This window comes from Myodes glareolus, chromosome 11 (assembly GCF_982192425.1).
Source record: "Myodes glareolus chromosome 11, mMyoGla1.1, whole genome shotgun sequence".
In the NCBI taxonomy this organism is placed as follows: Eukaryota; Metazoa; Chordata; class Mammalia; order Rodentia; family Cricetidae; genus Myodes; species Myodes glareolus.
Window position 1 is genome coordinate 87,677,144 of NC_142036.1, and position 144,179 is coordinate 87,821,322.

A 144,179-nucleotide genomic window follows, 5' to 3' on the forward strand; every position below is an offset into this window, starting at 1 on the left:
GAGCTGTGGCTAAACATTTCAACAGGATCAGCCTTTGTTTCTTTGATCTCAAAAATCTTACTTTTGAATGTCTACAGCTGGCATCTGCAGTAAAATGCAGAGCATCTGGATTACAGAGTACAAACAACACACACACACAAAGAGAGAGAGAGAGAGAGAGAGAGAGAGAGAGAGAGAGAGAGAAAGAGAAAGAGGTCTCTAAGGATAATTGCTTGGGAATAAATTGTCGTGGAGTACAGAAGACCTTTGATTTAATAAGCCAACTATAACTTATTTTGCGTAGACTCTTTGTGTCTCTCCTTTTAGTCCTTTAAGATATATTGATTATACTTAATGTCACTATAATTCTAAACAGTGTTGGCCTAGTATATTTAGTAAAAATGACCAGCTTTTGTCTCTGAAGTTTCTGAGGAGCTTTTTGCTGCATCAAATGCTGCATAAAACGTAGAGAAGCTTGACTCGTTAGCAAGGAATTGTATTTTCCTTATTTTATTTACTGGTTGCAAGTTTTAGATATCTGAGAAAGCTGTAAAAGTGAAACAAGGTAAATTAGTTTTCCAATTGTCTGTCGTCAAGACACATGCACACACATTTAAATCAATAGACTATGTTGAAAGGCGAAATATTTTGGGGTAAGGCTGTGGTAGACGGACAGCCGTATACCTTGATGCTGGAAGGAAACAGGTAGCTCTTATTCTGTTTACACAAAACTGTTAAAGGTTACTAAAGCAGTTCATACCTTTATTATTTTTAGTTGTTAATTATAACTGTTTTATACCCTTTTATTATTGATACACATGACTTTTTAAATTTTGAGATGGCTTTTATTTAAAAGAAACAAGCAAAGAAAATGGATTGAACATGAATGTATTCATATACAATTAAAAGTGATTCATTCAGACAATGCTTTAGTTTCCTGACATTTTTTTAGAAAACTTCATTCCTGTTCATCTAAATACCCAGATGTTTGATGTTACATGTGATTGTATTTGGGCTCTGATCTGAAATCCTATGGCTTACTGGATTACCCTTTAGCCACATGGTTTAAATTAATAATAAAAAAATGAACCAGGGCAATTTTGCAACAAAAGAACAGGACTTTATTGTATAAGAGAATTGCAGATGTGGCAAGGTGCTCATAATGCAGATGGAGTATTTTGGTTTCCGAGAGCGTCTGGCAGGCCACAAGACCTCTGCGTTATCAGGAACTAATGTTAGACTGCCTTGGTTCATGATTAATTTAATATTCAGGGGAACTTTAAGAAAGCCGTGTGCCATTCATCATCATAATGTCATTTTTGCAATCCTAAAATGATTTACAAAGTCAACTTTCCCCTTCAATTTCTAAAATAATATTAAGACATCAAAAAGATTCAGATACAAACTTCAAAGAGCAGCCAAATCAGGGATTTCTGGCTAAGGAAGTTTATACCATTTAATATCCTCCAGTTGTGGTATTTTGCTTTTTTTTTAAGATTAAACTATAGCCTATAGACTCCTTGGAATCTGGCTAAGGAAGTATTGTATAATGTAATATGGCAATTTTGAGTGGACTGCCAGAACCTACGCAGTGAAGGGGGTACCTGGCACCTTCAGATTGGTCAACCTCTCAGACAGTGCTTGTGTCATGTCAGAGGCTGGTGAGATTACCCTAGGGTGAATACTGAGCTCAGAAAACCAGAGAGACGTCAGCGTGCGAACCTGGGAGGAACCCTTGGGAACCCAGTTTGCTTCTCTGCGGTCATCACATTGCAGCAAGGCCAGGCTCAGGGGTTGGGTGGAGGATCATGAATGAGTGTCTGAAGGGGAATAGATACCAGAACTCCTTCTGCAGCAGCCACAGGGGGCATGCTTCCAGGACCTGTGGTCTTTCTAGGGACAGTGGGGACCTCTGGCTGCTTTTGCAGCAGCATGACCTGACAAGAGGAATCACGAAACAGCTTGTGTCTGTAATCACCCGGCTGCTCACGAGAAATTGAGCCTGTTCTGAAAGAAACACCGAAAACTGAAAGTCGAAACAGTAAAAGGAAATTCTTTGAAGTAAATTTGACTTTTAATGGAGGTATTTTCTCTATTCACACACACACACACACACACACACACACTTCCAGAAAGCTTTAGGGTTTGCAGTAATCACAAAACACATATCTGGGCATATATTTCAATCACCTTCATGTATGTGTAAATGTATGTATGAATGTATGTATATATATATATATTTGTGTGTAAATATAGAGAGATAGAGATAGACAGATAGATAGATAGATAGATAGATAGATAGATAGATAGATAGATAGATAGATAGATAGATAGATAGATGCTATAACTGGTTTGATGATCGGATGTTGTTTAGGCCTGAGGTTTTTTTTTTTCCAAAGTTTATTAAATTATGAAAGTTTCCATTTCCGCCCCCCTCCCAACACCCTCCCACTCCCCCCTCCCCTTCCTCCTTCCTCTCCATCCCTAAGAGCAGTCAGGGCTTCCAGCCCTGTGGGAAGTTCAAGTTCCTCCCCCCTCCTTCCAGGTTCAGGAAGGTGAGTATCCAAACAGACTGGATCCCAAAAATCCAGTATATGCAGAGGAAACAAGTCCCAGTGTCATTGTCAGTGGCTTTTCAGAAAGGCTCCGGGCCAGTCACATTCAGAGAATCCGGCCACATTCAGAAAATCTGGTTGGATCACATGCTCGTTCAGTCCCAGTCCAACTGGCCTTGGTGAACTCTCATTAGATCAGTCCCCTTGTATCAGTGGGTGATCGCACCCCTCGCGGTCCTAAGTTTTTTTCATGTTCTTCCTCCTTCTGCCCCTCATTTGGACCGTGGGGGGGGGCTCAGTCTGGTGCTCCAATGTGGGTCTCCATCTGTATCGCCATCCATCGTCAGATGAAGGATCTTTAGTGATAAGCAAAATCTTCATCAGTATGGTTATAGGCCAAGGCCGGTTCAGGCACCCTCTCCTCTGTCTAGAGAACAGTCTGGGGATCTCTCCTTGGACCTGGGATCCCATTTATAATCAAGTCTCCTGTAAACCCTAAAATGACTCCCTTAGTTGAAATATATTATTCCCTGATCTCATATTTATCCTTCCTCCCTCCCCCCATCCCAGGCCACCTAGCTGTCCCCATTCCTCCCCTACTCCCTTCTCTCTAACCCTCTCCCCTTCCAACAACCCTCCAAATCCCCCATGCACCCGAGGTTACCTGGGACTCTTGTCTATTTCCAATCTCCAGGCAGATAGCTACATGATTTTCAACAGGTTCACCTTCTTATTTAGCTTCTCTAGGATCACGAATAATAGGCTCAAAGACCTTTAATTATGGTTAGAATCCACATATGAGTGAATACATACCATATTCCTCTTTTTGGGTCTGGGTTACCTCACTCAGTAAAGCGTTTTCTATTTCCATCCATTTGCATGCAAAATTCAAGATGTCATTGTTTTTTACCGCTGAGTAGAACTCTAATATGTATATGTTCCACACCTTTATTAACCATTCTTCTATTGAGGGGCACCTAGGTTGTTTCCAGGTTCTGGCTATTACAAATAGTGCTGCTATGAACATAGTTGAACAAATGCTTTTGTAATATGATAGGGCATCTGGTGCGGGAGAATTATCTGTATTCTGTCAGTCATATTTTAATAAAACGCTGATTGGCCAGGCAGTCAGTATAGGCGGGAAAGCCAGACAGGAAGTAGGGGTGGAGCAAAGAGACTGGGAGAATTCTGGGAAGCAGAGAGGTTCCTCTGCCACTCCTGCACAGATCACTGAAGAAGCAACATGTAAGCTGCCCCTGCTGGAAAAGGTACTGAGCCATTATGGCTAACATAGATGAGAATAATGGGTTAATATAAGTTATAAGAGTTAACAAGAAGCCTGACCTAATGAGCCAATCAGTTTATAACCTTATGGAGTCCTGTGTGTAATTTCTCTTTGGGATTTGCCGGCTGTTGGGGTACTTGGAGGGATGGAAACCCCAACAAGCTGGCCCCCTCATGTTACATATGGCACCCACTTGGATAACTGAATCCACAGAAAGCCTGAGAAAGTTTGGGAAAGAATAAAGTATGTTTTCTTGGTAGCAGCAATTTTTCGGTTCTGCTCTGCTTGCTAGAGGCAAGCAAATGCTCTCATCTAAGAGAGGCTTCCTGACTCAGCTTTAGCTGCAAAACTTTGTAGCTCATTAAGAGGTCCTACCACGAAACACTTACAGTGTTGATCAAAAGCTGAATGCATGCTTTTCGGTTTTCAGCCGTAGCAGGAAAAAAGCTGCGCTGTTTTAAAATGCCGGCTTTCTGGACCGTCCTGCCAGGGCAAACTCTGACTCTTTCAGGCAGGCAGTCCGACTGAGTGTGGTCTGTGAGCAGAATGCTGCAGCTTGCTGGCAAGGACCTTGAAACGCCATAGAGTTGTGGCAGTGAACACAGCTCTGGCTGGTACCTCAGCCTTGAGGCTGAAAAGCTAAGGAATGAGCTGGATCTAGCCGTCAAAGCCACAGCTCTCCATATTGCTTAGTAAATTAAAGACTCATATGGTCAGAAAAAGAAAAATATACAGTAAAGAGAGATTCAAAGAGGAAGAAAACCTCTAAATGGTTTACAGTGTGTATATGCAGGCTAAAAGTTAAAGTTCTTAAAGTTAAAAGGAAAGAAAGAGAGTAGTTGGGTGTGGTGGTACACACCTTTAATCCCAATGCCTGGGAGGCAGAGGCATATTGACCTCTGTGACTTCAAGGGGTAGAGGTAGATTGACCTCTGTGACCTCAAGGTGTGGTAGTACACGCCTTTAATCCCAATGCCTGGGAGGCAGAGACAGATCTCTGTGAGTTCAAGGTGTGGTAGCATACACCTTTAATCCCAGCACTGGGGAGGCAGAGACAGGAGGATCTCTGTGAGTTCAAAGACAGCCTGGTCTACAGTGTTATTCCAGAACAAAGATATACAAAGTTCCTGTCTCAAAAAGTAAAAGTAAAAATAAAAGAAATAGAGGTTAAAATAAAGCCACATAAAGATGGAAAATGCACAGAGAATCTTCATACTGTATGCTATTATGCTCTCTTTAAATTGTTTGTTTTCTGAGGAAGGAGCAACAACTGCTAAAAGACTTTTGTTTATAAATGCTACTGAACTAACCCAAGATAGGAATTTTGAAAATACCTTGGCTTCAAAACTGAAGTCAAAAGGTATGTTACTTTGGAGAAGAGATTTTGCTTTTGTTTCCACAGAAAACGAGAGACTCTGGATTTATTCAGAGTTAAGAATAATCACCTTTGACCAAGGGAGGCCACCTGAAAAATCTCTGATAGGAACAGATGGCCCAGATGACAGAGTTCTTCATCCAGAACAGGTTCAAGACTGCTGCCTGAGATGATCAAGACTCACAGGATACTTCAGTCAGGACTTGATTATAACTCTAAATTTTCTTTAGGTCCCCATAAGATCATCAGCGCCCCCAACCAGCAGGAAGTAGCCTGAAATACTACGCCCACATTCCTAACAAATGGACTATGGGTATTTTCCTTTGTTTAAAAAAAAAAAAAGAGGGAAATGGTGCGGGAGAATTATCTGTATTCTGTCAATCATATTTTAATAAAACGCTGATTGGCCAGGCAGTCAGTATAGGCGGGAAAGCCAGACAGGAAGTAGGGGTGGAGCAAAGAGACTGGGAGAATTCTGGGAAGCAGAGAGGTTCCTCTGCCACTCCTGCACAGATCACTGAAGAAGCAACATGTAAGCTGCCCCTGCTGGAAAAGGTACTGAGCCATTATGGCTAACATAGATGAGAATAATGGGTTAATATAAGTTATAAGAGTTAACAAGAAGCCTGACCTAATGAGCCAATCAGTTTATAACCTTATGGAGTCCTGTGTGTAATTTCTCTTTGGGATTTGCCGGCTGTTGGGGTACTTGGAGGGATGGAAACCCCAACAAGCCGGCCCCCTCATGTTACAGGCATCTCTTGGGTATATTCCCAAGAGTGGAATTGCTGGGTCCTGAGGGAGGTTGACTCCCAGTTTCCTGAGAAACCGCCACACTGATTTCCACAGTGGCTGCACAAGTTTGCATTCCCACCAACAATGGATGAGTGTTCCCCTCCCTCCACATCCTCTCCAGCATAGGCTATCATTAGTGTTTTTGAGTTTAGCTATTCTGACAGGTGTAAGATGGTATCTCAAAGTGGTTTTGATTTGCATTTCCCTGATCGCTAAGGAGGTTGAGCATGACCTTAAGTGTCTTCTGGCCATTCGAAGTTCATCTGTTGTGAATTCTCTGTTCAGTTCAGTACCCCATTTTTTAATTGGGTTAATTAGAGTTTTAGTGTCTAGTTTCTTGAGTTCTTTGTATATTTTGGAAATCAGACCTTTGTCTGTTGAGGGGTTTGTGAAGATCTTCTCCCAGTCGGAAGGTAGCCTTTTGGTCTTACTGACAGTGTCCTTTGCTTTACAGAAGCTTCTCTGTTTCAGTAGGTCCCATTTATTCATTGCTTCTCTTATTGTCTGCGCTCCTGGGGTTCTGCTTAGGAACTGGTCTCCTGTGCCTATGTCTTGTAGACTACTTCCCACTTTCTCTTCTATTAAGTTCAAAGTGGACAGATTAATGTTGATGTCTTTAATCCATTTGGACTTGATTTTTGTGCATGGCGATAGATATGGATCTACTTTCATTCTTTTACAGGTTGAGATCCAGTTATGCCAGCACCATTTGTTAAAGATGCTTTCCTTCTTTCATTGTATACCTTTAGCTCCCTTGTCAAATATCAGGTGTTCATACGTTTGTGGGTTAATATCCGGGTCTTCTATTCGATTCCATAGGTCGACTTCTCTGTTCTTATGCCAATACCAAGCTGTTTTCAATACTGTAGCTCTGTAATAGAGTTTGAAGTCAGGGATGGTAAGGCCTCCAGAAGTTCCTTTATTGTATAAGATTGTTTTGGCTATCCTGGGTTTTTTGTTTTGCCATATAAACTTGATTATTGTTCTCTCAAGGTCTGTGAAGAAGTTTGATGGGATTTTGATGGGGATTGCATTGAATCTATAGATTGCTTTTGGTAGAATTGCCATTTTTACTATGTTGATTCTCCCAATCCAAGAGCAGGGGAGGTCTTTCCATTTTCTGGTATCCTCCTCAATTTCTTTCTTCAAAGACTTAAAGTTCTTGTCAAATAGGTCTTTCATTTTCTTGGTTAGAGTAACCCCAAGACATTTTATGCTATTTGTGGCTATCATGAAAGATGATGTTTCTCTGATTTCCCTCTCTGCTTCTTTATCCTTTGTGTATAGGAGGGCCACTGATTTTTTGGAGTTGATCTTGTATCCTGCCACGTTACTAAAGGTGTTTATCAGCTGTAGGAGTTCTTTGGTAGAGTTTTTGGGGTCACTTATGTATACTATCATATCGTCAGCAAATAACGAAAGTTTAACTTCATCCTTTCCAATACGAATTCCCTTGATCTCCTTATGTTGTCTTATTGCTATTGCTAGAACTTCAAGCACTATATTGAAGAGGTATGGAGAGAATGGACAGCCTTGTCGCGTTCCTGATTTTAGTGGAAAGGCTTTGAGTTTCTCTCCATTAAGTTTGATGTTAGTTGTCGGCTTGCTGTATATTGCTTTCATTATATTTAGGTATGATCCTTGTATCCCCAGTCTCTCCAACACCTTTATCATAAATGGGTGTTGAATTTTGTCAAATGCTTTTTCAGCATCTAGTGAGATGATCATATGTTTTTTTTCTTTCAGTTTATTTATATGATGGATTACATTGATAGATTTGCGTATGTTGAACCAGCCCTGCATCTCTGGGATGAAGCCTACTTGATTATAATGGATAATTTTTCTAATGTGTTCTTGGATTCGGTTTGCCAGTATTTTATTGAGAATTTTCGTGTCGATGTTCATGAGTGAGATTGGCCTGTAATTCTTTTTCTTGGTTGTGTCTTTGTGTGGTTTTGGTATTAATGTAACTGTAGCTTCATAAAAGGAGTTAGGCAATGACTCTTCTGTTTCTATATTGTGGAATACGTTAAGGAGTATAAGTATTAGCTCTTCCTGGAAGTTCTGGTAGAATTCTGCATTGAAACCATCTGGTCCTGGGCTTTTGTTGGTAGGGAGATTTTTGATAACAGCTTCTAATTCTTCGCGAATAACAGGTCTATTTAGATTGTTCACCTGTTCTTGGTTCAACTTTGGTATATGGTACTTATCTAAAAAAATGTCCATTTCTTTTACATTTTCCAACTTTGTGGCATATAAACTTTCGTAGTAAGATCTAATGATTCTCTGAATTTCCTCTGTGTCTGTGGTTATGTCCCCCTTTTCATTTCTGATCCTATTAATTTGCAAGTTCTCTCTCTGCCGTTTGATTAGTTTGTGTAGGGGTTTGTCAATCTTGTTGATTTTCTCCAAGAACCAGCTTTTTGTTTCATTGATTCTTTGGATTGTTTTCTGTGTTTCTATTTTGTTGATTTCAGCCCTCAGTTTGATTATTTCCAGTCTTCTACTCCTCCTGGGAGAGTCTGCTTCTTTTTTTTCTAGAGCTTTCAAGTGTGCTGTTAAGGCTCCAATGTGTGCTTTCTCCGTTTTCTTTAATTGGGCGCTTAGTGCTATGAACTTTCCTCTTAGCACTGCTTTCATAGTGTCCCATAGGTTTGAGTATGTTGTGTCTTTGTTTTCATTAAATTCAAGGAAGAGTTTAATTTCTTTCTTTATTTCTTCCTTGACCCAGGGGTGATTTAGTAGTTGACTGTTCAACTTCCATGAGTTTGTTGGCTTCCTGGGGGAAGCATTGTTGTTGAATTCTAATTTTAGTCCATGGTGATCTGACAAGACACAGGTGGTTACTAATATTTTTTTGTATCTGTGGAAGTTTGCTTTGTTACCGAGTATGTGGTCAATTTTCGAGAAGGTTCCATGAGCTGTAGAGAAAAAGGTATATTCTTTCCTATTTGGGTGGAGTGTTCTATAGATGTCTATTAAGTCCATTTGATTCAATACCTCCAATAAATCTCTTAATTCTCTGTTTGGTTTCTGTCTGATTGATCTGTCCATTGGTGAGAGAGGTGTGTTGAAGTCTCCTACTATTAATGTGTGTGGTTTGATGACTGCCTTGAGTTCTAAAAGTTTTTCTTTTACATAAGTGGGTGCTTTTATATTAGGGGCATAGATATTCAGGATTGAGACTTCCTCCTGATGAATTGTTCCTGTTATGAGTATGAAATGTACATCTTCATGTCTTCTGATTGATTTTAGTTTGAAGTCAATTTTGTTAGATATTAGAATGGCCACACCAGCTTGTTTCTTAGGTCCGTTTGCTTGGGAAACCTTTTCCCACCCCTTTACTCTGAGTAGATGTCTATCTTTGTGGTTGAGGTGTGTTTCTTGTAAACAGCAGAATGATGGATCCTGTTTTCTTATCCATTCTCTAAGTCTGTGCCTTTTTATAGGTGAGTTGAGTCCATTAATATTAAGTGATATTAATCACCAGTGGTTGTTGATTCCATTTATTATTTGTGTGTGTGTGTGTCTGTAGTAGAGTTTGTGTGTTTCTCTTCTTTGAGTTGTGGTTGTGAAGGGTCGCTAGTTTTCTGGGTTATTTTAGGCAGTGATGGCAATGTTGGATTTCTTGCGTTGCGATTTTCCTTCTATTACGTTCTGTAAGGCTTGATTTGTGACTACAAATTGTTTAAATTTATTTTTATCCTGGAATATTTTATTTTCTCCGTTGATAGTGAATGATAGCTTGGCTGGGTATAGTAGTCTGGGTTTGCATCCATGGTCTCTTAGTTTCTGCAGTACCTCTATCCAGGATCTTCTGGCTTTCATGGTTTCCATAGAGAAGTCTGGTGTAAGCCTGATAGGTTTACCTTTATAAGTCACTTGACCTTTTTCCTTTGCAGCTCTTAATATTCTTTCTTTAATCTGAATGTTTTGTGTTTTGATTATTATATGGCGAGGGGACATTCTTTTTTGATCCAGTCTATTCGGCGTTCTGTATGCTTCTTGAACCTTCATAGGAATATCGTTCTTTAGATTGGGAAAGTTTTCTTCTATAATTTTGTTAAATATATTTTCTGGGCCTTTGATCTGCAGTTCTTCTCCTTCTTCAATCCCTATTATTCTTAGATTTGGTTTTTTTATTGTGTCCCAGATTTCCTGAATGTTTTGTGAAGAGAATTTGTTGGATTTGCCATTTTCTTTGACCAGAGCATTTATTTTCTCTATGGTATGTTCAGAATCTGAGATTCGTTCTTCTATCTTTTGTATTCTATTGGTTATGCTTGATTCTGTAGTCTCCGTTCGTTTACCTAGATTTTCCATATCCAGCCGGTTCTTGTTTTGTGTTTTCTTCATTGCCTCCATTTCAGCTTTCAATTCTTGGACTGTTTCCTTTACTTGTTTGATCGTTTTTTCTTGGTTTCTCAGGGTATCATTTACGGATTTACTTATTTCTTCAAACTTTTTGTTATATTTCTCATCCATTTCTATACTCATTTCTTCAAACTTTTTGTTATACTTCTCATCCAATTCTTTAACGGTGTTATTCATATCCTGTTTAAGGGACTCTATTGCTTTCATAATGGCACTTTTTTCCACTTCTTCTGGGTTAGAGTGTTCAAGTCCCTCTGTTGTAGGGTCTTTGGGATCTGGTGTTTTCATGTTGTTTTTCAGATTGTTGGAGGAGGTCTTGCCTTGGCGTCTGCCCATCTCTTTGTTCAAATGCTCTCTATTGGAACCTCTGGTAGTGGGTCAGGTTCCCTTGTTGGGCAGGGAATTCACTGATAGAATGCCTACCTTTCCTCAGGCAGGCTATTGAAGCACAGGCACTCCCTCTTTCCGGGATGCGCCTACAGAGCAGGCCCAGCGTGCAAGGCAGCTGAGCTGGGGAAATTTTATGGCCCCAGTGGGAAGGGAGAAATATAGGAATTTGTACCTGGATGGTAGCTGGGATGGCAGGCGGGAGAGCTTAGCAGGGTGGAACCAGCACTGCAGGGTGACCTGGGAATCTATGGGGTCTGGGAAAGTCCGAGTTCCTCCTTGCTGGGCCCCTGCCGCGGGCCCAAAGCAAACTCACCCCTCTGATTGCCCTCTGGATGGAAGCTGGGATGGCTGGCGGGGGAGCTAGCAGGGTGGAGCCAGCAGTACAGAGTGACCTGGGAGTCTATGGGGTTGGGGGAAGTCTGAGCTCCTCCTCGCCAGGCCCCTGCCATGGGCCCGAAGCAAACTCACCCCTCCGATGGCCCTCTGGATGGAAGCTGGGATGGCTGGCGGGGGGAGCTAGCAGGGTGGAGCCACAGGCCTGGGGTTTAAAGATAATCATATAAACAGTTCCATCACTCTCACACTTTAAAGAACTGAATGACAAAAGGGTAGAAAATGTATCCAATTATTTGCCACAGTTCTAAGTTTAATGCAAATTTTTTTTGAAAGTAATTTTATTAAATTATAAAAGTTTCCATTTCCGCCCCTCCTCCCAACACCCTCCCACTCCCCCCACTCCCTTTCCTCCTCCCTCTTCATCCCTTAGGGCAGTCAGGGTTTCCTGCCCTGTGAGAAGTTCATGTTCCTCCCCCCTCCCTCCAGGTCCAGGAAGGTGAGTATCCAAACAGACTGGATCCCCAAAATCCAGTATATGCAGAGGAAACAAGTTCCAGTGTCATAGTCAATGGCTTTTCAGAAAGACTTCGGGCCAGCCACATTCAGAGAATCCGGCCAAATTCCGAGAATCTGGTTAGATCACGTCCTCGTTCAGTCCCAGTCCAACTGGCCTTGGTAAACTCTCATTAGATCAGTCCCCTTGTATCAGTGGGTGAGAGCATTCCTCCCAGTCCTGATTTTCTTTTTCATGTTCTTCCTCCTTCTGCTCCTCATTTGGACCCTGGGGGGCTCAGTCCGGTGCTCCAATGTGGGTCTCCGTCTGTATCGCCATCCATCGTTGGATGAAGTTTCCCTCTGATCTTGCCTTCCATGCTCACATTCTCTTTCCTTCTGCTCCTCATTTGGACCTTGGGGGGCTCAGTCCGGTGCTCCAATGTGGGTCTCCGTCTGTATCGCCATCTATCGCCAGATGAAGGATCTATGGTGATAAGCAAAATATTCATCAGTATGGTTATGGGCCAAGGCCGGTTCAGGCACCCTCTCCTCTGTCCAGAGAACAATCTGGGGATCTCTCCTTGGACCTGGGATCCCATATATAATCAAGTCTCCTGTAAACCCTAAAATGACTCCCTTAGTTGAAATATATTCTTCCCTGATCCCATATTCATCCTTCCTCCCTACCCCCATCCCAGGCCACCTAGCTTTACCCATTCCTCCCCTACTCCCTTCTCTCTAACCCTCTCCCCTTCCAACAACCCTCCCCCCCCATGCACCCGAGGTTACCTGGGACTCTTGTCTATTTCCTACCTCCTGGCGGATAGCTAAATAATCTTCCTCAGGTTCATCTTCTTATTTAGCTTCTCTAGGATCACGAGTAATAGGCTCAAAGACCTTTAATTATGGTTAGAATCCACTTATGAGTGAATACATATGGTGTTCCTCTTTTTGGGTCTGGCTTACCTCACTCAGTAAAGCGTTTTCTATTTCCATCCATTTGCATGCAAAATTCACGATGTCATTGTTTTTTACCGCTGAGTAAAACTCTAATGTGTATATGTTCCACACCTTTTTTAACCATTCTTCTATTGAGGGGCACCTAGGCTGTTTCCAGGTTCTGGCTATTACAAATAGTGCTGCTATGAACATAGTAGAACAAATGCTTTTGTAGTATGTTAGGGAATCTCTTGGGTATATTCCCAAGAGTGGAATTGCTGGGTCCTGAGGGAGGTTGACTCCCAGTTTCCTGAGAAACCGCCACACTGATTTCCACAGTGGCTGCACAAGTTTGCATTCCCACCAACAATGGATGAGTGTTCCCCTCACCCCACATCCTCTCCAGCATAGGCTATCGTTGGTGTTTTTGAGTTTAGCTATTCTGACAGGTGTAAGATGGTATCTCAAAGTGGTTTTGATTTGCATTTCCCTGATAGCTAAGGAGGTTGAGCATTAGGTCAAGATGCGTTTTGTGTTTTTCTAATTGTGTTTTTCTAATATGTGTCAATGTTGTCAGTATTTTCTCATTTCATGTTTTAAGTACATTTTTCCATTAAAAATGAAGTTACTCTTTGTTAGACTTGAGGGGTTGGGAATATTAATCTATTTTCTGCAGGAACTTCATCATTGCCCGAGCTGCTCCATGCCATGTTATCTCCTGTCCTCCCTAAGGACTTGGAATTTCTCAGTGTGTGAAAGGTCTAAACTGAAGGAAATCATTCTTGCACGATCAAGTTGCCAGGGGCACGGTGATCTGATCTTTGCATCAGCATGGGTTTTAATATTATTTCCACAACACTATTTTATCCTCATTGTAAATACAGGTGAAAACTAGGAAAGAGGTTGTAGGTAAAGGGTGAGACAAGGTCGGGATTCTCACTGAGCGATGTAGGAAAGACCTCAGAGGAATGAAAGAGACAAGTAAGAAAGGTGGGGGGTTTTCCTAAAAGCATTGAAACTGTTATTCTGGAATAACGTATCAAGGACTATCATAAAGTTGAGTGTGGCATCACGGATCTTACCCATGATGTACTATTAGCTATCTTTAACTGTCTTTGCATCTATACATTATGTGCCTGCTAACATTGAGGTGATATTCTTGTATTTTAAAAATTATTCTAGCTGAGCGGTGGTGGTATATGCCTTTAATCCCAGCACTCGGGGGGTAGAGGCAGGCGAATCTCTTTGAGTTTGAGGCCGACCTGGTCTACAAGAGCTAGTTCCAGGACAGGATCTAAAGCTACAGAGAAATCCTGTTTTGAAAAACCAAAAAGAAAAAAAATCTTGTTCTGTCTTTGGTTTAGGTTGTACAGTGACGCTTTTAGGGACAAAGCAGGTAGTATGTACATTAAAGGTATCCATTTAGGGATTACGGACAAGCATACAGTATCATTCTTTATGAGGGCAAATTTTGCATCTAATTGCTTATTTTTGTGAAGGAAGGTCAAACCTTTATAGTCTATGGATAATGCTAGCCCGCTAACAAGAAAATGAAAATTGTATTTTCTCACTAGAAAGAGTCAAAAGCAAATAGAAAACACAGTATTATGTAATTTAAGTATAATTAAACCACAAAATCATTATTTTGTACATGAAAATAGCATAGTACAATAAGATACATATTTCTTTAAATATTTAAGTTTTTTCATATAACATATTTTTTGCCCATATTATTTCCCGTTCCACAACTTCTGCCAAATACTTCTCACTTCCTTACCCACCCTAACTTCATATTTCCTCTCTCTATCTCTCTCTCACATAGTAAAACAAAACATAAAAATATTCAAAAAATACCAAAACAAAACAAAAGTACATAAAAACATGGAGTCCATTTATTTTTGGCCAAACTATTCCTTGAAATTGGGACTTCTCTGGAGTGTGATTGCTATACCCAGCGACACCCTCTTGGATAAAATTAGTTTTATACTCCTTTCCCAGAGGTTATCAATTGTAAATACCTTCTTGGTAAGGGGTAAGACTTTGTTTCCACTTGCATTTCTGTCTTAGTTACTTTTCTATCACTGTGAAGAGTTGTCGTAAACAAGACAACCTATAGAAAAATAATTTAACTTGGGGCTCCTAGTCCCAGAGGGTGGTAGAGTGTTGTCTGAGGTTTCTGTGCTATCTGGTCCTGCAGTCGTTCAGTCCCATAGGATCACACAGAGATCTTCATTAATTATAAACTGATTGGTCTATTAGATTAGGCTTCTTATTAACTCTTATAACTTATATTAGTCCATAATTCTTGTCTGTGTTAGCCACGTGGCTTGGTACCTTTTTTGGCAACACAGTCACATTTTGCTTCCTCTCTGTCTGGGTTCACGACTGCAAACTGAAACTTCCCTCTTCCCAGAATTCTTGTTGCCCCACCTCTATTTCCTGCCTGGTCACCCTGCCTATACTTCCTGCCTGGCTACTGGCCAATCAGTGTTTATTTAAAATACAAGTGACAGGGTACAGACCATTTTCCACAACAGTAGAGTCTATTACCATCAGGACAGAAGGAATGAGAGCAGACAGGCAGGCATGGCGCAGGCACTGTAGCTGAGAGCTTAATTCTGATCCATAAAGGTGAGATAGATAGTAGATACAGAGATGGATAGACAGAAAGGGAAGAAGAGAGATAGAGATAAAGAGACATAGACAGAGATGGAGAGAGAGAGAAGGAGGGAGAGAGACATAGACAGAGATGGAGACAGAGGAGGGGAGGGGGAGAGAGAGGGAGAGAGAGACATAGACAGAGACGGAGAGAGAAAGAGAGAGAGAGAGAGAGAGAGAGAGAGAGAGAGAGAGAGAGAGGGAGAGCGCTAAATGGGGAGGACAGGGGATTTTGAAACCTCAAAACCCATCCTATAACACAGTTTTTCCATAAAGGCCACATATCTTTCAACAAGACCACACCATGTAATTCTTCCCAAAGAGTTCTACCAACTGAAAACCAAGTGTTCAATCATATAAGCCTACAGAGGACATTCTCACTAAAATAACCATAACTTCTCAGTGCTGGGATTTTGATTCGAACTTGTTCAGGTCTTGGGCATGCTCTCACAGTCTCTATGAATCCATGTGTGTATCAACCCACATTATTGCATCTTGAAGACGCCATTTCCTTGGCATTATTCACAACCTATGGCTCTTAGCAGTCTTTCAGCTTCCTCCTCCATGTAGATCCCTGAGCCATAAGAGAATGGGTTTGATAAAGGCATCCCAATTAGGGATGTGTACTCCAAAGTCTCTCATTTTTTTGCATATCGACTACTTGTGAATCTCTGCATTGATTCCCATCTACTGCAAGAAAAAGCTTCTCTGACAAGGTCTGAGTGATGTACTGGTATACGGGTATGACAATATGTCAGTAGGAGTTGTTTTATTGCTATGCTCCATTAGCAGAATGATAGAACCAGATTTTCCCCTATGGCCCATGACCTATCTTGTATCAGGTTGCTGGCCACTTGAGCGTTGTCATATATGTGTTCTGTCTCATGGAGTAGACCTTGAATCCAATTTAAAAACAAAAGTGTTTAGTCTCATGGCATTCGTGCCACTATCACATCAGTGTATCTTGAAAAGAGGTTGCTGTAGTAGGTCTGTTGAAGGGTTTTTAGCTAGGTGATACTGGTGATCACTTTTCTCCTCCAATAGGGTGCAAAGTGCTTTCTAGCACCATGAATGCTGACCAGTAGGGATAAAGCATCTAGTTTGACATCAACTCAATTTCCCCATGTTCAATGATATAAGTAAGTTGTATCTTCAGCAATGGGGCATTATTATCAGATTATGGAGAGTTACCAGTATCCTTGGAACTATTTTGTAATGTATTGGAAGATGGTTGGCTATGAACTCGCTCTGAATTGTCTTTATTATGTTGAGGTATGACCCCCATATCCCTATCTCTCCAGGACTTTTATCATGAAGGGATATTAGAATTTTATCAAGGGCAAAGTGTTTCTGCATCTAATGAGATGATCATATGTTTTTTCTTTGTTTTTAATCTATTCATGTGTTGGATTACATTTATTGACTTGCATATATTGAACCACCACTGCATCTCTGAGATGAAGTCCATTTGACATGGTGGAGAATCTTTTCTTATGTGTTTTTAAATTCAGTTTCCAAGTGTTTTGTTGATATTCTTGGCACTCTTTCTTCTATGTTCATAAAGGATATTTGTCCATAATCTTCCTTTTTTTGTTGAAACTTTATGTGAGTTGACATCAGGATAATGCTTGTTTTATGAAAAGAATCAGAAAACATTTCTTTAGTTTCAGAATAATTTGGGAAATATTGACATTAGTTCTTTATATGTGGTAGAATTTCTCATTGAACCTGTCTGGCTCTGAGCTTATTTTGGTAGGCAAATTTTTAATTATTGTCTTTATTTCACTAGGAGTTGTGTAACTGCTTGAATTGTTAATTTAATCTTGATTTGATTTTGATAGACCATATATGTCAAGAAATTAACCCATATTTTTAAGTTTTCTATCTTGATGAAATATAGATTTTTAAAATATGAATTTATGACTCTCCAAATTTTCTTGTATCTATTGTAATGTCTTCCATTTCATCTATATTTTTATTTAAATCTTCTCTCTCCATCTTTTGGTTAAACTGGCTAAAATGATTTTATAAAAGAACCAAGTCTTCATTTTATTGATTCATTGCATTTTTGTGTTTCTACTTCTTTGATTTCATTCCTGAGTTTTATTATTTCTTCTGGTTTATACTCTTTGGACATTACTTCTTGTTTTTCTAGAGCTTTCAAGTGTGTTGTAAAGTTAGTAATATGAGACCTCTCCAGTTTTTTCATGTAGCCACTTAATGCAATGACATTTCCTCTTATAGTTTTGGTTGTGAGTGGAGTCATTTCTCCAGATCTGAACTTTACTCTTAGAATGACCTTCATTGTGTTTCATAGGTTTGTGTTTTTGTTTCATTATATTCTAAAATGTTCTCAATTACTTCTCGAATTTAGTCTTGACTTTATTTTCATCCAGAAGAGAGTTGTTCAGCGTTTGTGAGTTTGTATACATTCTGGTGTTTCTATTACTTTTGATATTCAACTTTAACTCATGGTGGTCAGATAGAGTACAGGATGTTACTTTAATTTTCCTATACCTCTTGAGACTTGCATTGTGTTCTAATATGTGGTTGATTTTGGAAAAAGTTTCATGGGCTGATGAGAAGAAAGTCTACTCTTTATAGTTTAGGTGGAGAATTATGTAGATGTCTGATAGGAATATTTGATTTATTATTTAATTCTCCCCACCCTTTTTAGTTTTTGTCTGAATGATCTACCTATTTGCAAGAGTAGGGTATTGAGGTTGCCTACAATTAGTGTGTTAGAGTCAGTGTGTAATTTTAGCTGGAGCATTTCTTTCATGAATTTGAGTTCCCTTGTGTTTTGGGCATAAATGCTTAGATTTGTACTATCTTTGTAATATTTTTTTTCTTTGATTACTATACAGTGTCCTTTCCTATCTCTTCTGATGAGTTTGGTTTGTCATAGGTTAAAATAACTATGCTGACTTTCTTCTTAGTCCTATTTGCTTGAGGTACCTTGTTTCATATTTTTGCCCTAAGGTGATGTCTGTACTTTATGGTGAGGTGTGTTTCTTCAATACAGTAGAAAAACAGGTCATGTTTTATAATCTAATCTATTAGTCTGTGCTTTTTCCATTGGTGAATTAATATAATTAACATTGAGAGTTATTATTGAGCAGTGTTTATTAATTTATGTTATTGTGTTATAGTGGTATCTTTCTTCTCCATTTGATTAATTGTTCTGGCATTATTCACTCTTTATGTCTTCTTGAATATAGTTAAGCTTCTCTTCAGACTCAAGTTTTTCTTCTAGAGAGTTTTGTAGAGCTAGATTAGTTGGTCAAAATTTCTTAACTTTATTTTTATTGTGAAATAGTTTTTGTTTTCTGTTGAGTGTGAAATATAGTTTCTCTGCATGTAGTAGTCTGGGCTGGAATCATGTTCTCAGGTTATTGTGGAATATTCATCTAGGCCTGATGGCTTTCAGAGTCTCCATTGAAAAGTCAGATGTTATTCTAATATACCTACATTTATTTTTAATTTGGTATTTTCCCCTTGAAACTTTTAATATCTTTTCATCATTTTGTATATTTAGTGTTTTAATTATTATGTGCCATGGGGGAGTTGTTTTCTGGTATTGAATATTTTGTGTTCTGCCTTTTATATCTGGATAGGTTTCTGTCTCTTTAGATGAGGAATTTTTTAATGATTTTATTAAAAACATTCTCTGTTCCTTTGACCTGGTTTTTGCTTTCCCCTGTAGCTATTGTGTTTAGTCTTTTCATAGTGTCCCAGATTTTCTGGATGTTTTATGCCTGGATATTTATTTTTCAGATTTCACATTTTCTTTGACTTGGCTATTTCTTCTACACACACACACACACACACACACACACACACACACACGAGAAAGAGAAAGAGAGGGAGAGAGAGAGAGAGAGAGAGAGAGAGAGAGAGAGAGAGCCATTCTTGCACCTCCAAGATGAAGTCTGCTCGATAATAATCATGTAGAATGAACTTTTTGATGTGTTCTTAAATTCCATTTTCAAGCATTTTACTGAATATCTTTGTATCTATGTTCATAAGGAAAATTGGTCTGCAATTCTCTTATTTTGTTGAGTCTTCATATGATTTGGGTATCAAACTAACTGTCACCTCGTAACATGAACTGGATTGGACAATGTTTCTTATGTTTCTATTTTTTGGAACAATTTGAGGACTATTGGCACTAACTCTTCTTAGCAAAATGTGGTAGAATTCTGCGCTAAAACCATTTGGCTTTGGACATTTTTGGTTGGGAGTCTTTTATTGACTGTTTCTATTTAATTATGGGTTATAGTTCTGTTTAAATCATTTATTTGATCATGATTTAACCTTGATAAGTGATACCTATCAAGAACATTATCCACTTACTTTATATTTTTCCAATTTGGTGTATTATATGTTTCTAAAGTATGTTCTTATGATTCTCTGGATTTCCTTGGTGTCTCCTGTTATGCTTCCCCCTTTCCATTTCTAATTTTGTTAATTTTGACATCCTCTTCTACCTCTTAATTAGTTTAGGTACGGATTAGTTTATCTTATTACTCTTGTCAAAGAACCAACTTTGTTTCATTTTTTGGTGTTGGTCTCTGTTTCTATTTCACTGATTTCAGTTCCAAGTTTGATAATTTCTTGCTGTCTACTCCTTTTGGGTCTGATCACTTTTTTTCTGCTCTAGAGCCTATAGGTGTGCTACTAACTCCCCAGTGTGAGATCTTTCCAATTTCTTTATGAAGGGAATTAGTGCTATGAACTTGCCTCTTAAAAAAACTTTAATGTATCCATTAAGTTTGGATATGTTATGCATTCATTTTCATGGAATTCTTGAAAATCTTTAATTTCTTTCTTATTTCTCTTTTGATCCATTTTTTTCCTTCAGTAGAGAGTTGTTCAGTGTACGTGAATTTGTCTATTGTTTCTGTTGGTATTGACATCTAGTTTTATTCCATGGTGGTCATATAGGATACAAGAAATTTTATAATTTTCTTGTATCTTTTGAGACTTGCTTTGTGTCCAAGTATATGGTCAATATTGGAGAAATTTCCATGAGATGCAGAGAAGATATATTCTATGTATAATTAAGAAATATAAGTTAATAGATAATCAACTATATTAGTCAAGTTTGTAATAATGCTAGTTAGGTTTTTCTAGAAGTACAGAGATATATTTCCAGTAGATAGGTATTCTTCAACCACTTCAAAGAACTACAGAATATGGCATTTAAGATGTTTTAAGAACTTAAGACTTTTCATGACAATGAGACACATCTGCTCCTGGCAGCACCAATAGCTTCTAAAGGAAGATGGGCCCTGAAGAACAATGGACTAGAGTTCTGATGGTGTTTATAGGATGGAGGAGACCATAGTGTTTATCCAGGATCTGCTTATTTTGTCTCCTTGGAATGTGGTGAAACAGTAATTAGAGGTCACCCCAGAGGGTCTTCTGTAGAACTGAAGATGAGACTGGGGCATTGGATCTAGAGGAACAGAAAGAGAGGGGACGATCTACAGAGAGCCTATCTTCTTCACTGGCAAGAGTTTGTGGGTTAGCAGGGAGTGCCTACTGGAGTTGGGGACCAGGATGAAACATTAAGTGAGCCTAGTGATGTTAGGAGGGCACAACCCATAGGATCTATAGGAGATGTGGGCTAGGGGAAGGCGAGAAAGGGTACAGCTAGCATTCCATTGCAGTGTTGGGGCTGAGATGTAGGGGACTGGGTTTAGAGCGGGAGAAAGAGTAGTGAATGTATTCAGTTGGCTTATCTGTTCTGCTTCCCTGCTCATCTGGTTTATTTCCAGTTAACACCTGCTGGTATGGGATACAGTGATGATAGGATGGACTGAGGGAAGGAAGGCTGAGGGGAAAAATCTTGGTAATCATTTTAGGGAAGGGATCAGATAGGAACTGGAAACTGCAGCGGGCTTTTACTACAGAGTTGGGAATGAGAATGGGTGTGGTTGGAACTGGGTGTGGCCTAATTGTTGACTAGGGAGGAGTGACCCTTGGGTTAGCAGGTGGTACCTGCTGAAGCTGGAGGCTGGGACAAAGCAAGGACTAAGTGGAGGTATTAGAAAAGAAAGATTTGTGGGATCCACAGGAGATTGGGGGGGGGCAGGAGAGGCTGCTGCTGTTCTGCTGCAGAGCTGGGGATGAAACTGGGGAAACAGAGGATCCCCTTTTATCTTAAATATTTATTTTTATTCATATGCTTTTTGAGTATTGTGTCATGTTTTTGCAGAAGTTTGTAGAGGCTAGAAGGGGGTGCTGTGTCTCCTGTAGCTGAAGTTAGGCGCTTGTAAGACACTTGATGTGTGTGCTGGGAACTGAATTCCCTTTCCTCTCAGGATCTGCCAGCTTGCTGCCCCGGCTCTCAGCCCATTGTGCTGTCTTGATTCTATCAATCAATTCTTTTCACCTTTTCAAAGGTCTGTCTTTCTACCTGGCTCTTACGTGTGACTGAGGGGCATTAAACTAGAGATTGCATAAGGGTTGAGATTCCTCTTCTACCAGATGTTAAAAAGTCTTATGTGATTACTACAAAGTCTTGGAAAGTCTAGTGTAACGGATTGGATCTGAAGTGCTTTACTCCTCAAACTCACATGTTGAAGGCCTGGTCCCTGGTGGTGACACTTTTGGAAAGTATTGGACAATTCATTAGATGAGTCCCAGTTGAAGGAAGTACATATTTGGGGGAATGTATGATAGTAAACCCTTCCCAACTCATTCTATTCTTGTTCGTAGCTTCTTGATCACCATCTTGTGTGCAACTTTAGTCCATTATGCACTTTGGCCATAAGGTTCTGCTTCATCACAGGTCCAGAAACAGCAAACAAATGTACCAGATGCCCCCCCCCCCACTGTGCTCCCAATGACTCTTCCCTCCATTAAGTCGTTTTTCTCAGAGAGTTGTATCGTGATGGGAAACGGAACATCACTCCCAATGCTTACATTATAGCGGTTGCTTAGGCACTGTTACAAGTCTTTTGAGTTTACATATTCCTTCATAGAAATATGGTTTAAATTATTGGTCCTTCATCTGGATACTGCATCTCAGAACTGTTCAGTCACTAGAGCTTGTATGTCGAATATGTGTTTGGTAATTTTAGGTAGGGTTCAGATGCTTTTCTGTGTCTGTTTATAGAAAAGTTATCATCTGACTGCTTGTGAGCCTACACAAAACCCAGTCCGGAGCCCCTTGATGCAGGGACTCTGTAATGATACCTGCCACAGATGCAAACAGTGAATTCTTATGTGGGAAATCGTTGGATATATAAACTTCAGATTCTAATTGGATTATCTCTTTGTATTTTAGGTTGGATTATTTTCAAGTGAAAATTATGCTCTTTACTTTTTAAATACGTGAAGACATTTTGCGCAAGGAATGCCAATCCTTCCCCACTTACCAGTTTTCATGCCATTCTATATAAAGAACATGTGTGCCTTTTACTAAGTTATTTTAGTTCTTGGCAAATGACAGTAGTAAGATTTCTTTGAACGTATACGTCTTTCTTATCAAGAATAAGTATACATTTCTAAATGTTTAGGTTAATACACTGAGTAGTGGGGTTTATCATGATGCTTTAGCAAATATGCTATTATTCTTTTTTATTAGCTTTCTTTTCCCACAAATACAACTATAAAAAGATACCTAAGAATTAATACAAATGACATAGGAGCAATAGCTGTCTCTTTAATTAAAATAAATAAACCTGAACTGGCTAGAAAGGGTGTACAGACTCTCCTTACTCACCAGAGAAACACAGGCAGTCGTGCATATCATGTCTAAGGGTACGCATCGCCCAGGAGGCCCTGGTGCCAGAGCTGTGTTTGCGTTATCCTGTTCTACAGCTGCAGAGGCTTCTCTTCTGGGTTTCCCTGGAGCGACTTGTCAAGAGACAACATGCTATGCTTGACTTTTCTGAGCAGTGTTGAAATTCATTTTTAGAATTATGCTTTAATAATTCAAGAAACAAAACATGACAGCATTGCTTCTTTGAGTCATGTTGCGCTGGTATTGGGACATGAATCTAGGCACATCCTGAAAGCTCTCTGTTGGCTTCTCTTCGAAGTCAGGTTTTTACCACTTTCGAGTGGTGCTCTTTCTGCTGTGCCAAAAAGTGGTCACCCGTGGCTTGAAAACACTGGGAAATCTAAAGTGGTCACCCGTGGCTTGAAAACACTGGGAAATCTAAAGTGGTCACCCGTGGCTTGAAAACACTGGGAAATCTAAAGTGGTCACCCGTGGCTGGAAAACACGGGAAATCTAAAGTGGTCACCCGTGGCTGGAAAACACGGGAAATCTAAAGTGGTCACCCATGGCTTGAAAACACTGGGAAATCTAAAGTGGTCACCCGTGGCTGGAAAACACTGGGAAATCTAAAGTGGTCACCCGTGGCTTGAAAACACGGGAAATCTAAAGTGGTCACCCGTGGCTTGAAAACACTGGGAAATCTATCTTTAATTGCAGTGTCTAGAAAATGCTTCAAGGATTCCGTGAGTCACACTAAGGAGGACTTAGCCTAACATCTTAGAGAGTTAGAAGGACTTCTATGTATACTTGATATTAGACATTAAATTCCATCTGTACAATGATAATTAGTTTTAAAGATAAATTTTACTTTAATAATCTTTCTATTTATCTCTTTGGGATTTTTTTGATATAGTTTGAAGATTTTTGTAAGAGGCAGCTGTTACTACATCTGCAAAACCTGTTCAAGATCAAGCCAGTCAAAATTTTGCCATGGGTGTGGAGGGCTCAGGAAGACCCATCCCTAGCTGGGAAGCTGTTGGCATTGATGGTTACCGGTACAGCAGCAGCCAGTTCTCTTCAGGAGTGTGATTCAAAAGAGGCTCCATGTCCTCCGGGAGATGGTTCTATATGCGTGCTTCACTAAATAGGTTCATGGGGTTAAAAACTAAGTGAATGAAGTGAAGCGTTGTGGGTGGGTATAGGAGAGGAACTTGAGAAGGGACAATTGATCAAAGCACAGTATAAATATGACATTACCAAACAATACACCAAATTTTAGAAAGTTAATCATGAGTGTAATTTAATAAATACTGTAACACTAAAGCCGCATTCACGAAAACAGGGTAGCATGATGGACAGGTGATGATCAATGGGGGTGGGAAGTATTGTTGAAGAAATACAAATCAGGATGGGGAGAGCAAAGGAGGTGGTCAGGAATCTCCATATCTGCCTTGTTGCTAGCTGCGCCCTCCTTTCTCCTTCATTTACTTAGGGACATTTATTTTGTGCTTTCTGTAGTTTAGGCACGATTCCCCTCTGCCATCAATAATTCTCCCCACTTTTCTCCTTCATACATGCGACTTGAGCTGTGGTTCTGCCACCCTGTCATCCTTATGTAATGTTTTCCTGGTCTCCCTCACTATCGGGGTCCAGCTGTTGCTGACTCGCTCATGCACTCCATGGTAGCTACCAAGAACACAGGCAAAAAGCCTTAACCAACCATCTTCTTTTCAGGTATTCGTGTGTGTGTGTGTGTGTGTGTGTGTGTGTGTGTGTGTGTGTATGTGTGTGTGTGTGTGCGAGAGAGAGAGAGAGAGAGAGAGAGAGAGAGAGAGAGAGAGAGAGAGATTCCTAGAAGAGAGATGCAGAAGCAGTAGCATGTCCTGGTAGATTGCTTCTTTAACTAGATTGCCAAGCATATGAACTTGGATCAGGATTTCTGAGCTACAGAGTTGGGTGTCACTACCATACAGTTCTGAACAAGCTACAGAGTCGGGTGTCACTACCATACAGTTCTGAAGAAGCTACAGAGTCAGGTGTCACGGCTGTGCAGTGATGAACAAGCCTATAATATTTTCCAGCTTTGCCTCATTTCTGAATAAAAGGACCTGGTTGTAAGCCACAGGGTCCCCTACCCTGCAAAATTCAACCTATTATTTTAAACGTGACTCCTCAGACAGGGAGTTGAACATCTGTTACCTATTTGTTCATTTATTGGATCAAGAATTACTTACGCTCATTTATAAGACATGAATTAATAGGATGAGACAGCACTCACTAACATTATCTCTTAAATTCATCCTTAATAATCCTACATCATTAGAAAATATAACTACTGAAAATTTCAGCATTCAATAATGGACTGTATAGACGTTTTAAAAATCCCACAAAGCAAACCGTACAATCATGCATTATATCCTCATGATACTTTTATATTTCAGAAAATCCATTAGGAATAAACATTCTAGAGTCATGACAGTTGACCTTCTCACTTGGTATTTCCTACAGCCTGGAGAAATGCTCTTCTCTGTCACAGTGACTTATTCTTGCTGGTGTTCTCTTTGTTCTCTGTGATGCTTTCCTTTTCCTCACTCTTCCTTTAGCAATCTGTTCCCTCATTTTATCTGCCAGTTTAAAGTATTTTTAATAAAACCGAATGCCCTACTCAAAAATCAGTGTTCCCATGTTCACTTTATCACAAGGAATAAAGCAGAAGTATGATCTCCTTAATCTTGATCCCACTTTCTACATGTCATATAACCTCCACCATCAATACAGCCAGAGCAGCTGAAAGTTAGGGGGCCAAGCTGCTTGTCTTCAAATCCCTTTCACTTAAGTAGTGGGTGTGAAAACAGAAATGTAAGAAACAGAGCACGTGTGACGCATGAGTCCAAGTGTAGGGGAGGTTGGTGTGAAACAATGCAATCCTTGTAGCTCCTGCTAATGCTTCACTCGGCGAGCGTCTGAAGAGGACAGAGGCCTCAATGGCTAAAACAGTCCCGGGAAATGGATTCTTCACTCAGCTCCTGCTCTGAGAATTTACTGGGTGAAAATAAAAGAGCAGCATTCGCTTAGGAGCTTGAAATGTGTCTGAAATTATACACACATGCGCACACACACACATGCACACACATGCACACACGCATGCACATGCACACCCACACACGCACGTGTGTACGCACACACACACATGTACACACACATTTATAAAATACTCGGGATAAGTTTGTTCACATCGTCATTGCTTGCAACTCTGGCTTCTCTTCTTCTACAGTTAAAATTCTTTTTTTGTTGTTTTTTTATTTATTTATTTTTCCATTAAAAAATTTACACTTCCTCCCCTTGTCCCATTCCCCTCCCGATCCCCCACAAACCCTCCTCCCTTCCCCTCCCTCCTTAAGAGAGGGCAGGGTACCCTGCCCTGTGGGAAGTGCAAGGCCCTCCCCCCTCCATCCAGGCCTAGGAAGGTGTGCATCCAAATAGACTAGGATTCCAAAAAGCCAGAGCATGCCATAAAAACAAGTCCCAGTGCCATTATCGATGACTTTTCAGTCCGCCCCCATTGGCAGCCACATTCAGAGTCTGGTTTGATCACATGTTCATTCAGACCCGGTCCAGCTGGTGAGCTCCCATTAGATCAGTCACAACGTCTCAGTGGGTGGACCAACCCCTCGCAGTCCAGACTTCCTTACTCATCTTCTCCCTCCTTCTGCTCCTCAACTGGACCTTGGGAGCTCAGTCCATTACTCTAATGAGGGTCTCTGTCTCTATTGCCATCCATCGCTGGACAAAGATTCTGTTGTAATATATTCGAGATAATCATCATGTGATAATGGGGCAATGCCAGTTTTGAACTGGACTTACAGTTAAAATTCTTAACCAGTCAAGGTATTTTATATATAGCACATGGTGGCAGAAATAATGTGGCCAAGACATTTTTCCTAAGGATTATAACTTAACTGCTTTTTTTTTGGCTCTGGGCCCCCAAATATGATTATGGAGACGAGGTAGAATTCATGCAGCCCACACATCTGAATACTAATACCTGAGTGTAATTCAGGGAAGTATGGCAGTGATATATGTAAGTGATGATGCTAGTGTAAACACTAATGGTTTCATATTCCGTTCATCTATATATTTTAGATAATAATTTATAGATGAAATACTAATGATCTCATGCCATTTAATCAAGGACTGGATAGGGGTAAGTTAGGCTATGGGTAACAGAAAGTTGTAGCTTTGCTTCTACATAGGTAATTGTATTTCCTGTGTGTTCCCAGATTTTTCTTCTGTTCTCACTTACTCTCCACATAGGTCATGATTATATTTTCTAAAAACCATCTCTAGGCTGGTCACCGTTGCCACCTCCCGCCCTCCTCTTGCCGCTCAGACCGGCAGGTTCCACGAGAGCACGGCAGACTGAGGGGGAAAAGAGAGAGAGAGAGAGAGAGAGAGAGAGAAAGGAAGGAGGGGAGGAGGATTCAGGGAATAGGAGCTGGGGAGCCCTGCTGCACTCAGAAAGGTTCCAATGGCTGGGTGAAGAGAGGAAAACCAGCAGAAAGGTTGAAGTGCTGTGATACTGAAACAGAAAGTGATCTGAGAAACCAGGCAGTATCTTGAGCTCTTGAGCATATATGAGACCTCAAAGCCTGCCTCCATAGTGATACACTTTCACTAACAAGAAGAAATTTATTCCGTTTTCAGCCAGGAACCCCTTCCCTTCCCCTCTCCCTTTTTCGGGGCATAAAATCCTCCAACTCAGCCTGTGTGGGTGCCGCTGGGATGGGCGGTGAATGCAAACGGGAGGGAGTTCCTTTGTTTTAATAGCCTGCCTGCAGCAAGGTAGGACTGCAGGCAAAGTGATTCCTGGCCAGCAAGGGGCACTGATCCTGTAGCAGAAGACCCAACAGAGGGAAGAGCCATTGGAGAGCATCTGAAGGAAGAGATGGACAGGCGCCAAGGCAAGAATTCCTCCAACAATCTGAAAACAACATGAAAACACCAGATCCCAGCGATCTTACGATAGAAGGACTTGAACACCCTATTCCGGAAGAAGTGGAAAACAGTGTCATTATGAAAGCTATAGAGTCTCTTAAACAGGGCATGAATAACTCACTTAAAGAAATGGAACAGAAATATAACAAAAAGATTGAAGAAATGAGTAAAGGAATGGAAGAGAAATATAACAAAAAGTTTGAAGAAATGAGTAAATTCATAAACGATACCCTGGGAAACCAAGAAGAAACAATCAAACAGGTAATGGAATCAGTTCAAGAATTGAAAACTGAAATGGAGGCAATGAAGAAAACACAAACCGAGGGCCGACTGGATATGGAAAATCTAGGTAAACAAACAGAGACTTCAGGAACAAGCATAACCAATAGAATACAAGAGATAGAAGAACGAATCTCAGATTATGAAGACACCATAGAGAAAATAAATGCTCTGACCAAAGAAAACAGCAAATCCAACAAATTCTCATCACAAAACATTCAGGAAATCTGGGATGTAATAAAAAAACCAAATCTAAGAATAATAGGGGTAGAAGAAGGAGAAGAATTTCAGATCAAAGGTCCAGAAAATATATTCAACAAAATTATAGAAGAAAACTTTCACAACTGAAAGAACGATATCCCTATGAAGGTTCAAGAAGCATACAGAACACCGAATAGACTGGATCAGAAAAAAACATCCCCTCGCCATATAATTATCAAAACACAAAGCATCCAGATTAAAGAAAGGATATTAAGAGCTGCAAAAGAAAAAGGTCAAGTAACTTATAAAGGTAAACCTATCAGACTTACACCAGACTTCTCTATGGAAATCATGAAAGCCAGAAGGTCCTGGATAGAGGTACTGCAGAAACTAAGAGACCATGAATGCAAACCCAGACTACTATACCCAGCCAAGCTATTGTTCACTATCAATGGAGAAAACAAAATATTCCAAGATAAAAACAAATTTAAACAATATGCAGCTACAAATCCAGCCTTACAGAGAACATTAGAAGGAAAATCACAACCCGAGGAATCCAACATTCTCAACACTGCCTACAATAACTCAGACGTCTAGCGACCCTTCACAAGCACAATTCAAAGAAGGAAAACACATACACTCTACTACCGCCCCCCCCCCCCAAAATGACTGGAGTCAACAATCACTGGTCATTAATATCACTTAATATCAATGGACTCAATTCACCTAGAAAAAGGCACAGACTTAGAGGTTGGATACGAAAACAGGATCCAACATTCTGCTGTTTACAAGAAACATACCTCAACCACAGAGACAGACACCTACTCAGAGTAAAGGGTTGGGAAAAGGTTTTCCAAGCAAATGGATCTAAGAAACAAGTGGGTGTGGCCATTCTAATATCTAACAAAATCGACTTCAAACTAAAATCAATCAGAAGAGATGGAGATGGACATTTCATACTCATAACAGGAACAATTCATTCGGAAGAAGTCTCAATCCTGAATATCTATGCCCCTAATATAAAGGCACCCACATATGTAAAAGAAACTCTTCTAGAACTCAAGGCAGTCATCAAACCACACACACTAATAGTAGGAAACTTCAACACACCTCTCTCACCAATGGACAGGTCAATCAGACAGAAACCTAACAGAGAAATAAGAGAATTATTGGAGGTATTGAATCAAATGGACTCTACAGACATCTATAGAACACTCCACCCAAATAGGAAAGAATATACCTTCTTCTCTGCAGCTCATGGAACCTTCTCGAAAACTGACCACATACTCGGTAACAAAGCAAACTTCCACAGATACAAAAAAATATCAGTAACCACCTGTGTCTTGTCAGATCACCATGGATTAAAGTTAGAATTCAACAACAATGTTACCCCCAAGAAGCCAACAAACTCATGGAAGTTGAACAGTCAACTACTAAATCACCCCTGGGTCAAGAAAGAAATAAAGAAAGAAATTAATGTCTTCCTTGAATTTAATGAAAATAAAGACACATCATACTCAAACCTGTGGGACACTATGAAAGCAGTGCTAAGAGGAAAGTTCATAGTACTAAGTGCCCAATTAAAGAAAACGGAGAAAGCACACATTGGAGACTTAACAGCACACTTGAAAGCTCTAGAAAAAAAAGAAGCTGATTCACCCAGGAGGAGTAGAAAACTGGAAATAATCAAACTGAGGGCTGAAATCAACAAAATAGAAACACAGAAAACAATCCAAAGAATCAATGAAACAAAAAGTTGGTTCTTGGAGAAAATCAATAAGATCGACAAACCCCTATCCAAACTAATCAAACGGCAGAGAGAGAACATGCAAATTAATAAGATCAGAAATGAAAAGGGGGACATAACCACAGACACAGAGGAAATTCAGAGAATCATTAGATCTTACTATGAAAGTTTATATGCCACAAAGTTGGAAAATGTAAAAGAAATGGACATTTTTTAAGATAAGTACCATATACCAAAGTTGAACCAAGAACAAGTGAACAATCTAAATAGACCTGTTAGTCGCGAAGAATTAGAAGCTGTTATCAAAAATCTCCCTACCAACAAAAGCCCAGGACCAGATGGTTTCAATGCAGAATTCTACCAGAACTTCGAGGAAGAGCTAATACCTATACTCCTTAATGCATTCCACAATATTATGTAACATGAGGGCTGGCTTGTTGGGGTTTCTGTTCCGCCCAGTACCCCACAGCTGGCAAGCCCAAAGAAAATCACACACAGGACTCCATAAGGTTATAAAGTGATTGGCCCTTAGCTCTGGCTACTTATTAGTTCTTATGACTTATCTTAACCCATTATTCTTATCTACGTTATCCATAATGGCTTGTTACCTTTTTCAGCTGGGCCAGTTACATGCTGCCTCTTCGGTGGTCTGTGCAGGAGTGGCTGAGGGAACTTCCTCCTCTGTAGCCTTATTCTATTCTCATTGCCCCGCCTCTACTTTCTGTCTGGTTGACCCGCCTATACTTCCTGCCTGGCCAATCAGTGTTTTATTAAAATATGATGGACAGAATACAGACAATTCTCCTGCATCAATATAGAAACAGAAGAGTCATTGCCAATCTCCTTTTATGAAGCTACAGTTACCCTGATACCAAAACCACACAAAGACACAACCAAGAAAGAGAATTAACTCTGAAACCAAAACCAAACAAAGACACAACCAAGAAAGAGAATTACAGGCCAATCTCACTCATGAACATCGACACGAAAATTCTCAATAAAATACTGGCAAACCGAATCCAAGAACACATTAGAAAAATTATCCATTATGATCAAGTAGGCTTCATCCCAGAGATGCAGGGCTGGTTCAACATACTCAAATCTATCAATGTAATCCATCATATAAATAAACTGAAAGAAAAAAAACATATGATCATTTCATTGGATGCTGAAAAAGCATTTGACAAAATTCAACACCCATTTATGATAAAGGTGTTGGAGAGACTGGGGATACAAGGATCATACCTAAATATAATAAAAGCAATATACAGCAAGTCGACAGCTAACATCAAATTGAATGGAGAGAAACTCAAAGCTTTTCCACTAAAATCAGGAACACGACAAGGCTGTCCACTCTCTCCATACCTCTTCAATATAGTGCTTGAAGTTCTAGCAATAGCAAAAAGACAACATAAGGAGATCAAGGGGATTCGAATTGGAAAGGATGAAGTTAAACTTTCGTTATTTGCTGACGATATGATAGTGTACATAAGCGACCCTAAAAACTCTACCAAAGAACTCCTACAGCTGATAAACACCTTTAGTAATGTGGCAGGATACAAGATCAACTCCAAAAAATCGGTTTCCCTCCTATACACAAAGGATAAAGAAGCAGAGAGGGAAATCAGAGAAACATCACATTTCACGATAGCCACAAATAGCATAAAATATATTGGGGTATTTCTAACCAAGGAAGTGAAAGACCTATTTGACAAGAACTTTAAGTCCTTGAAGAAAGAAATTGAGGAGGATACCAGAAAATGGAAAGACCTCTCCTGCTCTTGGATTGGGAGAATCAACATAGTAAAAATGGCAATTCTACCAAAAGCAATCTATAGATTTAATGCAATCCCCATCAAAATCCCATCAAACTTCTTCACAGACCTTGAGAGAACAATAATCAAGTTTATATGGAAAAACAAAAAACCCAGGATAGCCCAAACAATCTTATACAATAAAGGAACTTCTGGAGGCATTACCATCCCTGACTTCAAACTCTATTACAGAGCTACAGTATTGAAAACAGCTTGGTATTGGCATAAGAACAGAGAAGTCGACCTATGGAATCGAATAGAAGACCCAGATATTAACCCACAAACCTATGAACACCTAATTTTCGACAAGGGATCTAAAGGTATACAATGAAAGAAGGAAAGCATCTTTAACAAATGGTGCTGGCATAACTGGATGTCAACCTATAGAAGAATGAAAGTAGATCCATATCTATCACCATGCACAAAAATCAAGTCCAAATGGATTAAAGACATCAACATTAATTCGTCCACTTTGAACCTGATAGAAGAGAAAGTGGGAAGTAGTCTACAAGATATAGGCACAGGAGGCCTCTTCCTAAGTAGGACCCCAGCAGCACAGACAATAAGAGAAACAATGAAAAAATGGGACCTACTGAAACTGAGAAGCTTCTGTAAAGCAAAGGACACTGTCAGTAAGACAAAAAGGCTATCTTCGGACTGGGAGAAGATCTTCACCAACCCCTCATCAGACAAAGGTCTGATCTCCAAAATATACAAAGAACTCAAGAAACTAGACACTAAAACTCTAATTAACCCAATTAAAAAATGGGGTACTGAACTGAACAGAGAATTCACAACAGATGAACTTTGAATGGCCAAAAGACACTTAAGGTCATGAAAAAGGAAGTCAGGACCGCGAAGGGTGTGTTCACTCACTGATACAAGGGGACTGATCGAATGAGAGCTCACCAAGGCCAGCTGGGCTGGGACTCAAAGAGCATTTGATCAAACCGGATTCTCTGAATGTGGCTGACATGGGGGCTGACTGAGCCCCCGAGGTCCAAATGAAGATTAATTACAAGAATGTTAGAATATAATTATTCGAAGGTTTTTTACTTGATGATCTTAAGAACTAATTTATGCTCCAAAACCAAGTTCCACCAAGAGCAGAGGCAAATCGCATGGCTCATGCGGAGTTTTTTAAATTCCCAAGAAGAGTCTCTTGCTGGAGAACTATTCAGAACTAACCACAGAGGCGGTGGACTGACAAGCTGCTTCCTCCTAGAGTTACGGGCATCAAGTAGTGGTCCATGGGGAGCTGTTGGTGATCACTGTGTCAGGGTTCTCATTTCTGCTCTTCATTGACAGGGAGCTGGCGCCATCACAACTGTGTCAGGAAGTGTGCTCTACACTGAGAGGTGAGAAGGAGTCAGGAAGGAAACTTGAGGGCGTTTTAAATGATTATACAACCTCAGCCAGACACTGAGTCTACAGACATAGCCATGCTGAGTTGTCAGTATGAAAACCTGGCTCCACTCCTTCCTGTTCTCTAAGGAACTTAACATTTCATCTCGTTTTCCGGGACAGCAACAGCGTGCTTCACCTGAATTTAGTTTTATGAAGTAGATATTTAATGAAATCAAATAACTGGACTTATGTAGTCATTTACTCAGGTACCATAGTGACTGTAGAGAACATCATAATTACCCTTTGGAATTGTTTTTGCTCTGCCACCCTCTTTGGCTTATTCACTAGACAGACTTCACTGTTTCCCTTTTTTCTAATGTTAGCATAGCTGTATAGAATTCAAAAGAATTGAAGTTATAATGCTATTAAATGTGCTATTAAATGGTTGCAAACTTCATCTCCCAGTTCTTTAAACATTAAATCTGATAGATCTCTGCTTTTTATGTTGGAACAGGTGAGCATTTCTTAGTAAATGGCTCTGCGGTTGGTACATCACACTCCTTTTTCATGCTGTACTTAGGATCTAAGAAGTGCGTGCGGGTACAGTGACAACCTTTTGTAATAGGGCTGCTGCTGGCTCTGCCCTTTTGGGGCCTCAGATGTAGAAGACATAATCTTGGTTAATTACAACTGATTGGAAAACTCTTCTTCCTAGCAACTCTTGAAGACAATATATGATAGAACGCATTGTAAACCGGATGAAAGGCTTGAGAATGCTACATAGTATGAGTGCAATTTATCTTGAACAGTCAAACCTGGGTTTTAAGTTAAGAACAGACTAAAATGGCAAACATTCATGCTTGTTCCTGTTCACTTAGAATATTGATGGAGCACCTGGGCATGTAAAGTCCCCTCTGACCCTATTAGTAATTGGGGTCTTCACTCTTCCCCACATCTCAGATCAATATCCTGTAACACAATTAATAAAAACCCAGAGGCAGAAACTGCGATTCAGCAGAAATTGGTGTTCAACCTGACGGTCAGAAAAGTAAAAGAGCCAGCCACTGGCTCTTACTTCTACCTCAGTCCAAAATGGCGATCCTGCCTCCAGGAATCTCAGAGTGAGACTGTGTCTGTGAGAGTTGTCGTCTCTCATCTTATATTCATTTCTTGTGCTGGGATTAAAGGCGTGCACCACTACTGCCCTGTTTCTATGGCAACCTAGTGTAGCTACTGGGACTAAGGGTGTGTGTCACCACTGCCTGGTCTGTAAGACTGATCAGTGTGGCTGTTTTATTCTCTGAACTTCGGGTAAGCTTATTTATTAAAATACAAATGAAGCATCACTACAATATCCTGCTCTGTTCTTGGAGCTAGTGTTTCATTCTCATTGTGACGGGGGATGCTTACATCTGCAGCACCTCAGTTGTGTGTGTGCAACATTGAACCATTGTGCCTGTGTTTCTCCAGACTCCAGTTATTTTTCTTCCTGTTTTCTACATCACAGATAACTGTAAACTTTGGAAATCAGATTTTTTTCCAGTGTGACTGATTCCACTAATGTTGTTGGGGTCATTGATGTTCATTTTTATTCAATACTACAATAGCTAGAATCATTGTTGTTCATTTTTATTCAATACTACAATAGCTAGAATCATTGTTGTTCATTTTTATTCAATACTACAATAGCTAGACCAAAACAATCATTAAAGACCATAGTTTTTATCTTAATGTGGCATCACAACACCATGAAGTTTTAATCATCCATGAAATAAGAAAACTATGCCATTTGTTCCTTTCTTTGATGGAGAGCATCATGCTAAGCAAAACAAGGTAGATTTTTGAAGATGCATCACATTCTTTCAGGCATGTACATATGTGTATGTGCACACATGTTGCATCAAAGTAGAACAGGAAGCATTCTCTCTCTACCTCTCTCTCTCTCCCTCGTGTGTGTGTGTGTGTGTGTGTGTGTGTGTGTGTGTGCATGTGTGTGCCAAAGGATGGTGCGGGACAATTCTGTGTTCTGTCAATTATGTTTTAAATAAACGCTGATTGGTCAGTAGACAGGCAGGAAGTATAGATGAGACAACCAGACAGTAAGTAGAGGTGGGGCAATGAGAACAGGCGAAATTCTAGGAGAGGAAGGAGGAAGCCCATTCCTCCCCAGTCCTGTACAGACACCAAATAAGCAGGATGTGTCCTGCTCCGCTGAAAAATGTACCGAGCCATGTGGCTAACATATACTAGAATAAAGGGCTAATATAAGTCATAAGAGTTAATAAGAAGCCTGAGCTAATGGGCCAATCAGTTTATAACTTATGTAGACCTGTGTGATTTTCTTTGGAGCCAAACGGCTGTGGGACCTGGTGGGAGCATAAAAACCCCAACAAGCAGGCCCTCATGTTATAAAAGGGAAACTCTTTAGGGAGTAAGGGGAAGCAGCCACAGGCACGAGTGTAAGTAGAAGGGTGTGTCAGAGCAAGATATAATGATATATGCATAAATGCACCATACAGAAACCTGCTGTTTCTTATGCTGGCTGAGAATATAATAACATGGTAATGTATTTCTTCCTTAAGTAATCTTGTCCCAGAAGAACTCAAGGAAATAAACTGGTGTCATCTCTAACACCTCCTCTTCCCACAGGTGTTCTCTTCAACAAGAAGCAGCATCTAAGAACTCTCAGCATCATGTTTCATCATGTTTCCAAGGACTGTTAGCCACTTCTCATCATATGAACTTCCTTACTGAAGCTTTGAGATGTGGCTTGTGTCTTTCAAGGCTTGGATGTGGTCACGGGAGAACCATGGGTCTTCTTTAAGTCATAAGCTCCATCTGTTAGAGCACTGTGCAAGTGCAGACAGCAGATAAAGGATCAGTGATACAAGTAGGCTGATGCCAAGGTTTGCTTTGATTCCATGGCAACTTGAAAGGTCTATGCATGACGGCAAATGCAGGCTGGATTTGAATCCTGAATCTCTGAATGTTGTTGCCAGTGTGAGCTTGCATCAGCTGTTGAGCTGCTCATTTCTCCCTTTAAGAAGAAGATCGAATGACTCACTCAAATCAAGAAGAGATAAAAGTGACATGAAGATTGTAAGCATAAAGACTTTTTAGAAATGTGTCTTTAATGATTACATTTTCCTGTACTATTTGAGACCATGTAAATTTTGCTGGTTTCAAGGTACTGGATTGAATTCTGTTGGAGTCTATCAACTATGATTCTACATTTTAAAAGTGTGTTGAAATCGATATTATGAAGTGACAAGGTAGTGAAAGCAGAGAAGTCTGATTCTGGTCAAGATCATCATCATCATCATCATTACCATCAACATCATCTCCTTTTTCTCTTTCTTCGGCTGCTGCCTCTGATTCTTCTTCTTTTTCTTCTTCTTTCTTTATTCTTCTTGTTCTTCTTGTTGTTCTTCTTCTTCTTTCTCCTTTTTCTTCTTCCTCTTCCTTTCCTTCTTCCTCTTCCTCCTCCCTCTTCCTTCTTCCTCTTCCTCCTTCTTTTTCCTCTTCCTTTCCTTCTTCATCTTCCTCTTTCTCATCCCTCTTCCTTCATACTTCTCCTTCTTTTTCTCCTTCCCCCTTTCTCCCTTGTCCTCTTCTTTCTTTTTTACTTAACTGTGGTTTGGTTTTGAGTAGAGTTTTATAATGTACTCTAAAATTTGTTCCCACCGTGATAAATATATGATATTTATATGGATTTTTGCTAGGATCTCTTATCTTACTTAAACACTCCAAAAACTTTATGTAAAGTTTTTTGAGGTTTTAGGATTTCTGAGACATCACACAGCATGGCCAAGCAGACAGTTGAAGAAGGGTAGAACAGAGATGTGGATTTTCTAGTTTCAAATATCTCTTTCCAGTACCAACACAGTTTCATCAAAGACATTACCCCTCAGATTCAGATATAAACAATGTGTTATTCTGCCAATGACAAAACTTATGCAGTTAAATTAATAACAAATCAAATTGTCTGATTTCCCAGGCAGTTCTTAGAACCATTTCTTAACTCAATTCTCTAACCCATGAACCTTCATACTCATCTTTAATAATCAAAAACTCTTTTTAATTGACTTGACCCCTTTAGGGATCATATATCATCTTGTGTTATGAAAAATAAGTTTATGTGTTTTCTAATACTCAGTTTAGATTTGGTGCTTTTTGCATGTGTTCTCATATATCACAAAAGAAATATTCAAATACATTTTGTCAGAGAAGTGGAGATGTGATTTGAATTATAATGGAGCTGGCCAAACTGCGGGCATCATTGACAATTATGTCCAATTTGACATGCTTGTAATTTAGAGAAAATAATATTATTAGCTCCAGTTCACCTACTTCTTGGCTATTTTATTACTAGTTTACTGATTGGCATTGATTATTAAATACTGATCTCTAATCTTGAGAAAATTCTACATCTATTACTTTGCTTTTTATACATTTACCTTGAGTTTTGTCAGCAGGAAGCAAGGAGGTGACTGCCCCGAGTCACGCTCACCATGATTGCTGCTTATTTCCCTTCCTTCACCTACCTTTAGGCTCTGGTACTATACAGGGGCTAAGACAATAGCATCCAGTGACTTATGACCAATTCCCATGCTATGCTGCTCTTAACTCAAATGCTTTCCATACGGCTTTGACATTAGGACTCTACAGCGCCTCACACAACTCTGAAAGGGGCAGCAGACTTGGCTCTGTCCCATCGTACCGTCTCATATACATCATTGTCTACTCACATTTGCCTTCTTTATGCAACCTGTCCAAAGAGAATGGCTCAGTTTTTTAGGACTTTAACCTGCAGAACACAGAAGGTGTCTGCAACATAGAACTTATTTATTGGGTTGGAGGTTGTGTACATGAACAAATCAAGTGACTTGCGGGAGCATACCCATTCTGCTAGTTTCTGTGGTTTTCTTTACCCATTGTGTCCAGGCTCCATAAAAATGGAGACTATTATATTCCAAGAGCAATTGTGAGAGTTCATGAGACTCTGTATTTGAAAGTTTTAGCATTGTGAGGTGTTTCTCATGTGATCATTCTCTCACAATTTTGTACATATTATACTTCCTGTAAACAGATCTTTCTTCTTTACTAGAGAACTAGATAAGTTCCATAGCAGCACAATTAGTCTTTGTGCTTAAATTCCTGTTTTTTTATTACATACCTCAAGATGGACACTTAAAAGAAATCCCACACTAGTTCAGCATTGAGTATAATAAAGGATTATTTTATTTGGGGGTAGACTCACAGATTACAGTCCTCTACTTGAATGAGGAACAGCAATCGAATCCTGCAGCTGGAAGAGAGGCTGGACACATGCTTTACATTGGCATAAATAGTATAAGAAGCCATGCCCAAGTGGGCGAGTAACTTAAAGGCTACTGGCTATAGGGATTTCTACAGCACATACATTTAGCAAACCATTGGAAACATAAAACTGGAATCCATTCCTGACTTTATACTCTACAACAAAGTGTGTCCGTGTGATTTACATGATTATTACCAGTTTCTATCTCAGGATGTGGTATCTGGCCACCTAAACCTTTTATACATTTATATTCGGCAAGCAGAGTCTCTATTCCCCACCCTACTCATCAATCTCACTCCATCAGGATGTATTTATTATTTATGACGTCCCCATAACATAGAGTGGGTTTTCCTTGAACAAGCGATGCTCCTTTGTATGGGAGTACCTTTGCACACATGTCCCCCCTTCCCCAACGGGGGCACATGGTAAATGTTCATCCCCACAGTTTGCTATTGGAATCCTCTCAAAATACTCTTCCCCTTTCATTTCACCCCAACAGTGTAGATGTATACACTCAGAAGACAAGTATTCTGTACTTATTGTCCGTGTATGCTTTGCGAGCTAAACAATGAACTCTTTGTGTGAAGCATGGTATGATTGCGTTCCCCACAGCTAGTTGACATTATCTGTTTCATAAATATTTGATTAATATTTCTGGGATGAACTATTGTGCAAACCTTGAAAATTACAATTTTTGGATAGCATTATGTTCTAGTACAGGCTTCTGCCAGAATTTACTTCACTATTCTCTTACTGGAGGAGTTTGGGGGCACCCACAGCCACTCTAAATTTTTACCTTGATAATTTCTCAGGAAATGTAAATATCCCAACATGAGATTGCTAATAAATAATATCATAATGGTTGGCTTAAGTTAGGACAAACAAAAGTAATAATTTTATAAGGTTATGTGCACACAGGCATGTCATTTACATATTTAAATATTGAACCATTCAACTATTAGCATAAAATGTGTTTTGCAATTTGTATACATAGATAAACTTAATTTATATTACAAGACTATAACAGGAAGCTAACTAGCATTTCAGTGTTTGAAATGAAGATCAAAGACACCGGTATTTCAAGAGATGCCCAAGATATCAATATGACTTTAGTTTATCCGATTAAGAATATTAAGGCAGATAGCAATACTGAGGTTTGACAAAGATATGAAATACAAGAAGCTGAGGGTTTTTTTTTTTTTTGGCAATGCTAGCAGAAGTGTAGACAATGAAACTGCTCTCAAAAGTTACGTTATATATATTAGCAAAATGGAATCTAGTTCTCACATTGTTACTATTGGTAGGAGTTGAAGCATCTCTGATGGAAGGAAATATATACAAGAAGCGTAGTGGATGCGGCCTTCATAATATGAGAGTTGGAAGCAAAGGAATCATATCACATACATATTGGATAAACCATGAAAACACAATATTGGGTTAAAAAGTAAAAAATAAAATATAAAATACGCTTACACCTTCTACTATATCACTTTCCGGCCTACCCCCTAGCGACAAAGAGATAGTAAGATTATGGATCATCTCTTCCAGGAAGCACAGCAGAAACATTTAGGGCAAAATTAATTATATAGTGTTCTGAAACTACAGCTATTTCCTTAGGAACACAGACATATAAATGATTTATTAGAAGAAAAATGAGGAATATTTACCCTCTGAAGTATGGCTGGGAGGTGTGAAGATTGCTGTTTTTTTGCTGCTTGCTCAAGGCTGGCTTTGTTGACTGTTCCATATAAGACTTTGTTGTTTTTTTTTCTTGCTGAGGAAGGTTTTAAGGATGGAGCTATATATATATTTAAAAAAAGCAGTTACTAAATATTTGAAATTTTTTTTTTTGAGACAGCGTTTCTCTGTAGCTTTGGAGCCTGTCCTGGAACTCATTCTGTAAACCAGGTTGACCTCAAACTTACAGAGATCCACCTGCCTCTGCCTCCCAGGTGCTGGAATTAAAGGTGTATGCTACCACCACACAACCTAAAGTCTCTCTCTCTTCTTTCCTTTCTTCTTTCCTTCCTTCCTTCCTTCCTTCCTTCCTTCCTTCCTTCCTTCCTTCCTTCCTTCCTTCCTTCTTTCCTTCGTGTTCCTTTCTCTCTCTTTCTTTCTTTTTCCTTCCTTCCTTCCTTCCTTCCTTCCTCTCTCTCTCTCTCTCTCTCTCTCTCTTTCTTTCTTTCTTTCTTTCTTCCGTTCTCTCTCTTTCTTTTTGACAGACTCAAAAGATTTAAAAAACATTTAATAGTAATTGATAATGAATAACAAGTTTCTGTTAATATCTGGAGAAAAAAAAATCAGCAGTTACCCTGTCTTTTAAACTCACAAATGTAATGCAGATGCAAACATAGAGCACGGTGCACAGAGGCTGTTTCAAAGCATAGAAGCTGGTGTGCCCGTGATTTTGTGGACAGCTCTAGAATCTCTATGGCCCCCAGTTAGAAACGGCGTCTTCCAGCAGTTGTTATGCTCGCTCATCTCCCTCCTGGGTGTCACCCTCATCCCTCCTTCTTATCTCACCGTGACGGTTTCGTTTCTTCCCTGGTTCAGACCAGAAGCTTCACAGTCCCCTCACTACTCTCCTTTGCTTAGTGAGGCTTCTAAACCTGTCACCCACGGAAGATAAACTGTCCTGTAATTCACTTTCCTCGGAACTCCTGGGAGTGATGTCCTAGGCCCTTCCCCAGACAGGCTGATGCCCAATACCTCTCTCTGTGCTGGTAGGAAACCCTTCCCCTTCTCTGAAGCTGCTCCAGGAGAAGGCGAACTTGTGCCATCCATGTTCATTTTGCCGTCCGTCCACCCGCTCTGTGAGCACACCCACCAGCACATTCTGCAGATTGGTTATGGCCCCGTCCTTCAAGGAAGACTCCTAGAGCTTAAACGAACTGGTGAACTCAGTATGAATTTCTTCAGAAAATGCAGCACCATCTCACTTTGAAGTTTAAAACAATAATAAATACTAACAGAAACCCTGATTTATTAGAAAGGAAATCAATCTATGCATTTATGTATCCTTCACCCTTCTTTCTATTATTTAAACCTATACTAATTCCTTGTAGGAAAAGGGCTTGTGAAGATTACAGAGATAGATACTCAAAAGTCCCCCTTACCCAAATATAAATAATATATCAGACAACACTACTGAAGTACTTCTGCCCCCAACCCAACCCTGTTGCATTTGTAACGAAGAACACCACAGATAAATTTCACCTGAGAAGTCACCCTATGGAGCTCAGTCAGGGCCACCACCTGAGTTCTTTATGAAATCCCACACCAGTGTTACTTTAAAATGAACTTAGACTAAAGATATAGACATAATCATGATGGAATGTCTTTGTTATTGCTATAGTTTTGAAGGATAAATAACAAAACTTGGAATCAAGCCATTAACTTGTTATATTTTGACTATTTTTTAGTTCCCTTTGGGGGTAAATAAGGTATTGTTTCATGTAGTATGTTTCTTTGTAACCTAAATGAGGAGATCTATTTCCAACCATTTGTTTAGACAAGGAGACAAAGCTAGTCCATTTTGGATTTCTTTATAGACAGTCCCTGCAAGTGAAACTAATGAATCTTAATTCAATAAACTTGAATGAATGTGCATTTAGTCATACTTGAGTGATCGAAGCACTCTGAAGTTAGATGTGCTTTCAAAATACTTGCATAAATATAAATTCTTAATTATGGTCATTTTTAGAGTATTTATCTGTCTCCTGGTGGTTGTTGCTACTTTGCCCATTTTTATGTGTTTTGGGCAGAGAAGGAAATACAATGCTTGCATTCCTGTGGTTGCTATAGTAATGAGAAAAAACTGCAGCTCTGAGTGCAGACTTGAGGCTGAGGTCATTTCAGCCCCGGAGACTTAGTAAATATTAATTGTGAAGGAGAAAGCTCTTGTTCTCACTCTTTAATGGCTGTTTTTTTTTTCCATAAGAGCCAGAAGTCACTATATTGAGATAAATTGTGACTCATTATTACTGCTTCTTAATTGCATTCTGCTGTGGGGTATGTTGAAATGTTAGCTAAAATTTTAATCAGTGGGATTTTGCCTTTGATTTTAATGAATTCTCTCACAACAATTAATATGCTATGCTGGAGAAGTAAAAAATATCCATGTTTTGATTACATACAACCTGTATTGTCTTAAGGAGTGAAAACCCATTCTCTTTTGGTGTTCCTGGATTGATTGTTTTGCTGAATGAGACATTTCATTGATAGACTGTTTGTCTGGACAGTTGTACAGGATATAGGACTCACCTCAGCAAAATCATCTGTATTTTACAAAGCCCAGACTATGAAAGCTCCAACTAACCAGAATTGATATCTTAATTGATGCTCAAGTATCATCTACTTTCCTTGTTTCTACAACTATTTCTGTCATTATTAGGTCATATATCATTACTACTCTGTGATATGGTACAGGGTCCTGATTGGTGAGCAGGATTCAGAAGTTGAAGGTAAAAGACAACTGTCCTAAAGATTACTAATGAAGCTGAATGTCAAGACAACTTAACAGTCATGGAAGACAGGCAAGACAGGCAATCAGTAAGTTCCCGCCAATACATACCATCATGTATTATGCCTAAGTGTTAGAGATTACGGGAACAAAGAGCTATAGAATAATATTCCTTCCTACTCAGGAAAACCTAGCAGAGATATTGAGGTTATGTTGCTGCATACACACACACACACACACACACACACACACACACACACACACACACACTGTGTGTGTTGTTCTGGCTAGTTTTATTGTTTTGTGTCAACTTGACACAAGATAGAATCATCCAAAATGAGGAATCCTCAAATGAGAAAATGCCTTCATAAAATCCAGCTGTATGGTATTTTCTTAAGTGATTAATGAGGAAGGGCCAACCCTGTATGGGTGCTGTTGTCCCTAGGCTGGTGGTCCTGGGTTTATTTGAAAGCAGCCTGAGCAATTCGTGGGGAACAAGCCATAAGCAGTACCCCTTCATGGCCTCTGCATCAGCTTCTGCTTCCAGGTTCCTGACTGATTTAATTTCTTTTTTAAATTTCTTAATCTTAAATGATGCTGTGGAAGTAGAAGCCAAATAAACCCTTTCCTCTCTAACTTGCATTTTGGCCATGGTATTTCATTGCAACAGTAGAAACCCTAAGATGTGTGTCCCCACGATATACACAGATATAGTACATGTGTGTGTTTATATATGTGTATACATCTTTTTAAAAAGTTTATTTTTAATTGATTCTTTGTGGATGTCACATCATGCACTCCAGTCCCATTTATCCCTCATCTCTTTGCATGTGCCCTCTCACCTTGCAACTTTCCTTCCAAATAAAAAACAAATTTAAAAGAAAAACCAAAAACCGAACCAAACAAAGAAACAGAACAAAAACAATGATGACAAAGATAAAGAAGGAGAAGAAGGAGGAGAGGAAGAAGGAAAGAAAAGGAGAATGAGGCTAAGGAGGAGGAAGAGAAGGAGAAGGAGAAGAATCTTGTCATGGAAGCTGTAGTGTGGTCCATTGAGTCACACAATTTTCCCTTTAGTCCATTCATCTTTACTTGCCAGTGTTCATTGCACATGTCCTTGGTCTGAATTCAGGCCTCAGGCCTCTGCTACACCAACGACAATGAGCTCTCAATGGGCTCCTCTTGGATATTCTATTGTTGTCCTGTGTCTTGGGGATCCTGACATTTTGGTTCTGTAGGTTCATCCCCTTCATATTCTCCAAGAGTTCATCGATTCAATGAATGTTGATGTAAATGGATGTTGGTGTAATGTCGTCCACCGTCTGGGGTATGGATTCACATAAAACATAAAAAAAAGCTTAAGAAGAAATAAAAAGGGCTTCTAGACCCACAAAAATGGGAGCCAAGTGCAGCATCCTGGTAGTCACATTTTTTTCAGATAGTCTCTATTTGCTGGAAGCAAGCAGAGGCGCAAGTCTATTAAGAGAAGACTTCCCGACTCAGCGTTAGCAGCAGAAATCTGCATGACTTCTTTAAGAGATGGCTTCCTGGTTTGTGCAACCGGTCACGGAGTTAAATGGGGTTTGTGAGTAGCATGCTACTAGATGTTTAATGGCAACAAAGACCTTCTGCATCAATGGAATTGGGGCAGTGAGCGTGGGCCATAGAGGCAATGAACACACCTCCACCATGTTGGATGGGGTAGAGCCAACAGGCAGGAGTAGGGAGTTGGTCCTAACCTTGTCAGCTTAGCATTGAGAAAAAAAGTGGTCCTGGCCAGAAAATGATTACAGATATGTAATAAATATAGATTCAGGCAAAATAGACCTCTGAATGGGTCACAGCGTTGGATAAATGTATGTAGGTTTCAGAGAGAGAAGAAAAAACTTATAGACAGTCATAAAAAGAAAGTTTTTGAAAATAAAACAAAGTCTATAAAGAGACAGTAAAAGTAATATAAAAGAATACAGACAGTCGTAGATTAAAGGAGTAAAGAAAAACAAGCCAAATAAAGATAGGAAATATATAAAGAGTCTGGATTATGCATATTATTTGGTTTTCTTTGAATTTTTTAATTGCAGAGAGACATTTGATTCTGGAAGCTGCTAAGCTAAATGAACATAAATACTTTAAAGGTATTTTGGTTTCAAAATTTCATTCTAAGTATATCTTACCTTGGAAAAGAGGTTCTGCTTTTGTTTTCACAGAGGACTGGAACCTCTGGATTCTTTCTAGGCCAATGTTTTTTGATGAAACAAGACTCCCAAAAAGGTCTCCATGAACTCTAAAAATAGTTTGCCCAACAAACAACAGGAAGTAGTTTGGAGAAAACTATGCCTAAATTCCCAAAATGATTGTTTATAAATGTTTATTTTCATTTAAAGGGGGATATAGAATAGACATGAATTTTTTACATTGGTATAAATCTTAGTCTATTGATACAAATTTAAGGTCAATTTTGTTACACTGTGTATATGTATTTCTGCTCTTGTTTAAGGTATTATGTTTGTGCAACTCATTTTAAAACATAATGTACATTTAAAAAGTATATACTAATAGATAATCACTTATAATAATCAAGATTTTAGTCTTGCTGGTTAGGTTTTTTAGATATACAGAGATATATTTCAGTTAGATATATAACCTTCAAAATTTCAAAGACCTACAGAATATGGCATTTAAAATGTTTTAAGAACTTAGTAGACTTTTCTCAACAATGTGACATTTCTCCTTCTGGAAGCACCAATTACTTCAAGAGGATGATGGACATTAAAGAGGCTTCTTATGGATTTGCTAGCTATTTGGGCAAGAAATTGCTCTTGCCTGGACTGCTTGATGGTATATTGTATGAATTGAACATGCAGGATCCACAGAAAAGTGATTGCTAAACTTTCAAAAAGATGGGATGGTCCTGCTTTATGAAAGAATCTGCCAGACATTCTGCAGAACACATATGGAAGTCACTGACCAACTGCCAATATAGGTTAAACAGTCTTTCAAATTTCCTGCTTCATGGAAATGCCTGCCAGATACTATGAACCTGTAGGTTAAATACGGATGCTCTAATGTTACAGAGGAACTTTGGGTGACTGTCCAGGCAGCAAGATGTCTCTGTCAATTCTAGAGTTTTGAAAGTTGCCTACAATGCACTTCCTGTTAACTTAGGTAATATTATATCCTTCTGGGGTCTTAGATGGAGAATAAATAGTTATAATTATAGTTTTCCTTAGTTATGATAAAAGATAATATAGATATAAATATTGCAACTGTGATTCTTGAGTGATACTTGTTTTGTTATATGTATTTTTGCTATATTAAAATTAAAACCTTCCTTTTTATTTAGACAGAAAAGAGGAGATGATGTGGGATGTCCTTCTGTATATGTGTTGCTCTTATTGGTTGATGAATAAAGCTGTTTTGGCAGAGTAAAGTCAAGGGGAAAATCAGAACATATACATGTCTATGTTCTCTGTATATATGGAGAAAGAAGGCAGAGTCAGGAGGTGCCATGTAGCTGCCAAAGGAGGAAGATGTTGAATGCCAGAACTTTACCGATAAGTCACAACCTCATGGCGATATACAGATTAATCGAAATGGATTGATTTAAGATATAAGAGCCAGTTAGAAATATGCCTGAGACATTGGTCAAAAGTGTTCTAATTAGTATAGTTTCTGTGTGATTATTTGGGTCTGGGCAGCCAGGAAACGAGCAAGAGTTTCTGTTTACATGTTGGGGTGGGCCAACTCATAGTCCTGGTTCTAGGCCTGTGAGGTGCTGCATAGATCAGCTTGCTAGCTTTCCCTCATCATCACTTCCCCAGGCATACTTTCCAGCACTGCCTTGGTGAGCTCACCCAGGGCAGCCTGCAGAAAGGAGCAGGGCAGATTCTCCTGCTCTCCAGCCCTCAGGGATGGCTCACCTGCATCTCTTGATCCCTAAACAGAGTGAGCTCTAGTGTGCTGCCCAGAAGGGAAGCAGAGCCTGCTTTCTGATGTGCTGCAGCTGGTGAAAGTTGGGGCTCACTCTTCCACTCCTTGACCCCAGGGTCAGCTCTGTCACCTGCCACAGGTAGTAATGGATGGGGAAGCATCTTTCCTTCATCCTGCATATGCATCCTTAACATGACCAAGGCATGCAGGGAAGGCTGTATAAATGTGAATAAAAGGAATGTACCAGATTAAAGCAACAGCAAGACTTGCTGATTGCAGTGGAATCTAAAGCAGATTGCTTAGTTTTAAGCACACACGCTATCATTTTCTTCCTGCATAATGCTGCCTGTATCGTTCAATGTCGTTTTGTCTGTTTTCACTTTGTGAACTCTGATAGTAATTTGCAACACAGTGGATGGGTATTAGGCAACTGTGTCTGCTAAAATTTGAAGGTTAATGAACACCTATTTGCAACCTCCCTGACTTCCAGCAAGTTCTGCATGTGTGTGAGCCACCATTGTGATAAATGTTATGCGTACTCCAATAATTTACTTGGTCCCCAGCCTTTGGCATCAATTGACAATGCTTTTGGAATGCTGACAGTTTTAGAGGTTCTATCATGACCACTCTTTCTGGATCCATTTAAATAATTAACATGAGCTTAAAAGGAAACATCTTTACTTTCACAATCCTGCGTTAGAATATATAGAGAGTTGCTTGAAGCAATTCAACTAGGTTTTGTGGTGTAATTGATGGTGAATACATTGAGAGTTCAGTTACAGATATGAGAACATCTTTATTTATGTCCAAAATATCTTCTTTAAAATGACTTGTCCTTTCCCTAGTTAGTGGACAAAAACATTTTGTTATATGACTGTGCCAAGCTGAAAATCAGTATAGAAAATTTATGTATGATCTTAACATACCCTTAGAATCGATATTCATATTTTCCATGTATGTAATTCATGAAGGGAAGTGTATATACATGTGTGCATTTACACACTATATATGTATGTATGTGTACATATATGTATATACATCATCATATAGTATTATATCACTAGTACTGACCCTTATTAGCAGTACTAGTGGGACTGAACACTCTGAATATGGACAGTGACACTGTTCTTGCCCTCCTGTGTCAATACTTCCAGGGGTTTGGTGTAGCTGTATATTCACAAGTAGTCTTAGGTGTTATGAATTAAAAAAAAAAGACGTGATACACAGTGGACTAAGGAATCTGTTCAATAATTCCAAGGTTCAGTAAGGCTTAGCAAGCTTATTGCCATTCTAAATTTAGGACTTAGTCTGTAGCATCCCCCCAAAGTGTTTCGTTTTAGCCGATTTTGAAGGTCTTTATGTCACACTTAGCCGATTCCATAGAATCAGTGTCCATGCATCTAACTTAAGTGTTCAAATGCATATCTACTTCTCTTTGCCAGCAGCTTCAATCACTCTTGGTGGTTCCCTGAGAGATTCCAAGTCTGCTGGAACTCTTTGTTCTCAGATGAGATCCCAGCTTGTCGTTATTGATTTCTTTCTACACACATGACATTCAACTGAGAGGAAAGAAAGTACTAGAAGTCATCATAATTCATCCATGTCTTTGGAATTTATTAACACCAGTGATATTAGCTGAGCATCACCAGTAAGCGAAAGCAACTCTTGACTTGGCAGATAATGGTCCACTTTCCTTTGCCCCTCAGGCCCTGGTTCAGTCATAAACCCCTCCACCCACCCCAATTAGCCAAACAGCTCCTAGTCTACTCTTTCTAAACAGGACTGTGTGGGCTTCTGATGTGCATGTCTTCATCTAGCATCAACGAGGATTTCAGTTTCCAGGGGTCCATCTTTCTCTTGCTTTTGTTTGAAGACCTGGATGCTTTTCATTCTACCGTGCGGAAGTTAGCTGTTCCCTATATGGAAACGATCTCAAAGACACTGTATTCTTCTGAACACTTCTAGCTTATACCAAACTTTTCCCCATAGGTTAAAATTGGTGACTCTATGTGAATTGTCTTCCCCTCTAATATTTTCATTTTTCCTTTAGATACATAATTCTTTGATACTGACTAACAATTACTTGGCTTTAATAAAATGAAAATTGTAGAATTTTCCAAATGCATATAGTTTCTTCTAAATCCGTGGGCTAGTCTCCAGAATTGATAATCTGCACATAAGAAGGAAGATGTGCTGCTCCTGGTAGCTCTAGCGGGGGGCCTCATGCTGAGGAAGCTCTAGTCCATCAATCAAACATTCATTTTGTTCTCACTCATGCAGTCCTTGGACATTCCTGCAGGGCAGTTACTGTACTTGGCTGCTGAGTGCTGGGTGACAGTGAAAATAACAGAGAAAGATATTTTGCTCAGAAATATGAGGCTGTGCACTCATGGAATAAATAAACAAGTACTTAACAAGGTATTTCCTCAGCACCACTGCTCATCTCAAGAAAGTTCTTTGGACTCCTTCATATGAAGAACAACTTCCAAGATCAGACATTTGTTAAATAATTCTTCAGTGATAAATGGAAGAGTTTTCAGTGGAGAAGACCAGGAAAGAATTACATATAAACAAAACAGCATATTCAGGGGGAGATGAGACCAGTAGGGGCTGGGCCTGTTTGAGATCTCTGGAGAGCTGGCATGTCTGGAGCTCCGGTGAGGGCAGGGTTAACAACGGGAAGGAGATAGAATGTATACTCTTCAGGATAGCACATGCCATGTGAATGCAATTGAAGTTCATTCAAAGGAATTTGTTACTGAAGGTTTTCAGACCAGAATGAATGGGATTCTTCTAGAGTAAGTCAAAGGACAAATGTGAAAGTTGCCAGTCTGCCAGCCTTCGTAAAGCAGAGACAATGATGTTAGGGAAGGCACAAACGGGAAGGAGAGACGGCTGAATTGATAGGAGTGAGCGATGTTGTGCATGGAGAGGAACGTTGAGCTCTAAGGACCTAGATACAGTGTGGGTATTTGAAAGGTGGCTGCATCCCACACGAAGGAGACCTTGTGTGTGTCCTGATGTGTGTCATAAAGAACCACCACCGTGAAGCACACAAGCAAGCAGAACCAAGTGTCCATACCTTGTGGTACAGCCAATTTTTTGAGCTCTTTTACTCCCAGAAAACTGAAATATTTGTTTAAATGATATCATTTAAAACTCCATCTAAAAGATAATTCCCTCTTTCCCACTTTTCCCAGCTTTAGGAAGCATCATTCTATTTTCTGCCTCTAGAGATGACATTAGAAGCCTCGTGTTAAAAGAAACGTACCCCCTCCCCATGTGTTTAGGTGGTTTATTCTCTTTAGTTTAATGTCTGTCACTTTCACCCATGTTACAGAATGCATCAGGGCTTTCTTACATCTTAAAACTAAATAATATTCTGTTGAAGGCACACAATACTTTGTTTTCACCCAGATCTCCAGAGATGGACATTTGGATGGCTTCCAGCTTCTGGCTATTGTATAATAAATGCTGTAGGAAGCCAGGCTTCCAAAGTCAGGGATGGTCTCAGTTTATTAGTCTCCAATGTGTGAGTGGTAGAACCTTTGCTTCCCAGGGAGCTAATGAGTGACGAGGATTTAGTGCAATGAATCTCTAATGTATTTCAGTCATGTTGATTGTATACAGATGATAAATGGAGGCTTAGCAGCACAGAAGAAGAGGGGCTGCATGAGGTCACCTCGCACTGACCTAATGACTAATGAGGCTTGACACAGGCATAGGACAAAAGCAGTCTGGTTAGGGCAAGTCTCCACCGACTTCCCAGCTCTCGTTCTGATGTGGTCTAACCTTCCCATGCACAAATTTCACTTTTATACTGCTTCTGATGTAAACCAACGCCTGGTGTTTTTCTTAACTAAGAAGAGGATCACATTGCAATGTATTTTGATGGCTGAGGAAAGGTTATCTCATGTGAAATGTTAGGCCTTTTCATTTTAGGATTCAAGCACATTAGTGGTTACAAAATCTGAAGTGGACACATTCGCTGGGATGCAGACTGAATGGTAAGCTGCTTTCTGGCAAATGGAGGGATTTAGTTCGTATCTAAATATGAGCTTTGTTTATTTTTATCATGTTACAACTCAGCAAATTGGGTTAATGTATAATTTTAAATGCAGCAGGCATAAAGCTTCATTGAAGGGATTTTATTTCTAATCTTTCAATATTATGGGGTTATTTAAAAACCGATATAGGGCAGTGATATTTTTTACTCTGTTTCTGGTAGCAGTGACGTATAAAATGGTGATATATCTGCAATAGACTACTGGGAAGCATGTTATCTACTGATATTAAAACTGCTGCTGAGGCTCTGTGAGAAACAGGTGACGCCAAGGAAGCTGCACATCCTGAATCCCAAAGCTCAGGGGATCTCAGACCCAATCTGAGTCACTTTGGACTCTTTAACTATGCTCAGCTTGGCACTCAAGGGCAAGGATTCCTGGGGTCTCTGCCACCCATTGGCTTTTGGAATGGTGAATAAAAAGTTGGCTTCCCTGTCTGTGCGATGCCTTCCTCTAGTTTCCTGTTAGATGTTCAGGTATCAAAGGGATAGCGTGTGGCTCCTCTGGGTGATGACCCCTCATTTGGGAGATCTGAAGGTACAACAGTCACTACCCACTTACCAGCTCTTGCTCCTTGGCCCTAGTTAAGTTCACAGGAAAAGGGAGCTGTGAGGAAACCATAAGACAACACAGAACAGTGGATTAACCAGCATATGGGAAGCATGTCTGAGTAGGGTCAGAGTCTCCTGTGTGAGATGCAATTCATGCTTTTGATTTAGCATTCTGTAAAGAAGACCCAAGAACAGAAGAACTGTAACAGTCCAAACTCAGACCCACCTTTCAGCGTCTGTAGGTGATTTTACCCAGCTGTAGACTACACGTTCCCTTGGGACGCTATGTGGGACCACCCCAGTGGTCAATCAGGTGGATCATGGAATTCCCTCTCTCATAGGCCATTCGTTTCGTGTAGTTGGATTTTCAGAATTTGACTTCTTTCTTATTACTCCCAGTTAAGAGTGTCCTTATCAAACTTAATTATTAACTTTGTCCAGACAACGAACATGATTTCTCTGTGAACATCATAGTCCTTGTTGATGACAAAACTCTCAAAATTGCTAATATCCTGGTAATTCCAAGACATGGTTATCCAACTCTTCAGTCACGGATCTGGGGGTGTCTGGGAAATGTGAACTGTCCCTCTCCTGTGGGAGTCTAGCCTAACCTACACGGTCCAGATTTGTGGAAGGCTACCACCACAGGTTCCAGGGACACAGTGTTTGCAGAGGTGACCAAATATCGGAATGCCCAGTTTATTCAGAGGAAGGCCAGAAAACTGTGTTACTGAAATGGTAAACTCATTAAGTATAATTCAATTATAATTCCAATTATGATGTGCATAAAGAAACTAATATATGCAATTCTAGTTGTAAGGCTCTTCTATAGATATAAGGAATAACATTTCATATGTTTAAAATCAATGAGTAAAGACTATAAAAATACTCTGAAAGGATTAAAATCTTCTGGGGCTGTTTCCTATCCAGGGAGTTTGCCTTCTTACTGCAGCTGAACTTTGTTAACTGTTTCATGTGCAAATCTTTTCCCCCCAATATTATTCTTTATTGGAAGGGGGAAACTCACGGGACAGGAATGGGAAGTCCAGCCTCAAGGTGTGGAGCATGGGATAAAGAGAAAGAGCTGGGTGGGCTGGCAGTTTTTTCTGAGTACCCAAAAGGTCACGCCCCAACCTGGTCTAGCCTCTTCAAAGTCATTGGCTCAAGGAGGTTCTCCATTACCTCCCCCCTTTGTCTAAATAAGAAAATTCCAAGCCCAAAACAAAACTATATACAATAGGAACAGATACCAAGTATAAAATTAGGATTACATCCAGAATAAACAATATTAAGCAAGGAACATATGCTAAATGTTTTAATAAACATTCTATCCTAAGGAGTCTAAGTCTTGCATCAGAAATGGCTTGGCTAGATCATAAGAGGACCGTATCCATGACTATCTAATCTTCAGCCCCAGTGAAGGCCTAAGCAGGAAGATAATATTACTTGAGTTGGCAGGAAGTGCAATCAAACAGCTTCCAAAATGTCATGCATAAATCTTTAGTTATAGGAAGTTAGGTTCAAACATAATGAAGAGTCATAAAAAGTATACCTAGAAAGGCACAGTGTGACACAGGCTTTCTAGTTAACACTTTGAGTTTTTTTGCCTACTGCTTGGATTTTAATGTATTTTTAATGATTTTAGGAAAAGTAAATTGAGTTTGGTTGATGGTGAAGTGTCTACTGTGCAAGTAGGAAGACTTGAGTTCATTCTTCAGCACCACATAAAATCTGGGCACGGAATGGCAGTAATACTTGTAACCCAGGTGTTGGGAGGCCCAGACAGGAGGCATGTTAGACATGCTTGCAGCTGGTACAGTCCAGCCAGTGAGCTCCAGGTTCAGTGAGACTCTGTCTCAAAAAGTGGGATGTAAGTTCACATCAGAATGTGCACATACATACACAAAAATATTATGTACCCTTTCTTAAATGTGGTTAAATTAATTGTAAGATAATTATTTCCTTAATGTTCCAGTTATAATTGCTAGTTTTAATCCTAGAAAATATCTCTAATAGACTTTATTAACTAGGTATATTTTCAGCCTGCTAGTTTAGTAATTGTCTTCAGAAACTATAAACAGAATTCTGCCTCTATTTCTATTACACATCAAATAAATGTTAATGGGATACTATTTTAGTTCTGCAGTGTTTATTAATTATGATTTCTAAGTGTAATATTCAATTAAATTTGCACCATCTTTACATTAAAAAATTTTGTTCCGCATTTTAATTTGACATTATCATGCTAATTGACAGAAAATTTATTAACAAAATAGTAAGTTGACACTGTCAATTTTATTTTTAATTATTCTATTTTATTTGTTCACCTAAATATATTTTCATTGGCAGGAAGTAATTTATAATATGATCTAACTTGAAAATGTGTGGAATAGTAATTTCATGTCACTTTAATGATCATATAATATTTGTTCATAATTTAAATGTGTTTTATTTATCTTCTAATACAAGATAATGTTTATCAATATCCATAGACGTATCCTATTGATTTTTGTGTGGTATGTTTGTTATGAAAGTCCTAGTCCTAGGAAGACAACTCAAGAGAGGTCCTCTAAAAGACATTCATTTTCCTTAACCCAAGAGACCTCTGGAGGAGACCTGTTCACACTGTATGAGGTGGATCACTGACTGTAGGCATCTCCTTACAAGACAAAAGATATTTTCCGTCAGCATATTTGGATCAAAATAAAGCGAGTCCATCCTTGGAATGTGTGGTCTACTGAATCTAAGCAAACCATGTGTTTTTTAACCACATGGTTTTTTAACCACATGAACCAGGAGGTGTGGGAAAGGAGGGCATGGTGTGGAATGGAAGTTTTTCCGTCAGCAGGAAAGGGCAGGATTCAGAATCACGGAACCTGTCCTGTTCACTGAAGCTGTGACTTGTCTCCAAGACTTGGCTAACTCCTGCCTTTGCTCTTCATAGTACATTTCTGGTTTTGATTAATTAAATCGGGGATGGGGATTAATTTACTTCAATATCAGAAATAATGTATGTAAAAATTTAAAATGCTCTTTCATTAAGCAATGTATCATGGATATCTTTCCAATCTTAATTTTATCCTAAAATTATCTCTACATTGCATTTGTTTTTTCAAAATATTCATATTTTCTTTTTTATTAATTAAATTTATTTATTTATTTTAACTTCAGTTTCCCTTCCCTCTCCTTCTCCTATTCCCTCCCCTTCCTTCCCTCTGCCCCCTCCACCTATTCCTTCTCTCTTTCTGTTCAGAAAGAGGCCATCCTTCCATGGATGTCAACAAAACATTGCATGTTAAGTTGCAGTAGGTCTAGGCCCCCCTAAGGCTGGGCAAGGCAACCCAGTATAAGAAAGAGATTCTCAAAAGCCAGCCAAAGCATTAGGGATAAACCCTTCTCCCACTGTTAGGAGTCCTGCAAGTAGACTAAGCTACACAACTGTCACATACATGCAGGGTGCCTAGTTTGGCCACATGCAGGCTCCCTGGTTGTCATGCATAGACTCTGTGAGCTCCCATGAGCCCAGGATAGTTGATTCTTGTGATGTCCTTGACCTCTCTGGCTCCTACACTTCTTCCTTCCTCTCTTCAACAAGATTCCCAATCTTGGCCTAATGTTTGTCTGTGGGTCTCTACATCTGTTTCCCTCAGTTACTGGATAAAAGCTCTCTGACAATTGGTAGACACCAATGAATACAGAAAAAATTATTCTTAAGCTTTATTATGCTGACTTTCCCCCGACAAGTTGTATTTGGTCTTATTGTATGTCTCTAGGCCATCCATCCTCTGGGTCCTGCCACTCTAAGCTGTGTCAAGGGTGGGCTCAATTTAAGGGAATGGGTCTCAGGCTGCAGCAGTCATTGGTTGGCCAGTCTCACAATTTCTGTGCTATCCTTATCCCAATACATCTCATAGACAGAGCAGACTATAGGTCAAAGGTCATGTGACTGGACTGATGTCCAAATACCTCCAATGAAAGCCTTGCCTGGTCACAGGAGATGGCCAGTTCAGGATACATATCCACTATTGTTAGGAGTCTTAGCCAAGGGTACCCTTGTAGGTTCTTAGAAATTTCCCTTGTGCCAGGATTCTACCAGATCCCAAAATGGCCTGCTTCTAATCATCTCTTTCAGTGTTCCCCCCTTCATCCACCCCAATGTGAACCCTCATGTTCCCATTTCCACTCCCAGTCCACCCATGAGATCTCTTCTATTTCCCCTTCCCAGGGAGATCTATCTGACTGCCCCCCCCCCGCCGAGCCCTCCTTGCTATCTAGCCTCTTTGGGTCTGTGAATTATAACATGGCTATCCTTTATTTTATAGTTAATATCCCTTATAGGTGAGTACATGCCATGCTTGTCTTTCTTGGTCTGGATTACCTCACTTAGGATGATTTTTTTCTAGTTCCATTCATTTGCCTTCAAATTTCATGATGTCATTGTTTTTAACAGCTGTGTAATACTCCATTGCGTAAATGTACCACATTTTGTTTATCCATTCTTCAATCGAGGGACATCTAGGTTGTTTACAGGTTCTGTCTATTGCAAATAAAGCTGCTATGAACATAGTTGAGCAAGTATCGTTAAGGTATGATTGAGCATCCTTTGGGTATATGTCCAGGAGTAATATAGACAGGTCTCGAGGTAGATTGATTCTCAATTTTCTGAAAAAAAAAGATGCCATATTGATTTCCAAAATGGCTATACAAATTTGTACTCCCAGCAGCAATGGAGAAGTGTTCCCCTTTCTCTGCAACCTCTTCAGCATAAGTTGTCACCTCACTTGTGTTTTGATCTGATAGGTTATGAGATGGGATCTCAGAGACATTGTTGGTTTTCACTGTATTTCTCATAAAGCTAAGGATGTTGAACATTTCTTTAAGTTTTTCTCAACCAATTGAGATTCCTCTGTTGAAATTTCTTTGTATAGATCGGAAGCCCGTTTTTAAATTGGATTATTTGTTTTTTCTTAATGTCTAGTTTCTTGAATTTCTTATATATTTTAGAAATCAACCCTCTGTCTGATGTGAGGTAGGTGAAGATAAAGTAAAGAAAACCAGCCCACAAACCACAATCCCAGAGAACTTAGACAACAATGAGGACCCTAAGAGAGACATACATACATCTAATCTACATGGGAAATAGAAAAAGACAAGATCTCCTGAGTAAATTGAGAGCATGGGGACCTTGGTGGAGGGTTGGTGGTGGGGAGAGGCAGGGAGGGAAGCAGAGAAAAATGTAGAGCTCAATAAAAATCAATAAAAAAATCTTTTTCCATTCTGTAGAAATGGACTATATACTTTCCTCTTAGCACTGCTTTCATTATGTTCTATAAATTTGGGTATGTTGTGTATTCATTTTTATTGAAATTTAGGAAGTTTTAAATTTCTTTATTTGTGCCTTGACCCAGTGTTAATTCAGCTGAGAGTTGTTCAGCTTCCTTGAATTTGAAGGCTTTCTGTAGTCCCTACTGCAGTTGAACTCCATCTTTAACCCACGGTCATCTGATAAAATACAATGATCATTTCCATTTTTTTATATCTGTTGAAACTTGCTTTGTGACTGAATATGTGATCAGTTTTAGAGAAGGCTCCATGAGGTTCAGAGAAGGTATATCCTTTCATGTATAGGTGAAATGTTCTGTAGGTATCTCTTTGGTTCATTTGAGTCATGAAGCCTGTTAGTTCAGTTATTTCTTTGTTTAGTTTCTTTCTGAATGACCTGTCCAATGGTGGGAGTAGGGTGTTGAAGTATCCCACTATTAACATGTGAAGTTCGATGTGTGCTTTAAACTTTAGTAACTTTTTTTTTTTTACAAATGTGTGTGCCCTTACATTTGGGGCATAGATATTTATAATTGGGACATGATCTTGTGAATTTTCCCTTTGATAAGTATGAAATGTTCATCTCTTTAATTTTAGTTTGGAGTTGTTTCTTCTTCTTCTTCTTCTTCTTCTTCTTCTTCTTCTTCTTCTTCTTCTTCTTCTTTTCCTTCTTTTGTTCTTTTTCTTTTTAGATATTAGGGTAGCTACACCAATGTTGGAAGCCATGTAGTCTTGGATCAGTGTACGAATGCCTATCCAGGGAATCTCCATGAGGCAAAGTCTCTCACTTGGCAAGAACCAGTGGATCATGGGCAGTGCAGTACTTTGATGAATTTATGCTGCTTGCAGGCTCCTTTCTTTCTTGTTATATTCTGGGCAGTTTTTAGTTTTACTTTGTCAGTCATCCATGCAACAGCTATAGTTTTCCCCCAGAAATTCTGTTCTTTCTCAAATATTTTCCACTGAGAAAATAAGGAAGCTAATGTTTCTCAAATCTCCTGTTGAGAATTACTAACTACAACTCCTAATCCTAGGAATTTTTCTGAACCAATAGAGATAGTAATACATATATACACTTGGGAAAACAACATTTGGAATATTAACCATGTCTCACAGTTCTGGAAAGTGGAATAAGACATGCACACACAGAATAGGAAAAAAGCCCCAGGAATACACACAATGTCAACTGTTGATAGTAAGTTTCTTGGATACCAAGAATGTAGAATCAATGATAGGATCTAGTATAATCCAATGGGGAAAATCGATGTAAAATATGGGATGAAGCCATCCATCTTTATCATACACAGGAACTTATATTGGCAGAAGAAGTGCGGTATAGTGAGATGGAAAAAGAGTGTCTTATCAAAGTCTGCCTTTTACAGAGAGATTGGGATATGTAACCCACTTATAGAAAAGGAAACCTTATAAAAGTATATTTTACAGACATAAAAGAATTGTTTTGTTTTGAATTTTGTTGTCCTTAAAGCACTGTACCTGTGTATATTACTTTTTAACTTTGTAACTGCAAGTAACTACCAGCTGACGTAAGTGTTGTAAGAGTATGGTGTGGCTGGCTCAATATTTAATTAAACCTAAAAAAAATGCTTAACTCTGTGTCTAGAGTAAGGTTATGTAGGGGCTGCAAAAGCATAAAGAGGAAAAGTGGTGTTTTTAAAATAATGATTACTATGTGTTTCTTAAAATATATATTTCTTAAAAGTCAAAAATAGGAGACAATAATAAACCTGTTCATGTAAGCCTGCTAGTAAAGAAAAAAACTCTGTTAAAGTACAAATAAAGACAACTTGAGTTATTGGATGCCACTGGGATGCAATCCACCTGGATACTGGAATTTTTTCTCACACCAATGCCCCTTCCCTGTCCCAGGACCTGAGCCTGCAGGACCTTGACAAGGTGGTGCCCGAACAGATATCTGAAGGTAGTGTGTACTGGGACTGGAGAAGATTGGATCTTATCTAGGGTGCTGCGTATCCTCCAGGGGAGTCCCTGGTTTGAGAGATGTGTAATCAAAGAACAGTGTCTATGGCACTATGCCAGGCCCCTGACACTATGTTGGAAATTCCAATAGGCGATCCCCTGCCCCTATTTTATAATCCCAATGCTTGGGACAATTTTCCTTGTCCATCTCTCCAAGTGTTTCTTCCCCTTCCTGCTCTAAGCACTGTGGGTGTCACCACGGAGCTCTTGCTTTGTGTACTTTTACTATAAAACTTTGCCGGTATGCCAGAAAGCTTCCTTTTGCCCTACTGGGCCCCCATCATGTGAAAAGGAATTCCTTTCCTCTGTGATTTGGAACATTTTTCTCTGACAGGTCTTCTGGTGCATTTGAAGATGTTCAAAATTGAAATTCTTGCTAGTGATACGTCCATCCTCTGTTTCCTCAGAACTGCTCTCAGCTCTTTCCACAAACTCCTTCACTTCCCCTAAAGAGTTATCTGCACTCTACAATTTAACCCTAAAATATTTTGTCATTTCTCCTTGCTTGCTTTGGAAACAACCTTGGTAGATTAGACTAAAATTTTTCTCTTTCCATCCATAGGGTGACTACCTTGGTGTCTTTACTGAGCGGATTTTCATTCATGGCACACCATAAAAGGATCGGTAGAGTTTCCAGTCTCTCCATGGGCTGTAACTATGATTAAAAGTTTTATTTTGATAATAGAAGAAGTTGAATTCAAAATCATTATTTTTAATGGCTGAACTTAACAGGGATGGAACATAAGGTCCTAGTCTTATAAAAATTATTAACTTACTGGAAATTGTTAAGGATAATTAAGATTCATAAGTTAATAGTTAGTCACCTTATAATCAGTCAAATTCTTTAATATGTTCAAAGTAATACTTATAGTCATGCTAAATGCTAACATAATTAATTATAAAAATAAATCTTACTTAGCTCTCTGTATAAGTTTTCAAAGTTAAGTCTTAAATATGTAATTGGAAACAACATTTCTATTCAAATATATGCTTCAGAGATTGGCAAAATATGGCATTTAAAGTAATTTAATGTCTAATAATAGAATTGTCTCCTCTTAGTGGGAACCCTAACTTATTCAAAGAAAAAAATAAAAAATAAATGGGGTATAACAACTCCACCTGGGTTATGGTAACACTAACCATTCGGTAAAACTGCCCCATGCCTCGCTTGCTGCCTCTGCTCAAACTGTGGACACTTTCAGGTTGGTCACCTTACTTTGCCTGGTCAAAGGGAGGTCAAACCCCTAAGCTGCTCCTTCACAGAAAAAAACCTCAGACCTGGTTCTGGCTACCCAAGTTCAGCACTGCCCCATAGTCCATTGGTTCTTACCAAGTGAGAGACTGGCTTCCACTGGCTTTGTCTCACATTCACCCACAGAAAAAGTGTTCATATGCTTACCAAGACTAGGGTGCATGGCTGCCAACACACCAAATTTCTTCTTGAATCTATTTGACTGGAAAATCTTTTTCCAACTCTGTACTCTGAGGAAATACCTATACTTGATTTGAGGTGTATTTCTTGTATGCAGAAGAAAGATGGATTATGTTTTCACATCTGTTCTGTTTTATTTGTTTGTTTTGGTGAATTGAGTCCATTGATATTGAGAGATATTAATGATCACTGATTGTTAATTTCTGTTATTTTGTTATTGTTGTTAGTAGTGGTGGTTGTGTGTGTGTGTGTGTGTGTGTGTGTGTGTGTGTGTGTATGTGTGTGTGTCTTCTTAGGGTTTTCTTGGTATAAAATTACCTGTTGCCTGTGGTTTTTGTTTTTGTGGGTGTAGCTAACTTCCTTGGGTTAGAATTTCCCTTTTAGTACCTTCTGTAAAACTGGATTTGTGTATAGATATTGTTTAAAGTTGATTTTTGTCATGAAATATCATGTTTTCTCCATCTATAGTAATTGAAAATTTTGCTGGGTATGGTTGTTTGAGCCAACATCTGTAGTGTCTTAGAGAAGATACATTCGTCCAGGCTTTTCTGGCTTTTAGAGTCTGCATTGAGAAGTTGGGTGTAATTCTGATAGGTTTGTCTTTTTATGTCACTTTGCCTTTTTCCTTTGCAGCTCTTAGTATTCTTTCTTTAATCTGTGTTTAGTGTTTTGATTATTATGTGAGGAGAAGAACGTTTTTCTGGTCCAGTCTATTAGGTACTTCATAACCTTCTTGTATCTTTATAGGCATGTCCTTCTTTAGGTTGTAAAAATTTTTCTATGATTTTGTTGAGTATATTTTCTGGACCTTTGAGATGGGATTCTTCTTCTGTTTCTATTATTCTTAGGTTTTGTCTTATATGGTGTTCCAGATTTCCTAGATGTTTTGTGTTATATATATTTTTTAAATTAAACATTCTCTTTGACCAAATTATCTATTCTTTTATTTATCTTCAATGCCTGAGATTCTGTCTTTCATCTCTTATATTCTGTTGGCCATGCTTACGTCTGTAGCTCCCATTTGCATTCCTAGATTTTCTGTTTCAAGAAATCCCTAGGTTTGTGTTTTCTTCGATGATTCTATTTTCATCTTCAGGTCCTGAACAGTTTTATTCATTTCCTTCATCTGCTTGTTTTTCCTCGATATTCCTGACATTCTATAAGAATTGTTGATTTCCTCCAATTTTTATTTGTTTTTTTCTCAATTTCTTTAAGGGAATTTTAAAATTTTTGCTTTAGTGATTGCTGTCATCTTCATAAGGTTGTTTTTAAACTCATTTTCTTGTGATTAAGCTGTGTTGGAATGTTCACTTTCTCTCATGGGCTATCTGGGTTCTGGTGGTGTCATATTGCCCTTTCTGTTATTGATTGCCTCTTATGCTGGCGTTTAGGCATCTGCATTTGGGGTGATTATAGATTTAGGTGTTGATTCCTAAATTTGAGTTTGTTGGATGGGTGGTTTTTCCTTGGTTTCTGTTTTCTCTCAGGTCTTCTGGCCTGAGTGTCTAAGAACTCTGGTGACTAATAAGCCTTTGGGTCCCTTAGGTTATCTCCACTAGGGTTTTGGGGCTATGGGTTCCTAGATCTGGCCTGACCTCCAGTAAAGTCAAAATCTTCTGAAGTTTTAGGCCTGACTATGGAGCCTCGGGAAGGGAGTACAGTCTGGGGTTTTTGGATGAACTTTAAGGAATGTTAGCAGATGGTCGGTGGTGTTTTACTGGGGTCCTTGGTCCATCCTGGCCTCTGGTCAAGCAGCTGGAGGTGAAAGCCAGATATTGAGCCCAGGAGAGGAAATGCAGCTGTGGGGGTGTAGGGTACTTTTTAAGGAGTATTAGTGGGCAGTGGGCAGTGTCTTTACCAGGGATCACTAGATCTAATTGGCCTCCAGCAAACGCTAAATCTTCCTCCAAAGTTGTAAACCCTAAAACGCACTGCTATTTTCTAATTTACTAGTTATTTTTCACAAGTATATACCAGGAAATATTTTTTTCATTATAGCAATATAAGATATTACCAATAAAATATATTTTCTTTTTTTATACTTAATTTTTATACAGAATATTTTGATCACATTTTCCCTCACAAACTCCTTCCAAGTTCTCCCCACCTCCCTTTCCACCCAACTTCATATTCTCTTTATGTATCTTAAAAAAGAAACCACAAAAAATTTAAAATTAAAACAAAAAAAGATCAATAAGACAAAAAAGTCAAAACGAAGCAAAATGAAGCAAAAAGTCCACAAAACTGATGGTTTAAATTAATAACAAAGTACTTAATAGAATTAGAAATGGTATATCATACAGGATTTTATACCTGTCTAGAACACTTACAATTTAAAACTAAAATATATTATAAATTATGAATTTATATATTCCATAAGAAAAAATAGGGCTATCATTTTTCAAAGAATAAGAAGCCAAAGCAAACATTTTTTCTGTATTATAAAGTTAAAGAGCTAAAAGTTAGTAAGAAAGCTCAGTGGAGAAGGACAAGTGCCGTCAAGCCTGGTAACCCAAACTTCATCCCCACACGTACATGATGAGCAACTCCTGCTAGATCTCCTCTGCCCTCCACGTAGATGCTATGTAAATGTCCCCACCCCCACATTCACACACACTGTTAGAAAACTGAACCTTAGACCCTTTTATCTGCATAGACAGGAATCGAGCATGATTATCATTCTGTGTTTGGTCATTTCAATTTCCCCAGGTAGTCACACAGTCCTCAACACAAAGATTATCTCAAGGAGTGTTTGGTGGCAAATGACTAGATTTTTAAAATATAACCAGTAGACATTGAAATAAAATGTGGATTTTGCATACACAGACTAATTAGGAAACTATAAGAATAAAACATTGCAATATAAAGACAAAGATGGGGTACTTGTTACAGCAGTTTTATAAACAAGCATTCAAGTGAAAATTGGAAATATAAAACTCCATTATTAACTGAATCCTTTATGGGATACCTCTATTAAAGGATATTAGGAATCCACACACATGTTTACAAGCATGCATGAGCATGTATAAAACTACTAAATATCCAAGTGGATCAAGACCTTTTATTTGGGGGGAAACAAAGGATTGGAACTAGAAAGAAATTGAAGTGAAGGCTTTATGCATGTCATAACCGGCTTTCTCATTATATTTCCTGCTTGCTTTCAAAGAAGAGGGTAAGGGGCCAAGAAGTTAGATGGGTTGGTAAATATTTGCCATGCAAGTATGAGTACCTGAGTAATATTCTCAGCACTCATAAAAAAGTTAAACAGACACGGTGGTGTGTGCTTGCCATCTGAGCTCTGGAAAGCCAGAGAAGTGGATCCCTCATGGCTCCCAGGCTGCCTGGCCTAGCCTAATCAATGAGCCAGTGAAAGAGTCTGCTAAAAAAAAAAACCCAAGGACTCTAAGGAATGACATTTGACCTTCACGCGCACACATTCCTGGTGCACACATACGAACATACACACAATCTCTTTTTTTCCGTTGTATATTTCTGGCTTCTTTATCAAAAAAATAAGTGTCTATAGGTATGTGGACTTATGTTAGATTCTACTGATCAATATGACTGTTTTTATGCCAGTACCATGTATTATTTTTATTACTGTAGTTCTGTGGTAGAGCTTGAAATCAGAGATGGTGCTACTTCCAGAAGCTATTTTAGTAAACAGAGTTCATCATAACCTTGCTTGAAAATGTCCAAGAGCAAACTTAATTAACAACCAGCAAGGAGACTGAGTCCCATATGTAAAAGCAAAGAGCCTTTATTTTATTCAAGTTTGCAAACTCAGTCTCTCTGTGTGTCCAACGTATTGAAAAAATTGGAGCACCCCAAATTCAGTTAGAGCTGGGTTTTTATAGCAGCAATAGAAACCCTAACTAAGACAGAAGTGGTTACCTGTGTTATCTTCTACCATCCTTTTTTTACATGTATGTTGATCACTGACCAACTCAAACCTTCTCCTGTTTCTGTGGTCTTTTGAGCCCAGCTAATCAGCCATTTTCATGTGCTGCCGCTAGAATTTAGGAATGCTTTACTAACAACTGCCATGGTTTGAATATGAAATGTCCCCTAGGAGGCTTATATTGTAACACTTGTCCACCTGGGTGAAACTGTTTTGTTAGGATATAGGATCTTTAGGATGTGAGACCTAACTGGCTGAAATAGGTCCTTCAGAATGTCAAAATATTTCAAGGATACAATACATTGGGCTCCTGATTCCTGTCATCCTCTCTGCCCCTGGCTCACAGTAATGTACCCACCCAGTCTACTTCAGGCTCCTACCATTGTGAAGTGAGCTGTTTGGCCGTGCCTTCCAAACTATGATGAGACGAAGCTCTCCAAAACTCTTGTCCAAAATAAATCTTTCCTACGCTAAGTGGATTTTATTGGAAGCAGAAACAGAGTATGAAGATGTGAAAATGATCAGATTGACCAGAGAACAAAGATGTTTCACATTGTGAACAAGGAAGCAACGATTATGAGATGCATTTTTCTGGTCTCCACAGTAATTTCTTCACACACTTACACACACAGACACGCACACACACACACAAACTACACACAGACACACATACAAACCACACACACATGTACGTACACACACATGCACACACACAAACCACACACACATGCACACATACAAACCACACACACATGCATGCACACATATATGCACACACACATGTGTACACATACACATGCACACATAAACAGAAATAAAGGTATTTTTGGTTTTTTTCTGGGATGCAGCCCCCGAGAAGTTACCCATGCTCTAGTGGCCATGCCTATACAAGCAGCAGTAACTGAGTTCTAGACTCACTCTGAAAATGAGCTCACGAAGTCGGGAGGGAGAAGTGGTGGTGGGAGAGGCTAGGGATGAACTGGCAAGGGGGCAATCGGGTGGATTTGATCAAAACACATTATTGGCATACTTGAAACTATCCAATAATAGCAAAAGATTTAAAAAGAGAAAGACATTTTTCCACTTGAAAATCCCTAAGATTTTTTTTCAAATTTACATGAACCTTGGTGAAAACCAAATCTGAGCCTGTTCTTTCTTCTTATTCCCATGTACATTGTCATTCTCTCTCCTTCTCTCCTCTCTCTCTCTCTCTCTCTCTCTCTCTCTCTCTCTCCTTCTCTCCTTTCTCTCTCTCTCTCTCTGTAGATGTATATATTTAAGTCTCATTTTCCATTCTTCCGTATTTATGGTGTTTATCCCCATGTCTTGGGTTTATATGTAAACAGATCCTATCTATATATTTCCACACACCCTCTTTGTGTATACGACATGTAATGCATATTTATATATATTAACACCAGGTGTCTCAGCAATCTTTATTTACCTTTCCTTCCCTCCCTCCCTGCTTCCTATCCTTCATCAAATTTCTCTCCTCATTGTTTCCCTTGGTTGTTTTTCTCTCTTCTCTCTCATCTTCTGCTCTAGGTATTTATTGAGCGTCCCCATATGTGCTTCTCACCGCCCTAGTCCTGTACGTCTCAGGCTTAGTCTCATGACAGACTTAGTAGGAGTTTAACTTTAAGCAGCATGAGGTGGAGAACTCACGCAGTTAGGTAGCTTACTGAACAGTCAGACAGCACGTGCAGAGTCAGGCTTGAAGCCCGGTTAGTTCCCTGGACTCATTCCTCTCCTCAAGTTCTTCAGGGCATCGTTGATGTTTTCCGAATGGCCTCCTCTCCTCACCACATTCTTCTTGCCCTGTATACCCTGTTGTTTCCTATTTTCTTGTTAGTTTTCCACTACTTCCTCAAGGTGATCTTCAGCAAAGATCCGCCCTGAAGTCCCTCTCTGCATGTGACATTTTCCCACAGAAACTACATAAGCTTTTGCATCTCGTGCATTGAGTTTTTTGTGTGCACATTTCTATTCTCATCCTCGAGACAGAAACTCTTTCACATCTAATGAATAGATGCTCAGAAAACCTTGCTGGATTGGGAGGAGCTCTAACCTAACGATAAAATCAACCAGCTAACCAAATTGTAATAGTCACATACTTCAAATGTAAGCACGCTAAACTTGGCAGTGAAAACAGGACTGTCCCGCGCTACCGTCTCGCCAGCAAGAACCACACGGAACACTAGGATCCTTCTGCAGGAATGGCTTTAATCCTCTTGGGAGCTAGAGCATAAGCCAACATGGCCGGGGACCCAGATAAGATGGAACCCATCCCTTATAAAGGAAACAGACCCTGCTTTGGACGTGTCATTCCTGGATTGGTTAACTGCTCCCAGTCCCAGGTGAAACCTCGGGAGTAGGCAGGGACGCAGCGGTAGAGAGTTACAAAGCACGTGCGCTGGGATTAAAGGCGTGTGCTGCCACACCTTGGGGTCACAGAGGTCAATCTCTACCTTTGTTCCTAGAAGCAATGGAGAATGTGGTCCGGCCCTCCACACAGGACAGCATTTCCTCACAGTTTAGGAATAATGAGATGCAGACTGTATTAATATATATGAGGGTTCTGCAGTCTGTGTCTTCCCATCATTCATTCCAGTGGTGACCTTCACCCTCAGGACAGCAGCAAGTTCCCCTCTCTCACATTGTCCATGCACCAGCTGAACACAATTTGCATATGGCAGTCAGCTCATTATATGTGAGAGTGTTTGAATGTCTCTTTAATTTTTCTGGAATTATTCCCAAATCCAATTATGTGATTTCAAGCTTTTTGTCAAATTCCCTTAATATTATTAGTAAGACAACTGGAAATGTGTGTTCTGACAGGGTTCTTTTTTATTTCCTGTTTGTTTGTAGTTTCTGAAGTCTCCGGTTTCTAGCTTTGGGGGTAAGACTGAAACATTTGCATGGGCGAAATTCCCACAGAAAACCATGGGAGACTGGAGAGAGAAGGTTAAGGCCAGGGTATGAAGGAATCATACCAATTTCACCTTTCTTTTCTTTATCCACCAGCCGCTGTTGCTTTAGAATGTTATAAATAACTTTTACAGGGTGGCTAATACATTCCCACCCTGCGGGGACAGGCTAGGTTCTCAGCTGCCCAAGATTTCAGGCAGGCTGTGGTTGTTTGGGTAAAGAAACAGTTTCTTGTCTTGAGTATTGAGGGATTGTCATGGGGTCATAGAGAGAGCAAGGGAGCATGGCCCCTGGTGAAGCTGCACTTGACACAAACTTCCTTAGCAGGTTTAGAGAGAGGCAGGAACAGAGTTCAGGTAGGAGGTCAGGTAGGAGGCATTCAAACGATTGTTTACAGGAGCAGTCCAGTGTTATGGAGCAAAAGAAAAAATCATAGCTTTCAAATATGGGCTGTTTGAGTGTCGTGTTTGTGTGTGTGTGTGTGTGTGTGTGTGTGTGTGTGTGTGTGCGCGCACGCACTGTATATGTGACAGTGCTTGTGCTCCTGTGATTGTGGGTATACATGCTTGCGTGTGCATGTAGAGGTCAGAGCTCAGCTTTGGGAGTCATTCCTTAGGTGGTCTCTGTCCCTTTTGAGCAGAACAGAGTTTCTCACTGGTCTGAAGCTTAGCGAGTGGTCTAGACTGACTAGCTGGTGAGCCCCAGGGATCTGACTTGCTTGCCTGTCCAGCACTGGATTTCCAATCACATACCACCATGCCTGGTTTTAAAACTTGGGCTTGGCGGGGACAAATTCAGGTTGCTGTGTTTGCAAGGTAAATGCTTTACCACACAAACTATCTCCTCGTCCCTCTGTATCAGTCTCCACCCATCCAACTTTTTTTTTTTCTTCAGAACTTGATATCTGGCCACCCTTGAAAGTACAACTGCCTTGGGCAGCAGAGGAGAGGGTGCCTGAACTGGCCTTGTCCCATAGCCACACTGATGAATATCTGGAATATCACCATAGAAGCTTCATCTGGCGATGGATGGAGATAGAGACAGAGACCCACAATGGAACACTGGACTTAGCTCCCAAGGTCCAAATGAGGAGCAGAAGGAGGGAGAACATGAACAAGGAAGTCAGGACCACGAGGGGTGCGTCAACCCACTGAGACGGTGGGATTGATCTAAACGGAGCTCACCAAGGCCAGCTGGACTGGGAGTGATGGAGCATGTGATCAAACCGGACCCTCTGAACGTGGCTGACATGGAGGGCTGACTGAGAAGCCAAGGACAATGGCACTGGGTTTTAATTCTACTGCATGGACTGACTTTGTGGGAGCCTGATTTGTTTGGATGCTCACCTTTATAGACCTGTATGGAGGGGGGAGGACCTTGGACTTCCCATGGTGCAGGGAACCCTGACTGCTCTTAGGACTAGAAAGGGAGGGGGAGGTGGGGAGGGGGAGGGAAAAGGGAGGCGGAGAGGAGGTGGAAATTTTTAATAAATAAATAAATGAATAGAAAAAAACAGTAAGTACAACTGGAAATGTAGCCTCACATGGGTTCACGTGACATCTGTAATGGTTAGTATGGTTGACTTGACAGAATCTATAATCACCTGGGAGAATGGTGTTGGGTGTGCCTGCATTAGATTATCTTGGTTATGTTCATAGTGGTAGGAAAGCCTGCCCAGCCTGGATGCCATTCCCAGTGTTCCCAGTTTTCCCAGCATTTCCAGTACCAGCATCCTGAACGGCATAAAATGGAGAAAGGAAGCGAGCATAAGCCAACGCACACTCATTGCTCCTGACTAGGTCCCTGCCGCCATGATTTCCCCACCACAATGGACTGTACCTTGAACTTCCTTCAAACTGAAACACACAGAATGTTATCACAGCAACAAACAGAGATAAAGCTAAGACAGAATCCATGCATGTTCATGTTTATGTTGTGTTTATATAGTATCCAAGTATGTTTATGTTGTATTTATATGCTATCCATGCATGTTTATGTTTATATTGTGTTTATATAGTATCCATGCATGTTTATGTTATGTTTATATAGTATACATGCATGCTTATCTTGTGTTGTGTTTATATACTATCTATGCATGCTTATGTTATGTTATGTTTATATGCTATTCATACATGTTTATGTTGTGTTTATATACTTACTATCCATGCATGTTTATATGTATGTCATGTTTGTATAGTATCAAGCATGTTTATGTTTATGTTATGTCTATATACAATCCACTAATGTTTATGTTATATTTATATAGTATCCATGCATATTTATATTTTGTTTATGTATAGTATCCATTCATGTTTATATTATGTTTATAGTTTATATAGTATCCATGCATGTTTATATTTTGTTTATATATAGTATCCATTCATGTTTATATTATGTTTATATAGTATCCATTCATGTTTATGCTTATGTTATGTTTATATAGTATTCATTCATGTTTATATGTATATTTTATGTTTATATAGCATCCTTGCATGCTCATGTTTGTGTTATGTTTATGTAGTATCCATTCATGTTATGTTTATATAGTATCCTTTCATGTTTATGTTTATGTTTTTATGTTTATATAGCATCCTTGCATGCTCATGTTTGTGTTATGTTTATGTAGTATCCATGCATGTTTATGACTCATGGTTTTCTCATTGGAACAATGTTAGGAAAAGCTGTGTTGTGAATGTCTGGATCATAGTGCTCCTTTATGTGAGAGTTGCTACCCCCGGGCCATTAGGAGAGCTTCAAAGTGTGCTGCCATCCACTCTATACACTTTGGGCTGGGAGAATGCTGAGTCTGAAGCCACAAGTAGGCCATATATCTTCATGTGTAATCAACTATTTCCTTTTATTCCTAGAAACTGCTGCTGAGTTTTCCTTTCGGAGCAACCTCTACCCATTTTAACTCATGTGAGCAGGGTCTTGACTTGAGAGAACAACCCCACACCCTCCTACTCTTCAGCAGAGCTCATAGAGATTATTTCGAGGAGGATCTTGTGACCCAAGTTGTGTTAATATGGGATCATGAGGTATAATTCTGGGTTATTACAGAAAATCACTAGAAATTGAAGTCCATTGAGCCCATTGAGCTGGTAGGACATAGGCTTGAAGTATAGGAAGCCATCCTTCACACAGAGGGCATGCTACCTTCCTCCGTAAGAGCTGCCACAGCTAAAGCAGAAATGAGAGTGAGTGTCTCATAGCTGAGTGTCCGGATTCTTCATAAGCCCTCCTGGCATTTCTTCACACAAGCCCACTCATCCCCTTCTCAACACTATAGTTTGAGTTGGATCTTCGCACTCAGGAGGAGAAGTGCTGTTCCAGCATGCTGGTCGAGAGGGTATGCATGTACCTGAACAACGTCATATATTTTTACAAAATTAATTTCTGACTAGCATTCATTTATGCAGCAACTCTAAGTGACTCTTGTCATATGTATTTTATATGGGAAAATGTTCTGTACATTGCTAAATTTTCTTCACGCATCAGAGCACCTTTGAAAATGTTTCAGTGATTTGTCTGTTCATGACCAACGTTTGACTTTACCTTTGGGCACATTAGTATATATCTCAATTTCTTTAAGCACTAATATAATAATATAAGTGCATATATAATATATAATATAACATAACTAATATAATGTAATAATATAAGCAACTCTTCTTTACACTATTTATATTTAGTGCGAACAATCCCCGATTTATCAGCTGTTTATAAATTTATGTGCGGGAAGCCTAAGTAGTTTTCTTTTTTATTTTAATGGGAAATGCTGTTTACCCTCCCAAAAGGAGTTACAGTGCTCACCGACATTTTTCTAGTTGCATTTTAGTGCACACAAAAATTTAAACTATACTCGCTGGAATTTATTTTGGATAATTTTATTTAGGATAATTCTATTTGCAGATCACAGAAAATCTGGAGCTAGCGAAAGGCAGGAGCTTTCCTGTGAGGAGAGGCCGGGTGATTCCTGGCAGCCCTGTTCTAGATGCGCCACACTTCAGAGGTGCACGGTGAAGCAGGGCAGACCTACTACCGCAACTGTGTCTCCGTGGCTTCCTCGTTGGCCTGTCTTCTCAGGGTGTTTTCTCAGTCTTCTCGCTTGTTTGTGTGACTTCTCTGTCCCCGAGGGAAACGTCTAACCAACCAGAGAAAGACTCACTCTGCCTTTCACTTGCTCTCTGAATTCCCAGTAAAATAGCTGTTTTTCTAATTTGGCTAGAGGACTCTATGCTGCCCTTTAACAAGGTCACGTTGGATGAACCTTAGCTGCTGGCGGCCCAGTCTCTGTGGATCAGATTCCTTATCTGAGAATGAGGGGAAGGGTAGTAACCAGAGAAGAAAAACTATTTTGAGCTGGAGAGACAACATAAAGGGAAATGGTAGCACAGAAATACAGAACAGTTTGCATCCTTTAACGGGAACATTGGTCCTTTGTTTCTGACTTGCAGTGATAGTTTCACCCTTTACTAAGGTCTCATGTCTGCATGAGTGTTTGTGAACTACGATTTTCTGACACATCGCCTCTGTCAGTTTTTAGAATTTTTCCATTCTTACAGTTAGATAATTTCCATTTTCTTTTCATTTTTTTCAAATTTGCTAGACATACATTTCTGTCTTTCCAGAAAGGAAATATTTTTATAAGGTGTTTATAGATTTTAACTTATTCAAGCTATTGTTTTTACTTGTCTATCAGATAGTTAATTGCGCTTCAAGTCTTCGATAATTCAAAGAAATTTGAATTTCTAGTAGTTGTTATATACAAATCAAAATAATTACTTAATCTTTTCTAAAGTATACTTATTTCTATTCTATGACTCATAGAACTGGCCAGAATATACAATAGTAACAATTGTGCCCATACTTACATCTTCTGACGCTTCCCATATTTAAGATATTATTTTAGAAATCAATGTTTCTAGTATTAGTGATGCTCACATTTTGTTAATAATGAAATGGATGGTTAGGAAAGTCAACTCTTTTACAATATACAAACATGTCTAAGTCAAAGTCACATTTTTGATGATTATTTATATTACATTCTCTTAGAAGAGAAAACCATCTAATGATTTTCAGAAGTACATCTGTATGCCTAGAAAGCTCAGAATTTTACAAGACATTATGACCTTTGCAGTTCTAAAAGGTTATTGGCAAAACTTTTTGTCTTTGGAGACTTTTTTGAAAATCATTTGTAGATATTTTCTGTGACCTCATCTTTGGTTAACAGCTTGTTACAATTCTCTCTTTTAGTTTTTGTGTTGATAATTACCTTCTTAAAAATGTAGAAAATTATTTTATTATACAAATTTATTTATATAATGACACTGAGGAAACTTCTGAATATTAATGTCGAGAAGGAGTTTTGATTGTGTAAAAGCTACCCTGAGGTTTGGGTATCAGAGAAATCCAATTAAAAGAACCAACTCATAGGAGAGGAGAGGAGAGCCAGAGGTTCCAGAACTAGTTGAGAAGTTGTTGACAGTTAATGGTTTTGGAGGGACAGTAAGTTTTCTTTGAAGATATGGCCACTGGTGAGTTCTCCATACTCCAGTGGATGGTCCCACATTCCTGTGCATATGGGGGAGAGAGAGAGAGAGACAGAGAGAGAGACAGAGAGAGAGAGAACCAGAACAGCAATGAGCAAGAGGAAGAGAAAAGGAGGACATGAAGTTGGGAGGGAGACGTGACGGGGAATATCCTGGGGGGGTATGTTGAAGTGAAAGAGTGAGGAGTAGACATGATCAAGACATACTATGTCTGTGAATGAAACTTTCAGAGAATAAATTAAAAAGAAAGAAAATGCAGCTTAAAACGAGATGGAAAAAGGGTCATGCCATTATTACACCAAACTGTACAAGATTTCTGTTTTTATTATTGAAGACAGTTACAATGTAGAGAAATTGCTCACTGCCTGTAAAACTGTTACTCTCTAATTTGGACACAGTTTAGGTTACATGGTGTTACAATTTTACTTTAGAAAATATAATGTCTGAGTTATAGAGGCAGATCCAGGTGCAATAGCACCTTCTGAAGAAATAACACAGTAACCAGAGAGCTAGAGGCACTATAAACCCAGACATGAATGAACAAGGAGAACACAACAAACATGCCAAACAGAATGGGAAAAAGCAGCAAGTCCTCAACCCTACACAGAGAAATACAGGCGACTGAGCAAAGCAGGGATGGGAGAGGCTGTCCTCACCAAGGAAGAGGATGCCCATTGATTGTCCAGTGCCAATGGTCAGCCATGAAAACTGCATACAAGTAACATTGTATCTACTCAACAGATTATATTTAAAAATACATATGTATATACAAACATACACATATATTTGCATGCAATAACAATTCATGAGAAAGGAGGTCACAAATTTGAAAGAGTGGAGAGGGGAATATAGGAGAGTTTGGAGGGAGAAAAGAGAAGAGAAAATCTTGTAATGATATCTCAAAACCAACCCAAGAAAAAGCCACAAGTGTCTAACTGCAGAATGATGTGGGATGAAGAAAGTGTGCAGGAAGAATGCCCCTTGAGTTATACCAAAAGTACAAGAGCATGCATCATGGCAGCGAGGTCTGCAATATCCTGCGTGATCACAGAATTAAATATACTAATCGCTGATATTTAAATATTTTTTAAACTCAGCAAATCCTCGTTTATGTAAGCTGTAAGCAGCACTGGTACAGTGGGGGAGCCAAGAGATACCACAGAGTGACTGTAAGCCTAGCAGCTTACAGCCCTGCTCCAGTGAAAGGTCTCTCAAGTACAAGTTTAACACCTCTGCTCTGGCACGGCAGGGTTTCCCCAGCAAGGCTGTTACAGCTCTGCTCAGGTACCCTGAAGTGTAAGGATTCTGCTGTGCCAGGGGAAAGTTTCCCCAGGGAATATGTACCCGTTCTGCTCTGCTCTGGCTCCCCTAACAGTCGTTACAGCTGGGCTCACCTCTAGTGAAAACATCACACCATACACCAAGCCTTACTCAAGAGATTGATTGTGAAGGAGAGAAATTCAGGTGGATGGTTTCCTCAAGAGTGAGAAGCAGCAGCAAACTGAACAAGGTGTGAAGCTTATATAGGCTTCTTCCAGCGGAGGGAGGTAGGAGCTTTCCAGGGTGGCTTGGGATTGGTGGGATTTTGTGCTCAAGGATTGGTGGAATTTTAAGCCCTGTTCCTGGGGTCAGGGCAGGAGCAAGGCATTTTTCTTTCCCCTTTGGCCCTTTTCACCCTACAGAAGCTTCTTTGTAAACTATTTGAGAACTAATATTCAGAGCATGCAGATTTGTTCTCTGCTCTAAAGGCTGTGCTACCTGGGAGAGCGGAGCCTAAAAATGAGGCAAACTGAAGTCTCGCGGAAGAGCCAACTTTATTCAGAGCATCAGACAGTTCATACTCTGACGGCTAAGAGGAGTCACCTGAGTGGAGCCAACAATCACAAGGACCAGCTTCACATGGAAAAAAAAAACCCTGTTTTTTCTTGGAGGTTTACAAACAACCATCTCCAGTTGTAATGAATATTCTGAAGTAAACTCACATGGATCCACTAATCCTGGGAGAAGCAGGAAAACACATCTTAAGAACAATTCCGTGTTTTTGAAGAAAGTGAGGACACAAGACACACGTCTTGTTTTCTTGGACTTTCCCACATACACTCAGGATTCCCCTTGCACAACTCCATTCTTGGACTGTGTTCCAACATAAATTAGTAGAAGTCAAGAAAAGAGGTCTAACTTGCATTAGAAAGAAAAAATAGGTTGTAAAAGACGAACAACTAATTGATCCTTTCTGAAAAATAGGGGAATAGAGCTAATAATAGTTGTTTGTCAATGACAAAATGCCTGAATTAAACAACTTAAAAGGTAGGAAGAGTGACTTTAAAATTTCCTATTTTTAGAGGTTTTAGTCTTTTAGTTCCATAACTGGGTCGGGAGAGGGCATGAGTGGGAAGCAAGAGAGCAATGGGAGACAGAATGAAGGGGACAGTGAGAGGAAGTAGGGGAGAGAAAGTTGGAGGGCCTTGGTATTCCGATAACTCCCTCAGGGCCCTCAGCACTTCCCTAACGACCCATCTCTTCCATTAAGCCCCACCTCTTTTGTTAAGTCTCCACCCACAATAGCGCTGCCATTGGCAGGAAGCAGGGCATTAATGTTCAAACCATAGCAAAGCCTTTCAAAGAATATTATATTCACTTTTCTGTTTGAAGTTAGTTGCTTAGCAACAATAGGAGTCTCTTACTACCCCAGTGCAACTTGCCTCACTATTCTCTAGAAGAGGCAGACTTTCTCCTCCCTGATTCGACAAACTGGAGTGTTGCTCACTCTCATTCACCTGAGCGAAGGCACACGGAGAGAACTCAACTCCTGCCCAGCGGGCCTTTCATAGGAAGCATGGTTCAGATCTGCATATGCTTGGAGTGGGTGTGATTAAATAACAGATGTGCCATGTTCAGGTCATCTAGTAGGATGTGGCCAATGCCAGTTGATATCTGGGCCACGTGTGCCACACAGCCGATGGTATTTAACTCTGACAGGCTGCTGTCATGGTGTTCACGCAGCCTGTGAAATAAAGCTGAGATTCCTTGTGGATTTCTGTGAAAAAATTCCATTTGACTGGAATTGCTTTTATTTTGAAATGTTATCATGCTTTAGAAAAACTATTCAATATTAATAATTTATTCATCAAAATGGAAGTTTGAGACGTATTAACATAGTCTACCATTTGAGAGGCGTAACTGACAACATATCTGCAAACAGTGAAATATTGACAGTTTGATCTATGAAATAATTTTAGAACTTGAGAATGCTATTATAAAAACTTAGTTATTCCCACAAAACTCTTCCCCTTATGTCCATTAAAGAAAAATTACAACACATCACTTTGGCTTACACAGCCTTCCATAGAGAGCAAAAACATGAAACTAAAAAAAAAAAACAAAAAAAACAAAAAAAAAACAGTCTCCATAGCTGCCTCAAGACTCTGTAAGTGAAATACTAAAGTCATTTTAAAAAACTGTTGCAATAAATGTCAATAAAACACAGACCGCATTACCTCATTCCCAAGGAAACATTAACCAGGCACTTACCTGAATATGTAAAATTAAAACAGTGACCGGATGGTTTTCATGGCTCATGGTTAAGGCTTGGAAGGATACACGGAGGCAAGGGCATTTGATTTCTACACGCCTTATTATTGATTTTATGCAACAGTCCTCGATTCTTTACATTTTTGAAGTGTACAAGGGCAGGTGGCACCTGCTACTTTATAAGGTATTAATACGGGCTTCTGGATTTTTCCTGAATAACATTTCCACATAGAATTATGTATGGCCTGTGTATAACCTCACACTAGAAGTTTTCTTTCGGAATTTTATCTCATTTAATGATTCGGTTTCTGTACTGGGAAAAATAATTGCCAAAGTGGCTTCCTTAATTGGATTTTCTTGGTTTTTTTTCTTTTTTCATGATGCATAGTTAACTCATTCAAACAACCATTACATTTGATCTGTGTGCGATAACTCATGGATATATTTTGCTTTCTAGCTAAGGAACTATTGTTTTCTTAGACTATTTCCTTTGCACTTCTAATAAGCACACTCTTTTGATTCATTTTGATTCCCCATTCACTACACAGATTATAGAAAAGCTTTGGAGACTGGACACAAAAGCCCTGAAATAAATGCTTATTAATAGTACTAATAATTAATAGTAGACTAGCTGGCTACTGGCTACAGCCAAGTCTCCCTCTACCACATCAGCCTGTAAGTTGACTTATGTAAATCTGTAGCCAAGAGGGGAGACAGGGAATCTATTTTAGCTTCAGAGATTTAAGAATTGTTTCTGAGGTTGCTGATTACTTTAAATCAGTAACGGTAATGATAAGTATGTAAATGTTACGGGCCAGCTTTTATTTTAGTTCCAACTCATCGTTCAAAGGATTTGGCTATCGATGAAAACCATTTGGGGTCTATTGTCAATAGCTGATAACCAAGGTTTCCTAGTGAGGAAGTCTTTTCCTCCTGCTGTCATTTTAAAAGGAAGGGAGGCAGAGAGAAAAGAAAGCTGTGCCCTCTAATTTAATTCAAAAGTCTGGAAGACACTTTCTGACCACTTTCAAAATTCTGGTTCTGGGAATAAAAAGGAAAGTATTGATAATTTTATACTGCAGTAATTACAGATGCAGCATTGGAATCTGTCTCTTAGATGTGACAAACACTGCCTAGTGTTTTCACAATGGCATAACAGTTTTGCGACACACACAATCAAAATGTCATCATTGCATAGTACCCAGCCACTGATCACACCGTTCTTTGCCAGGGAATCTTTTCTTAGTTCACGTGTTTCCAAAGTACTTACTCTGTAAATGAAAGATTGGGGCTTAGCTGACCTAGATTGCGCTGTGGGAATCTGAAATCCAAGGACCAATCATCTTGGTTATATCTCAGTTAAATTCTTACTTCAATTTTCTGCATGACTTGTAGATTCTTCTTTTTACTTCTTCTTTTTCTCCTACTTCTTCTTTTTTCTCCTCCTCCTCCTCCTTCTTTCTTCTCTTCCTCCTCCTTCTTTTTCTTTCTCTATTCTGCTGACAAAGGAAATATTTCATGCTTGTTTAAAAAGAAACCTACTCTAAAACAAAACAAACAAAAAATACGGGGAAATAAGCAGACCTACTCATGTGATTCTTTTTTGAATAAGGTAGTGTCTGATTTACATTCTAGTGTGAGAAACTGGGAATTCTCTGCCTTCTTTGAAACCTCGCTGGAGATTGATAGGAAAGGCCCAGGCTGATGTATAGTTATATTTGGAAATAAACCTGTCTTCTAAAAACAACCCTTAAACAGCAAGTGATGTTTAATCCCATTCCTAAACTCTGGGATGAATATAAAATTCTCTTATCTGCTTACTTATGAAGAATCAATAACAGAGAGCTCCAACATTGACACAGAGACATTGTACATCTATCTAAATCCCAAAAGTTAGGAAAAGCAAATATGAAACTTTTGACGTGTGCCCAGTAGGTATGGAATTTTGAAAATACAATCTTACATAGGGGAGTTACTTCAGAAAAGATTCAATATTTCAAATTCTCTTCTTATTTCAGAAAAAATATTGAAAATTCTGTAGAACTTTGAAGACTTAGTCTCCCTTAGATATGTAAAATAACATTGAATTGGAAAATGCTTTGGCCTAAAAAAAATACTGCATAGCTGTCTGGTTGCAGATTTAAATATATAACTAATGTAATTTCTTCGATTTAATTCTTTCCTAGATGTTTGTTGGAGTTTAATCTCCAATGTGAGGTATTAAATGTGTTGTGACTTAATTACACTGTGGTGTGTAGTGGGAGAAGTTTAGAATTAGGTAGGGCCCCAGTAAGGACACTCCACAGTGGGTCATGGAAGCATCAGAGAAAGAAAGCAGAGAAATTATATGTGTGTTCTCTGCTGCTCATCCAAACAACCAGCAGAAAGTGGTTTTACTTAGAAAATTAGTATATGTTGGTAAGACTTTCAAAAAATATTAAATATTAAATAATTACACTTGTTTTAAATGTATATTTTTTAGATGTTCAATGGTTTACAGTTCTGGTGGGATGGAATAATGGACTCAGAATTGCGCTCAAATATTAAACAGCTAGAAAAAGAGAAGAAAAATGCCAAGCATTCATTTTCAGATGTTGGGCAAAAAGAGGTTATAGAACTTTGACTCCTGATAGAAGGAAGCTACCTTGTACGTCAAAGCGCCAGAACTCATTCCATCTCCTCTGACCTCAGAAGCTAAGCAGAGTAGGGCCTGGTTATCACGGGGAAGGGAGATGAACCCCAAGTAGCCAGCACTATGACTCTCTCAGCTCTGCAGCTCCCAGGGCTGCCGCTAGAAAGATAATTCTGAATGACATCCAGAGTCTTGCAGAGTGGTGGAGACAGATTTTCAGAGACTAAATCTTGCAGAATTTTGTAGCCAAAAATAAACAGCACAGATTCAGAGCTCTGAAGTCCAGCAGGAGCTGGGTTACCACAGAGAAAACACAAGAGATCAAGACAAAAGCCAGCTGAGGAGGAAGGATAGTCTTGTGATTAAATATTAAATAAAGGCTTATTCCCTCTCTCCCTCTTTCCCTTCCTTTCTTCTCCCCTTTAACTCTTTTCTTCCTTCCTTCTTTCTTTCTAAGCCATAAAGGATAAAATTGAGTTTTGAAGTTATCTCCATGCTCCCAAACTCCCAGCAAATAGACTCCTGGAGTCCAGTAAAAATGCAATAGAATTGCTCACAAGCTAGGAAATATAACCCACAAGAGCTTCAATAATTTATCAACAGAAACAGACTGCAGAAGAACTGGATGAGAAAATTAGCAAATTGTGACACCAAGGGTTGTTATGAATACGTTGCAGATGTTTCGTGAGGTTGTGGAAGAAGGAATATCGTGAAAAGAGAAACAGCAAAATAAGAAAGACTCGAGTGAATCTTTAGAGATTAAAAACGTATTTGAAATGAAAAGTAGGCTGTATTTTATTAATAACATGAATCATACAAAAGTATCATGTGATTAAAGGCATAGCCATGGAGATTATCTCAAGTGGATGACAAGGTTCAAAAATTCATGTGAGTTACACACGTTGGATGGTACCAAACGTGTTGAGAAAATAAGAAAGAAAGAGGAAGGCAAAAATGGACAATAAAAATTTCCAAGATAGTTGGAAACTGTATTTATAGGTTCACAAAGTTCAAGAAAAGAAATATGAAAATTATAGCAAATTCAATTATAAATATCTACAAACAAGTGAAAAAATGGAGCAACGGAAACAAAGGCACTAGCTTCCCTCCACAGTGAGAAAATAAGACAGATTAGTTATTATGATCCCACCAAAGGAGAAGAATGGGCTGCAACACTGTTCAGGAACACAGGGAAGAAACAGCCATGCCAGGGCCGTGTAAGCAGAGACGACATTCCAGGATTAGGGGAGCAGACATAGAGCTCAGCCTTTGGTGATTTTATTTTAACTGCGTGGCCTGTGGGCTAGGACCTCTATCCACTGAAGCATCTCCCAAGCCCACATTAGCAGGTCTTCACTGGGAGGAGTTAGTGTGTTTAGTGTTAAATTGAGACCAAAGGCCATGGATGGAAATGTGTAACTACAAACCACGGGAAACAATAAATAAGTCACTCTCCATGATTTTTTTATTTTTTATTTATTTTTATTTTTTTTGTAATTTTATTAAATTATAAAAGTTTCCACTTCCTCCCCTCCTCCCACCACCCTTCACTCCCCCCACTCCCTCTCCTCCTCCCTCTCCATCCCTAAGAGCAGTCAGGGTTTCCTGCCCAGTGGGAAGTTCAAGTTCCTCCCCCCTCCCTCCAGGTTCAGGAAGGTGAGTGTCCAGACGGACTGGATCCGCAAAATCCAGTATATGCAGAGGAAATAAGTCCCAGTGCCATTGTCAATGGCTTTTCAGAAAGACTCCGGGCCAGCCACTAAGAACTGCATAAATTTTAAATATAAACATAAAATATTTACTCTGCATGTTCTAGAATATCTTCAAAAAAATAAGAACTGACTATACCAAAACAAAAGTAACAATAATGACTTTTAAAAATCATAGCGCAAGTTTCAGTGAAGGTAGAGCAATGACCCAAAAGGGCAAAAAGAGGAAATTGATGGAATTGTGTTGGTTGACGTTCCTTTCAGTGTGTGTGAGGTAGCATAGTGTTATTTTCTGGTTAGCTGTGATAAGGGGAGTGCATATGACATCATGCTCAGAATGGCCAAGGAAGAACAAAGCATCCAGATGCTCAGCAAGTACAGCTGGTGAAATGAAACTCCATATATGAAATTTAATTTAACCTGAAGCTAGTAAATAGAGAATAAAAAGGAAAAGGAGCAGAGAGGACAGTGATGAAGAGAATTTAAAAACCACTAAATATTAATATTTTATTTTACTGTTTGCAGCAAGCACATACTTTGGTTAGTTACCATGCGTGGGAATCAACTTTTCTGGAAGGTTGTCCTCAGAACTTAGCAGAAACTAAGGAGAAGATTTAGCAGTTTCGATGAACTGTTAGTAATTTTTAATTTTACTTTAAAGACAACTTGCTAAATGGAATAAAGAAAATAAACCACAACTATTAAACAAAACTCATAGAATCCACTACCACAGAAAGGACAACTATAGAATAGAAATAAAGATTGCATTTACATAAAAACATGCAATAATTAACTTTCTCACTGATTATATTTTCTCTGCACTTGCATCTGAAACATCCATGCAGAAAGCCCACCCTGCATGCAGGAAGTAACAACTTGATTCTTCTTTTGTATTTCTTTTAGCTTCTGTGTAACACATTTATTTGGTTTTGCTATTTGTATTTGGAAAACTCAATGTATGCATGAATTTAAAACAATCTTTTTAAACAATTTCATTGAGTAATAATTTTGCTTTGCAGCTTCTACTTACAGGCTCCCTGCCAGGCATCTTCACGCCTTCTCTCCCTGGTGCGGGAGTAGGCAGCTAAAGTTGAATATACAGGTCTAAGCTTAAGCATTATGTTACACCTACATTCAATGAACTCAATTTCTTTACTCCCGCTTTCTTCTCTCTTAGTTTTCCTGTTATTTTATCAAGGGTATGAGCTCTTCTTTTATGTCTAGATCATTCAATTCATCTACTTTCATTGATATTATTATTCTTGAATGCCTTTTAGATTTACTGACGTGTGTGTGATGTATTGCTTACACGCCACTCCCTTCTTCAGGGCTTGTTTTTTTTTTTCTTACCAAATGGTTGTCTAGTGGAGTCCAACATGAGAAGTGAAGGTTAAAGTAAAATGGATCATTATGTTGGCACTTACTATTCTAGAACTAAATGTCTGCATAATAATTTGAGCAAATAAATGTCTACCAGAGTAACAGCTATAAAAATTAATACAAATAAGAGAAAAAACAAATATGAAACTCTTTATAAAACTTACACTCATGCTTGATCTCTTAGCACTTTTGTTTTTAGACTAAGAATTTTCCCCCCACATTTAATGTCTTCCATGAATCATCCCCAAACCTGAGTTACTACTGTGTTTCCTTTGAGAGTTGCCTTACTGATGTTCTGCTTTTGGTAGCATCAGCTTCCCTGTCACCTTCATACAAACAACTGAATCCCAGCCATACTGAATTTTCTTCATAATTCTACGGTGTGGGATTTCCCTTTCTATTGTTATTTTTCCATATTATTTATATACAAAATCCATGTGAAATGAAGGAGAACGTTTACTCAGTGTTGGCTCAGCCATTCAGCAAGAGCAGCTAAGGGGTGGTTTTAGTATGGATTGCAGGGTGATCTTCTGTTCTGAGAATCAACCTGTCCTCTTATGTGAACCTACTGTGAGTTTTCAAAAGTGTGTGGTATTAGCATTTTCCCTTACAATACCAGAACTGACACGCGCAACTTATAAACTGCTTTTCCTCCTGTGGACCCATGTGTCTGGGCAGGATGAAGCTGGTGTGTCTCAGCTAGCATGAAGGCAATCTTAGAGAATAGAACAGTCTCTTGGGAACAGAAGCATTGGGGTTTCTTCATCAGTGGCTGTGTGGAATGGGACCAACTGAAGTAGGTGGTGAAACCCCTGGTTTTGTTTAATCGCTTTTAACTGTAATATAAAGATTTTAGATGTTTAACAACAATTCTCAATTTATTCTAAGGAAGTACTACTATGATTTTGTATTGATGTAGTTATTTCTGTTTTTTACTTCATTGTTTTTTTTTGCTCTTTTAATTGTTAAGTAATGATTTGGTCTTTTATTTTCCCAATTTTTTATATAATTGAATTTAATGTTGGATTTCCATATGCATCATACAACACACACACAAACATACACACCTCACACTTTACATATGTACATATGTGATTGAACAATTAGGTAAAATTCAGATTTGGATACGAATACTTCCACAATGCAAACTTAAGTAAGCTACAAGGACTAGCTAGAACCTCTTGGTTACTCACATTTTCAGAATCTTAGAAAAATCAAATGTTCTTAGGAGTTTATTAATTTTCAGAAGGTTAAATACATTAAATTGGTTTACTTCCCTGAAAAGTAAAATGATTTTCACTTTAATATCTGGAATGTGGAGGGAAATGCCTAGCTCCTCAGATTTTAATACATTTGGCATGGCAGTAGTAACGGGAATTAGCCAGCATAAGTTCCCCTTCTCTACCTAGCATCAGTTAGTGGGAAAGCAAGGCCATATGAGCCAGCAGCTACAGTCTCAGCTCTGCTGCCCACAAGCTTCCCACCCGGGCTCAGTGTGACTGCGGTGTTGGAGAAATGGTTGTGCTCTGTGGCATTTCATGTTCAAGCTTCATCAGTTGTAACACAGATCAGCTCCATGTCAGCGTTGGAAGGCAATGCTTTGTGAGCATTCATATAAAGTTGGTGAGAAGTTAAAAGGGCTCCATGTTTGCTCCGCTGTGACTCTGTAGTCTTCCTCCCCCACTTCCCACCATCTTGGGAAGTATGATCCATCTGATACAGTTCTGAGATAGGCTAATACAATATTTCAATACATTATGATTATGATTTTGTTCTTGGTAACTTCATCTGATGGGTACATTGCTGGGTTATTTCTTAGTATATGAGGGTTTTTTTTGCCACGTTTAATATGAAAGGAATTGAGCTGGTCTGGGAAGAAGGGCACCCTAAGACAGACAGTGTCCGCTGTGCTCTGCCTCCACAATTGCAGGGTAGTCATTCACTGGCCTGCACACAAGTAGAAATGCTTTGCCTAATTGAGATTCTTGTACAACTGGTCAGGGATTGGGTACTCTGTCCCTTGAATAAGAGGGTATTTAGCTTTATTTGTGATCACGAAAATGCATCCTTTCATTCTCAATTGTAAACCGCTTACCACTAATGTTACGTTCACAAGAGCCTTAACCATTATGGCATCAAGGATACACTAAGAAAATTCATCACTGCCAAAACAATACCACAGATCTATCATCTATTTAAATGACGGCTCTAAACCTGTTTATTTACTTTTCAGACACAATAACTCAGAACTGAATGTAGCCTTGAAGTATATTGTAACAAATGCCTTTTGATATAGATGACGCAGTTGAGTTAATGACACACAGAAAGGTCTTAGATGCCATCAGTTTTGCTACTGATTCTATAAGAAGTTGTGATAGGGCATTAAAACACCAATTAAAATTTAGTATAAGAAAACCTGTGTGGTCTAGTGGTTGGTTTAACTTTATCTTAAATTGGTTGGATTAAAAAAATGTATAATTTTTTAGGCTACATTTTTTTGTTTTATATGAACGGCATGTATACATTGAATCTTGGGTTGTTTCTACATCAGCAACTTTTGTATTTTAGAACTGTAGCATTTTCTATCTAGATTAACTTATAAGCCTACAAAATATAGTATAGAGGATGCAAAATTTAGAAAGCAAAAATAGATTTAAAGTGATTAAAAGTAGATTTAAAATGTTAATTTCCCAATTCACCAATAACTTATTGATAACAGGTTTTCACAGAGGTCACACACAAAGACATCAGAACAACCCAGTGATCCTAAGACAACATTGATGATCAAAGGCCCATTATTCTTCTCTATTTTCATCCCTTATCTCTGTAAAGGCACCACTGTGGACTCCTCAATTAATAGGTAAGTACCGAATTGAGAACTTCCCAGCCCTATTCAATCTCTTTAAATCAAAACCTATGTATCTCTGGCTGGGAGTGTCATTCAGTTGACAACAGGTCATGGGTCCAAGCCTCAGAACTGTAAAATAAAATAACAAGTAGAACTAGAAGACTTCAGACATCTTTGAAAGTGAAATGTTATTGTTATGAATATTTAGACTGAGACAATGGATGTAAAACAATACCTTCTGGTATGTAAATCTGAATATAAGTTCAGTCTTTCAAAACTTCGTGCCCTGTTATTCTCTCAGTACACTGATTTGAAGGGGTATCCTAATGAACACAAAGTCCCCAGGGCAGCATTAAGGCATATGTTGACTTACGGATCCCAAAGATAGGACTGAAGAAACAGACTCCTTAGGTTGATAGCTTAGGTATCAACCCAAAGACTATGTTACAAGCTATACTAATTACCTTTCTTGCTGATGAGAAGGACTACTTTAGGATGGAAGTACTTATTTGAGTTCACACTTCAATGTCATGGCAGCACGAGTTGAGGGGCAGTTGGTCACATTATGGACACAGCGAAGAAGCAGGGAGATGAACTTTGATTCTCAGATCACTGTCTCCTTTCTATCCATTCTGAAACTCCAGCCCACAAAACAACAACAACAACAAAACAAAAAATAAAAAAAGCTGCTGTCCATATTTAGCATAGGTCTTTTCATCTGAATTACTCCACTCTAGAAATTTCTACACAGATGTGGCCAGAAAGTTGTCACTTAGATGACTATATGTTGACTGAGGTTTCTGTACCACCAGATCCCACATCTGTTTAGTCCCTAATAAACACACAAAGGCGTACATTAATTATAAACTGATGGGCCTATTAGCTCAGGCTTCTTATTAACTCTTATAACTTATATTAGCCCATAATTCTTGTCTGTGTTAATGATGCGGCATGGTAACTTTTTCAGCAAGGCAGTCACATCTTGCTTCCTCTGTGTCTGGATGATGATTGCAGACTCAATCTTTCCTCTTCCCAGAATTCTCCTTCATATAGATTTTTAGCTATCAGCCTTCTGCATTGGGTTTTAAGTTAATTTTTATTATAGATTTTACAGATTTTTTAAATCCAGACCCAATAAACTTATAAAACTTGAAGTACAGAAAGCTGACATAATAGTCTTACATACCTCAAGGTAAGGTTTGTATCTTAGCAGGTTTTAGGCAGGTGCATGAAGCCAGTAGTCTACTTATTTTGGATATTTTGCTTTGATCTCTTTTCCCTGTCACAAAAATCATATGGATCACCTGACATAGGACATATAGAAAACTTTTAAATAAGAATGCTTGGATTTGGAGAAGGGGGAGGAACAATCCAATTTCAGAGTCAACTTTTCAATAAAGTAGAACAGCATAAAACATTTCAATATGAGCCATACCTAAAAGACATCAGAACCCCTGATAAATCCAGTGACCAGAACATTCAGAAATTAGAAAGTCTGTGCCCTGGCAGGACAGGTGTGATGGCAGCAGCTGGTAGCAGTGGCAGCCAATGCCAGTCCAGGCAGCATAAATGAAAGCAATAAACAGAGAACACAGAACATTCATGAACTCAAAGAAGACCAGTCACAAATAAAACTCAAGGTGTCTACCATCATTCATAAATTCAACTGGCCCTGACCTTTTTCTTTCTCTGATCCTATATTTGCAACAAAACTTATGGACACATCAGAAAACACAGACCTATCCATTCAGCTTTTGTTTGAACAAAAGAAAAACAAAGAAAAGAAGTAATACAGCAAACGATCTACTCAACAAAAATGACAGACAAAAAAATTATGACTTGGTGACCAACTCCAACTTCCAGAACCATTTCTTTTTTACTCAAACTAGGGTTCCCAGCATCCTGGGCAGGCGGGAGATAGATAGGTGTCCCTCCAATTAAGGAAGTAATGCTTTTCCACAAGTTCCACACACGTGTGCTACAAGCAGATAGGATCCTTACCTACATCTGTGGAGGCTTTCTTGGTATCTTTTTCACAACTTGAGCACTGAAATCTGCCTGTGGCTCCAGCAAGCGCTGGGGCTCTGATTCCTCAGCTTCCAGGCCAGAAGCCCTCAGATATCCAATACAGGTCAACCAAACAAATAAACAAAGAAAAACAGAATCCGGATGACTACCCAGAAGCCACAGATCCCTGCCTAAGTCCTGGGGTCTCCAATTCACTTCTCTGCACCCAGTCTGGGACCCCTCTGAGGATCAATAAGTCAAATCTCAAAGTGTAGGCCCATATTTCTATATGATGTGACAGCCAGGCTCTGAAGCCATAGGCTCCACCTGAGGTGGTCACATAGCCCTGCAAACAGGCTGTCACTGCCTAACAAAGGGTCAGGATGTTGTTGCTCCTTTCTTTGTAATTTTGAGGATGCCTTACAGAGATGCTGATTCAAGCCTATGTGACAGCTAGCATACACAGCAGACAGGTAGATGTGGACATGACAAAACGTCATTCACCTGGTTACCTAGGAGACAGGTCTGGTGTATTTTCCTGCTCAGTTTATGTGTTGGTATAAAAGCTGTTTGGAGAATAAACGCAGGGAGATCTTCAGGAGGAGAGAAGCCTGAGATGCCCTTCTGCGATGATGATGTAAGCTGTGTCTGGTTATTCCTTGTGGGTCCGTACCAGTCCAGTTGAGGAAAATAGTTATCTACGCTGGGGCCCACGGGCTCTAACATCAATGGGACCTCCAAATGTTATGGGTCCAGGGTCATTCAAAGACCATGAATAAATTTTAACAAACAAGAGTTTTCTTTAAAAACTAGCCAGGACCACGAAGGACTTCTTCAGTTCTTTGCATTTCCATGCAACAGAGGGGACTGGGAGAGCTCAGCTGGCTTTCTCCAGCTCCATTACATTCATCCCCATGGTGCTGCTGCCATCCACACTCAGGAAGAAACTCTCCCCTCTCCTTTAAAATCCACAGAAATGCTCACAGGTTTGCTACGCGAATATCAGAGGCTTTATTTAATCCAGTCTAGTTCATAACAAAAATTAGCCAGCACTGGTTAGAGAGGAAAATAAACCCATAAATGCAAACACATCAACCTGTACAGAACATGAAGAAAATTTAAATTACAAAGCTCAACTACTCTATGACTGAAATTAAAAAGAAAACTGTGTGTGTGTGTGTGTGTGTGTGTGTGTGTGTGTGTGTATACCATAAAGAAGAATTCTAAGTTAGATCCTTTAAACTGTATGTGTATACACAAATGATCATTTGCTTTGGATTCATCTGGATGGGTATTTTCTGTCATCTTTATCAGCAGAACTATAGACTTTGTAGAAAACCTCTGAAGTTTTATACTAAGTACTTTCAGCCAAACTCCTCTTTTTCTCCATGTTCTGCTGCCTTTTATGTAGCAGAACTTTGGAGATAAACTCATAGTAAGGGTAGTGATCCACAGTCCTCTGTATGTGTTGTGAACTGGAAACCAAATCCAGCAGAATGAGGGGCCACACACACTTTCATCTCATGCACATGAGACCATTCTCAAAGTGGGCCAGTATCTTAAAGGTTATTGGCTGAAGGAGTTCCCACAACACCTCCCCCTTTTGTCTAAGTAAGAGTGTTCTAATTCTAATACAAAACTATATGCAAAAAGAACAAATATCAAGCATTGTCCAGGGAAAAGAAGAGGCAAAAACATACATAAAAATTAGAATTACCACCACCATGAACAATGACAAACAAGAAACATATGCTAAATGTTTCAATAGTTATCCTAACCTAAGGAGTCTAAATCTTATATTAAAAATGTCTTGGCTAAGTCATGAGAAAAAAGTAACTATGACTATCTGGTCTTTAACCCCATTAAAGACCTGAGAAGGGAAATAATATAAAGGAGTTCCCACAACAGTGTATCTGGATGGAACTTTGTATGCAAATGCTGTGTAGGAGGATGGCCCGTTTGTTTATCCTGGCCACCCAGCTAGCTTAGCCCTGAAATAACCACACAGAAACTGTATTAATTAAATCATTGCTTGGCCTGTTAGCTCTAGTTTCTTATTGGCTAATTCTTACATCTTAATTTAACCCATTTCTATTAATCTGTGTATTGCCACGTGGTAGTGGCTTACCAGGCAAAAATTCCCAGCGCCTGTCTCTGGTGGATTCATGGTGTCTCTGATTCTGCTTTCTTCCTCCCAGAATTCAGTTCTGTCTTCTCCGCCTACCTAAGTTCTGCCCTATCAGGCCAAGGCAGTTTCTTTATTCATTAACCAATACAAGCATCACACAGAGGGGACTTCCACATCAATGTTGTATATATTGTCACAATTACTGTATATTCATGTGTGCATTGCCTTACTGTGTGTGGAAAACCCTGGTTCCTTGAAGCTATTCCCCACCTCTGGCTCCTACAACCTTTCCACACCCTCTTTCACTAATGTCCCTGAAGATGTTGCCTGGAAAACAGTTTTTCACCTGTTGAGTACATATTCTCCTCCCAAAACATGTCATTTGTAAAATATATAATATTATGAAATATGTTTGAATAACAGTAAAAAGAAACTGTCAAGAATCATACCATTTAAAATTGGTCATAATCTCACTTTTCTGTTTGTCATAGCATGGTGGTTTGAATGACCCCATGGGCTCATATATGTGAAGTTTGGTCCTTAGGGAGGGGTACTACTTAACAGGGACTGGGAGGTACGGCCTTGTTGGAGAAAGTGTGTCCCTAGAGGTGGGATTTGGAGCTTCAAATGCTCAAGGCAGACCCAGGGTCTAGCTCTTCCCATTACTTGCAAGTCTGGATGTAGAACTTTCAGCTTCTTCTTCAGCACCACGTCTGCCTGTGTACCTTCATTCTTCCTGCCATGAGGATAACAGGCTAAACTTCTGAACCTGTAAGTCATAAGTTCCTTTATAAGTTCCTTTTTTATAAGGTCGTGGTGTTTCCTCACAGCAATAGAACACTTACCAAGACACTTATTATCTGTCCATTTTTTTTTGTTTTCAGGCAAAAAAAATACATGATGCCCTAAAACTTGAAACTCAATGATTTTTTTCTTGTTTTTGTCATAACTAGTAAGACTTCCATGTCATAGAGAAAAATAGGATTTTTTTTTAGTTTTTCGGAGATGATTTTATTAGTTGCACGTTGTATGGTGTCCATTGTTTCAAAAAATATTTACACATCTTCACTCTGAAGCACTTAAGTGGTTATAATTAGAACACTTAGTCTGATTTATATATTAAATAATTTTGCAATCATAAAATGAATTCCTCATTGCATTTTAAAGGAAATTATTTAGTGACTCCAAGGAAAGTTTTTAATAAAGGCATTAAAATATCAGTTAAAAATCCTTTATTGCATTGATAAATTACCCTTCTATCCTTAGCCTTTTTATATATCTAAGGAAATGATTTAAATATATAACTAATATAAGAAAATATCATAGATATTTGATTTTATTTATGAAATGTGTAACATTTATTCATTTACACATAACATCTATTGATTTACATATGTAGTGACATCTCTGCATCTTTGGAATGAAACCAACTTATTCATGATAAATGACCTTTTTGGTATGAACTTACACTTCATTTGTAATGTTTTATTGAGGACTTGGGCATCTGTGCTCATCACTGATATCAATGTGTGTTTTTTTTTAAATTTCATGGCTGTCTGTTTTGATGTCTCCATTTTTGTTTCTAATTTCATTAATTTGTATCTTTTGGTTAATTTTGCTAACAGTTTGTCAAACTTATCTTTTCCAACTCTTCATTTCATTGATTCTTTGTTATTGCCTTTTTCATCTCTAATTCTATTAATTACACCTGGATTTTAGTTGTGTCTTATCTACTGTTTGAGGGTTTTGTTTGTGATTCTATGAGTATGAGGTCCACCAGTTGCCTTGTAGATGCAATTCTCTCGGAGTCTATGAGTCTCTGAGGAACGGTAAGTGTATTAGTCTCTCTCCTGCTGCTGTGACAGGACACGTGAAGGAAATGTCTAAATGGAAAGAGGTTTCTTCAGGCTCATAGTTTTAGCTCAGGCTCAAATTCACAGGTTGGCTTGTTCAAATGTTGGCAAAGCAGACAGTGGCCAGTTATAACAGTCAAAGCCCATACCTCGGGTTTATATCTGTCATTTGGCTCTGTGTCTTAAAGGTTTTACAACCTCCCAAAGTATTACAAACATCTGGGGACCAAGCAACCAAACGTACAACTATGTGGTAGACATTTTACAGACAACCCACTATATAGAGTTGGAGCAAGAACCCTGGGTAAAACTAAAGGAGAAGCGAAGCCATTTATTGTGAAAAAAATGGTACTGCTGCAGGAGCTCCTTCTGCTCCTTCAGCCAATCGCCGCTGAGTTACCAGCCCATTGGGGCGTGGTCTCTCTCTCTCTTTAAAAAAAAAAAAGCAGCTGTTGTCCTCCTGTCCCTCTCTGGCTTCCGGCTCCGCTTCCGGCTTCTAGACTCCTTTCCTGTTCGTGCGGAGGGGCTGTTGTCTGGGACAGTAATCTGTAAGTTTTTTCCCCTTTGAATAAATAACCATTCTATTAATCATAATTCCAAACTGGTGTGGTATTGTCTGTGACTTACGCCTTCATGGTACCACCTCATGGTTTCAATAAAGAAGGAGAGAAAGCACCTAGGAGGAGAAGGGTTAGAGAAAAGATCAGAGGAAGATATCTGAGCTCAGTCTGGGAGTAAATGAACAGAGGTTTCCCTTCTGACAATTCGTGAATATGGCGAGGAACTCAAGGAGTCGGACATCTGCTGGTACAGTCTTCAGAAGACGGACGACAGGCGACGCCCTGGAAATCACCAAGTAGCAGTGAAGACTCAGGCTGCTTTGTGTTTACATTCCCCTTGGCTAGGACGGCCTCTGTGGGTGCCTGGCTTGAGCAGAAAGTCATCACTCAGAAAGTTCAAACAGCCCTGCTTTGTTTCTGCTGGGTGTATGCTTCAGTGAGCATACTTTCCTTACGGCTCTCACCACTGGGCCTAGTCAATGATGAAAAGCACAATGACGTGCTGCCCCTAATGGGGCAAAAAGCATTTGGCGTGCCCGGGAAGAGACAGGGTGCGTCTGTGTTTCATTGAGCATTCTGTTAGGGGAACTGACAAAAATAAATTCTGAGAGAGGGCTCTCTTTGCCACAATTCAGCACAAACTTAGCCCCAATCACCATAGCCAATGCTGTTCGTCTCTGCTGCACAATGTGAACATAACTAGAATGTGAACTCTTGAGCTCAGTACTTTTACCTCATTTAAAGGCACATAGAGAATACAGCACACAGAGAGATGCATCTATGCATAAAAACCCTAGGTGCACGCTGTGTGGTTTAAATGGCACATTTTTAACAGAATCACACTGGTGGGCATGACAGCAGTGACGAGACTTTTCAAGTGGACTCTCAGGGAAATCCATCGGCAGCCACCTACAAGGCTCCTTCTCCTGGTCTCAAAGCTGCGAGACTGGAGTGGGGTCGAGGGCACTCAGCCTTGCTTAGCAGCAACAGGTCTCCGACAATTAGACTTTGAAACCATGCTGAGGCCTTACTGCTTTCAAAGCCAAGCTGTGATTTGTGCAGCGTTTAACAAAACAGAAACCTCAAGATGTAGGCGACATGCGATCTGGAAATGCTCCACCTGCCTGCAAGCTTCACCAGCCGTTTACTTTCTTTTGATTTTGTCCCACGCTGTTTTCACTCACAATACATATTTTGCACCAAAATAATTTAGTGGCTTAGTGGGAATAGAGTCATAAGTGAAGAGAAGATGGAGAAAGCCTGGCTTGTGGAGCGGCCCATGATTAATAAATTGTGTAGCATGTGACTTGGCAGCTCTCAGATACACAAGTGCAGGCCCCCCACCCTTGTAAATTCTAGTTGGCTTTCCCATGCATTATTATGTGGATTCCTTATAACCACTTCCCTTTCTGATTTTCCAGAAACAGGGTATAAAGTTTCCCTAAACGGCAATAAAATGTGAAATCTTATCCTTCTCTTTAAGCTGGCTTTGTGCAGCCATCTTCTAGAACAAGAAAAGCAAATATCTCAGATGCTGGCATTTTTCTATCATAAATTCAATAGTTACCATTCTCTGTAATATCACAGTTTTTGTTTCACTGAGTTTGCTCAAATTGTTGGAAGGAGCACTGAAAGAAATTTTAATGTTTTCTTTTTGCCTTTATAAACAAAAACAATTTCTATGCCACTGTGAAGAAAAGTTTGCACGCATTTATTGCTGCAGCTTAAGGACCGTTTTCTCCACACCCTCATCTCTAGGTAGATCTGCCAAGGCAGCACAGAAACGTCACATCCTTTCAGACACAAGCTTAGGTTTCTGACATCTACCTCGAGTAACATAAAAACGTGGAGGTTCAAGTGTTGATTTTGTTTGCACAACCAGAAACTACTCATCAACCCGGAGCAAACAGATTCCAACATCATCGCTAGCTGTGGCACACTAAACCAGAAGGATGCTGTTACAAAGATTTACCTCGCTGAAGAATTTAACATGTGTTTTAGGGGAGGTTTCCATTTTGAGGTGGATGAGCTGCAGGGTATAAACACCCTTCACCTTCTGTAACATCTTTTGTTGTTGTTGTTGTTTGTTGTTGTTTTATGTTTTTTTCACATGGAAATTTGGGAAGGAAAAGGCTAAATTTATATACTTAACATTATATCATTTGTATCCAATCATCTTGTGCTTTGAGGGTCTTTTAAATTTTGAGACTAGAGACTAGAATGAAATGATAAATGCTGCAATGTGTTTCGAAGCCTCAGAATCCACATTCCCCAGTACACAGAGAGTTCATGGTGTGTTTACTCCAGACCTGCAGGAATGACACCTGCATGACCGAACACTGCCTTGGAATAAAGCTGGAGAAACAATCTGCAAAAGTAGCTTGGTACGTTTGGCATGAACAGAAGACAACATCACTAAAGTTCAATTTTCTTAATCTTTAACATAGCATAGCAGGGTAGGGAACATGTTTCAGTTTCTGATATGCTTCTCACATTTGAATTTCCTAACACATGACTTTTGGCTCACTAGACTTTGACATTTCACTGCTTCCAGGCTTCAGGCTTGATACTGGGAGCAATGGGTAGACTAGATGTGTTCACAGAGATTTGGCGTTAGCCATATTTGCAGTGGAAAGCAATAACACTGACGATATCATGACTACAAAGAGAGAAAAGACTTCACATTGGTACAGACCTTCTCTGGAGAACCCAAATGTGGCCTCGGGCCCCCATTTAGACAGGTCACTTCTGTTACCTAGCAAGGCACTTCCATGTTAGGAAACAGAGTTTGCATGTGTTACAGAATGTAAGAAAAAGCTCCTCTTCCTGGCCTTGGTGAAAACTGAGGAAGAAAGAGAACACGAGACCAGAAGGGACTTGGATCCCCGGTTTCCATCTTTGCTAGGGACTGTGCTGTAAGACTGAAGTGGGACCCTGTGAAGATGGGATGTCACCCAGTTCTTCACTTAAAAGAAACTGCAGTGTGTGTGTGTGGGGGGGGAGATGCCCAACAGGAGGCAGCCTGGTCTAGTTAAGGGCAGAGCGCCACAGTTGGCTCTGTTTCTGACATATCTGAATCTTCCTCGGCCTGCTTGGGTTTGGTGGCTGAGAGCTGAGTCAGCAGAACTGTGGGGTGGGGTGGCATGTAGCATGGAGAAGAAGTGGGAACACACAGATCTGGTGGCACACGCAGCTGGACTACCGAAGCGGCATGGGTCTGATGTCTCGATCATCACGGGGAAGACTCAGATTGACGGGTGGGTTGGAGTACAGGAATAGATCAGAAAAGGAACACAGCAGATGGAATGAGGACGCTGCGCTGTGAACTAATGGGCAGGACCTGTGTTCGTGTGATTCAGAGAGGTGGCCGGAGTGGGGACAGCAAATGAGACAACTACTGCCAGAGTGGTCTGTCACACGCATGCGCCACAGTGGACTTTAAACTGGACAAGCCCAGTGCTCTGTTTTGTTCCTGTTAGGCAGTAAATAAAGGATTTTTTGAAAAACTGATTTGAAAGCAATAGCTAAAGAAGCTACATTCTGAGGACTTCTCTCCCTCTTATACTGGGTAAAAGCTTCAGTAAAGTCGGGTACGTTGATAAAATTACTGGTTATCTAGTGAGCAGAGGCACTACTACTGAATACCTGTGTGTCATGTGATATCATATTTTTTATTAGATTTATACAACAACAGTGTTTTCTTTCATCTGAAAATTTAAATATTTCCATAGTTTCTCTTACTAAACATTAAAATTTACAAATGAACACATAGAGTGAGTCCTGCCAAGTGTAAAAATATATTTTCATTTGACCCATATACTACTTTTAAAACTAAAAGTCATTCGGCCTCCACGTGAGGACTTTTGCCTTTTCTTATTGTATCTTGTTTTGTCCTCTGTGACTTATCTCTTGGGGGTCTGCTCTCTTCTGAAGGGAAAACAAAGGCAGGTGTTTGAATTTGGGGGAGACGGAAGTTGTGGAGGAGCTGAGAGAAGCGGAGAAAATGGAAATGGGATGCATTGTATGAGATAAGAATCTATTTTCAATAACAAATTTAAAAAATAAAAATAGAAGTCATATTTGAAACTATGACAGATCTAACAAAATGATGGGTCTTGGCTGTTGTGGAAAGATGTAGAGGTCTGGCCATCTTTCATCTGCACCCCGAAGTTAGAGGCTGTTCACTCTGTTTTGGTGACTTGCCATGTGTATGTATGTGTTTCAGGTGGGCACGTCGGTTGTGTCTCGGCATCCTTTTACCGGCTATCTTTGGTTTTGTAAACCCTAGGCGTTCTAACATTAGCATTGTGACAGCTGCATCCAAAGGACAAACTTCGGCTTTAATTCTTACCCCAGCCCTGCACAGGTCCCCCTGAAGCTGTGTTTTTAGCTTTGTCTTTCAACACAGCTACAATGCAAACCCTTCATCTGTGCTGTCAGGTTTTGTTCATGGCACCTTCCCTGTCCCTCCTTTGCACACTAAACCAAGCCTTCCGATAAAGGAATAAGAGCAAACCAAACCTACAGAGGTTACCATGAAATGTGACTACGCTCAGGGAGTTGTGGCATCTGCTGCTGGTGTCTTCCCAGGAGGAGATTTTAGCACGTTTGAGAGTGTAACATAAAAACAAATATTTAAATATATCATACTACATAGTACACAGTACATTAATAAGGTATCATTAAATAATCAGAATGATAGAAAAAGTATATCCAGTGGAAGAAACCCAGACACATGCATGAGCTGCCTGATGCATCTGTTTTTAGAGGACAGAATTAAATTAGCTTCTTGTTATGGAAGAATTACTTTATTGCATTGGTGATACTGACAACCCATTAACAGCAAAGTCAAAATTTAAAAACAAAAACAACTTATATCAATTCGTATTTCCATTTCATGTGGTAATAATGTGCATTGCATATTTACTATAAATTAAACATATGACATATTTTGTTCTATCCATAGTCAATCGCCCTTCAAATTCTTCATATAATTTAAAAGCATAAAATGTATAGTTGTCTCATCACTTCAACTAAAAGCATTCATATTTTTGTTGACTTATACAATGTCAACCAGGGAATTTGCTGCCATAAAATATGCAATTGTATAGGAAACATAATGGCTATCTTTCCCATCATACCTTCAGGACTTGCCTCCCTGTGTTTAGACTGAATCAAGAGATTTAAAAGGCATCTCCTGTTGACCAAGGTAAATGTTAAATAAAGCTTTAAGGTCACAGTTTAATAGACATGGCTTGGACATAACCTTATAAAACAGACGTCGTCACACCGACTGACCTCAATACACAGCTGTGCATACCATGTTCAGTTTGCTTTCTTTTGCCTGCTCCTCCTAACAGAGCTGCCCCTGGCTTTCTGGCACTAAGTCACTAGGGGTGTCTGGACGCTAGTTCTCTTTAGTGGTTCTATTCACATTAGGCATTTTCGCTATAATTTATTAACATCCAATCAGAAATAAGTTCGCAAGGTAATTTTGCACAAAGCATGAACTAACACTGCTGTCTATTCCTTTTATTGTTTAATTTTTATTTTTTTAAAAGTTTATTAAAATATAAAAGTTTCTATTTTCGCCCCTCCTCCCAACACCCTCCCACTCCCCCCACTCTGTCTCCTCTTCCCTCTCCATCCCTAAGAGCAGTCCGGGTTTCCTGCCCTGTGGGTAGTTCAAGTTCTTCCCCGCTCCCTCCAGGTTCAGGAAGGTGAGTATCCAAACAGACTGGATCCCCAAAAATCCAGAATATGCAGAGGAAACAAGTCCCAGAGTCATTGTCAATGGCTTTTTAGAAAGACTTCGGGTCAGCCACATTCAGGGAATCCAGCCTCCTCCAGAGAATCTGGTTGGATCAAGCGCTCCTTCAGTCTCAGTCAACTGGCCTTGGTGAACTCTCATTAGATCAGTCCCCTTGTATCAGTGGGTGATCGCTCCCCTTGCGATTCTGATTTCCTTTTTCATGTTCTTCCTCCTTCTGCTCCTCCTTTGGACCTTGGGGGGCTCAGTCCGGTGCTCCAATGTGGGTCTCCGTCTGCATCGCCATCCATCGCCGGATGAAGGTTCCCTCTGAACTTGCCCTCCCTGCTCACGTTCTTCTTCCTTCTGCTTCTCGTTTGGACCTAGGGAGTTAAGTCCAGTGTTCCAACGTGGGTCCCCGTCTCTATCTCCATCCATTGCCAGATGAAGGATCTATGGTGATAAGCAAAATATTCATCAGTATGGTTATGGGCCAAGGCCAGTTCAGGCACCCTCTCCTCTGTCCAGAGAACAATCTGGGGATCTCGCCTTGGACCTGGGATCCCATTTACAGTCAAGTCTCTAGTAAACCCTAAACTGACTTCCATAGTTGAGATATAGTCTTCCCTGAACCCATATCTATCCTTCCTCCTTCCCCCCCTCGCAGTCCCCCGAGCATTTCCTATTCCTCCCCTGCTCCCTTCTCTCTAACCCTCTCCCCTTCCAACTACCCTCCCCCCCCACCCCCCACCCCCGTGCACCCGTGGTTACCTGGAACTCTTGTCTATTTCCAATCTCTAGGAGGAAAACTACCTGCATTTTCTTCAGGTTCACCTTCTTATTTAGCTTCTCTAGGATCACGAATAACAGGCTCAAAGACCTTTAATTATGGCTAGAATCCATTTATGAGTGAGTACATACCTTATTCCTCTTTTTGGGTCTGGCTTACCTGACTCAGTAAAGCGTTTTCTTTTTTTTTTATTTTTCTTTTTATTTATTTATTTTTATTTGATTTTTACTGGGAACCCCTCCAGAATCAAGTCTCTTGCAAACCCTAGAATGGCTCTCTTAGTTGTGATATAAACTTCCCTGCTCCCATAACCATCCTTCCTCCCTCCCCCCTCCCATTCCTCCAAGCCATCCCCAATTCTCGCCCTCTCGCCTCTCCCTAACCATCTTCCCTTACTTCCACCCCCCACCCCCACATGCACCCGAGTTTGCTTGGCAATCTTGCCTAGTTGTATTATCCAGGAGGCTAACTATATAAATTTTCTTCAGGTTCACCTTCTTATCTAGCTTCTCTAGGATCACAAATTATAGACTCAAAGACCTTTAACTATGGCTAGAATCCACTTATGAGTGAGTACATACCATATTCCTCTTTTTGGGTCTGGGTTACCTCACTCAGTAAAGCGTTTTCTATTTTCATCCATTTGCATGCAAAATTCAAGATGTCATTGTTCTTTACCGCTGAGTAAAACTCTAATGTATATATGTTCCACTCCTTCTTTAACCATTCTTCTATTGAGGGGCAACTAGGTTGTTTCCAGGTTCTGGCTATTACAAATAGTGCAGCTATGAACATAGTTGAACAATTACTTTTGTAGTATGATAGGGCATCTCTTGGGTATATTCCCAAGAGTGGAATTGCTGGGTCCTGAGGGAGGTTGACTCCCAGTTTCCTGAGAAACTGCCACACTGATTTTCACGGTGGCTGCACAAGTTTGCATTCCCACCAACAATGGATGAGTGTTCCCCTCATTCCACATCCTCTCCAGCATAGGCTATCATTGGTGTTTTAGACTTTAGCTATTCTGACAGGTGTAAGATGGTATCTCAAAGTTGTTTTGATTTGCATTTCCCTGATCGCTAAGGAGGTTGAGCATGACCTTAAGTGTCTTCTGGCCATTCGAAGTTCATCTGTTGTGAATTCTCTGTTCAGATCAGTACCCCATTTTTTAATTGGGTTAATTAGAGTTTTAGTGTCTAGTTTCTTGAGTTCTTTGTATATTTTGGAGATCAGACCTTTGTCTGATGAGGGATTTGTGAAGATCTTCTCCCAGTCAGAAGGCAGCCTTTTTGTCTTACTGACAGTGTCCTTTGCTTTACAGAAGCTTCTCAGTTTCAGGAGGTCCCATTTATTCATTGTTTCTCTTATTGTCTGTGCTACTGGGGTCCTACTTAGGAAGTGGCCTCCTGTGCCTATAACTTGTAGACTACTTCCCACTTTCTCTTCTATCAGGTTCAAAGTGGACAGATTGATGTTGATGTCTTTAATCCATTTGGACTTGAGTTTTGTGCATGGTGATAGATATGGATCTACTTTCATTCTTCTACAGGTTGACATCCAGTTATGCCAGCACCATTTGTTAAAGATGCTTTCCTTCTTCCATTGTATACCTTTAGCTCCCTTGTCGAAAATTAGGTGTTCATAGGTTTGTGGGTTAGTATCCAGGTCTTCTGTTCGATTCCATAGGTCGACTTCTCTGTTCTTATGCCAATACCAAGCTGTTTTCAATACTGTAGCTCTGTAATAGAGTTTGAAGTCGGGGATGGTAATGCCTCCAGAAGTTCCTTTATTGTATAAGATTGTGTTGTCTATCCTGGGTTTTTTTGTTTTGCCATATAAACTAAATTATTGTTCTCTCAAGGTCTGTGAAGGAGTTTGATGGGATTTTGATGGGGATTGCATTGAATCTATAGATTGCTTTTGGTAGAATTGCCATTTTTACTATGTTGATTCTCCCAATCCAAGAGCAGGGGAGGTCTTTCCATTTTCTGGTATCCTCCTCAATTTCTTTCTTCAAAGGCTTAAAGTTCTTGTCAAATAGGTCTTTCACTTCCTTGGTTAGAGTAACCCCAAGATATTTTATGCTATTTGTGGCTATCGTGAAAGGTGATGTTTCTCTGATTTCCCTCTCTGCTTCTTTATCCTTTGTGTATAGGAGGGCCACTGATTTTTTGGAGTTGATCTTGTATCCTGCCACATTACTAAAGGTGTTTATCAGCTGTAGGAGTTCTTTGGTAGAGTTTTTGGGGTCTCTTATGTACACTATCATATAGTCAGCAAATAACGAAAGTTTAACTTCATCCTTTCCAATTCGAATCCCCTTGATCTCCTTATGTTGTCTAATTGCTATTGCTAGAACTTCAAGCACTATATTGAAGAGGTATGGAGAGAGTGGACAGCCTTGTCGTGTTCCTGATTTTAGTGGAAAGGCTTTGAGTTTCTCTCCATTCAATTTGATGGTAGCGGTCGGCTTGCTGTATATTGCTTTTATTATATTTAGGTATGATCCTTGTATCTCCAGTCTCTCCAACACCTTTATCATAAATGGGTGTTGAATTTTGTCAAATGCTTTTTCAGCATCCAATGAAATGATCATATGGTTTTTTTCTTTCAGTTTATTTATATGATAGATTACATTGATAGATTTGCATATGTTGAACCATCCCTGCATCTCTGGGATGCAGGCTACTTGATCATAATGGATAATTTTTCTAATGTGTTCTTGCATTCGGTTTGCCAGTATTTTATTGAGAATTTTCACATCGATGTTCATGAGTGAGATTGGCCTGTAATTCTCTTTCTTGGTTGTGTCTTTGTGTGGTTTTGGTATTAGGGTAACTGTAGCTTCATAAAAGGAGTTTGGCAGTGACTCTACTGTTTCTATATTGTGGAATACATTAAGGAGTATAGGTATTAGCTCTTCCTGGAAGTTCTGGTAGAATTCTGCATTGAAACCATCTGGTCCTGGGCTTTTTTTGGTAGGGAGATTTTTGATAACAGATTCTAATTCTTCACGACTAACAGGTCTATTTAGATTGTTCACCTGTTCTTGGTTCAACTTTGGTATATGGTACTTATCTAAAAAAATGTCCATTTCTTTTACATTTTCCAACTTTGTGGCATATAAACTTTCGTAGTAAGATCTAATGATTCTCTGAATTTCCTCTGTGTCTGTGGTTATGTCCCCCTTTTCATTTCTGATCCTATTAATTTGCAAGTTCTCTCTCTGCCGTTTGATTAGTTTGGACAGGGGTTTGTCAATCTTGTTGATTTTCTCCAAGAACCAACTTTTTGTTTCATTGATTCTTTGGATTGTTTTCTGTGTTTCTATTTTGTTGATTTCAGCCCTCAGTTTGATTATTTCCAGTCTTCTACTCCTCCTGGGTAAATCAGCTTCTTTTTTTTTCTAGAGCTTTCAAGTGTGCTGTTAAGTCTCCAATGTGTGCTTTCTCCGTTTTCTTTAATTGGGCACTTAGTGCTATGAACTTTCCTCTTAGCACTGCTTTCATAGTGTCCCATAGGTTTGAATACGTTGTGTCTTTGTTTTCATTAAATTCAAGGAAGAGTTTAATTTCTTTCTTTATTTCTTTCTTGACCCAGGGGTGATTTAGTAGTTGACTGTTCAACTTCCATGAGTTTGTTGGCTTCCTGGGGGTACCACTGTTGTTGAATTCTAGTTTTAATCCATGGTGATCTGACAAGACACAGGTGGTTACTAATATTTTTTTGTATCTGTGGAAGTTTGCTTTGTTACCGAGTATGTGGTAAATTTTCGAGAAGGTTCCATGAGCTGCAGAGAAGAAGGTATATTCTTTCCTATTTGGGTGGAGTGTTCTATAGATGTCTGTTAAGTCCATTTGATTCAGTACCTCCAATAAATCTCTTATTTCTCTGTTAGGTTTCTGTCTGATTGACCTGTCCATTGGTGAGAGAGGAGTGTTGAAGTCTCCTACTATTAGTGTGTGTGGTTTGATGACTGCCTTGAGTTCTAGAAGAGTTTCTTTTACATATGTGGGTGCCTTTATATTAGGGGCATAGATATTCAAGATTGAGACTTCTTCCTGATGAATTGTTCCTGCTATGAGTATGAAATGTCCATCTCCATCTCTTCAGATTGATTTTAGTTTGAAGTCGATTTTGTTAGATATTAGAATGGCCACACCAGCTTGTTTCCTAGATCCATTTGCTTGGAAAACCTTTTCCCAACCCTTTACTCTGAGTAGGTGTCTGTCTTTGTGGTTGAGGTGTGTTTCTTGTAAATAGCAGAATGTTGGATCCTGTTTTTGTATCCAATCTCTAAGTCTGTGCCTCTTTATAGGTGAGTTGAGTCCATTGATATTAAGTGATATTAATGACCAGTGATTGATGACTCTGATCATTTTTTTGGGTAGTAGAGTGCATGTGTTTTCCTTCTTTGAGTTGTGCTTGTGAAGGGTCGCTAGATGTCTGAGTTATTGTAGGCAGTGTTGGGAATGTTGGATTCCTTGGGTTGTGATTTTCCTTCTAATATTCTCTGTAAGGCTGGATTAGTAGCTACGTATTGTTTAAATTTCTTTTTATCCTGGAATATTTTGTTTTCTCCGTTGATAGTGAACAATAACTTGGCTGGGTATAGTAGTCTGGGCTTGCATCCATGGTCTCTTAGTTTCTGCAGTACTTCTATCCAGGACCTTCTGGCTTTCATGGTTTCCATAGAGAATTCTGGTGTAAGTCTGACAGGTTTACCTTTATAAGTTACTTGACCTTTTTCCTTTGCAGCTCTCAATATCCTTTCTTTAGTATGAATGCTTTGTGTTTTGATTATTATATGGTGAGGGGATGTTTTTTTCTGATCCAGTCTATTCGGTGTTCTGTATGCTTCTTGAACCTTCATAGGAATATCGTTCTTTAGGATGGGAAAGTTTTCTTCTATAATTTTGTTGAGTATATTTTCTGGACCTTTGATCTGCAATTCTTCTCCTTCTTCTACTCCTATTATTCTTAGATTTGGTTTTTTTAATGTGTCCCACAGTTCCTGAATGTTTTGTGATGAGAATTTGTTGGATTTGCTGTTTTCTTTGGTCAGAGTGTTTTATTTCTCTATGGTGTCCTCAGAGTCTGAGATTCTTTCTTCTATCTCTTGTATTCTGTTGGTTATGCTTGTTTCTTGTCCCGCGCTACCTTCTCGCCAGCAAGAACGACGCGGGGCACTTAGGATACTTCTGCAGTAAAGCTTTAATGCCCCTTGGGACAGCGAGCATCAGCCAACATGGCGGAGACCCAGAATGAGGGGAACCCAGCCCTTATAAAGGAAACAGTCCTCGCTTCTGACGTGTCACTCTTGGATTGGTCCGCTGCCCATTATCCCAGATGATGTCTCGGGAGTAGGCAGGGACGCAGCGGTAGAGACTTAACAAGCACATGGGCTGGGATTAAAGGCGTGTGCTACATCACCTTGAACTCACAGAGATCTGCCTGTCTCTGAGTCCCAGGCATTGGGACCAAAGGCATGTACAACCACGCCTTGAGGTCACAGAGGTCAATCTGCCTCTGTCTCCCAGGCATCAGGACTAAAGGCGTGTACTACCACACCTTGGGGTCACAGAGGTCAATCTCTACCTTTGTTCCTTGAAGCAATGGAGAATGTGGTTGTGGCCCTCCACATATCCCCCTTTTTTTACTTCTTTGCAGAAAGGCAACTCCCTCAGAAGGCAAAGATAGAGGTCGCACTTCCCAGAGCGAAAACATTACGATGGGCTTGCACGGAATCTGCCCCTAGGTTCATGACACCTGGAACCTATCCGGCCTTCCCTCTGCCATTTTTCTGGGAAAGGGAATATACGACAGGAAACCCTTATGCAGGACGACATATCTCTCAGAGAGGGCCATTCTCTGTGCGATGCTCTTCAGCTCCACAACCTTCAGGGCTAGCTAAGCCAAGCACTCCACCCTGTGCAATGGACCATTGTCCTAGGGGTGCAGGAGCTGGTTGGCATAAACCTTACTGCTTCAGCATAGATAACCACACATCAGTAGAGGCCCCTGTTCCAGGGCAGCCAGCGCTTGTGCAATAACCACTTTGTCCCTACGATTTTGGGATTTGAGTCAGCAGACCATCCAGAGGAGAAACACTATTCCATAGCATAGGACTGTTCCAAAACATTTCCACCCCCACCCATTTTTTGAGGTAGGGGAATGAAAGACACGGCCCAGGACTGGAATCCTACGGCCAAGCTTATAAATCATCTCTAGGACGGTATGAGTGGCCCCAGAGTCTTATTGGTTGTAAAAAATCGAGGAAACACCGCCATCCTATGGCTGACTGGTAACAGCTTCGGAAAATCTGAGAGTGTCCTCCATCGGTATTCTGTCATCCATCCGCAAAATGGCAGGAGGAACAGCAGCCAGGTCCTCAGGTGAATCCGTGTGTTGTGGATCACTCTTCACTGTTCGGGTCAATTGCTCTGGCAGCCAGAATGGGCTTTCTTGATCCTGTGGGAAGACACAAACAGCTCCGCTGGATCTCAATAAAATGGGATCCGGGCCTTTCCATTCATTAGAAAGCACGTCTTTCCACTTAACCAAATCTTTGGGCCGCTGCGGATCCGAACAATGTCGTGTTGCAGCATTTTGGCCATTATCATCCAAATTTAAAAAATTTATGGTGAACAGAGCCATGGCGATGGCCACCCTTGGCGTCGTGGGCAGCTCTGTCAATATTCCCCCTTTCTGTTTAAGTAGATAAGATTTGAGTGTACGATGCGCCCGCTCTACGATACCTTGTCCCTGGGGGTTATAAGGCAGACCTGTAATGTGGGTGACCTGCATCTGTGCACAGAATTGCTTAAACTTTTGAGAAGTATAGGCAGGCCCATTATTCGTTTTTAAAGATGTGGGCTTGCCCCAAGCACTCCATGCCTCAAGGCAATGTTGAATGACATAAGAGGTTTTTTTTTTCCTGTAAGTGATGTGGCATGAATAATGCCAGAGCATGTGTCAATCGACACATGCACATACTGAAGTTTTCCAAAGGCAGTGATATGAGTTACGTCCATCTGCCATATTTGCAAGGGCGTAATCCCTCTGGGGTTCACGCCAGTGTGTCTGATAGGAAGAAACTGGCAACAGCTGTGACATTGGGTTACAATATCGCGAGCCTCTTTTCTGGTAAGAGAAAAACGTTTGCGCAGGGTTTCAGCTGTAACATGAAACTTATCATGAAAAGTTTTAGCGGTCTGCAACGGGGAGGCAAGAGCTACTGCAGCAAGCCACGTAGTGCGATCAGCCAGGTCATTGCCCAAACTCATTGGGCCTGGAAGCCCCGAATGTGCCCTTATGTGTGTGATAAAAAAAATGGAGCTCTCCTACTTAGTAAGCACTCCTGTATCCTCTGGAAGAGAGCTGCCACTGTACTAGTAGGTTTTATAATTTCAGCGGCTTTTAATAATTTAATAGCGTTAACCACATAGGCAGAATCAGAAACAATATTAAGGGGACAAGGAAATCTTTGAAGAACCTCTAAAACCACCATGCATTCCACCACCTGGGGCGAGGTGGCAGAAAAGTTCTTTATATATGTTTTAGAACCGACAACATAGGCTCCCACACCATTCTTGGAGCCGTCTGTATAAACCGTCATCCTGTCTTTTAACAGGGCAGAAGATGTAACTCGGGGAAACACAATGGGATGACATGCAGCGAACTGCAGCAGAGGGTGTTTGGGATAATGATTATCAATTTTCCCCGAAAAGGTTGTAACCAAAATGGCCCAATCGTCAGAGGCAGCGGCCAAAGTTTGTACCTGAGAGGAGGTACAGGGAATTATCATAACCTCTGGATGCTTGCCAAAATGACTAACAGACATTTTAAGGCCTTTAAGGGCAATTTGAGCTATAGCGGCGGGGTACCAATCAATACTTTTGTTAGGAGAAGCATGCGGATGGATCCACAATAACGGTCCATCTTGCCATAGCACAGCGGTGGGTAGCTTTCTTGTTTTAAACACACATAGATCAAATGGTTGAGTTTCATCAATACGGCACAGCTGTGCCTCCTTAATGGATTCCTCCACTAGCAACAAGGCTGCCTCTGCTGCCGGCGTCAAGGCCCGAGGGGAGGTAATATGAGTATCTCCTTCCAGGATATCAAATAAAGGCTTTAAATCAGCGGAGGGGATTTTTAAGAATGGTCGCAGCCAATTAATATCCCCTAACAACTTTTGGAAATCATTTAACGTTCGCAAATCATCCCTATAAATTTTTATTTTTTGAGGCAGAATCTTTTCAGGAAGAATAACAGAACCTAAAAATTGGCCAGTGTCTACAATCTGGACCTTCTCAGTGGCTATTTGAAGACCCCATAGCTGTAAACTTTTAACGAGCAGTGGGTAGGCTTCCTTTAGGACCTGTAAGTCCTCATGACACATAAGTACATCATCCATATAATGAACCACGAGCAAACATGGAAACCGGTCACGGAGTGGTTTAAGAGCCTCCTGCACAAACATCTGAGAAATGGTCGGACTGAGGCACATACCCTGAGGTAGGGTTTTCCATTGAAAACGTTTATCAGGCTCTATATGATTAATTGAAGGAACCGTAAAAGCAAAGTGAGGCCTATCAGCAGGATGCAATGGAATAGAAAAGAAACAATCCTTAATATCTATTATTACCAGACTCCAATTTTTGGGCAAAGCTGAAAGCACTGGGAGTCCCCGCTGTACAGGCCCAAAGAGGTGCATTTGTTCATTAACGGCTCTCAAATCATGCAGCAAGCGCCACCTTCCGGATTTCTTTCTAATGACAAAAATGGGTGTATTCCACGGAGAGGTGGATGGTTCTATGTGTCCCAGAGCCAACTGCTCATTAATTAGCTGATTCACTGCTTCCAGTTTTTCAGAAGTAAGTGGCCACTGGGGAACCCATACGGGGGTCTCTGTTTTCCACAGTATGGGCTGTGCTGCCCCAGTGGCGCCTAGGAAAAACCCAGGCCCTGTTTGTTGATATTAGATTTAAGATTTATTGGCTCCTGTATTCCTTGCCAGTACAGTGGCCTTGGGTTCCAGAGCCCGCCTGCCATCCAAGGGCTGTGTGCGGCCCTGGGCCTGCTCGCTGTGTGTCCCAGGCCAGGAAGTGGCGGCTCCACCCCCAGGCGCCCCCGCCTTCCCCGCGGGGCCATCCAGCCCAGTCCTCTGCGGCTGTGTTGGTGGGGGAGTGTGGCGGGAGCCGACACCCAGACCGAGGCGGCACAGGCCGGCAATATCTCAAGATCCACGCCAGAGCCGCTGCGGCTCAAGGGGCCGATGGGAGAGGCGAACAGGGCCGCTTCCCTACTAGCAAACTCTCAACACCTGTGCCACAGCAAAAGCGGCTGTAAACTCTCACAGATCCAGCCAACGACCCAATCACCCCAAAATCCAAGGGCCCTTCGCATCCACCTCCCTGCGGATCCTGAAACACCAGACAAGCCAAGCATATACACAGCAATCTTTCAGGAGGACTTGAGTTCTTAAAATGCTAAGCAGTTCTTAAAAACTTAAGTCGCACTATGTAGATGTAATACGGTACTGCCTGTTTATTGCCTCTAAACCTTAATTGCGCTTTTATTATGATAATTACGACCAGCTCTGCCTGAAGTCAGCATAGTTTAGCATAGCCAAATGGAACCAGAGCCATTTTAGCCTCAGAGACCCTCACAGTTTTAGGTACATTGCAAGCCTTCTGCATGCCTGGCTGCTTGTGGCACCGCTCTCATTCTCGGTACTGCTGTAACATCCTCTAGGCCAGGCACCAACTGAGCCTGCGCAACGTGCCCCCCACCATAGCCACCGAGCAAAGCTCAGCTGCACCCACTCCGAGCCCAAACCGGTGTACGGAGCAAAGCGGAATTCAGAGAAGCAGGCTTGCTGCTCTGCAATCACTGAAAGGACCTCATTTAATCTTTTAGGGAATTTGGGTGCCGTTAATCTCTCTGGCTGCTTTCTGCTGTATTGGGAAGCTGCATTTTAGGGGTAGACACTACAACATTTCAGGAGGTCTCGGTGATTTAAACCACATAAATCCCAAGTACACCCTTAGGCTTTCCTTTTCTGTGGAGATGAAAACAGAACCTCTTTTCCAAAACATCATATCCTTAGCAGTTTCTAAATTTAAATATCTTTCTCCTGTCCAGTACATAACAGACAACACACATAACATAACATAAAGCTTTTGACCTTGTAAATCGGCCTTCTCCCCCATTTTTACTTTCTTAGAATCACTGGGGGGTCCTTTTTAACTTATTTTCTTTTCTGTCTCCCCCATTCTTTACCGGAGGGTCATTTTTAAATTATCTGGGTGCGCGCACAACCTCCCACTGCTGCTCAGTTTCTGATATGCTCTCTGGACTTTAGGGCATACCTCTCTGAGCATGCATGCCTGCAGTTCTGAATCTCCCTTGTGTCCAAGGGGTCTCCGGCGGTGCGAGTAGTTGTCAGGGTCCCCCGGCGTCCCGGGGTTTCGAGCACCAGTTGTCCTGCGCTACCTTCTCGCCAGCAAGAACGACGCGGGGCACTTAGGATACTTCTGCAGTAAAGCTTTAATGCCCCTTGGGACAGCGAGCATCAGCCAACATGGCGGAGACCCAGAATGAGGGGAACCCAGCCCTTATAAAGGAAACAGTCCTCGCTTCTGACGTGTCACTCTTGGATTGGTCCGCTGCCCATTATCCCAGATGATGTCTCGGGAGTAGGCAGGGACGCAGCGGTAGAGAGTTAGCAAGCACATGGGCTGGGATTAAAGGCGTGTGCTACATCACCTTGAACTCACAGAGATCTGCCTGTCTCTGCGTCCCAGGCATTGGGACCAAAGGCGTGTACAACCACGCCTTGAGGTCACAGAGGTCAATCTGCCTCTGTCTCCCAGGCATCAGGACTAAAGGCGTGTACTACCACACCTTGGGGTCACAGAGGTCAATCTCTACCTTTGTTCCTTGAAGCAATGGAGAATGTGGTTGCGGCCCTCCACAGTTTCTGAAGTCTCTGTTCATTTACCTAGATTTTCCATAGCCAGCCGGCCCTCGGTTTGTGATTTCTTCATTGACTCCATTTCAGTTTTTAAATCTTGAACTGTTTCTATTACCTGTTTGATTGCTTTTTCTTGGTTTCCCAGAATTTCATTTACGGATTTATTCATTTCTTCAAACTTTTTGGTATATTTCTCTTCCATTTCTTTACTCATTTCCTCAATCTTTTTGTTATACCTATCTTCCATTTCTTTACAGCAGATTTTCACCTCTTGTTTAAGTTCCTCTATTATTTTCATAAAGATCCGCTTAGAGTCGATTTCTTCTATTTCTTCTGGAGTAGGGTGTTCAATTCTTCTAGTTTCAAACTCCCTGGATTCTGGAGATGTCATGTTGCCTTTCAGGTTGTTGGAGGAATTCTTACATTGGCGCCTGCCCATCTCCTCCACTCTGGATGAAACTCCTCAGCACTTTCTGGATAGAACTCCTCAACACTCTCTGGGTAGGACTTCTCAGAACTCTCTGGATAGAGCTCCTCAGCACTCTCTGGGAAGAGCTCCTCAGCAGTGCAACAGGGCTAGCTGGTCTTCCCAGGACCCAGGAGACAAAGGGCCAGCAGCAGTGGAGGGAGGGAGGGGTCCCGTGGAACACCGAAGACCCTGCTGCAGAAGCTGAGGGGGGAGGGGCTGTGCTCCCTTCCCGGACAGGCAGGCCGCCCAGGCGAGCACCCACTCACCTCTCTGGGAAGAGCTACTCAGCAGTGCATCAGGGCTAGCTGGTCTTCCCAGTACCCAGGAGACAAAGGGCCAGCAGCAGTGGGGGGAGGGAGGGGTCCCGTGGAACACCGAAGACCCTGCCGCAGAAGCTGAGGGGGGAGGGGCTGTGCTCCCTCTTATTGTTTTAATTGGAGAAAATGGAATGGCATCCCCTATAACATTATTGTAGGAGGCATAAGGGCCAATCTATTATTTAGATGCCCTAGTGATTTATTAATATGCGTTGATTAATTAACTTTAAGAATTAATAATGGCTGTCACTCAGGCAGAGTAAAAGTATTTTGGGTGTTGGAAAGCTTTGAGTTTTCCATGGGTACAATGACATACTGCACAGGACAACCATGGTTACACTGACATACAGCACAGGACAACCATGGTTACAGTACATACTGCACAGGAGAACCATGGTTACAGTGACATACAGCACAGGAGAACCATGGTTACACTGACATACTGCACAGGAGAACCATGGTTACACTGACATACAGCACAGGAGAACCATGGTTACAATGACATACAGCACAGGAGAACCATGGTTACACTGATATACTGCACAGGACAGCCATGGTTACACTGACATACTGCACAGGAGAACCATGGTTACAGTGACATACAGCACAGGAGAACCATGGTTACACTGACATACTGCACAGGAGAACCATGGTTACACTGACATACAGCACAGGAGAACCATGGTTACAATGACATACAGCACAGGAGAACCATGGTTACACTGATATACTGCACAGGACAGCCATGGTTACACTGACATACTGCACAGGAGAACCATGTTTACACTGACAAACAGCACAGGAGTACCATGGTTACACTGACATACAGCACAGGAGAACCATGGTTACACTGACATACAGCACAGGAGAACCATGGTTACACTGACATACAGCACAGGAGAACCATGGTTACACTGACATACAGCACAGGAGAACCATGGTTACACTGACATACAGCACAGGAGAACCATAGTTACACTGACATACTGCACAGGACAGCCATGGTTACACTGACATACTTCACAGGACAGCCATGGTTACACTGACATACTGCACAGGAGAACCATGGTTACAGTACATACAGCACAGAAGCCACTCCTACTATCTTTTGGATAAGTTGTCATTCTCAGTTAAGAATAAGCACATGGGTTGAGTACATGACTTAGTGGTAGAGCACTTGCCAAGCATATGCAAGACCTTGTTTCAGCCTCAAGAAATTCAAAACAGCCGGTTCTGGTGGCGCAGGCTGGTAGAATTTGCTGAAGGAAGCAGAGGCAGGTGGATCTGGAGTTCGAGGCCAGCCTGGACTACACATTTTTTAAAAAAAAAGAAATTCAAAACAATAATAGTAACAATGACAATAACAATGACACCCCTCCCCAAAGAAGCAAGGAAGAGACTCACTGTCACCATCATTTTCCATCCTGAGCTTGAACAAGCCACAGAATTGCTCTCCTTCACCATGGCTTCTTCCATCCTGAAAAGCCAAGATTCAGCCCACTGCAGACCACATGGATAGTGAACATAAGGATGAACAAACTAAGATTTTTCTGTAAGTTTGGGATAATGCAGAAATAGGACAAAGTGTTCAAATTCTCACTGGTAAAAATCTGTCTGCAGGAATAGCTGTTTTTTTTACCAACTAATTTATTTGTTGTTCCTTGATTCCCTATTTTCTTAGCAATTGTTCTCCATAGTTGAAGGGAGAGAGGAGTTCTTGCAATCTCTTGGTGATCATCAGAAATGACTAAACTGTAAGAGCCTTTGTTTAAAGTCCAAATGCAGTGAAGTTTAGTTTGACTTAGTTTGACTTGGTGCACCAGAGACGTTTGCATCATTTTATTTTAATTATAGAAGCTTTTATTCTTTAAAAAAGTGAAGACTGACAGGAAAAACAGTTTACATTTGCCTGTGGGTCTGTTTTACTTTTTACCTTTTGGGAAGATGTTTTAAATTCATTCTAGACTTCCAATATTCTCTAAACATTTACTTGGGGAAAGAAAAATTCAAATCTAAGACATAATTTTTTAAATGCATAATTTGAAGCAAAACACTCAAATGCACAAACATCAGTATACTAAAACAAAAAGTACAACTGACGACCTTTTCCTATCTAAACATTTATAAACTCTTTTGTCAGAACAGCTACCACAGCAGAAACCACTGGAATTGAACTTAATTTGGGGCCACAACCCTTCGCAAAGCACATTTGCTGATAATTACAAATTAGGCAAATTGTGGTTGGCTTAATGAAAAGGTTCAAAAGTAGACCAGGCCAATGGCAAAGGACCTAAATGTAAAGACAGACCAGCTTTTCTTGATTGCAATGATTACATCATGGCCATTAGAATTTAAAGTCACTAACCCAAACACAGACAGCATATCTGTGCCTGATAGCTGCCGTCTCATGAAGACTGGGGAAGGATCCTGTGTGTGGATTAAGCTTGAGGAAATAAAAACAGACATTCTTTTTGAACCTGTCTGGCAAGAAAACACACACGTTAGAATCAGGCAGTAAAGTTAACTTTAAAACTCAGGCTCTTTGATTGGAAGGGGTCTGTGCAGTGTTTTTGGCTCTTCTTTGTCTTCCCGGGAAGCCTCTGTGAGGACTAGCTATGCAAAGTTCACTTGTGGCTATCTCTAGCTGTGGAGGATATCTGAGACCCACTTTTAGAAGTTAAGCTAATTAGTATTTCAAGTTCTGTCAAAGCATGAGGTGTGAGCCTTGATTCTATATTTATTTTTTCATTATGAACAGTGCAGTGAAGTGTGAGTTCTGACTCTCTAAACGTCAATCTTCAAAAGGTCTGCAGACTCCAACCCTGCTCTGTGTACAGATAATTCATGCTGAGAAGACAGACGCTTTGCTCTGGGGAGTGAGATGCATTGGGTTACAGTTAGAGCTACATACATGAAAGCAAACCCACTGGCCCCTGACCCCAAACCCCTACTTCATAGGACAACCTGTGGGAACACTGCACAAAGAGCAGAATTTACAAAGATCAGGGGATCCAGACAAAGAAAAACAAGCATGGACCAAAACTCCCCATGATGGAGTTTCTCGTGAATTACCTGTAACTCAAAAATCCAACTTGGTTTAAGAAAGCTGTCTTTTCTTATTATTCCTTGGTAAGGGAATGAAGCTGAAGCAGCTCACTAACATAACAACTACGTTATATGGCTTAAGAAAAAGACAACAAACTGATAAGACAATGTGTGGTCTGAACTTTATCAAGGCATTTTGTGCACAGAAAGACAAGAACGCCCACAGTACAGCTTCATCACAATCATCATCAAAAAACCTTTATGGAGTGTCTGGACTTGCTGAGCATCGTTGAACCTACCAAGTTTAAAGTACTTTAAGAAAGGAAATGAAATCTTAGTGTAAACACATCTCAAGTAACATGAACTGATAGCTGGTCCTTAACCTGTACCTTAAAGAAGCCATTCAGTTGTTTATAGAAAACCTATGTAGACGCTGTATGTGATACTTGCCTGTTTTATCTCCCTGGCAAATCACTGGTATAATTTTCTACTTTACCAACACTGCAAAATGATCAGAGGAACTTCCAATGTTTCCACCACAATTTTACATAAAGTTTTACTATCACAACTGACAGAACATGAATTAAAGCGGTCTTCACAGTCTTTTAGAGAGAGTTGGTACTGAAATAAAGACAAACTTGTAAAATTTCACAATAAATACTTGTTTTCCTAGCATCTGTCACAGACTTCATCAAGAGACCTTCCGAATAGCCTAGAAAACATGTATACACCATTTTTCAAAAACTTGTAAACTCACTGAGATGGAAAGTCCCGGAAAATCTAGCCATTCCAGGTAGAAGCCAGAGAGTTGGCCATGCCACTAAGAATACCTAGATGCCCTGGGGAGCAAATGTTCTCCTTTTTCCAAGGGATAGCACCCAGCAACTCTTAATTTAATTGTTTTGGGAGAGAACAGAATTAAATCTGTCTAGATGATTGTAATATGCAACTTTCTGGGTACCTACAAATTCTGGTCACATTTATTTCATCTCCTAATTTCTACAGCTAAGTTATGAAATATAACGAAAAAACAGAGGTCTACAGTATATTAAATTAGTCACATAGGACTTCTTAGAGACCGGCATCATCTCAGGAAGTTGATGTAGACATCAAGGAAAGCAGCCTTGCAGTGAGAGGGTAAGGCTCTTGCCCTTGAGACATACTGTACATTAAATCTGGCAACGCTGAACAGTCATAGCCAGCGTTGGGTCCTAGTCCTAAGGAAGCTGGTGAGGTGATGAGCAGATGCATTGTGACTCCCTGAGCACTGAGGAAGCAAATGGAGGAAAATTCATAATTTTTAAAAACTCATATATATATATATATATATATATATATATATATGTACATATATATATGCATTTCAATGTTTGGTACACAGTTAGTATTAATTTTAATTAACAAGATTGTATGCCTCCTTTGTATTTAATCAGCAACATTGCATAGGCAAGAGAAGGGCTCTAAGATGGGTGCTGATTTCAAGAAACTATGTTGAATACCAAAGGTATCAGTCAGCCTTAAGTGAATACATGTTTGACACGAGGTAATCACTCTGTGCCTAAGAAGGAAACAGCCGGAAAGCATGACTCTGAGAAGGGGCCAATCAAAATGCATATAAGGCAAATTGGCAGAAGCTAGTCACATAGAGACACGGCAGAGGGAATGGCCAAGGCAGCAGGAGAGACTTAGTCACACAGAGAACACGGCAGAGGGAGGAGAAACTTGCTCATTCAAAGAGATGGTGAAGTAAAGTAGCCAAGCATGGACTGCTTTGCCACCAATATTTTAGATTAGAACTACCTGGTAAAGGGGTTGTAGATATTTTCTACCCTTTAAAATACAATTTAAAAAAATATTTTATTAATAAGCTCTGAGAGGTAGCAAATTGAGAGAATAAAAGAGAGAGATGGAGAGATGTAGATTGTTAACACTTTTGTGCCATTACCGAATATTTCCATGTTTTTGTAATAGTGTAGTAAACACTATTTTGACAAAAATGAGGCAGTCACTGCTAATCCCTCTGCTGCAGTAACTTCAGCTTTGACAGTGACAACCCAGTCTTGATTGTCATGAGTATATAAAAATATTATACATATTTTTCTAGGCAGTGGTGGTGCACCCCTTTAATCCCAGCACTCAGGAGACAAACAGGGGTAATTCTCTGTGAGTTTAGGGTCAGCCTAGTCTACAAGAGCTAGTTCCAGGACAGGCTCAAAGCTACAGAGAAACCCTGTCTCAAAACATAAAAACAAAACAAAATAAAAATATTATACATATTTTATAACCTATTATGTCAGTATTCATAATAGCATTCAAAGAAATAGTGAGATTGAATTTTTATCATAATAGTGTATTTTAAGAAAAATGTTATCATTGAAAACCAGAAGAAAATACATAGCTCATGGAGAGACTGAATAACAGGGACATGAAGCGTAGAGAATGAATGGCTGCTCAAGGAAACTTTTCTAGCAGCGGTACACATAAGGGAGTGTGGACACATGGATGCTTAAGGTGGGGCCTGGAGATGAGGGGTTAGCAACAGGAGGCCAGCACAACAGAGCTAATTAGGATCCCGTCTTTTGTTACCTGGGCCATCATAATATCAGGGGTTGCAGTTTTACCTTGGGAAATTAAAAGCTGTTTTTCACAACTTTGGTGACTACCATGCTATAGGAAAAATTAAAATGTTAATTATTCCAAAGTAATCATTATATGGGAAAAAAATCTGTCATGGGGCTCCCATCACTGCTTCTGTGGAATTGAACACATCCTTTGATGTGGCAGCTGGAGACACCATCGTGAGTGTCTAGAGATTTTCTGTTTTTCGGTTAAGGTGAAAGTTCTAAGGTGAGTACTCTCCGTTGATGCAAGGCGAATGTGCCTTTAATTAGATAGCTGAAATGCATTATTGCCCACACTTTGCATCCCCCAAATTTGTTTCCCTTCAACCTGACATAAACTGTCTATCAAAAGACATGGCTGGTGTGAAACATCTATTCCTGGAAAAGTTAGTGAGAATGATGAGAAACAGTTATTTTTCTTTTAAAAACAATATTATCTTCACCCCTGGAAATTTCACGCATGTATACAGTGTATTTTGGTCACATCCATTTGCAACTTACACTGCTCTCTCCCCACGGATGCCCTAAACAAGCCTACGTCCCAACTTCATGCCATCTCTTTCCTTTTTAGAAAAGAGAAATCTCTGTGCTGCTGGGATATTCCTACCAGAAGAGATGGGTGCTGAAAAGTAAAGACGCTGATTAATGAAGCGGAGATTGTACAGGTCTGGGAAGGAAAGATAATCAGTACTCCGGGTTGCATCTGGAATCAAACCACACAGAGAAGTATTTTGCTTTAGCCTGTGGATAAAAGAACTCCAGCCCCTGTGACGGCCCATCTGGTGTTTTTCACCAGCACCAAATTCATTAGTAATGATTGGTCCTTTTCTCCAAGACCCTCACTCAAAATAAGTAAATAAAAGGAACCTTTGGGCAGTAAAAGATCAAGGGACAGTATCTCTATTTTGATATGTTCGTAAGTCATCCCAATTGGACCAAACCTAAACACACAAGTATTAAAACGGAGCTGTGTGATACAAAGACAAATTCTCTCCAAGTGTCTCCCTTGCCATGTTTGTTTAAGGTAACAGAGGGTTTTATTAGAATAACTCAAATACATTGACAATTTCTTAGGTGAATTTAGATTTAAAATAGCATGACAATATCCTTTTTGCTGATTATTTCCTATTTATTTCATTTCTTCAGACATGATGAAAAATATTTATGATCTATTATAGTGACAGATATCTATTATAGAAACTTTCTATATTAAGTTATTTTTATATACATTATATTAAAGATAAGTTTAGTGTGAAATCATCCTATGGGTGCAATGCTGCACTGTTTGCTATTATAATGCTGATAAGATGCCTCTATGATTGAATCTGTTTTCATTTATGTCACCAGAGTCAAGCAAGATCCTAGGGAAGAGTTTAAGGTGAGAAGAATGGAAAAGAGACTACAAAAATATCTAAATATCCCCCTCTCCTGGAAGTTTCCTCGCCACTTAACTTTCGATGGTCTCTCTTTGAGAAACTAATATCTTAAGGCCATTTTATAACAGAGTTATATTTATAGGCTAAATCAGAATTTCCATGAAGTTGTAAACTTTATTTTAGTCTTCTTATTAAGTACATTGAGAGCTGAATACTAGGTACCAATGACAGGTAAACGTGACCCTTTAGCTGGACAGAATTCTATAATGTGGCATCGTGATACTTTTCAGTCTTATAAATAGACATTAAGCATAGTGTTGGCAATAACAGAAGTTGCTTTGTAAAATCTCAGTGTAGAACGTCATTTATTTTTCCTGAATATATGCTCATTCATCCTCCTGCAAATTTTAATTTTATGTAGGCTTAGTATTTATATGTATTTATGATAATTCAATACAATTCATCAAAGCAGGATAATAAGCATTTCTATTGCTTCAGATTTCAAAAATTTTTAAGCTATTGAAAGCTTCCCCCCTTTGTCTCTATTTTCTTTGAAATAATATCACAGGCTATTGCAGTGAAGTTAATTTGCAGTGAAACAGAACAACGGACGTCTGTCTCAGAACTCCTGCCTCTTTCCCATCATCCCTCTCTCCAGTGAACACTGTCCCTTCCTTTCCTCCCTTCCCTTCCTTTCCTCCCTTCCCTTCCCTCCCTCCCTCCCTCTCTTTCTTTCTCCTCTTTCCCTTCACCTCTTTCTTGCCCTTCTTCCTTTGGATTTGAATTACTCATAAGGTATTTTTTTATACTTTCCAAAGCATTTTTGATGATGAATGCGATTTCAATTTACACTGCCTTCTCTTTTCTCAGGTACAGCCTGTGAAAGTAAAACCTGCCCTTCCTGCTGGGGTTTTACTGGTCAAACCCAATCCTCATGCTTCTAAGGCAGGCAATTTATAGACTTAGCAATCTTCTCAGCCCCAGAAACAATTTTATAACTATGTCACCTATTAGAAAAAAACAGCATTAACACTCTAAATAACCAGTCCAAGGTTATATTCTTTGTGGTAGTTTTGTAATTAAAAGCTCTCAGCTCCATGGCCTTGTAAAACAGACCATGCAGGGAAGAAAGTAATTTTCATGTAGCACGCAGTTCCTCTGTGGTGGCCAACAATTTGGTTAATTTGGCCACTGAGAGTTGGCTTTTCTTCTGTTGAAAATCACCTGGTGCCTTTCCTTCTCATTTTCTTCTAGAAAAAAAAATCAGAGAAACATCACTTTTCACAATAGTCACCAATAACATAAAAATATCTTGGAGTAACTCTAAACAAAGAAGTGGAAGAGACCTGTATGACAAGAACTTTAAATCTTTGAAGAAATAAATTGAAGAAGACACCAGTAAAGGGAAAGCTCTCCCATGCTCTTGGGTAGGTAGAATTAGCATAGTAAAAATAGCAATCTTACCAAAATCAATCTACAGATTCAATGCAATGCCCAACAAAATCCCAGCAAAATTTTTCACAAACTTTGAAAACACAATACTCAACTTCATATGAAAAGGCAAAAAGCATAAAAAACCCAAAAACAACAACAACAAAAACACCCGGATAGCTAAAACAATCCTGTACAATCAAGGAACTTCTGGAGGCATCACAATCCCTGACTTCAAACTCTATTACAGAGCTACAGTGCTGAAAACAGCCTGGTATTGGCATAAAAACAGACAGGAGACCAATGGAACCTAATCAAAGACCCAGATATCAATACATACCCATGAACACCTGATTTTTGACAAAGAAGCAAAAAATATAAAGTAGAAAAAAGAAAACATATTCAAGAAATGGTGCAGAAATATCTGGATATCAACATGTAGAATTAAAGTAGATCCATATCTATCATCATGTACAAAACTCAAGTCCAAATGGATCAAGGACCTCAACATAAAACAACCAAATTGAACCTTATAGAAGAGAAAGCAGGAAATACACTTGAACACCTTGACACAGAAGACCACTTCCTAAATATAACCCCAGTAGCACAGTAACTGAGAGCAACAACTAATAAATGGGACCTCCTGAAACTGAGAAACTTCTGTAAAGCAAAGGACAAGGTCAACAAGACAAAATAGCAGCCTACAGAATGAGAAAAGACCTTCACCAACCCCATATCAGACAGAGGACTGATCTCCAAAATATAAAAAGAATTCAAGAAATTGGTCATCAAAAGAGTATATAATCCAATAAAAATGGGCTACAGACCTAAACAGAGAACTCTCAACAGATGAATCTAAAGTGGCTGAAAGACGCTTAAGAAAATGCTCATCCTTAACCATCAGAGAAATGCAAATCAAAACAACTCTGAGATTCCATCTTATACCTGTAAGAATGGCTAAGATCAAAAATACTGATGATAACTTATGCTGGAGAGGTTGTGGGGTAAAGGGAACACTTTTTCATTGTTGGTGGGAGTACAAACTTATACAACTACTTTGGATATCAGTATGATGATTTCTCAGAAATTAGGAAAAAAACAGCAATATCACTTTTGGGTATATACCCAAAGGATGCTCAATCATACCACAAGGACATGTACTCAGCTATGTTCATAACAGAATTATTTCTCATAGCCAGAGCCTGGAAACAGCCTAAATTCTTCTCAACCAAAGAATGGATAAAGAAGATGTGGTACATTTAAACAATGGAGTACTACACAGTGAAAAAATAATAATAACATCATGAAATTGGTTGGCAAATGGATGGGTCTAGAAAACATCATATTGAGTGAGGTAACCCAGGCTTAGAAAGACAAATATCATATGTACTCACTCACTGGATTTTAGACATAAAGCAGAGAAAAACTAGCCTACAGCTCACAATCCCAGAAAACCTAGACAACAATGAGGACCATACGAGAGACATACAAGGACCTAATCAACATGGGAAGTAGAAAAAGAGAAGATCTCCTGAGTAAATTGGGAGCATGTGGATCATGGGAAAGGGTAGAATGGGACAGGGAGGAAGGGAGGGGAGCAGAGAAAAACATATACTTCAATAAAAACAATAAAAAGGGGGGAAGTTGAGAAAAAGTGAGTTCTTCTTAGGACTGAGGATTGCTGACTGTTTCTCTCTGTTGTCTGGGCTCTTTCAAGTCTCGACGCTCCAGGGAAGAACACAGCAAGAACTGGCTTCCAGCCAGAAGTATTGCATTGATAGTTTAGGTTAGGGGCTTCTCATGATGATGGTCAGGGATCTTCAGTCATGTCCTTAGGATGGCCTTGTCTCTCTTGATGTTAGTTGACTGGGGACTGAAAAGCTGACACATAGAGGACAACCATTCAAAGTCTAGTGTCAATGCAAAAACAAAACACAGCTCTTACCTTAACTGGAAGAAAAGATAGCTTATTCTAACGCCAAACGTGAGTAGCCATGGCTTGGTAAGAACGTGCTACTTTATCCCCTTTGCTAAGACAGAAGGGTTTTTATTAAGTTTTATAGTGGCAGCATAAAAAAGTAATAAATCAAGTTAATTTTAAAATATATTGTTAGGTATACTGGAGAAGTGGGTTCCAGCCAGGCAGATTGACCTCCCGATATTATCTCACACCAAGCCTACAAGCTTATCTTACACCAAGCCTTGATTGGTGAATAATATATTTCAAATCGTTTTTAACCTGTTGATCTGGATGCTAGAACTGACAGAAGGGTGGACAAGGAATGGCTTTTTGGTTGGGTGGGAGCACTAAATACAGACCAGAGAGATTGTAGTTAGAGTCCGATCATATAATGATCCAAGGGCCCACATTCATTGATGTCTGCATCAAACCAGCAGCTCTCGCACACACAGGTTTTGATTAGAAATTTTTATTTATGCTAGGATGATAACTCACAGTAAGATATCATGGTGAGTACAGGGAATAGTTTCCCGAATAAGTCATGTATTTAGTAGTTGCCATGGTAAAAATAGCTCGCCAGGTACTGACAAAACCAGCACTCGCTTTACCTTTTCAATGAACCTCCCCTGCTGCCAGTCCTGTCTGCATGGGAGGAAACACCCTTCACCTACAGGACTGATAACCAGAGACTCATCTGAAGTCTGGGAAACTCTGAATTCTTCTTAGTCTATTTTCCTTTGGTTAAGTATTATCATAGGCAATTCATCTTTGAAATGGGAAAGGGTTTTATGTCTTTATCTGCTAATGAAAGCCAGAATTCTCTGAACTGTTCTACCTCATGACCACTGAAATGGCTTCTGTCAACTGTAAGCCCTCCTTTCATCAAATGCTTTAGAGCATGACTTCTTAAACTTTTCCACTCCCTGTCCTCTTCTGCCTAAGAAACATTCACGCAGCCTCTCACATGTATGTTTATAACAGGTATTCCAGCCAAGCACTTACTAATGCAACTCACAAAGTTGTTTTAAACTGCTTCCTTGGTAAACATATAATTTTAACATTTATTAATAGTGAAAGCAAATCTGCTACTGATGAGATGAACATGCATGCTTAGCCTCATATAAAGAATTAAAAGTTGGTGGGACACTCTGATTTCTTGGTAAACATGTAATCTTGCCATTTATTCAAAGTGAACGCAAATTTGTTACTGATGAGATGAACATGTGAGTCTAATCTTATATAAAGAATTAAACATTGTCAGGATGCTTAATACCAGATGGTGAGGGAGCTTCAGAGTTTTCAGAGTTGATTGACATTTTGATTTTATGATTATCTCTACTAAGATTGCCACTTTACATAAATATACAGTATACAACGGTATAGTCATGTTTACAGCCACTTCAGAAATTGTTAGAACTGGCCTCCTAACTCCAAACTCAAAGTCATTTAATACTTTAAAAATTAACTCAAGCCAACTGCTTAAACAGTATTTTTTCTAAAAAATAAAACTTTGAAATACAATGAATCCAAAGATATACTAATTTAATTCTTGTATACTAAAAAATGATAGGAAATATTGATGTGGGATTCTCATCTGTATGCTGTGAATATCATTGATTAATAAAGAAACTGTCTTAGGCCTGTGCAGGGAATAGAGGTAGGCATGGAAAACTAAACTGAATGCTGGGAGAAAGAATGAGGAGTTAGGGAGAAGTCGTGCAGCCCTGCCAGAGATAGACACTGGGAACTTTACCCAGGAAGCCACTGCCATGTGGTGATGCACAGATTATTAGAAATGGGTTAAATTAAGATATAAGAGTTAGCCAATGAGAAGCTTGAGCTAATGGGACAAGCTCTGTTAAATAATATAGTTTCTGTGTGATTATTTCAGGTCTGAGTTGCCAAGTAGCCAGGAAACAAACAAGCAGCTCTCCTTAGAACGAAATAGTCTTTTATTTCTATAATGGCCTCATTATGTTTCTATAAGATGAAGAACTCTTGTATGTACAGTGAAATCCATGCAGTTTATAATGTGGGATGGTTGTGAGTGTGAGCTGAACTCTTGCCTTTACTGCCCATGCCTGTGTTGCAGTGTTGTTGTGTAATGTACAGTACGTGTGTGTTTTGTATCTTCATCACCAAGGCTGCAGTGAGGTCACGTGACACTGTGTGGGCAAGCATGCACAGAAACACTTTGAATTAGTTTTATACTATTTTGAAATAATTTTTTGGTTGGGGTATTCAGAAATAATTACTGCTGTTGAGCTTTCCATGTGTTCTCCCCATTCAGTTATATGACCTATGACCCTTCATTCGGGTCATTGACCCATACCCTCAGAAGTTGTATTTTAGAAGTATGGCTTGCAGGCACCCATAGACAATTGATAAGTTAACTTTGCAGGAGGCATGAGCCTGTCTTCTGAATGGAATAGATAAGGAAGACCTTTCAATGCTTTAAAGAATCTTGGTTTTCATTGGGGGTAATATGGAGGTCTCCATTCACAGAGACTAAAAGCACCGGTGAATATAAGTGTTCTAGATGGAATTTCTGAATGTGGAATAATGATCATTGAATCAGAAGTTCCTCAATTTCTAGGAACTCTTCCTAGTCCAATACAATAAATACTCACCTGTTGTAGGAGGCTCCTTGTTCATTTCTCAGCTGCCCAGACTCCCAAAATAACCATGCAAAACTGTATTAATTAAATTACTGCTTGACCAATCAATACAGCATATTTTTAGCAATCCCTTACATATTAAATTAACCCATTTCCATTAATCTGTATATTGCCATGAGGCTGTGGCTTACCTGGTAAAGTTCTGGCTCAGTCTCTGGTGGGGCTACATAGCTTCTCTTGACTGTGCCTTATTTTCTCCCAGGATTCAGTTTAGTTTTCCCCACCTAGCTCTAGTCTCTTGTGCTATCACAGGCCAACCCAGTTTTTTATTAACCAATGGTATTCACAGCATACAGAGGGTAATCCCACATCACCTCCTCTTTTCTGTTTAAATAAAAAGGAAGCTTTTAACTTTAAAACAGAAAAATTATATATAACAAGTATAAAGCAAGAATTACAGTTACAATATTTATATCTCCTTTATGTTTTATTAACTAAGGAAAATATAATTATAACTATCTATTTTTTAACTCCATCAAAGTCTCCAGAAGGATATAATATTACCTAAATTAACAGGAAGTGCATTGTAAACAACTTCCAAAACTCTAGAATTGACAGAGACATCTCGCTGCCTGGAAAGTCATCAAAAGTTCTTCTTTATCTTTGGGGCACCCATCTTTAGCCCAAAGGCCCGTAGTATCCAGCAGACTTTTCCATGAAGCAGGAAATTTTAAAGACAATTCCGCCCATATTGGCAGTTTGTCAGTCACTTTTTGTGTGCCCTGCAGAATGTCTGGCAGACTGTTTCATGTAGCAGAATCCACAAAGAATCATCTCACCTTTAGTCAAGTTTATCAGTCATTTCTCTGTGGGTCCAGTTCATACAGCATAGTGTGAAGCAGTCCAGGCAAGAACAATTTCCTGTCCAAACGGCGAACTAACTCCATGAGGAACCTCTTCAGTGCCCATCATCCTCTTGGAGTAATCGGTGCTACTAGAAGCAGATGTGTCTCATGTTCTGAAAAGTCTTAATTTATTAAAACATTTTAAATGCCATATTCCGTAGACCTTTGAAAGGTTTGAAGATTATCTAACTTAAATATATCTCTATATATCTAGAAAATCTAACTTACATGACTATAACTTGACTATTATAGATGAATACCTATTAACCTATATATCTTAATTACATACTACATTTTTAAATGAGCTGCACAAACACAATACCTTAATCAAAAGCAGAAACATATATATATTGACCTTAAATCTGTATCAGTAAACCAAGATCCATACCAATGCAAATCTCTACAGCACTCACTCTCTCCCAGCTTTGAGGCCAGGAACTTGACTATTATTGTCTGCGCTGGATGAACGCTTCTAACTTTTCTATAGCCGGGGAAATAAACATAACTTTACTAAATGAAGAGTTTGCTGTATGTTTATCTCTTCAACAGCAATGGATTTTACTGCATCTAGACTTTAGAAGTACTGATTTTATGCAAAAAGAACAAGAATTATTCTTTTGTAAATGTTTTACACCCTACAATCCTACCTTCAAAAATCAATCAAAAAAGGAGAAAATGATAGGCTTTATGATTTATTAAAATACACAGAGTAAAGCCCAACATGTATGTGTTCTGTTTATGAGTAGCACATAACAGATTTGTAAGGGATTTGTTCTTATTTATGAAAGAGCATGTTACCATAGATAATCAAAGGCAAGTAACTGAAGAATATTGTGGAATATTAATTTAACTGTGTAAATTTGTGTTACATTTGTTTATGTTGTCGTTGTTTAGCTGTGTGAAGATGTATTACACTTGCTTATGCTGATTTGCTTAATTCTGTAAAGATGTGTTGCTATTTCACCTTGCCTGCCTAAGGTACCCGAGTGGTTTAATAAAAAGCCAAATGGCCAATAGCTAGGCAGTGGAGGGGTAGGTGGGGCTGTCAGGCAGAGAGAATAACTAGGAGGAGAGAAGAGAGAGGAGAATGAGGGAAAAGGAGAGGGAGATGCAAGGACCAGTCAGCCAGGAAGCTGCTAGCCAATCAGACACACAGTAAGACATACAGAATGAAAGAAAAATAAGAAGTCCCGAGGGAAGATATAGATGCAAAGAAACAGGTTAATATGAGTTATAAGAGCTAGCAAGAAACAGTCATAAGATAGAGCTGTGTATTCATCGCTAATAATAAGTCTCCATGCCATGATTTGGGAGCTGATTGAAAGTCTGCTACATATGATTAAGTAAGTTAGTCCTAAGTGAAATAGGCAAAACTCCCAAAAGGAAAAATTGAGCTTAATTCAGTTACTTTCAGGGTTCATTTCCATCATATTGACGTTAGAAGCTAATTACCAAAGGCCATGTCTCTCAACGCACATGTCAGTTCCTCTACTTTGATATTGCTCACCTTCACCTCTGCACCCTACTCTGAAAACGTCAGCACTCTCTAAACTGGGAAGTTGGATGAGACCTTCACTTGTAAAGCAAGTGTTTACAGTAGGCTTACTGATGCTTCTCCAACTCTGTTGAAACTCTAAGTTGCTGCTCAAGAACAACTTATTCAAACTTTGAAAAGAACGGACTAAGTTTTTCTTGAGTCTAGCGGCTTCTTTGAGTTCCGTCCAGGAAAGAAAATAGATTACAACTTTTGATAGCATAGCAAGAAAATATTATTATCACAGCTTGAAATCTGCTAACAGGAACTTTCTTTAGGGAACCAACATTAAAGTACAACAGAAATTTAATTACAGGGAGATTTTCCACTTGTCAGAAAAACTTGCATTAATGTCAGAAGGAACTACAAGAAAGAGACTATTGTCTGCTGCCTCTAGGCCAACGATCAAAGGATCCCAGCTCTCCACTGCTGCCCACTAACGGTACACTGAATGTCTGAATCTCTTTTGGATATTGAGTAAAATGCTGAGGTGATGCTCCTTCTTTGGCATCACATTGATCGACAGGGTCTCATCAGAGACCTGTCACAGTTGCTACACCCCGGCATGAAATTAATTCACTAAGAATATAATTATGAACATCTAACAATGGCATGAAAGACCACAGGTCTCATCCGTTTCTTTTCACCCCTGGCTCAGGGCACTCCATGCAAAACAAGCTTCAAGGGCTCAACGTGAGAGATCCAGAGGGGCACTCGTTCTATGTAGGCAGGGTTACCTGGCTGTGAATTAGAAGCCATACCACGATGTCCCTGTGAGAATCAGGGACCACAGAGCATCTTTTATAAGTCTAACTGAGAATGACTTCAGATGCTGCATCCCTGGGAAAGGAACATGGTGCTGGGAAATAAACCTGATGTTTATTTCATATCTATGAACGAAGCATGGCTTCATGAGTCTTCACCATCCAGCTAGCATCTCCTGGAAAGAGGGGAACACTTGCCGGAGCTCTTTGTACACATGCAGATCTCCATGGCCCTTCCCACTCTGTCTCACGCCTGCCTGTGATGTGGATACGATTGTGCACTTTCCAGAAACTTCAGAGAAGTACGCATCACTTCCTAAGGCCATCCATTCAGATCATGGAAGGGAATCTGATCCAAATGTGAGTTTACATCCCACGCATGTAACCACACCATTTTTCATTGGCTCTAGCGTATGACATTAAAATCCTCTGAGACAAATTTCGAGGCCAAAATAATGGAGGTAAAACTCTTGTGCAGTGCTTTCCAACATTTGGATCATGGCTCCCTAGGGGACATCCACGTTAATATAAGGCATCCTTGAGTCTAAATACACACGACACATCACATTGCCTACATGCAATAAAGATGTCATAGAGTACTATTTATTAAACGCAAATATGTGCTTTATGAACAGGATTCAATTATGGATGGTTGCTGATTCTAGGAGCTTTAACATTGGCTAGACAATTACCATATAAAAGAGTAGCTGCTAATACACACACACACACACACACACACACACACAAAGCAATATTAGCAGAACTTGATTTGAAAAGTGATCCTCACCTTGCAATTGCTAAATCCTACCATTGTATAATATGTGATTTAAAACCACTCCACGATTGTCATTCAATGTCGTCATCACTCGCTGCCCAGCTGATTTCATTTCCACCTACATGTGACTCTTTCTGGCAGCCAGGAAGAAAATGTGCAAGATGCCCAGCTTTGAGCATCTGAAATTTTGGGTGACGTGTATATTGTGATAACATACATGTGATATCTTAGCCAGACTTCTTTTCTAAACTTTGGCTCCATGCAAAACTCCTTGCTTTGGTACTTTCCTACAGAGCTGGAATGGGGATTGGCTCAGGCTCTTTCACGGGGTTCTAGCAGGGGCACTTCTGGGGCTTGGTTTAGATAAACTGTCAATCAGAACCAGCTGTATGCTGCGCTGATTCTGCAAGCTATTGCCAGAGATGACAAGCTCGGCAGGTCAAACCCCTACCAGAGCTCTGGTTTTGAGAAATAATATGAACACAGCCTGAAGGGCGTGCATCCAGTCCCCATTGTCTGCTAAATAGCATGAAAATGCATCTGAACACAGCGAGGCAGTCAGAAAGCTGTGCGCTTGGATTGTGTGGTCTTGGCAGTCCTTCTGAACTTCTTGCACTGAAGTCCTTGGGGCCTGCGGTGAGCCAGTCACAGGCAAAGCAGCTCTGTGCAATCACGTGACACAGGGATGCAAGTAACGAGGGTGTCCCTTTGTAGATGGAGACTGCTCTTTGGTTTCCCGACTACTCGGACCCAAATCATCACACAGAAACTATATTAGTTAAAACGCTGTTTGGCCTATTAACTCTGGCTTATTATTAACTAACTCTTACATCTTAAATTAACTCACTCCTATTAATCTGTGTATCACCATGAGGCTGTGGCCTACTGGTAAAGGCTGCGGCATCTTTCTCTTGGGGCAACTACATGGCGTCTTCCTGACTGTGCCTACTTTCTCGCTATGTCTCTTCCAGCCTGGCTATATTCTGCTCTGCTATAGGCCAAAGCAGCTTCCTTATTAACCAATGATAAAAAATCATAATCACAGCATACAGAGGGCAATCCCGCGCCATCTCATTATACACTCTATAGGGGACTACAGGGGATTTTTGCATATACTTCATTGCAAGAAAATGGATGCTACTTTAAAATAATTGATACCTTTTAGAAATCTTATTTGTGACAATAATTTCATAATGATCATATTTCTCACTTCCCTGATGGAAGACTCAAAGCTAAATTTACAGTCCATTTTTAAATTCTTTGTAGAAATATGCTGTTTTTATAAAAATAAAATTTTGCAGTAAATAAAGAATAAACAATCTCACTTTCTTTATTCTCTGATTTCCCTCACTTAGAGCATCATGTCACTTACCATATGGAATTTTATAAGCAATTGGAAATGCTTCTGGGAAATGGGTGGGCTCTTCATTAATGAAGTGCAAGAAGAACCAAGTGAGATTTGAAGAAGTACCACCATTTAACTTAACGTTAGAACCCTGGATCATAATGAATGCAGTGTAAGAATTTGGGTGCTGATTTCTTCATAGCTATTTGATGCAGGTTCAAAAAAAGTGCCCTTGAACCCTATTTGTATTTCTTTCCATCTTCAGCCTCCTGCCTGCTGTCCTCAAAACTCCATATTTCCCTAACTGTTGGTCCAGAGTCCACTAGCTCTCACGAACTCAGGTCAGCTCCTACAGTCTCTGCTCCCTCTCTCCAGCAAGACTGCCAGAGTTCAGCCCAGTGCTTGGCTGTGGATCTCTGCATCTGCTTCCATCAGTTACTGGATAGAGTATCTCTGACAACTATTAGGGAGCCTCCATGGGACCAACCTAAGTCCTCTTCGTGTGTGTGACAGTTCTGTAGCCTGGTCTCTTTGCAAGGCTCCTAGAAGTGAGATCCGGACCTGTCTCTGGCACTTAGCTGGCTTTTGGGAACCTGTTCTCCATGTTGGATTGCCTTGCACAGCCTTGAGGCAGAAGGAGGAGCTTGGTCCTGCCTCAACTTGGTGTGCATGCTTTGTCCAATTCCATGAAAGGCCTGCCCCTTTCTGAGTGGAGACAGGGGAGGAGTGGAAGGGGAGAGAGGTAGATGGGAAGCCAGGGGTGGAGTGGGAAGTGGGGAGGTGTGCCCTGGAAGGAGAGAAGGGAGGGGAAATACTGGTCAGAATGTAAAATAAGTGAAAAAAAACCAATAACTCCACATTTCTCCCAAGTGTGGTTTAAACAGAACACTTTACCTTGAAACAAAAATTCCACAGCTCAGAATGCAGTTGCGTAATGTGTTTGGAAAGTTTTATGTGAGACAACCATCTTTACAGACCTCGCAGTTTGTAGCTCAGTCTAAGACTGAATCTTTCTACCAGATAATAGCTGAGTACCTCATTAACTTTTTAACTCTTCCTCCTTGTGTTAATCCAGCCATTTCATTATAATTTCATGACTAGGAATACTCGCTTATGTAACAAAGTTATTTTTCCCCCCAGTCACTTTGTATTTAAGCACCCGACGGGCAATTATCTTAAGACTTCATTTCATTCTATAGCTATGTCACGCTGCTGTCATTTTCCAGATCAGCATGTGTTCCTATTGCAGGGTCAGCTGTACTTGTTTATTAGCTGCAGCGTTTGTAAGTCACTGATGCTCACAGGAGGTTCCTGTTTGACTTCATTGGACTGAGAATGACAGATCTCTTAAGAGGAATTTGGATGGATAGATGTACAGCCCTCTCAGGCCGTATTAAGCTCACGTTTCCCACGTATGACAGCAGTTCTTTCCAGAGAGCACAATCTCTACTCCCCCACACTCCCAAGGAGACTGTCCATGTAAACAGGAATTTCCTCTCAGAGAGAAGTAGGGGAGGAGGACGAGGGAAGAAAGGAGGGTGAGAGGGAGAGAGTGGGGCGGGGGAATATGAATCGGGGGGGGGATGTGAAACAGGCTAATAACTACGGATTTATAGGTGTTCTGCTACTGAGTCTGTTCTCTGTGCCTGCTCTGGCCATTGCTACTTAATCCTTCCATTTAAAGGAGCTACTGTTGTTTTAATTTTTTCTTTTGTTGTAGATAATAAATACTAGTTTTCTGTCAGAGAACATAAAGATTATAGAAATTACAGCTGCCTGACAGGAACCTATGAGTGTATTGGTGAATTAGTAAGAGCCAAAGTCCAGTACTTTTTTTATGAGCTTGTTAAAAAGATACTTAATTTATCCAAGTGTTTGAAAATAAAAAGTAAGACTTCCTTAGCCGTTTTCTTGAGGATTTTTGTTCATTCTGGAGCAGCCGTTTGTTCCGATCGTTTTCTAGAGACTTCTTCTAAAAGACTAAGAATTGACCTAAAGTTTTTAGAAACAATTAAGCAGTTGATACTATATCAGACTCACTATTATTCAACACTTATACAAGCAACCATAAAGCATTCCTTGTCAAAAAAAATAAAAACAGAGCTATGGTCATAGACAATACATTGTGTGGTTTTCTAAGACATCAAATACTTTTCTCAAAGGACGAAAATTGTTTTCAAAGCTAATGTCAAATATTCTTGTGGAGTGATTCTTAAAACACATAAGAATGTAAATGGTCAAAATTTGAAGCTAACATCTTCTGACAATTCTGTAATATCTGTCATTACAGACTCAAAACAGGGCAATAATTCCATGTGAAAGTTAAGCTGGTTTGGTCTTCAAATCTCTTCAGGATGAAAAGCCATGCAGGATGCTCCACATAGTATTTCACAAAATTATGATTTGATCTGATCGCCATGGTCTGGAACATATTTTTCTTGGTATTGGCTTTTTCCTCTTATGCCTGAGATAAATTGTCTGGAGTTTCTGTCTCTTGCTGCATACTAAGTACTCAGAACAAAAATACCTTCGTCCTCTAGGGAGTGACTGAAGCAAATGTGTCTCTACGCAGGGTATTCCACAGCCTGCCATTTCTCAGGTACCATTGCTTAGAAATGTCACTCGGTTCCTTTTTGCTGCCTAGTATTAATATTTTTTTATGAGACACACTAAACCCTACTCTTATCTGTGTGTTTTTAACTCTCTGAAGTCAGGTTTTACCCATATCTCTCATAAGTTTCAGATCTATCTGGAATACTGTTGTCTATTCTCTGGAACTTGTTTCGTTGTTGCAACATGAATGAGGTGTGGTGGGGGGATATTTGCCTGGGCTGGTGTTTCCATGAAATGGAAGACAGGTGTCTTTCATGATGAGGTCCTACCAAATGAGATTGAGAAGCAAAGGCACCAAGGTAGGAGGAAAAGAAGAAACTGCAAACCCTCAGAGAAAGGAGTTTCCAGATAAAAGAGACCATGATCAGCCAAAATGCTACCAAATGTGTGATGCTCATGAAAGCAGGAGCCGTGGAAGACAGGAAGATGAATTCCTGCCTGGAACTGGTCAGGAGAGAGTGAGAAGAGGCTGGAGGGAGGAAGCAGAGGTATCCCAAGGGGCTGATCAGAAAGAGAAAGGGGAATGGAGTTGTTATGGAACCAGTGTGGCCTGAGAGAGTTTCTTGCTGTTTATATTGAGATGTTTAAGAGTGTGTGTGTGTTGGTGTGCGTGCGTGCGTGCGTATGCACACACACGTTGGGGGGGAGGTGAAGAGAACAATATATCCAATAATAAACATCTGTTCTCTGGTTGTGTGATAAGAGTGAGGAGATGTGTTTGGGTTTCAGTCACACGTGTGCGTGTGTGCGTGCACACACACACACACACAGCTGAGTGTTATTTAAATTTTGCACAGGTCAGCAGAATAGTAGTACAATTTAATGTTGGGCAAGGGCATTGATATTCTTGTCTTATCCACATGTGAAATCCTGCCGGTAGGCTTGTGGAACACACCTTTGTTTTCATAAATATTTTTTTAAATTGCCACTCTTTCAGGCTTTCTTCTAGGCATGGAGAGTGAAGAAGAGAAGCAATGGGCTTGCTCTCCTCAGTCTTTTTGATATTTAGATTCTAGGAGTCCTTGATTCAAAGAAAACAACATTTTCTTACTTGGGCCCCATACAATATCTTTGGTATATTGCTCTAAATAATAACATTTTCTTTTTGTTTTCAGAGGCTGCCAAGAGCTTTGCGGCAACAGTTTTATTTTATTAAAATATTTTTAAAATTATTTCAGTATTTGTGAAATACTGTTATGTTATGAAATAATGTTAGTAACAACATTGATATTAAATAAAAGTTTTAAATGAAGAAAATGCTTACTATAGTATTGTTAGACACTGCTCCTTAAAAGAGGCCTGGGTAGGGGAAATCCCCTGTTTTATTCTGGTGAGCATCCAAGTCCGGAACGCACGCACAAATCTCATAATGTCTGGGGTAAATAACTGCAAATACAGCTATACCAACCACTCTATTCACCATGTGACTCCACAGGCAAAAATTACTGACTGCGAATCCTGAGGCTGATTGACATTTTTGTTGTCATTTTTGCCCTGAATTTTACTAAAGGTTTTTTTTAATTATTTTTTTAACTTGAAAACCGACCCACTCTTGGTCCCCTGAGGGAAGAAGTGCAAAGGGAAATTTCCCATGAGTCTGTTCCATAATGATGTACGCCCACCTTGGGGTAGAATGGGAAGAAGAGAAAAAGCTAAAGAACTTGAACAACTTTATCGAGCCTCTCGGGTGGTGTCTGCAGAGCGGAACTTCATTATTTTCCTAGCGGGATCTCAAGAGCAGCGGATCTCATCGCCCTTAAACGTTTGCTCCTGCGAGAAGACAATTGCTTCATTCGGAGAAGCAGCTCCCCCAGGAAGGGCTGTCAGCTTCAATGGCTTCCGTTTTCATTCATCCTTGCTAGTGATCTGCTGCTATTTACACCTGGATGGGTTTGTCATGGTTCCCCTTTACATTTGCTTTGTGGTTTTCTTGTTTTATGTTTATTTTCAAAATCAATATTTCCCACGTTTTGAGTTTATCATTTTTAGGTCTTAGTGATTATTATACAGTTTTCTGTACTTGCAAAAGAATAATCAGTTTCAGGAAAGCGAATGAGTTCTACATTCTGATGTATGAGATGCTGAGAATTGTCCCGCACACCCTCGGGAAACAGTGACGCATCACAGGCAGGCCTTGAGGGAGATGTGAATTTACTGATTTTTATTTGTATTTATCCACTTTCTCTTCTTAAAATGCTTACCCTTTAAGGCTAAAATCATCTTACAGCAAGACAATATTGCAGTAACTATTCAAGTGAACTCACATCACAGGGAAAATAGCTTTTTATATACATTTATTTAAAAAAAAGAAAACAAACTACCCTTTTTCATTATACATACCAATCCAAGTGTCCACTCCCTCTCCTACTCCCATTCTCTCCACATACCCTCTCACCCCACCCCCATCCAATCTGAGGCACATTGCTTTGTGGAAGGTCCAAGGCCCTCCCTACTAGAGAAAATGGTTTTATCTAGAAGTCATGATATATTTTGGCAATATGAATCTCAATTATAAAATAAAATGTATTATTTAATTATTGTATAATTTCAATAGAGTTCTATTACAGAAGGGTTGACCCACAACCTTCTTGTAAAGGAAAGTCTATTTCCAGGAAACAATATTTCAGACAAACACAAACACTTCTTTCTACAAAGTTATATGCAATTGAAAGTGAATTACAATAAAATAACATGACTTTATTATACTATATTTGGCCGTGCGTGGCTGACAAAATACCACTGGGGGGACAGTTCTGTTTTCGAACCTCAACTCTGTTGAATCAGAGTCTGGAGTCCTGGCTGGCTGAAATCATCTTTAGTTACGCAAGGAAGGCAATGAAAATTAAGCTTGGAGACCTCAGTGCACTGTGTATTAGTGATCCCGAGAGAACACCCCACAGCTACCTAGGTCTCCTGGGCTGGGACGTCCGGGAGCAGTCCTGTGGTGAGGTGAGACTGAGAGCAAAGGCCATGGGGTGGGAGGTCAGATGCTCTTTCCTCTTCATCTGTCTGTGGATGATAGGTTAACATCAGTGACAGGGGAAAGTACAGGACAGTGTTCCTAATCATTAGTTCTATTTGATCGCTTCCACCGGCTGCTCAGTCAAATGTGACTAAAGACCAGGAGAGAATCTGGGGTCTTAAGTGCAAACAGCTCCACGTCCTTTCCTGGCTGAATCTCAGAAGTCAGAAGCATTTCCCCCGAGAAGTCACAGGGAAAGCTGGAGGGGTAGCAAAAGAAGGAGAGGAAGGGGGAGGGGAAGAACAGGAGGGAAGACAGAGCTTAGCATCCTTCACCAACTCACTACTGTGCTGCTCCTGGAAGGGTCCCTGTCCCACAGGTTGGCCAACTTCCAGAAGGTCCTTCAAGATAGACCACACTCACTTTGTCCTCCTCTGAAGCAGGTCTCCAGGTGCTATTTGGGGATTATATCATCCTTGTCTCAGAACATGGTTAGAAAATCTTGGAGAAAGTGCTTTCAAGAAACCTGACTGCTGAACCACATTTCTAACCACAGCCTTATTTATTTGCTTCTTTACATTTTGCTTTCACACTCAAAATTCCAGGTCATTTTATTGTTTTGTTTGCTATTAATTTAACAGTTTCATTTAATTTTTGAAAAAAAAATTATGAAATGGACAAATCATTTGCCAATTATTACTAAACTTATGGAAAGTTTGTGGACTTAAAGCCCAATTGGATATGTGTATTGAAAGTTGTATCTTTAGACTTAAGGATAAAATAATTTACATAAAGCAATTAAGTAGATTCTGTATAGTTATCACAGAGGATGGATTTAATCCAGTCGTAAAGTATACTGAGCTGAATGCCTTTCTTACAATTGTAAATGAACAGGAAATTTCCATTAAAAGTAAAGATTTAGTACAAAGATGCTAGAACACTCTTAAATGTAATTTTTTACCATATAGTACCTTGACTACTTTTGTGAACATGTATTTGATGTATTGATTTAATATTATTTTGTTAGAAAAGTATTTTTTCTCAGAATGACTAAAAAGGTTCAGTAATGAGCTTCAGAAGTGTTTCAAGGAAAGAGTGGTGTTTGAACATATTTCTCAGTTGTATGATAGCCTTCCTCTTTGAAGTGACACAGTCCCTGACATAAGCTCTTCAAAATGAGGAGCTAATTGTGGCTCACATTCTGAGGTGATGTAGAAGCCACAGCAGCAGGAACTGAGGCAGTGGGTCACACTGTGCCCACAGACAGGAAGCAGAGAGATGGAGGTGGGATACGTGTGTGTGTGTGCGTGCGTGTGTGTGTGTGTGCGCTCACGCATGCACGTACGCATGCACACGCGTGTGTGCTAATGCTCAGCTCACTTTCAATCCCCCAGGTATGGAATGATTCCCGCTTCAGCTAACCTAACGGAGATAATCTTCCACTAGGAAGCCTACAGGCTTGTCTCCTGGATGATGTTGACCTTGTCATTTTGACAGTAAGTATTAATCATCACACTGGTGCTTTGGCTTTTATTCTAGGTGTGTGAAAGAGAGGATTGGTGTGGGAAGTCCTTCTGTATATGTGTTGCTTTTATTGGTTAATAAAGAAGCTGTTTCTGCTAATGGCTTACGAAAATATACCCAAGCTGGAAGAGATATAGAGAGAGTAGGCAGAGTCAGAGAGATGCCAGAGGGGAAAGACACGAGCTGCCAGCTGGCACTCAACCAGTGCGCCACGAACCTCGTGGTAAAATATAAAACAATAGAAATGGGTCAACCGAAGATATAAGAGCTAGCTAGCAATATGCCTAAGTGATTGGCCAAGCAGTGATTTAAATAACATAGCTTCTGTGTGGTTGTTTCAGGGCTGAACAGCTGGGAACAAACAAGTGGCCTCCTACTACAGAGGATCGTGGAATAGTGAGCTAAATCTGATGAAAGTCTTATACACTTAATATTCATTTTTAGGTGGGGTCGAATTGATACTGTTATGCATTCAGTAAAAGACAGGAGATAGGGACGGAAATATCCATCCTCCACACAAAGTCTCCATTTCATTTATTAGTCCCATGTGTCACCTCAGCTGCTTTCAGCTACAAGGAGAAACACTTCTGGTCAGTAAGACATTTGGAGTAAGAAAACTTAGAAGTGAAGCAAGAACGCATCTTGTCATCTGTAGAACAAGGGACGTCATGTGATTATTCCAGATCTCATCTTGTCATCTGAAGAACGATGGATATCATGGGCTCACTCTAGATCACATCTTGTCATCTGTAGAACGAAGGATATCAAGAACTCACTCTAGATCAGGCATTTCTTGTAATTACTTGCTCTGATGTCTGGATCAAGTATTGTCTGTTTCTGATACTTATGTTCCTTAGATTACATTCATAGTGTCTATGAAGGGAGTATTAGTGGTTTTAATATAGCAGATTCTGTTTCCAAAAAAAGGCAATTTCACTATCACTCTGAATGAATTACCTAGGGAACTGATTTGAGAACAGCTTCGTCTTCCTGTAGTGTGAGAACACTTTCAGCTCACTTCCAGGCAGCAATTTAGTAAGACATTCATCAGGACGATGATAACGGTGTGGATTATCCTGAGCTCCCAGATAGCAAGGACTCTACAGCAAGTGACCAAAATGTATAGCTGTGGCTGGCATAGTAGCATGGCAGCAAACATATGGCTTATGTCAGTGGCAGACACAACATTGTTTTCTGTATCACATTGATTTGCTATATGGTACCGAAAAATCTTAAGCAGAATCAAGCTCTATAAATTACAGAATGGAGTCTTCAAAACTTCTTATCTGTGTCTCAGTTCTGTTGAAGTGAGTCTAAGACCCAAGTGTGCTCTGTACACAAGGCTACTAGTCAAAGAATAAAAACGGAGACCATTCAATTTCCTCCTTTTTTTGGCAAGGCGCCAGACGAACATTTTCCTCTCTGTTAGTTTTGGCAAAGAAGAAACAGAGAGGAAACTTTATTACTCAGTTACTGATGGTTTTTCTATTTTGTTTTTATTAAAAATGTTGAAACATGGGCCCTTTGTCAAAATTATTTTATTATTGAAGGGTGGGAGGGGTGGATGCCTTGGCAACTCTTCAGAAAACCATTAACATCACTGATAATGGCCAATCTCATTTGGGTTTCCCAACACAGAAGTGCTTAATTACAATAAATTATGCTGTAGTCTGCTGACTGATGTGCATATGTAATAAATTGGTACAGCCTTGGCGGTTAATCTGCTGGGACGAAACAAACTTGGTCCATCTGATATTGCAATAAAATAGTCTGATCTTTTAAAGTTATGTGATGATGTATTTTGGGCACAAAACTAAAAGCCTGAGTTTTCATTGGCTGTAGATTTGGTGGGTCTTCAAGGCTGAAACATTGAAAAACCGACATCCCAACTGGTGACATTTAAATGAAACTCAAATCTTAAGTACGTTGGCAGTGGAATGCAACCCACCCAGGGTGTGAGACGGGCAGCCACCACACCAAGCCCTTAGAGAAGAGGCAACATCCAGAAAGCAACTCCCTTTAATTCATAGCCATCATTACCTACTTAATTAAATCAATTATTTACTTTGCAAGGAAATGAGTGTTCTTTCTCCGTGATCCTGTGACAAATATCTTCTGGAGGCTGCACAGAAATGTATCTTTCCTTTGAAAACACAGAGAAAATGGCTTTTATAGAGAAGCAGCAAAAATAGATCTGTTGATGGTTGTCAGGTCACTGCCAAGATGAGTAAGGAAAAAACTCAATAAAACCAACAGAGTAGTATTATGCACAAAGGTTTCCTGTGGGGAAACACAGTGCAGAATTACTTCTGAATTTTGTAATCACGTGTTTAGCAGTGTCGGCTCCCAGCGTGCTTTCCAGACAGGGCAATGCATGAGATTGTTTCCTAGAAAAACAGTGCTGTATCTGACGGTGGTCAGTCTTTCTGCTTCCTCCCCATGAAGAATTAAACATTCTAATAGGAAGGACCTCAGACCAAAGGTTTGGAAGCCGCACCCCCGTCTGTGTTGTCATTGAAAGCAGAAGCGAACGATTAATGAACAGGCTTAATTCTAGAATTCTTATCTCTCTCTTTTTTTTTTTTTTGGTACTGTGTCCTTGGCAGATGATTTAAAGACAAATTGCTGACAATTAAAGTCCCCGAGAAACGTTAAAATATGAAGTACCATGTTTCCAAAAGAGGATAAGGAACATTTCCAGATCAATCAATCAAGGGTCTATTTTGATAGCAATTATCTATGAGGCTGCATAATGGGGTTTAAAGAATGGAAATGTAAAGAGGGGGTTTACCTAATTGGGGACATTGTGCAGACTCTCCCAAAACAGATGTCTTCCCAGCCTGTGATGGACTCTATAGGTTTCAGAGTTGTTTCTGTGGCAGTGTTTCATTTTGTTTTCTTGGTTTTTTTTTTTTTTTGGTGTGTGTGTGTGTGTGTGTATGTGTGTGTGTGTATGATGTTGTTGTTGTATTGGGTTTTTGTTTGTTTGTTTGTTTTTAGAAAAATCTTAAAGTTGAGCAGCTGAGTGGGCGGGGATGGGGAGAGGATTTGGAAGGTCTTGGGGGAGGGAAAGAGTATGATCAAAGTATATTTAAATTTAAAAATTGTTTTAAGCAATAAAAAATAAAAGTTGGGCATGGTGGCACACGTCTTTAATCACAGCACTCTGGAGGCAGAGGCAGGTAGATCTCTGAGTTCAAGACCAGCCTGATCTATAGAGTGAGTTCTAGAACAGCCAGGGCTTCACAGAGATACCTTATTTTTCAAAAAAAAAAAAAAAACCACAAATAATTATACAGTCATTTTGTTTTGAGGGTACCATCCATCCACAGAGTACAAAGACATATGCAGACAAAACATTTGTACACATAAAATAATAAAACATTTTTAAATGGAAAGAATAAATATCTTCATTTGCTTTCTTATGGTTTGTATTCCTCAGTGTGATTATGAATAGTTACATATACTTGAGTACCAAACCTTACATTCCTTAGCCTGATCAGGCATGTTCAAACATACATGAGTACTAAATATTACATTCTTTAGCTTGATCGGGCATGTTCAAATATACATGGGTACCAAATCTTACAACCCTCAGCCTGATTGGGGACATTCAAATATACATGAGTACAAATCTTATAGAAGTAAACCTGAAAGGGAATGACAGAAATCTATTGTAGTACTTTATGAAGACTAGGTTTGCACACACCTGAACGCAGCTTTATTCTGAATGTATACACAAACAAGGCAGTGTTTTGATACTGTACAAGAATCAGAGATCATCATGATGTTTTTCTTAAAATTTCAATGGATGCTTAGCTCTCCTTTTAAGACAGAAGGGACCCACATAAAGGTACAGGAGATGCCTTTATTGCTGTGTAATGCAGCTGACTTGAACTCTATTTCCAGAAATCATATAAAAGTAGAAGTTGAAAACCTGACTCCACACACGTGCTGTGTTGTGTGGACATCCACACATACACATTGTATACACAAAATAATAATAAAATCCTAAAACAGACAGACAATGTTAGAGACAATTTATTTAAATCTTGTTCATATCATTATTTGATGTATTGATTACTTTATGAATGTGTACAAATGTTCTGTCCAATCTCACAATAGAATAATTTAGGCTATGTTATAAAATGTCATCAAAATGCCTAGGAAGAACTCTTATGTCATTTTATATAATGAATCACATCCAATTTACTTCTGTGTATTGTTTAAAATTGGGCAGATTTGATTATAAAATCCGATAAAAAAAACCATTGCAGTCATTAAATACAATGTGTTCATCTTTAAAAATAAAATGATTTCCATGGATCAGACAACACAAATTAAAAACAGCAAGATCACTTTTGCTGGATTGAGTTAAATGTGGCTGTAATAGTTTTTATTTTTTATCATTAGTCATTTCCCTCAGGTCAGGGGGATATCTAAAAGTGCCTTCTCCATCAGCAGTAGTCTTAAGTGCATTAGTACAATCAGAAGATGAAATCCTAATTTATATAAAGTTCCAACATAAAGTTTATAAAATATTATACATGATGACAAAGTTTGTAGAAATTTTAATAAGTTGAATTTCTTTTTTGATTTATTTTTATTGTTTAAAAAAGTGTATTTTCTCATTTTACATACCAATCCCAGTTCCCACTCCCTCTCCTCCTCCAGTTCCCTCTACCTTTCCCTCCACCCCACCTCCCATTCACTCCTCAGAGAGGGTAAGGCTTCCCATGGGGAGCCAGCAACATCTAGCACATTGATTTAAGAAAAGACCAAGGCCCTCTCCACTACATCTAGGCTGAGCAAAGTATCCCTCCAAAGAGAATGGGTTCCGGAAAGCCAGTACAAGCACTAGGGATAAATCCTGGCGCCACTGCCAATGGACCCTCAGTCTGCCCCAGCCATACAACTGTCACCCACATTCAGAGGGTCTGGTTTGGTTCCTTTCCTGTCAGACCACAGCTGGTGAGCTCCCATTAGCTCAGGTAGACTGTTTCAGTGGGTGTCCCTATCACGGTCTTGACCTTTTTGCTTGTATTCTCACTCCTCCCACTCTTGGATTGGACTTTGGGAGCTCAGCCCAGAACTTCCCTATAGACATCTGCCTCTGCTTCCATTAGTTGCTAGATGAAGGTTCTATGGTGACATTTAAGATAGTTATCAATCTGACTACAAGGCAAGGCCAGTTCAGGAACCCTCTCCTCTATTGCTTAGGGTCTTAGCTGGGGTCATCCTTATGGATTCCTGGGAATTTCTCTAGTGCCAGGTTTCTTGCTAGCCCACAACTACTGCCTCAATCAAGGTATCTCTTTTCTTGCTCTCTATCTCTGACCTTCCCCCATTTCAACTATCCTGTTCCCTCAAGTTCTCCTCCCCCCTCTTCCCCCCTCCTCCTCCCCTTCCACCCTTCTTTTTCCCCCACTCCATGCTCCCAATTTTCTCAGGAGATCTTCTCTATTTACCCTCTCCAAGGGGAATCTATGTTTCTCTTATGGTTCTCCTTGGTACTTATCTTCTCTGGGGGTGGTTACCCTTTGCTTACAGCTAGTATCCACTTGTGAGTGATTACATACCATGTTCATCTTTCTAGACCTGGGTTAACTCACTCAGGATGGTTTTTTCTAGTTCTATCCATTTATATGCAAATTTCAAAATGTCATTGCTTTTTACTGCTGAGTAGTATTCCATTGTGTAAATGACCACATTTTCTTTATCCATTCTTTGGTTGAGTGACATCTAGGTTGTTTCCAGGTTCTAACTATTACAAATAATGCTGCTATGAGCATAGTTGAACAAATGTCCTTGTAATATGATTGAGCTTCCTTTGACTATATGCCCAAGAGTGGTACTGTATTGTCTTGAGGTAGGCTGATTTCAGATTTTCTGAGAAACTGCCATACTACTTCCCAGAGTGGTTACACAAGTTTGAATTTCCACCAGCAGTGGAGGAGTTTTCCCATTACTCTGCATCCTCTCCAACATAAGCTATCATTGGTGTTTTTTATCTTAACCATTCTGACAGGTGTAAGATGGTATCTCAGAATTGTTTCTTTTGCATTTACCTGATGGTTGAGGGTGTTGAACATTTCTTTAAGAGTTGGGTTTTTTTGCCATTTGAGAGTCTTCTGTTGAGAATTCTCTGTTTATATCTCTACTTCAATGGGACACTATGAAAGCAGTGCTAAAAGTTCATAACACTACGTGCCTACATAAAGAAAGTGGAGAAATCTTGCAATAGTGACTTAACAGCACACCTGAAAGCTCTAGAACAAAAAGAAGCAGACTCACCTAGCAGGAGTAGATGACAGGAAATAATCAAATTGAGGACTGAAATCAATAAAATAAAATCAAAGAAAACAATGTGAGGAATCAATGAAACAAAGAGTTTGTTCTTTAAGAAAATCAACAAGATAGACAAATCTTTATCAAAACTAATCAAAAGGCAGAGCGAGAACATCTAAATTAACAAAATCAGAAATAAAAACGGGGACATAACTACAAACACTGAGGAAATTCAGGGAATCATTAGGTCATACAACAAAAACCTATACTCCACAAAACTGGAAAATGTAAAAGAAATGGACAGTTTTCTGGATAGGTACCATGTACCAAAATAAAATCAAGGCCAGGTGAACAATTTAAATAGACCTATAACCTGTAAGGAAATAGAAGCAGTCATCAAAAGTCTCCCAACCAAAAAAAAAAAAAAAAAGCTCACAACCAGATGTTTTCAGTGAAGAATTCAACCAGAACTTCAAAGAAGAGCTAACACCTATGCTCCTCAAAGTGATCCACATAATAGAAACAGAGGAATATTGCCAAACTCTTCTTATGGGGCTACAGTTACCCTGAAATGGAGACCATACAAAGACTCATTCAAGAAAGAGAATTACAGGCCAAACTCCCTCATGTACATTGATGCAAAAATTCTCAATAAAATACTTGCAAACCTAATCCAAGAACACACCAAAAAAAAAAAAAAATCAGTCACCATGATCAAATAGGCTTCATCCCAGAGATACAGGGATAGTTCAACATACAAAAATCTATCAATGTAGCCTACCATCTAAATAAACTGAAAGGAAAAAACCATATGAGCATCTCAATAGATGCTGAAAAATCATTTGACAAAACCCAACACTGCTTCACGATAAAGGTCCTGGAGAGATCAGGGATACAAGAAACATACGGAAACATACTAATAGCAATGTATATCAAGTCGACAACTAACATCAAATTAAATGGAGTGAAACTCAAAACAATTCCACTAAAATCAAGAAAAAGACAAGCCTGTCTACTCTTTCCATATCTATGCAATGTAGTTCTTTAAGTTCTAGTTAGACCAATAAGACAACAAAAGTAGGTCAAGGGCATACAAATTGGAAAGGAAGAAGTCAAACTTTCGCTATTTGCAGATGATATAATAGTGACCCCAAAAATTCTACCAGGGAACTTCTACAGCTGATAAACACCGTCAATAATGTGGCAGGATACAAGATCAACTAAAAAAAGTCAGTAGCCCTTCTATACACAAAGGATAAAAGGGCTGAGAAAGAAATCAGAGAAACATCACCCTTCACAATAGCCACAAATAACATAAAGTATTTCCGAGTAACACTAACCAAGGAAGTGAAAGACCAGCTCAACAAGACTTTAGTCTTTGAAGAAAGAAATTGAAGAAGATATCAGAAAATGGAAAGATCTCCCATGCTTTTGGATATGTAGGATCAACATAATAAAAATGGCAATCCTACTAAAGCAATCTATAGATTCAGTGTATTCCCCATCAAAATCACAGCAAAATTCTTCACAGACCTCGGAAGAATAATACTCAACTTCATATAGAAAAGCAAAAAACCCAGGATAGCCCAAACAATCTTATACAATAAAGGAACTTCCGGAGGTATCACCATCCCTGACATCAAGCTCTATTACAGAGCTACAGTCATGAAAACAGCTTGATATTGGCATAAAAACAAAGAGGTTAACCAATGGAATCAAATCGAAGACCCAGATATTAATCCACACACCTATGAACACCTGATTTTTGACAAAGCTAAAATTATAGAATGGAAAAAAGAAGACATCTTAACAAATTGTTTTGGCATAAATGGATGTCAATATGTAGAGGAATGAAATTAGATCCATATCTATCCCCATGCACAAAACTCAAGTTCAAATGGATTAAAGACCTCAACATAAACCTGACCACCTAGAACCTGATAGAAGACAAAATGGAAAGTAGCTTTCAGTGTATGGACACAGGAGACCATTTCCTAAATATAACCCTAGTAGCACAGACACTGAGAGCAACAATTAATAAATGGGACCTCCTGAAATGGAGAAGCTTTTATAAAGCAAAGGACATGGTCAACAAGATAAAAGGCAGCCTACAGAATGGGAAAATATCTGCACCAACCCCACATCAGACAGAGTACTGATCTCCACCCTATATGAAGAACTCAAGAAATTAGACATCAAAATACTAAATAATCCAATTAAATTGTATTTCTTAAGGAGTGATTTTTAATTATCATAGTTTCTAAAGTCAAGTTCAGATAGTTGACTTCAGGTGCAGGTTAATATTGTTTAAATATCAGAAACAGCAAGCATGGTGTTTTGTGACTGTGATCTAAGTCCTTAAGTAGTTGAGGCAGAACAGTCTTGAGTTTGGAGCCATCCTGTCCTACATAAGGAGTTCAAGCCCAAGTTTGGCTATATGGAAAGAAGCTGTCTCAGAACACCACAGGGCCAAGGAAGATAGCTCAGTGGTGGAGGTCTGAGTCACAGTCCCAAGGTTCCTGGGTCAATACCAAACACCATATACACAAAGCACAGACACATTCCACATGCACATGCTTGAGCAAGCACAAAAGTGGGAACATGTTCAGTGTTATCATTTCTTAAAAATTATATTGACTGGCATGATGGTGCACACCTTTGACCCCAGCACGTGGGAGGCAGAGGCAGGCGGGCATATCTCTGTG